At 38.3% G+C, this 144,179-nt stretch overlaps 4 protein-coding genes and 4 pseudogenes across 5 annotated transcripts; 4 read left to right on the top strand and 4 right to left on the bottom strand.

The window, feature by feature from the left end:
• Positions 1–35,035: 35,035 nt before the first annotated feature.
• Positions 35,036–79,958, top strand: LOC137252717 (collagenase-like). The gene is made up of 5 exons (XM_067788772.1): positions 35,036–35,269; positions 35,309–35,322; positions 35,381–35,590; positions 35,689–36,028; positions 79,796–79,958. Exons 1-5 carry the CDS (start codon positions 35,097–35,099, stop codon positions 79,956–79,958), a joined length of 900 nt encoding a protein of 299 aa, XP_067644873.1. The 5' UTR covers positions 35,036–35,096.
• Positions 79,951–82,755, top strand: LOC137251796 (collagenase-like). The gene is made up of 2 exons (XM_067786658.1): positions 79,951–80,984; positions 81,092–82,755. Exons 1-2 carry the CDS (start codon positions 80,716–80,718, stop codon positions 81,678–81,680), a joined length of 858 nt encoding a protein of 285 aa, XP_067642759.1. The 5' UTR covers positions 79,951–80,715; the 3' UTR covers positions 81,681–82,755.
• Positions 82,756–89,770: 7,015 nt separating this feature from the next.
• LOC137252436 (uncharacterized) lies at positions 89,771–91,880 on the top strand (annotated as a pseudogene).
• Positions 91,881–93,342: 1,462 nt separating this feature from the next.
• Positions 93,343–97,405, bottom strand: LOC137252668 (histone acetyltransferase type B catalytic subunit-like; annotated as a pseudogene).
• Positions 97,080–113,794, bottom strand: LOC137252669 (uncharacterized). Of its 2 annotated transcripts, XM_067788709.1 has the most exons (6): positions 113,608–113,794; positions 112,844–113,004; positions 112,623–112,782; positions 112,440–112,563; positions 112,176–112,370; positions 97,080–97,243 (listed from the first exon to the last, which is right to left on the bottom strand). In XM_067788709.1, exons 2-6 carry the CDS (start codon positions 112,854–112,856, stop codon positions 97,238–97,240), a joined length of 498 nt encoding a protein of 165 aa, XP_067644810.1. In that variant the 5' UTR covers positions 112,857–113,004; positions 113,608–113,794; the 3' UTR covers positions 97,080–97,237. The 2 variants fall into 2 exon arrangements, with proteins under 2 accessions (XP_067644810.1, XP_067644809.1); XM_067788708.1 differs by lacking the exon at positions 97,080–97,243 and having other exon boundaries at positions 112,106–112,370.
• A 6,518-nt stretch (positions 113,795–120,312) lies between these two features.
• Positions 120,313–126,736, top strand: LOC137251797 (histone acetyltransferase type B catalytic subunit-like; annotated as a pseudogene).
• Positions 126,737–128,246: 1,510 nt separating this feature from the next.
• On the bottom strand, positions 128,247–130,819 carry LOC137254139 (uncharacterized; annotated as a pseudogene).
• LOC137233778 (RB1-inducible coiled-coil protein 1-like) lies at positions 129,452–133,936 on the bottom strand. The gene is made up of 2 exons (XM_067757142.1): positions 133,129–133,936; positions 129,452–133,041 (listed from the first exon to the last, which is right to left on the bottom strand). Exon 2 carries the CDS (start codon positions 132,044–132,046, stop codon positions 130,856–130,858), a length of 1,191 nt encoding a protein of 396 aa, XP_067613243.1. The 5' UTR covers positions 132,047–133,041; positions 133,129–133,936; the 3' UTR covers positions 129,452–130,855.
• Between the last annotated feature and the right edge of the window lie 10,243 nt (positions 133,937–144,179).

Here is a 144,179-nt window from a genome sequence, read left to right as displayed (position 1 = left end):
TGGCTAAATACATTTTTTTCGAAGTGTCGGTTGCTATCATTTCGTGTAAAAGTACGGCAACCTGCATTAAAAGTATCGGATGTGGCTAACAACCAATCAGGTGTTCGCTTCTACTCTGTAAATACTGACGCTGCCCTCTGTAGGCAAAATTATGTAAGGTCTTCTTAGTGATTAAGTAGACTCACTTGTAAAAATGTGATAATGTGGCAATGCCTTTTTTCGGTAGAAAAGAAAGATTCATTTAAAAAAGAGAAGTTTTAGCAAGCCAGCGCAAAAACAGAATAGCTCCTGATATTTTATTTAATAAAAACATTGGAAATTAAAGCTCAGGTGTGGGTAGAATTTGCATGCTACAAACGTAATAAAAATACATACATATATAATGAATATTCGTGAGGGGTTGATCAATGTTCTAAATGATGCTGGGGTGGAGTTTCCACACACAGCTACGGCAACGCAACTGCGGAGATTGCTGCAAAATGTGGTTGGAGCTGGCCAGGTCCTTTCCACTAGTATCCAAGTGAGCGCTTCCCTGAGTTTTTATATGAATTCTGATTCACCTGATGTAAATGATCGAAATACTGCCGACGACGCTTTTGTTCTGGTGCTCCGGCCACTGCTGATGCTGCCGTGACTGATGTCACTGATGGCCCCGTTACTGCCGATGCCATTACGTCCGCCGATACTGATGCCACTGCTGAAACTGCGGCCATTGCCGATGCCACCACCGCTGCCGAAACTGCCGCTGTTGATACTCTAGTCATAACAAACATTGCCGCCGTCACTAACACTGAGACCACCGTTGCTGGTACTGCTGCCCACGTCGCCGCCACAATTGACGCCAATAACACCGCGCCCACCGGTTCGGTCAACAGGTACATTGAATCCGACACAAAACTGCTCAACGCAATCATCTCAGGGGTAAGAGAAGAAAACGAGGTTGACCGAAAAATTGCAATTTTGAAAGAGAAAGAGCTTCTTGAACTCGAAAAATCCGTTGCTGATCTAAGACGCCAATACCAAGACACAAATACTGATAATGCCGTTGGCAACATTAGGTCGAATTTGTCGAAGCGCTTAACCTTCCGAGATATTGAACATACAATTACGAAATTCGATTGGGAGAATAAGACATACAATGTCCATGACTTTTTACGTAACTTTGAAAGGATAATGCAAATGGTGGGAGCTGACGAGCTTTTCAAGTTCACTTGTTTGTGCAACTCGATTTGTGGGGATGCAAAACTTTTGTTAAGCAGAGATATTTTGAACTACGCTGATCTAAAGGCGCTGCTGGTGAGAGCGCTCGGGCGTGTGGTGACTCGTGCCGAAGTCTATAAGGCATTAGCGAATCACAAGTGGGACAGCAAGAGCAGTGTGCGTCGGTATATATTAGAAATGGAAAATATCGCGACGCGGTGTGATTATATTGATGAATTTGAGTTAATCAACTTTATAGTCGATGGGCTTCAGGACAATACACTAGAAGTTTATATACTACTGAATGCTAGAACAATGAAAGAGTTTAAAGATTCATTCGATTTGTATGAACGTCGCCTCTCGTCTCGTTCATCTAATCGAGAAGCCGCCAACAAGCCTAAGTTGTCCAAGCCCATAACAACTAAAGGCGAAGCCGCAGTTCCTGAAACAAGATGCTTTAATTGCACCCGTATGGGGCACTTCCAAAGTAAATGCCCCTATGAGAAGAGGCCGGATGGCAGTTGTTTCCGCTGCTGGAAGATGGGTCACGATCACCGAAGCTGCACCGTTCCGAGAAAAGTACTAACACTGAAGAAAACAGTAGCCGCAGTCACCGCCAGTGGGGCCGAAGATATGGATGAGGAAACCTGCTGTCACATCTTAGGATCTATGAACATGGTAAGTGTCGCCTATCTCACCACAAAGATTAAGCGCAAAAAATTTATAGATTTTTCGTCTCTTTTCGATACCGGTAGTCCAACTAGCTTCTTTCGGAAGTCCGCAGTACCAATAGACGTTGACGGAACCCCCGTACAATCAATTTATAGAGGTTTAGGAAGTTTTAAATTGTTAACTTTTGGAAAAATCAAAGCTGAAATAAAGTTTAAAAATAAAATTAACACAATTGTCTTAAATGTGGTGCCCGATGACACCACGGAAATTCCTCTTATCTTAGGTAAAGATTTTCTCAAAAAATTTAATATTCATTTATGTTCACTTAAGTATGGCGGCATAGATCACCCAAATCAATTATATAATCATTTACTAGATGGAAAATCTTATTTTTGTGCGCTTGATCCAAATGGTGCATGTAGTCTTAAGGTTGCAGAGAGTTGTTCAGAGTCACACAACAATGGATCCAATGATAAGTTGGACGGTGAGATAAACCAATCACACACGGGTATGATGTCTCAAGGGTCTACTACTGACGGATTGTGCCAACTCGATATATTTCCATCTGAAGGTAGTTTCAATGAGCTGAGCGCATCTGTGTCCGAGGTAAAGATAAACAGCGCCCTTGGAAAAAAGAATATAGCACAATTAGAAAAAACATTAGTCGATAACTATGTGAACCCTACAGGTATTGATGTTCGTCCATATGACTATGAAATGAAAATTAGACTGGTCGACGACAAACCATTCCATTCAGCGCCAAGAAGGCTGTCCCATTATGAAAAAGCCGAACTGCGAAAAATAACATATGAACTATTAAGAAAAAACATAATCAGGCCAAGCGAATCACCTTATGCCTCTGCGATCGTGTTAGTGAGGAAAAAGAGTGGCGAGATACGCAAGTGCGTTGACTATCGCCCGCTTAACAAATTGACGGCTCGTGACAATTTTCCGCTTCCGTTAATCGAAGATTGTCTCGGTTCCTTGGGGGGAAAAAATTTTGTTTCAACTTTTGACCTGCGAAACGGTTTCTTTCATGTGAAAATCTCAGCCGACTCCATTAAATATACGTCTTTCGTAACACCGTATGGTCAATTCGAATACGTTCCTATGCCATTTGGCCTGAAGAACGCACCCGCAGTATTCCAGCGATATATTCACAACATTTTCAAAGATTTAGTCGATGAGGGATTAATTATGGTGTATATGGATGATATAATCGTAACCACTGAAGATTTTGAAGCTCATATCGAGCTTATGGGCAGAGTACTTAGGAGGATGAGAGAGAGGGGTTTAGAATTAAGGTTCGATAAATGTTTATTTGGGTTTAATAAACTCGATTATCTAGGTTATGCCGTTAGTTCAGATGGCGTACGACCCAGTGACGCACATGTAGAAGCAATTCGAAAATATAGACTGCCCAGGAATCAGAAGGAGCTTAAGACGTGCTTGGGACTCTTCTCTTACTTTAGGAATTTTATTCAAAACTTTGCAAGGATCTCTGGCCCTTTGCAAAAGTTGACAAGGGAAGGTATTAAGTTCGAGTGGTCAAAAGAATCTCTGCAGGCTTTCGAAGAGCTAAAAAACAAACTGTCGGCCGCACCAGTACTAGCTATATATGACCCAAAGGAACAGACAGAGTTGCACTGTGACACAGTGCAACTGTGTACAACCAACCGTTATCCAATCAAAGTTAATAAAAAATCTGTGAGCTCTGCTCAACTGAGTATAAAAAAAAACTTATGAAAGTTTGCAACTTTTGAAAAACACTTTAAAAATTTGAAGGCTGGTTTTCTCTAAAACAGCTCTAAGTGATTTTTTTTGGTTATGCCGGGATGCTACAGATATATATACACACAAAATAATTTTGGTTTCAAAACCGCACGTTCTACATAAAAACTAAAACAGTGTAAATTTCGTCCCCAAGAACTTTTGAAAAAACAATTTTTTAACAGAATTTAGATTATCTTATATATGCAATTCTCGTGACACAGTGTTTGTGGTTGAACTCCTTCGAAACGTTCGATTCTTAATTAAGTTTAGTGACCATATTGAGTGGGTTTGAGAATCGGATCTTATCTATTTTTCATTTTCATGCCCCAAAATGGTAAGTTAAGTTTATATTCTGAAAAATCGGTTATATATATGCTATAGTGGTCCGATCCGCTCGGTTCCGACAAAAGTCTGATCAGAAACAAATACATACCCGCTCACCAAATTTCATCAAGATATCTCAAATCAACTTAGATCGTCATCCTTATTGTTCAGGCCACCAGCCTAAATATGACGGACCACCCTAACGCGCGCACTAGTTTCTTTTATTCTTTACCGCCTGCCGAGCACGAACTTCCAAAAGGAAAAACTCGACAAAAGTTAGCTATCGGCAGGTGGCGTGGACTTTTTTAATTTACGCTTTATCACTTCTTTTACGCACGATGAAGAGCCGGCAACCATCCCACAGGTAATCTAAAATCAACCAATTTTTCCTAATTAGCATTATAATTTTTAATACGTTTAGTTAGTAATTTTGAATTGTATTTAAACATTCGAATTCTGCACTTTGAATTCTGAATTAATTAACCCCTTTTATGAAAGACAGTGATTAGTTGTGCTTCTTCTTATCGAGTGAATAAAATATTGTTATCTATTAGTTATTAATTCCCTTTTTTATTTCTTTTATTTCCGATGCGCACGCCCGACTTTCCCGTGTCCACACTGCCCCCGCAATATTTGATCCTTCGAGCGGAGGAAATTACAATTTCAGAGACAATAGATACCTATTTAATTATTTCATCAAAAATAATCAGCGTTGGATTAGTAAAGCTCCAGACATTATTTATCAAAGCATATTCAATTACAAAACATTAAATTCAACCAGCAGCCAGCGAGAAGAAAACGAGTAACTAGCTATCTCACACTGACTGTATGTGTCCATTATCATATCATCATCACAACATCAAACAGCCCACTTATCAACATCACATGTAGTCCATTACAATCAACACCACATCATACATTTTGAACATCGCAGTACACCTTTAAGATCACAACATCATCACATCATCATCACAACATCAAACAGTCCACTCATCAACATCACATACGGTCCATTATCACTCAACAAGTTCAAATCAGCGTTTAAACACAACGTTAAGGTACGTGGTTAAAAGATGATTGGTAGTGCACATATTTTTTTAATTTACGTGATTTTACGTACGGAAAGTGCACTCTGTGATAGGTAAAAAGGCAAAGCAAGTGAAATTGACAAATTTCGGGTTTACTACAATTGGTAAAAATAGATCGAGCTAATATGCTGACTCAGTATGTAAATGTTAAGAATGCAATTTATTCGTGTTAGTTTAATTATGTATGTGTAGACTAGACAAATTTGTATAAAAGGGAAGACAATTTTAAAATAAAGAACAATTACTTATGAACGCTACACATAAGCGGTACTTTTAATTTCATTTGATATTACACTAAGCACAACACGCTTTTTGACTATCGGGTAATTCCCCCCACCAGTGGTAAGGGTAACCCGACACAGCTCAAGGCAGACAGTCAGTGAATTTTGTTTTGGTTTTTTTGATCACACGCTCATCACTGCACTGTGTATACCCCTCGTCGTCACATATATATGTTGACAAAATCTCGCGATTAATAAAAAATAATAAATGTAAGGCGCGATAACCTCCGAAGAGATCTAAGGCCGAGCTTCTCTTCCAATTTGCGTCGTGCTCCTCTTGATTTTTCCCTACAAATTGGCCGGACGGGACCTACATGTTTTATGCCGACTCCGAACGGCATCTGGAAGGCAGATGAGTTTTCACTGAGAGCTTTTCATGGCAGAAATACAATCGGAGCGCTTGCCAGACACTGCCGAGGGGCGACCCCGCTTAGAAAAATTTTCTTCTAATTGAAAAATCTTATTTCTAAAATTTTGATGTTGCTTTGCCCGGGAGTTGAACCCAGGGCATACGGTGTGATAGGCGGAGCACGCTACCATCACACCACGGTGGCCGCGGTTAATAGTCAAAATAATTTCACTTGGTTGATAGCCTTAACAGATCTATCACGGAATTCACTTTATTTATCAGTTTTTTATAACTCAGGCAAAAAGCCAGAGAATTCACTACGTCGGGTGGCTAGTGGCTTAGTTATATTGGTCGTAAGCCACACAATAACAAACACAATTTATACTGATCGCTTATTTATATTAGATAGCTTGTATTTTTTTACCATTTTCATAATAAATAATTGAAATTGGCCCCCGACTAGGAAGTGTTCGGGGGTAATTGGCTCCAAGTTGGACAGGTCATTTGAAGACGGGCTTAGGGGTGGAGAGTTGAGACAGGATTCAATCCTTCACAGGAGGGCACTAAACTCCTCGAGAGAAAATCTATGACCCGATGCGATATTTTTGAAATGAGTTTTGAAACTCTTGACTCCCGCTTCCCACAGCCCGCCCATATGAGGAGCAGCTGCGGGGATAAAATGCCATGTGAGGGTTTGGTGGGCATATTTGGATACGGTTTGGTTACGCGCATCAGCGAGGAATGTCTTGAACTCTGAGCGGAGAGCCCTCGTCCCGTTGTCGAAGTAGACATTTTTCGGGCATCCTCGTCTAGCGACAAACCGACTAAACGCTGCTAGAAACGCGGCGGTACTGAGGTCGCTAACCGACTCTAAATGGATCGCCTTAGTCGCAAAGTAGACAAATAGGCAGACGTAACCCTTGGACATGCGGCATCCTCGTCCGCTGTAGGACTTGATGTCAAACGGTCCGGAAAAATCCACCCCGGTATTGCTAATGCCCGAGAAAAGGTAGTGTGTTCCGCAGGGAGAATTCCCATGAGTTGCATCAGGGAACGTTTGCGGTATAGCGTGCAGACCTTGCAATTATGAATGGTGGATCGGATCATGTTTTTGAGCCGCGGTATCCAATACTGCGTGCGTAAGAGCCGCAGCATTACTTGGTTTCCGCCATGCAGGGAAATGGTGTGGACAAACTGGACTAGGAGACGGGTGAGTCTGCAGGCGTAAGGGAGGATTATCGGGTGACGCTCATTGAAGGGAAATACCTGGATGCGTTGAGACGACCCGCCACTCGTAGGACATTATGTTCGTCGATAAAAGGGTCAAGAGAAAGGATTTCGCTTTTGGCTGCAATGGGTTTCCTAGCTCTCAGAGAGCTTACTTTATTGGCATAGTGATTTGTTTGGTATACCGTTATATGCCGGCTAGTCGTAGGCTTGATTTCGTCGGCCGAAATCTGGTGAGACTCCGCCTTAATAGATGTTTTTGTTTTCGGATGAGTTCTTTTCGAGAATCTCATGATGTAGGAAATGACCCGCAATCCCTCGATAGATCGGAAAATCGATCGAGATATCCCCGCTATTGTTGGTGTTTATTGCTGCATGCACTTGAACTCGTTTCTCTTCTATGGTTGTATGATAATCCTTTCCGTCCTGAGATGGCCATTTCGCCTTCTTGCAGCCATTTCGGTATACTTATTGGTGGGTCCATTTCTTCTCCTTTATGGACTTAAAATGTTGAGATTCGTGACAAACTAAATATACCATTTCATGAAAGCTTGAATAATAAAGAAACAAGTAAGGAAGGCTAAGTTCGGGTGTAACCGAACACTACATACTCAGTTTAGAGCTGTGGAGACAAAGTAAGGGAAAATCACCATGTTGTAAAAAGAACCTAGGGTAACCCTGGAATGTGTTTGTATGACATGTGTATCAAATGGAAGGTATTGAAGAGTATTTTAAGAGGAAGTGGACCATAGTTCTATAGGTGGACGCCATTTAGGGATATCGCCATAAAGGTGGACCAGGCCTGACTCTAGAATTTGTTTGTACGATATGGGTATCAAATGAAATGTGTTAATGAAACTTTTAAAAGGGAGTGGGCCTAAGTTCTATAGGTGGACGCCTTTTCGAGATATCGCCATAAAGGTGGACCAGGGGTGACTCTAGAATTTATTTTGTACGATATGGGTATCAAATGAAAGGTATTAATGAGTATTTTAAAAGGGCGTGGGCCTAAGTTCTATAGATGGACACCGTTTCGAGATATCGCCATAAAGGTGGACCAGGGGTGACTCTAGAATTTATTTTGTACGATATGGGATCAAATGAAAGGTGTTAATGAGTATTTTAAAAGGGCGTGGGCCTAAGTTCTATAGATGGACGCCGTTTCGAGATATCGCCATAAAGATGGATCAGGGGTGACTCTAGAATTTGTTTGTACGATATGAGTATCAAATGAAAGGTGTTAATGAGTATTTTAAGAGGGCGTGGGCCTTAGTTCTATATGTGGACGCCTTTTCGAGATATCGCCATAAACGTGGACCAGGGGTGACTCTAGAAATTGTTTGTACTATATGGGTATCAAATGAAAGGTGTTAATGCGAGTTTTGAAAGGGAGTGGGCCTTAGTTCTATAGGTGGACGCGTTTTCGGAATATCGTTATAAAAGTGGATCAGGGCTGACTTTAGAATGCGTTTGTACAATATGGGTATCAAATGAAACGTGTTAATGTGTATTTTAAAAGGGCGTAGGCCTTAGTTCTATAGGTGGAGGCCTTTTCGAGATATCGCCATAAAGGTGGACCAGGGGTGACTCTATAATTTGTTTGTACGATATGGGTATCAAATAAAAGGTGTTAATGAGTATTTTAAAAGGGCGTGCGCCTTAGTTCTATAGGTGGACGCCTTTTCGAAATATCGCCATAAAGGTGGACCAGGGGTGACTCTAGAATTTGCTTGTACGATATGGGTATCAAATGAAAGGTGTTAATGAGTATTTTAAAAAGGAGTGGGCCTTAGTTCTATATGTGGACGCCTTTTCGAGATATCGCCATAAACGTGGACCAGGGGTGACTCTAGAATTTGTTTGTACGATATGGGTATCAAATGAAAGGTGTTAATGAGTATTTTAAAAAGGAGTGGGCCTTAGTTCTATATGTGGACGCCTTTTCGGAATATCGTTATAAAAGTGGACCAGGGTTGACTTTAGAATGCGTTTGTACTATATGGGTATCAAACGAAAGGTGTTAATAATTGTTTTAAAACGCAGTGGGCCTTAGTTCTATAGGTGGACGCCTTTTCGGAATATCGTTATAAAAGTGGACCAGGGGTGACTCTAGAATGCGTTTGTACAATATGGGTATCAAATGAAAGGTGTTAATGTGTATTTTAAAAGGGCGTAGGCCTTAGTTCTATAGGTGGAGGCCTTTTCGAGATATCGCCTTAAAGGTGGGCCAGGGGTGACTCTAGAATTTGTTTGTACGATATGGGTATCAAATGAAAGGTGTTAATGAGTATTTTAAAAGGGCGTGGTCCTTAGTTCTATAGGTGGACGCCTTTTCGAAATATCGCCATAAACGGGGACCAGGGGTGACTCTAGAATTTGTTTGTACTATATGGGTATCAAATGAAAGGTGTTAATGAGTATTTTGAAAGGGAGTGGGCCTTAGTTCTATAGGTGGACGCCTTTTCGGAATATCGTTATAAAAGTGGACCAGGGTTGACTCTACAATGCGTTTGTACAATATGGGTATCAAACGAAAGATGTTAATAAGTGTTTTAAAAGGGAGTGGGCCTTAGTTCTATAGGTGGACGCCTTTTCGGAATATCGTTATAAAAGTGGACCACTCCACGTGACTCTAGAATGCGTTTGTATAATATGGGTATCAAATGAAAGGTGTTAATGAGTATTTTAAAAGGGCGTGGGCCTTAGTTCTATAGGTGCATGCCTTTTCGAGATATCGCCATAAAGGTGGACCAGGGGTGACTCTAGAATTTGATTGTACGATATGGGTATCAAATGAAAGGTGTTAATGAGTATTTTAAAAGGGCGTGGGCCTTAGTTCTATAGGTGGATGCCTTTTCGAGATATCGCCATAAACGTGGAGCAGGGGTGACTCTAGAATTTGTTTGTACGTTATGGGTATCAAATGAAAGGTGTTAATGAGTATTTTAAAAGGGCGTGGGCCTTAGTTCTTAAGGTGGACGCCTTTTCGAAATATCGCCATAAAGGTGGACCAGGGGCGACTCTAGAATTTGTTTGTACGATATGGGTATCAAATGAAAGGTGTTAATGAGTATTTTAAAAAGGAGTGGGCCTTAGTTTTATATGTGGACGCCTTTTCGAGATATCGCCATAAACGTGGACCAGGGGTGACTCTAGAATGTGCTTGTACGATATGGGTATAAAATTAAAGGTATTAATGAGGGTTTTAAAAGGGAGTGGCCCTTAGTTGTATATGTGAAGGCGTTTTCGAGATATCGACCAAAATGTGGACCAGGGTGATCCAGAACATCATCTGTCGGGTACCGCTAATTTATTTATATATGTAATACCACGAACAGTATACCTTCCAAGCTTCCAAGGGCTTTTGATTTTGCCCTGCAGAACTTTTTCATTTTCTTCTACTTAATATGGTAGGTGTCACACCCATTTTACCAAGTTTTTTTCTAAAGTTATATTTTGCGTCAATAGACCAATACAATTACCACGTTTCATCCCTTTTTTCGTATTTGGTATATAATTATGGCATTTTTTTCATTTTTCGTAATTTTCGTTATCGAAAAAGTGGGCGTGGTCATAGTCGGATTTCGGCCATTTTTTACACCAATACCAGATAAATACGTCAACTGAGTTTAGTAAAGATATATCGATTTTTGCTCAAGGTATCGTGTTAACGGCCGAGCGGAAGGACAGACGGTCGACTGTGTATAAAAACTGGGCGTGGCTTCAACCAATTTCGCCTTTTTCACAGAAAACAGTTATCGTCCAAGAATCTAAGCCTCTACCAAATTTCACAAGGATTGGTAAATTTTTGTTCGACTTATGGCATTAAAAGTATCCTAGACAAATTAAATGAAAAAGGGCGGAGCCACGCCCATTTTGAAATTTTCTTTTATTTTTGTATTTTGTTGCACCATATCATTACTGGAGTTGAATGTTGACATAATTTACTTATATACTGTAAAGATATTAACTTTTCTTTTAAAATTTGAATTAAAAAAAAAAAAAAATTTAAAAAGTGGGCGTGGTCGTTCTCCGATTTTGCTAATTTTTATTAAACAGGCATATAGTAATAAGTGTAACGTTCCCGCCAAATTTCATCACGATATCTTCAACGAGTGCCAAATTACAGCTTGCAAAACTTCTAAATTACCTTCTTTTAAAAGTGGGTGGTGTCACGCCCATTGTCCAAAATTTTACTAGTTTTCTATTCTACGTCATAAGTTCAACTCACCTACCAAGTTTTATCGCTTTATCCGTATTTGGTAAGGAATTATCGCACTTTTTAGATTTTTCGAAATTTTCGATATCGAAAAAGTGGGCGTGGTTATTGTCCGATATCGTTCATTTTAAACAGCGATCTGAGATGAGTGCCCAGAAACCTACATACCAAATTTCATCAAGATACCTCAAAATTTACTGAAGTTATCGTGTTAACGGGCAGACGGACGGACGGACGGACGGACGGACATGGCTCAATCGATTTTTTTTTCGATACTGATGATTTTGATATATGGAAGTCTATATCTATCTCGATTCCTTTATACCTGTACAACCAACCGTTATCCAATCAAAGTTAATATACTCTGTGAGCTCTGCTCAACTGAGTATAAAAACGTTTAAGTTGAATCGGCCGGGACTTGAACTCAGGACATTCGGTGAGAAAGGCGGATAACGCTACCACCATACCACCGCGACGTGCTGCTCACATCTATCCTTACTCAGTACAATGAATACAAATAAGTTTTGATAATTCTCCGAAAGTGTTAACAGTGCACTAAATTTTTGTGTGTGCATATACATGTACATATGTGTATTAGGGTGGACCAAATTTATTGTTGGAAAGGCACATCCAGTTCCTGAATCTATGGGTCATACTGAGTAATATTGTCCATGGGACCATAGGTCTGCAATGAATTTCGAGCCTCCCTAATTTTGTTAGAAAATTTTATATCCCAATCCGAATAGCATCTCTCACAAATAAAATACATGAAAATAAATGTCAAATTCGGATTCGGATTGTGATATAAAATTTTCTAACAAAAGTGGGGATGCTCGAAATTAATTTCAGACCTATGGTCCCATGGACAATATTACTCAGTATGACCCATATATTCAGAAACTGGATGTGCACCTGAAGTCCCCCCCCCCCCCCCCCCCCAATTTTTCCCCATACAATTTGACCCGGGGAGCGAGAGTAGTGCTGATTCAATGAACTCCGTGTTGGAGAAGCACACAAATGAAAACGGAGTCGAAGAGTGGAGAAGGGTACGGAACATAGGAAGTAAAAGAGCTCTCTCGCAGTATCGTGCAGCACTAAAAATTGTGCAACGCTTGGGAGCAGTGGTCGACCCAACAGAAGTGGAGATCGAGCGCTTGGAAAGGGCCCATGAAGCGGTCGAAGGCAGCTCAAAAGGTTTGCTGCGAGAAACCCTCGGTTCTGCAACCGGTACGAGGAGGAAGAAGCGTCGAATGGCAGAATGAAGAGGCAACGTTTGGCGGAAGGTGACAAGCCTGCTTGCAAGAGGCGGAAAGGACCTAGTCCTAGAGCCGCGAGACAGGGCAGTCGCATAGACAAGACAAATGGGCCCAAAGCTGTCAGACAGATGGGCCCCAATAGCGAGGTGGCAACTACCTCGAAAGCTGCGAGTCAGAGGGAGAAGTTCCAACTACGGAAGTTGGAGATAAGCCAAAGGGAGATAACGCTAAGACTCCGGCTTTCTCGGAGGTGCTAAAGGGAGTTAACGCTAAGACTCCGGCTTTCTCGGAGGTGCCAAAGGGAGATAACACTAAGACTCCGGCTTTGCCCGAGAAGATGAGTGATGTGGCAAAGCAGTTACTGACTGTGGCGCTGGTCAATCGTAGCCGTCCTTTCGGACAAATTGCTACTGAAAGGTGGATATCTGTGGACAGGGTGCTTATTAGCGTATTGCTTAAGATGATGTGGGAACAACCAAGTATGCCCCTTCCAACCTTTGATTCGGGGGGATGGTGTAATGGTGTGACGATGATAGCGTGCGCAACATCGCGAGCTTGCGGTGTCTGGAGGAAGTGGTTCCAAACCTCCAAAGGCAAGGCACGAACGCGCGGTTTGAGATGGTGGATAAAGCGCAAATCCCCACGGTACCAAAAGTTAAGGTATGGATACCATGCATGGATAAAAACCCTAACACGCTAGAGGTGGGCGAAGTCGAAAATGACCTCAAAATCCTAAGGGAAAAAAGATAGGTGGAGGTCCCCGACGTCACCACGAACGTGCTAGAAGAGGACCAACCGCTAAATGGTGCTGTGACTCGCACAGAGGAACACCCGGCACAACAGTCACGAGAGGCTGAAAGGGGCCTCGAATACTCTAAACCGAAAGGGCAACGGGAGGACGACGACGTCAAGACGAAGAGCCGGAGGGGGAAAAACAGCCCAAAGGTGCTGCGAGTCCTACAGATAAACCTCCAAAACAGTAAAGTGGCGTCGAGCGAACTCCTCCTAACCCTTGAGGAGGGTCCGTTTGACGTGGCGCTGATCCAGGAGTCGTGGCTCTCATCGGGAGGAAAGGTTTCTGGACTTAGCATGCGCGGGTTTGGCGTTTACTACGCGCAAACGGAAGGACGGGTGCGAGCTGTAGTAATGGTAAGGAAACAGCTGCATTCATATATGCTGCCTAATTACACCACTGAGGATCTCGTAGCGGTGGCCGTTGAGCAAAAGAATCAGCAGGCATTTATCCTGGCGTCCTGCTACATGGCCCATGCTGCGGAGGTTCCACCGATGGAGTGCAAAAGGCTAGTACGGAAGGAAGGGCGCAAAAGGCGGTTGGCCATAGGCGCAGATGCAAATGCGCGCCACAATGCGTGGGGAGGAGCAGATACGAACGAGAGAGGCGAATCTCTATTTTGTTACATCCTGCAAACCAATTTGCAGGTAGCCAATAGGGGAAAGGTCCCTACATATATTGGTCCAACATCCAGCAATGTTCTGGATATTACACTGAGCTCCGAGCTTGATATATCAAGGTATGATTGGATGGTTCTTGATAGACCATCCTTCTCAGACCATGCGTATATCAGCTTCAGCATCCCCCTAAAGAGGGTAGAGAAGGGAGGAACCTTTAGAAACCCTAGGTCAACGAACTGGACTAAATGCCAGAAACATGTAGAAACAAAACTGGGACAACCCAAAGAGGTTGCTAATGTAGAGGAACTGGAGGAGTCGAATGAATTTCTAACAAGGACGCTTATGACTGCGTATAACAAAGCTTGCCCTATAAGAAGATTCAGAGGAAAAGCAAAGCCGCCATTGTGGAGCAATGAGCTGAGTCCTCTAAGACGACAGGTGAAAGAAATGTTTAAGCTCGCAAAGACCGCGGATAGCGAAGTGTGTCGGGGCGAGTACAGCGATCTACTGAGGATCTACAAGCGTGAAATTACCAGGGCGAAGAGAAACTCATGGAAAAGTTTCTGTACGGACATAGAGTGCTCCAGCGGAACAGCACGGTTGAAAAAAGTCCTAGCAAAGGGAAACATAGTCCAGGGATTAATAAAGAAGGAGAACGGGGAATGGTCACGTAATAGTGAGGAATACCTTGAGGTGCTTCTCGATACACATTTCCCATCGGGAGGCGGTTTAGAAGAGCCAGCAGACATCACTCACATTTCGATCACGGAGCTAGTAGTGCCAGGCTTGCTGACCTATACCAAGATCGAGTGGGCAGTGAAGAAGTTTTCTAAGTTTAAATCGCCGGGCCCAGCTGGTACATTCCCGGCCATGCTACAAGTCTCAATTAGGACGGTTGTGGAATGGCTTAAAATAATATTCGATGGGTGCATAAGAATGAATCATGTACCGCACTCTTGGAGAACTGCTCGTGTAGCTTTTCTACCAAAGGCGGGGAAGATCGGTCACGTGTATCCCAAAGACTATAGACCCATTAGCTTAACATCATTTCTGCTCAAAACCTTTGAGAGGCTGATAGATGTGTACATTAAGTCCAACGTGGAATGAAAGCTGCTCTCCACAACATAGCATGTGTACACCAAAGGCAAGTCGGTAGACACCGCATTGCATAGGGTGGTAATAAGCATAGAGAAATCCCTGGAATATAAGGAGTATGCTCTAGGAGTCTTCTTGGACATTGCCGGGGCTTTCAATAATGTTGCAAAATGGGCGATTATGGATGGTCTTAATTACATTAAAATACATCCTGCCTTAATCAGATGGTTCGGCTGCATGTTAAATTACAGAAAGATTACATCACAATGGGGATTGTACGAGGCCACGAAATCAGTGGGCATTGGCACGCCGCAGGGAGGGGTGCTATCACCTCTGCTGTGGGCGCTGGTCATCAACCAACTGCCCAGGCAATTCGATGAGGGACCCGTAAAACTTACGGCTTACGCAGATGACGTTGCAATTGTCATAAGTGGAAAGTGCCTTCCAACGATTAGTTCTTTGATAGATCGAGACCTTCGGGATATTCATACCTGGGCATCTAATGTCGGGTTGAAAGTCAATGCGGAGAAGACGGATATGGTCTTATTTACAAAGAGGTACAAGGTCCCAAATTGGATCAGGCCTTAGTTAGGAGGGGTGACTTTACAGGAGAAACCTTGTACAAAATATCTAGGAATCATCCTAGACAGTAAGCTGTCATAGAAGCTGAACGTGGAGCAGAGGGTCAAGAAGGCCTCAACGGCACTCTATGCATGTAAAGGAATGCTGGGGTGTACGTGGAGCCTATCGCCCTCTCTTTCTCATTGGGTTTTTACAGCGATTGTAAGCTCTATTCTAAACTATGGAGTTCTTGTTTGGTGGAAAGCCACACAAAAAACAACATACCTCAAAAAATGAGAGGGGGTATGCAGACTATCGATGCTTAGCATGACGGGAGCCCTGAAAACAACCCCGATGGCTGCACTGTATGCCATTCTGCACATTCCACCTGTAGACCTGGTAGCAAAGAACAAAGCATTAACGACCGCAACCAGGCTCGGTGCTTCGGGGCAGCTTGAGCGCCGACCATATGACCATAGTAGTATATAGTAGTCATCAACCACAAGACGAACAGACTACCATAGCACAGCATCTAAATGCGTGTTAGAGTATAAGCAGTCCCTGTAGAGAATCGGGACAGGGAAAATCTTATATCTATATTTGGTCCCGGCGCATATGGGAATAGATGGGAATGAAAAAGCGGACGAACTAGCTAAAAAGGGTGCATCCCTTGAAGCTTACTCCGTAGACGTCCCAATTAGATTGGGCGAGATTAAGCGAAGTTGAGAGGTGCACATGATCGACCAAGCGGGAAAGACGTGGGTTCAAGCACGGGGCTGTAAAGTGTCGAAGATTATGTGTAGCTCTTACAACCTTAGACTAACAAAGTTGATTCTATCATTAAAAAGAGAAGACTGTATACTCATGACGGGTATTCTGACTGGACACTGCCTTCTGGCGTCACATGCCTTTAAGCTAGGCTTGGTCAGTGATATCAGATGTAGGAAGTGCGGATTGGAGGAGGAAACGATCGAGCACGTTCTGTGCTCGTGCCCTGCACTTGCCAGGCTAAGACTCCAGCTATTAGGAGTGATACAGCTGTCAGATCTAGAAGCAGCAAGTGGCTTAAGTCCTAGGAAGCTTCTAGTATTTGCCAAGAGGACGGAGTTATTTTATAACATAGGTCCTGGTTTTTGATAGGGGTTTTCAGTTTTGTCGTTAAAACAAACTTCTGGTAACACTACGGGCTCAATCAGTCTATGTGAAGTCCTCATGGACCGGCCAGTTCAACCTAACCTAACCTAATGTATATGGCAAATTTTTACCGGGTACCGTTGTCTAATTTTTAGCTGTGCTTAAATAAATATTTTCCCGAGTTCAAGTGACTGTTATTAATTGTTGAATTATGTCTACGTTGAAAGTTTCATGAGTTAAGATATTATAAATCTTATATTTGAATCTACACTGTCTCCACTTTTTTCACGTTTTTATACCATTCATGATAATGAATTGGTATATTTAGGTTTTCTCGAATCTCAAGATTGTAAGTCCTTAAAAAAGACGCGATAGACCCATCAATAAATATACCGAAATGATCAGGATGACGAGCTGAGTTCATTTAGTCATGTCCGTCCGTCCGCCCGTTTGTCTGTCTGTTTGAACGGAAACCAGTCCCCCAATTTTTGAGATATCTCAATGAAATTTGGTGAGCTGGTATATTTGGGTGACCAATTTATCATTTGTCGGAACTGACCAGATCGGACCATATATGCTATATCCCCCATACCACCGATTTTTCCAATAATAGGGGTGTTTGTCATTTATTTATCTTTTCAACTGCTAGAAGTCTGAAGCTTCACATGATGTGTAAATATAAGGCATATCGTTAGCTTAATGTGAAAATGTGCTAAGTCGACTTTTACGAATTTTACAGGAGACGAAAAAAACTGAATAATTTTTGAAATACCCTTCTTTTTTCAAAACTGTGAATGAGGATGCCTTAATTTTAATGCGTTTGAGTGCACAAGCTTTGAAAAAATAAATAAAAAGCATGTATGCAAAGCCAGCAGCTATTTTATGACTTAGCACAATATCCACTCAAAACAAATTTTTTCTCCTGACTTAGCACTTTTTACTCAATATGTTTTCCCATCATTCCTCCCCTTTAATGATTGAAATATAACACTAAAACTATATATTTCAAGAAAATTACTATTTTTTTGTTAAACTATTTCTAACTGTAATGATCTGGACTCTTTTGGCGGATGGTGCTCAGACAATAATTATACTCAGTTGAGCAGAGCTCACAGAGTATATTAACTTTGATTGGATAACGGTTGGTTGTACAGGTATAAAGGAATCGAGATAGATATAGACTTCCATATACCAAAATCATCAGGATCGAAAAAAAATTTGATTGAGCCATGTCCGTCCGTCCGTCCGTCTGTCCTTTAACACGATAACTTGAGTAAATTTTGAGGTATCTTCATGAAATTTGGTACGTAAGTTCCTGAGCACTCATCTCAGATCGCTATTTAAAATGAACAATGAACAAATAACCACGCCCACTTTTTCAATATCGAAAAACCGAAAAAGTGCGATAATTCATTACCAAACACGGATAAAGCGATGAGACTTGGTAGGTGAGTTGAATTGATGACGCTGAATAGAAAATTAGTAAAATTTTGGACAATGGGCGTGGCACCGTCCACTTTTAAATGAAGGTAATTTAAAAATTTTGCAAGCTGTAATTTGGCAGTCGTTGAAGATATGATGAAATTTGGCAGGAACGTTACTCCTATTACTATATGTATGCTTAGTAAAAATTTGCAAAATCGGAGAACGTCCACGCCCACTTTAAAAAAAAAATGTTTTAAGTCAAATTTTAACAAAAAATGTAATATCTTTACAGTATATAAGTAAATTATATCAACATTCAACCCCAGTAATGATATGGTGCAACAATATGCAAAAATAAACGAAAATTTCAAAATGGGCGTGGCTCCACCCGTTTTCATTTGATTTGTCTAGGATACTTTTAATGCCATAAGTCGAACAAAAGTTTACCAATCCTTGTGAAATTTGGTAGGGGCTTAGATTCTGGGACAGTAACTTATTTCTGTGAAAAAGGGGAAATCGGTTGAAGCCACGCCCAGTTTTTATACACAGTCGACCGTCTGTCCTACCGATCGGCCGTTAACACGATAACTTGAGCAAAAATCGATATATCTTTACTAAACTCAGTTCACGTACTTATCTGAACTCACTTTGTATTGGTATAAAAAATGGCCGAAATCCGACTATGACTACGCCCACTTTTTCGATATCGAAAATTACCAAAAACGAAAAAATGCCATAATTCTATACCAAATACAAAAAAGGGATGAAACATGGAATTTGGATTGGTTTATTGACGCAAAATACCCATTTTACAAATTTTTTTTCTAAAGTTAGAAAAAAAATTTGTAAAATGGGTGTGACATCTACCATATCAAATAGAATGAAATGAAAAAGTTCTGCAGGGCGAAATAAAAAACTCTTGAAATCTTGGCAGGAATACTGTGCATGGTATTATATATATAAATAAATTAGCGGTATCCAACAGATGATGTTCTAGGTCACCCTGGTCCACATTTTGGTCGATATCTGGAAAACGCCTTCACATATACAACTACTTCCACTCGCTTTTAAAAGCCTCATTAATAACTTTAATTTGATACCCATATCGTACAAACACATTCTAGAGTCACACCTGGCCCACCTTTATGCGATATATCGAAAAGGCGTCCACCTATAGAACTAAGCCCCACGCCCTTTTAAAATACTCATTAACACCTTTTATTTGATACCCATATCGTACAAACAAATTCTAGAGTCACCCTGGCCCACCTTTATGCCGATATCTCGAAAAGGCGACCACCTATACAACTACCACCACTCCCTTTTAAAACCCTCATTAATACCTTTAATTTGATACCCATATCGTACAAACACATTCTATATTCACCCATGGTCCACCTTTATGGCGATATCTCGAAAAGGCGTCCACCTATAGAAATAAGGCCCACTTCCTTTTAAAATGTTCATTAACCCCTTTCATTTGATACCCATATCGTACAAACGCATTCTAGAGTCACCCCCCTGGTCCACCTTTATGGAGATATCTCGAAAAGGCGTCCACCTATAGAACTAAGGCCCACTTCCTTTTAAAATGTTCATTAACACCTTTCATTTGATACCCGTATCGTACAAACAAATTCTAGAGTCAACCTTGATCCACATTTATGGCGATATCCCTAAATGGCGTCCACCTATAGAACTATGGCCCACTCCCTCATAAAATACTCTTTAATACCTTTCATTTGATCCACATGTCATACAAACACATTCCAGGATTACCCTCGGTTCATTTTTCTACATGGTTATTTTCCCTTATGTTGTCACCATACCTCTCAACTGAGTATGTAATGTTCGGTTACACCCGAACTTAACCTTCCTTACTTGTTTATTTTTAAATTCAAACAAATGCTGTGTTGTGCCTTAATCAAAAAAAAAAAAAAAAAAAACTGCCACATACTTTATCTACGAACTAAATGCTAAATCTCTTAATCGTTGTCCAGAGAGTAAACACTTGGGTGTAATTTTTGACTCCAAACTCTCTGAAGGCACTTTATATATCCTTGGTCAGAAGTGGTCTTGAATATTATCAATAATATGGAATCCTCGCTATGAATCTAACTCCTATGAAATTGAGGGAGTTCAAAATTTTTTTAAAATATTGCTTCACGTATGCTTCACTGACCAGGCGGCCCAGGAACCGGTTTTGCCCATATTTGAGGTTATGTAGCCTTGCAGTTGTTTTCTTTCACCAAAATTAAAGGATGGCATCTTTGAATACAAGTCTTATTCTTTCAAATTGCGTTGAGTTTGCTCAAATATCATTTTTTTTTTCGCTAAGATATCGTATTCTGAAATTTTGTGGTGTGGTAGGAGTGGTTTCTAGGGGTTAGGGGATACGGAAGTTGATGGGTTAACAGTTAAGTTGGTTAGCCCACTTGTGGTGTGAGATATCTAGATAAATAAAACTTATTTTAGGAAAAATATGCGAGCAAACGCTGTCCCCAGGGCTAAGAGGGTTAGCCTGCTTGCGGTATGATAGGGGTGGTTTCTAGGGGTTAGGGCTGTGTGTGACTTTGTACCCGAGGGTTAGATAGTGTAGGGGTGTGGTGAGTTAGCAAACTTATGGTGTGAGACAAAATTTTAAGAAAAATAAGACTCAATTCAAGAAAATTAGTTGTTATCTCAATCGATTTTCAGAAAACATGAAAATTTCAAAATGCGATATATCAGCGAAAGAAAATGATATTTGAAACTCAACGCCATTTGAAAGAAGAATACTTGTACTTAAAGCCGCCATCCTTTAATTTTGCCGAAAGAAAACATCTGCAAGGCTACATAACCTCAAATATGGGCAAAAACGGTGTGTTTTGCACTTTTAGGTTAGGATATCTCAAAAACCAGAACTGATAGAGCAAGGCCAGATTTGGATTCAGCGCAGTCTGGTTTCTGGGTCTGAATAATGGTTTCATTTTGTCGGCCTGTGTTATTTATCGAAATAACTCATAAAACGAATTATGCTGAGTGAACCCATAACTAGGACTATACATCTACATAGCAAATAGATTCAGTAGAGTTATTAATTTTAGTAACAGCTTACATAAGTTTAAGCTTGAATTGTTTTCTATTTTTAACTATTCTGTAAGAAAGCATGTAGTTGTCGACATGTAAAAATTGAAGTAGATAAAAGTCAGCGCACAGCATTTATCAAACACCAAATGCATGTCTCAATTGGGTGAATCCAATTTCAAGGGGTTACGTTCGCAACCCTCTCAAGGGGTTGCCAGCGCAATATATAGCTTCTCCAACCCAACTGTCAACCTCGCCTACCCGTGGCGAATCATGTTTCATTGACTGCTGAGGCTCTGGCGACCTCAAGTTCCTCATGGAGCTAGGGGTGGGGAGAGCGTTATGGCCTGGAAGGTTTAATGTGGTCATATAAATCGTTCCCGAGATGGTCGGGCTAGTACCTTAATAGTGCTTTGTTACCGGAACGTACCGGATCTATATCCGGCAAAGGACCATCAACATGGGCCCAAAGCTTTCGGGGAGTGTCTTTATCGTTAATACAACAACAACAACAAAGCATGTACTTTTAGACTGAATGAATTAAATAAGTAAACAAAATGCGCGCACAAAGAAATTACTAGTAATTCAGATTGATATTACTGACTGGTTGACTTAGAACATTTTTTTTTGAACAACTGATGACTTAGCACATTTACACATCATTGCCCACAGCACGTAAAAATTTAAAATTAAATTTTTTTTTGTCATCGTTGTATTTTGAAATCAGTTTCAAAACTGCATTAAAATAAAATTTTTCAAAAAAAGTGACTGCACATTTTCACATTAAGTGAATCAAGTCAATTCGTCAAGATCAAGCTCTGCGAAGTAGTTCTTCATTGGCCAAAGAACAGAGTGTGAGGGAACGGCCCAGGGTAATGAGTAGTACGATGAAACACAGATAGGCCGAGAACAAAAATTCGGAAGGTTTCTTGGAGGGAGATTTGGTACTGTTATACAACCCTCACCGGCGGAAAGATGTTCCATCCAAATTTCGGTGCAGTTGGAAAGGCCCATACAAGGTTGTGAAGAAGATCAGTGATACTATCTACCGCATACGAACCATTGGGAAACCACGAAATAGAAGGGTGGTTAATTTGGAAAGGCTGGCAGCGGTTAGATCGAGAGATTTGTCTGAGTGGGACGATCAGACTTAGGTGGAGGGCAGTGTTACGAATATTAGCAACACTAAGTGATACTGTCATCTTTAAGCCGATGCTAAGCAATGACTTGCTTGCACATCAATAATTCAATTATTAGGTCTGCACATATGTACGTAAAAGCAGCGGAGAAGCATCGCACAAACACATGCAGATATCTTATCTGAGATATGCCCGAAGCAGAGACCCGCCCGCTCCGACGCAATCCTGATCAAAAGCTCAGGCGATTGCTCATACGCGGATATCCTTAAAGCTGTTAAAAATGAAGAGTCATTGAATGAAATGAACACTATGGCTCGTAAGATCCGCAAGACTGCTAAGGGAGAACTCCTCTTCCAACTCAGTAGGCAGTCGGACAATGACACTGCAAAACTTGAAGCAGCTGTAGGACAAGCTCTCTCAGGGAAAGCCGATGTCAAGTCCCTCAAGGAGGAGTCTCTGTGCGAAATACGCGATATAGACGAAGTAACGACGGCGCTGAACACACAGCTTGCAGGCTTCAATGCTATGCCGTCTAGTGTGCGATCCTTGCGCAAAGCATATGGCGGTACGCAGACTGCGACTATTTCTTTACCCACTGATTTAGTTTGGAAGCGAAATCATGCACCAACGCGCTTAAGTGCTTATTGTGCGCTAGAAGAGGGCGGCTCAGCGGCACAGACCATCACACTGGTGGCTATAAGTGCCCAGTATATAAAGAAGCGGTCCAGAAACAAATACCTTTATGAGATTATTGCAACTTAATCTTAACCATTGTGAAGCAGCCCAGGACCTTCTGGCACAAACAGTTTTGGAGTTGAAGATTGACTTAGCACTCCTTAGTGAGCCCTACAGAGCGAAGACTGCGAATTGGATACAAGACGAATTGGGCAAGGCTGCTATTTCGTCCTGCAGACATAATCCCTTATATGCGGAATTAATACTTAAGGAACGAGGATTCGTATGCGGTAAGATGGATGGCATTTATATACCACCTAGTACGCCGCTGAACGCGTTCGAAGAAATCGTCGGGAAAACAGCCATGGATGCGACGTTGCGGGAGCGTTTTGTCATCGCGGGAGACTTTAATGCATGGGCTATAGAGTGGGGCTCATAGAGATTAATGAGTATTTTAAAAGGGCGTGGGCCTAAGTTCTATAGATGGACGCCGTTTCGAGATATCGCCATAAAGATGGTTCAGGGGTGACTCTAGAATTTGTTTGTACGATATGAGTATCAAATGAAAGGTGTTAATGAGTATTTTAATCATTTTTTCATTTGTACAAAGTAAGGGAATCAGCTAGGAGTAGACATAGAATTTTTATTAAATAAATACTTTATACGTTTTATAAGAAATTAACAGGGTTATTCTTTTAGAAGGACCGGTAGGAATTTCTACTTTCAGGAACCCTGGACGGACTGAGGCTAACCCCGGCAAAGTCAAAGGAAAAGTCCGTCACAACAGTTTCTGAGTGGTCACGGATGCTTTAAGGAATACTTGCACCGATTCAATCACGAGCCTAACAACATATGCGATCACTGTGGTGGCGATATAGTGGAAGATGTTTACCATGTATTTTTCGAGTGTCCTAGGTTCTAAAGCTCGAGATGCAAACTGTGCAGAATATTTGGAGAGGATTACACTCCTGAAACAATTGTTGGATGCATGCTACAAAGCAAAGTAAAATGGTCCGCGGCATGCGATGTAATAGCGGAAATAATGAAGTGTCTACGAAGTCTTGAAAGGCTACGGCGCAGCAGCGAACATTGAACAGTCGAGTTGTGTGGGTGGAGAACAAACTGCAAAGGTGGAGGGGTCGAGCTTAGCATGTATTGGATGCAAGGCCTCCGTACAATTAGCGGCGTGAGAATGATAAAATAAGAAAAGACCGTAATATATGTAGGTAACGTAATAGTAAACCAGGCGACGGATTGGAGACAAGGCCTCTTCAACCGTCCGAATACTGGCCCAGGTGAAGGAATAAAGCACGGATTGGAGACACGGCCTCTTCAACCGTGCGACCAAAAGCAGTCAACATACAAGCAACGACAAACCTGCGGATTGGAGACAAGGCCTCTCCAACTGTAGATACAACGAGTATGAGTGTAAACGTCTCACATGTAATCAGGGTTTATACACGGATTGGAGACAAGGCCTCTCCAACCGTTGGAAATACGAGAAAAGCCTCGTAACGTATTGTGGGGGAAAAAAAAACAAAAAACCTTTCAAAATTAAATGAAAACAGAAAAAACCTATTGAAATAAATAACACAAAAAAAAAAAACAAAAAAAAAACAAAAAAAGAAAAAACAAGTAAGGAAGGTTAAGTTCGGTTGTAACCGAACATTACATACTCAGTTGAGAGCTATGGTGGCAACATAAGGGAAAATAACCATGTAGGAAAATGAACCGAGGGTAACCCTGGAATGTGTTTGTATGACATGTGTATCAAATGAAAGGTATTAAAGAGTATTTTAAGAGGGAGTGGGTCATAGTTCTATAGGTGGACGCCATTTAGGGATATCGCCATAAAGGTGGAACAGGGTTGAATCTAGAATTTGTTTGTACCATATGGGTATCAAATGAAAGGTGTTAATGAGTATTTTAAAAGGGAGTGATCCTTATTTCCATAGGTGGACGCCGTTTCGTGGTATCGCCATAAAGGGGACCAGGGGTGACTCTAGAATGCGTTTGTACAATATTGGTGTCAAAAGAAAGGTATTAAAGATTATTTTAAAAGGGAGTGGGCCTTAGTTCTATAGGTGGACGCCTTTTCGGAATATCGTTATAAAAGTTGATTCTAGAATGCGTTTGTACGATATGGGTATCCAATGAAATGTGTTAATGATAATTTTAAAAGGGAGTGGGCCTAAGTTCTATAGGTGGACGCCTTTTCGAGATGTCGCCATAAAGGTGGACCAGGGGTGTCTCTAGAATTTATTTTGTACGATATGGGTATCAAATGAAAGGTATTAATGAGTATTTTAAAAGGGCGTGGGCCTAAGTTCTATAGATGGACGCCGTTTCGAGATATCGCCATAAAGATGGTTCAGGGGTGACTCTAGAATTTGTTTGTACGATATGAGTATCAAATGAAAGGTGTTAATGAGTATTTTAAGAGGGCGTGGGCCTTAGTTCTATATGTGGACGCCTTTTCGAGATATCGCCATAAAGGTGGACCAGGGGTGACTCTAGAATATGTTTGTACTATACGGGTATCAAATGAAAGGTGTTAATGAATATTTTAAAAGGGCGTGGGCCTTAGTTCTATAGGTGGACGCCTTTTCGGAATATCGTTATAAAAGTGGACCAGGGTTGACTCTAGAATGCGTTTGTACAATATGGGTATCAAACGAAAGGTGTTAATAAGTGTTTTAAAAGGGAGTGGGTCTTAGTTCTATAGGTGGACGCCTTTTCGGAATATCGTTATAAAAGTGGACCAGGGGTGACTCTAGAATGCGTTTGTATAATATGGGTATCAAATGAAAGGTGTTAATGAATATTTTAAAAGGGAGTGATCCTTATTTCCATAGGTGGTCGCCGTTTCGTGATATCGTCATAAAGGGGATGAGGGGTGACTCTAGAATTCGTTTGTACAATATGGGTGTCAAACGAAAGGTATTAATGAGTATTTTAAAAGGGAGTGGGCCTTAGTTCTATAGGTGGACGCCTTTTCGGAATATCGTTATAAAAGTTGATTCTAGAATGCGTTTGTACGATATGGGTATCAAATGAAATGTGTTAATGATAATTTTAAAAGGGAGTGGGCCTAAGTTCTATAGGTGGACGCCGTTTCGAGATATCGCCATAAAGGTAGACCAGGGGTGACTCTAGAATTTGTTTGTACGATATGAGTATCAAATGAAAGGTGTTAATGAATATTTTAAAAGGGCGTGGGCTTTAGTTCTATAGGTGGACGCCTTTTCGGAATATCGTTATAAAAGTGGACCAGGGGTGACTCTAGAATTTATTTTGTACGATATGGGTATCAAATGAAAGGTATTAATGAGTATTTTAAAAGGGCGTGGGTCTAAGTTCTATAGATGGACGCCGTTTCGAGATATCGCCATAAAGATGGTTCAGGGGTGACTCTAGAATTTGTTTGTACGATATGAGTATCAAATGAAAGGTGTTAATGAATATTTTAAAAGGACGTGGGCCTTAGTTCTATAGGTGGACGCCTTTTCGGAATATCGTTATAAAAGTGGACCAGGGTTGACTCTAGAATGCGTTTGTACAATATGGGTATCAAATGAAAGGTGTTAATAAGTGTTTTAAAAGGGAGTGGGCCTTAGTTCTATAGGTGGATGCCCTTTCGAGATATCGCCATAAAGGTGGGCCAGGGGTGACTCTAGAATTTTTGTGTACGATATGGGTGTGTGTAATAAGTGTTTTAAAAGGGAGTGGGTTTTAGTTCTATAGGTGGACGCCTTTTCGGAATATCGTTATAAAAGTGGACCAGAGGTGACTCTAGAATGCGTTTGTACAATATGGGTGTCAAACGAAAGGTATTAATGAGTATTTTAAAAGGGAGTGGGCCTTAGTTCTATAGGTGGACGCCTTTTCGGAATATCGTTATAAAAGTTGATTCTAGAATGCGTTTGTACGATATGGGTATCAAATGAAATGTGTTAATGATAATTTTAAAAGGGAGTGGGCCTAAGTTATATAGGTGGACGCCGTTTCGAGATGTCGCCATAAAGGTGGACCAAGGGTGACTCTAGAATTTATTTTGTACGATATGGGTATCAAATGAAAGGTATTAATGAGTATTTTAAAAGGGCGTGGGCCTAAGTTCTATAGATGGACACCGTTTCGAGATATCGCCATAAAGGTGGACCAGGGGTGACTCTAGAATTTGTTTGTACGATATGAGTATCAAATGAAAGGTGTTAATGAATATTTTAAAAGGGCGTGGGCCTTAGTTCTATAGGTGGACGCCTTTTCGGAATATCGTTATAAAAGTGGACCAGGGGTGACTCTAGAATTTATTTTGTACGATATGGGTATCAAATGAAAGGTATTAATGAGTATTTTAAAAGGGCGTGGGTCTAAGTTCTATAGATGGACGCCGTTTCGAGATATCGCCATAAAGATGGTTCAGGGGTGACTCTAGAATTTGTTTGTACGATATGAGTATCAAATGAAAGGTGTTAATGAATATTTTAAAAGGACGTGGGCCTTAGTTCTATAGGTGGACGCCTTTTCGGAATATCGTTATAAAAGTGGACCAGGGTTGACTCTAGAATGCGTTTGTACAATATGGGTATCAAATGAAAGGTGTTAATAAGTGTTTTAAAAGGGAGTGGGCCTTAGTTCTATAGGTGGATGCCCTTTCGAGATATCGCCATAAAGGTGGGCCAGGGGTGACTCTAGAATTTTTGTGTACGATATGGGTATCAAATGAAAGGTGTTAATGAGTACTTTAAAAGGGTGTGGGCCTTAGTTCTATAGGTTGACGCCTTTTCGAGATATCGCCATAAAGGTGGACCAGGGGTGACTCTAGAATTTGTTTGTACGATATGGGTATCAAATGAAAGGTGTTAATGAGTATTTTAAAAGGGCGTGGGCCTTAGTTGTATAGGTGGACGCCTTTTCGAGATATCGACATAAAGGTGGACCAGGGGTGACTCTAGAATTTGTTTATACTATATGGGTATCAAATGAAAGGTGTTAATGAGTATTTTAAAAGGGAGTGGGCCTTAGTTCTATAGGTGGATGCCTTTTCGAGATATCGCCATAAAGGTGGGCCAGGGGTGACTCTAGAATTTTTTTGTACGATATGGTTATCAAATGAAAGGTGTTAATGAGTATTTTAAAAAGGCGTGGGCCTTAGTTCTATAGGTGGACGCCTTTTCGAGATATCGACACGAAGGTGGACCAGGGGTGACTCTAGAATTTGTTTGTACGATATGGGTATCAAATGAAAGGTGTTCATGAGTATTTTAAAAAGGAGTGGGCCTTAGTTCTATATGTGGACGCCTTTTCGAGATATCGCCATAAACGTGGACCAGGGGTGACTCTAGAATGTGTTTGTACGATATGGGTATCAAATTAAAGGTATTAATGAGGGTTTTAAAAGGGAGTGGCCCTTAGTTGTATATGTGAAGGCGTTTTCGAGATATCGACCAAAATGTGGACCAGGGTGATCCAGAACATCATCTGTCGGGTACCGCTAATTTATTTATATATGTAATACCAGGAACAGTATTCCTGCCAAGATTCCATTTTACAAAGTTTTTTCTAAAGTTCAATTTTGCGTCATTAAACTAATTCAATTACCATGTTTCATCCCATTTTTCGAATTTGGTATATAATTATGGCATTTTTTTCATTTTTCGTAATTTTCGATATCGAAAAAGTGGGCGTGGTCATAGTCGGATTTCGGCCATTTTTTACACCAATACAAAGTGAGTTCAGATAAGTACGTCAACTGAGTTTAGTAAAGATATATCGATTTTTGCTCAAGTTATCGTGTTAAAGGTCGAGCGGAAGGACAGACGGTCGACTGTGTATAAAAACTAGGCGGGGCTTCAACCGATTTCACTCTTTTTCACAGAAAACAGTTATCGTCCAATAATCTAAGCCTCTACCAAATTTCACAAGGATTGGTAAATTTTTGTTCGACTTATGGCATTAAAAGTATCCTAGACAAATTAAATGAAAAAGGGCGGAGCCACGCCTATTTTGAAATTTTCTTTTATTTTTGTATTTTGTTGCACCATATCATTACTTGAGTTGAATGTTGACATAATTTACTTATATACTGTAAAGATATTAACTTTTCTTTTAAAATTTGAATTTAAAAAAAAAAACATTTTAAAAAGTGGGCGAGGTCGTTCTCCGATTTTGCTAATTTTTATTAAACAGGCATATAGTAATAAGTGTAACGTTCCTGCCAAATTTCATCATGATATCTTCAACGACTGCCAAATTACAGCTTGCAAAACTTCTAAATTACCTTCTTTTAAAAGTGCCACGCCAATTGTCCAAAATTTTACTAGTTTTCTATTCTGCGTCATAAGTTCAACTCACCTACCAAGTTTCATCGCTTTATCCGTATTTGGTAAGGAATTATCGCACTTTTTCGATTTTTCGAAATTTTCGATATCGAAAAAGTGGGCGTGGTTATTGTCCGATATCGTTCATTTTAAATAGCGATCTGAGATGAGTGCCCAGGAACCTACATACCAAATTTCATCAAGATACCTCAAAATTTACTCAAGTTATCGTGTTAACGGACAGACGGACGGACGGACGGACATGGCTCAATCGAATTTTTTTTTCGATACTGATGATTTTGATATATGGAAGTCTATATCTATCTCGATTCCTTTATACCTGTACAACCAACCGTTATCCAATCAAAGTTAATATACTCTGTGAGCTCTGCTCAACTGAGTATAAAAACCCTACAATACAAGTAGTCGAACGCACAAGCATGCCATTAGCACTATATGCACAGTGTTTAAGGTACGCTTGGAAATCTTCGTAGAAGTGGTATGTGTCAAGCACATTCAGGTAGTAAGCAGGGCGTGCCAGTCCCAGCGTTAACTATACCGCGGGACTATATAAGTACAGCAACGTGACCCCGACAGACGTAGAGCTTATTGCTCAACCTACCTCCCGACGGAATACTTGACGGTAGTACCGGGGGGTAAATGGTACTCAGACGGTAGGAGGTTTAGTGCGGTTAAAGTCCCACACTGACTATGAGGAAGAAAAAGATATGCAATTATAATTGTGGAAGTGTCGCTTACAAACACACGCGCATATGAGAGCTATACACGTATATCTGTAGTTATAATTATAACAGATAACCAACTAGTAGATTCTAGAACAGAAGCGCCTAGAAGATGCAACGAGGAAATCAAAGAGTAGCAATCATTAATATCGATCATATATATATTATATATATAGTTAAACCGACTGTTCAGATGAAGGGTTTAACGTAATTTCCTCCTCACTTTAAAGGCTAGAAGCGTGAAATTTCTCAGGATGTTTAAAATAAGGCATACATTGTTGTCTGAAAATATCGATAAGGTCGGTCGTATATAAGTATACATATATCCCATACAACTGATTGTTCAGATATTATGCATTTTTTAAAACTCAACACATTATTGTTCAGCTCCATTCATTAAAGTTATGGTACAGCCGAAGACAGTCCTTTCCTTACTTTTTTTTTTTTTTATTAATATAGAAAGAAATATAAAGTAAGACCACGTCACCAGTTTGAACTTGTTATACATTTTTAAAACATACAAAAAGTTTCGCAAGAAACACGTATACTTTCACATCTTTCACAAAGCAAAAACATTTCCCAGTCGTTTGAGCACTGGCAAGATACCCAGTAGGACAAGCATTTTCCCATGCCACTTATCAAGTCTTTTGCAAGGCATTTAGTTTAGAATGTTGGGGATATTGAGAAAAAGTATACCCTAAAGTCTGCACTGTGTGGCACAATGCGGAAAAGTGTACCCTAAAGTTCGTAGTGTGTGGCTGGATGACCTTGTTGTAATGGCAATGGCGTGATATTTCTCAAGGTTTTTCGTTTGGAACCTCCAATAACAAGCCAATGTAGAAAGGGCATATAATGTGTATAGGTGGGGTTCAAGCCCTGCTATGTCGGATATCAGAATTCTCATTCCTAGCGGCAGACCTGCAAGGCTAGAGGGTTCTGAATATCCTATTTAGAATATTTTTATACTCAGTTGAGAAAATCTTTCGGAGTATAAAATGTTGTCTCCATAATGGTAGCTTCTGATGGCAGTAACTTATCGAGAAAGATCAGTGATGAGCACACATATGCATTTACAAATTAGAATGTGGTAAAGCCTTCGCCATACCTGAAAAAATTATATTCTTAATACCTAAATGTTTTGGGATTTGACATAACAATTTTGGCTTTACCTTTTAAGACTGAATAGGTGAGTTCGAAACAAGAAGAACAAAAACATTCCTAGGCGGACACATAAACAACTACCCAGCGATTAAAGCAGCAACAACAACTTAATTTCTGACTTAGGTGCTGGTCGGGTTAGGTTGAATTGGCCGGTCAACAAAGACTACTCATAGTTTGAAAGTATCCATAGTGTTACCAGAATTTGTTTGAAGACCAAACGGAAAACCCCCATGTAGGCAATAGGACTTATACTAAGGAATAACTCCGTCCCTTTGGCAAATACTCAAAGTTTCTACAACCCATCTTAATTGCTGCTTTGAGTTCTGGCGCATGACACACAGAACGTGCTCAATTGCTTCATCCTGCATTTCGCCCTTCCTACATCTGCTTTTACAGACGCCTAACTTACACACAGAACGTGCTCAATTGCTTCTTCCTGCATTTCGCCCTTCCTACATCTGCTTTTACTGAGGCCTAACTTACATGCTTAGTATGCCAATCGTGATCCTTAAGTCTTGTCTCCCTAGAGATATGAGAAACTTTGTGAGTCTAACGTCGTAGTATTGGCACATGATATTAGATACTTTGAGACCCATATTTCAGTCCACGCTTTTCCTGCTGGCTTAGATGCTGAACGTCGAACAAATTATTATTCGATCAAGCGAAATTACCATAACCCCCACAGAGGTTGCACAACTCGTTAAAAAGGCCAAGTCCTCTCAATAAATAAGCCAAGACGGTATAGCCATGGCAGTCCTGAAATGCCTTAGCGATAACGGAGTAAGCTATCTAACGCACGTTTCCAACATTTCGTTGAAGACCTTTATTATTCCCGAACAATGGGAAATAGCAAGGTTAGTTCCACTAGTAAAGCCTGGAAAACCATATAACGAAGGTGAGTCATATCAACCGATAGCACTGCTCTCGCCATTAGCAAAGGCGAAATCGTCCTGTTCCCCCATTTCACTGGGAATATTCGCTTAGTGACCCATCAGCATGGCTTCCGCAAAATTCATAGCACTACCACCGAGCTAAACGCAATAAACACTCATATAAATTACGGATTTAACCAGAAAAAACCATCATAGGAAATGCAAGTTCGGCGGCGCAGTTTTTGTTCATGCTAGATGCTAGAAAATAATTAGGTACGTCCTAGGTACTAGTCATCACACTCCTCATCAATCATGGGCGTTACACAGTGGGGTATTTAATCAATCTAGCTGGCCAAAATTAAAACAGCTGTCATTTCTGTTCAAAAAGTGGTGGTTTCACTTCATTGTTTTGAAAGGAAATATTTGAAAGTAAATTCGAGGTGTTCCGTGTAGAATTACTATGGATCGGGCAGGCAGTTTCGGATGGACATGGGGTAATTTTTTCGCATTCCATGAGATATGTCAATATGGTAATCAAACGAAAGGTATTTTAATCCACATTTCTATAGAAAGTTTTAATAAGGGTTGCCACTTAGGGTTGCTACCTCACCGTCTGTTTTTTATATGTAGTTCTTTGTATATCCACTACCATCTCGGAAACGGCTTAACCGATTTGAATCAAATCTGGTTCATCTATACAGTATCACATTTTAAGAATTTTCACCTGGGTGCTGCCACTGAGGTTGTTTCTACAAGGTTGCCACCTTTTTTAAGTTAAACAAAATTACATGAGATATGCAATGAGGGTATCAAAGGAAGGGTATTTCACGCTTTCCAATAAAAACATTTTAGGTGGGTTGTCACCTCATCTTATTGTAGATATCGAGATCTTAGTAGAAAAAAGGGTATGCGAGCCGGTTTTGTTATTAAACTTTGAAACAAACACAAGCTGACGTATTGCCAAAAAATTACTGACATGGTATGCGGTGAAAAAAGGTATATCTTTTTGTTTGCAAGGTTTTAAAAAAAATTTATATTGAAAAGTAGGAGTATTACAAGTAGAATAACTCAGTTAAAACATGCGGTATAAAAATGTAACATGTGAATTAAAAATACATTTACCTGTCCTAAAAGAAAATGTAAGTAGATTTAATTGAGACTAAACAAGTGAACAAGTATTTAGGTTAGAAGGGTATATTGTTTTTAATCCAAAAATACATCGAACTACACACACTTTATATATGTACAACTTTAGATGTGCGCGGTTAGCTCCGTTGACGTTGCAGGTGGGTTTTGGGGTATGTATACTATTTATTGATCATCTAGGAAAAAAAATTGGAATATTTTGAAAAATCGACTAAATCAACCAGCGGAAGTGATCAATTACCATCCCACCGTGCGTTGATCAGACAATTAAATGAAAGCGTTGGACGAGTCTAATTTCTATTGATAGTCATAAGTGAGATCAACTGAACCTTAATCAGGTTATGCTACGCGTCACAATTTTAGAAATTTCACGCGCCAATGCTTTTATTTGTCTGATCAACGTCCTAGATTGATGAGGAGTGTGATGACTAGTATCTAGGACCTAACTAATTATTTTCTAGCATTTAGTATTTTTATTACTTAATGTAAGTATTGTTTTCAATAAAACCGTTTAACTCAAACATTTTTTAAAATTATTTCATTTTCAAGCTTTTAGTCTTTATATAATTGCCTATACTCATTATTACAAGGATTCTTTCCTGGCAATTTGTTACAATCTAAGTCCTCAATACATAATCCTTCCAAAGACTTTACTCGACTCAGCGCCACGTATTCTTGTCCCTTCTCGAACTCCAAAGTATTTTGATGTCACCTCTACCGGACTGCATGTAATATTTGTTCCAAATCGGACCACAAACACGATTTTTTGGAATAGCACCTAGCGGGAGTTTTTTCACAAAGCCATTTCTATTCCCGTATGTAATACATATGTGTTCCAAATACATATAAGCCAAATCGGACCACAAATACGTGTTTTCTTGCTATCTCGATCATTGCGCCACCTGGCGACGATTTTTTCATATGTCGCTTTCTATTCATGTATGTAATACGTGTTCCAAGTATGAGCCTAATCAGAGCACAAACACGTTTTTTTTTTTGAATATTTTGATCCATGTGCCACCTCTCGGAGTTTTATTCTTCTTATTACTTCATTGTTATCGGGTTCTGAACTATACTCCAAGTTTCAAGCTTGTAGCTTATCGGGAAGTTACTTGAATTTCAATTACAAAATTATCTTCGCTACACAGAGTCCAGCTAAATAAAACCGTTTAAAAAGAAATAAGAAATGAAAATTTCAAATTTTCGTTTGCGGCTCTTTTGTTCATAGAAAAAATCATATATGTAGAAAATGCTCGCAATGTGTTTGAATTTGAAATCAAAACAAGACAGCCTATACAATTTTTGTGATTGTAGTTGCATAAGTGTGACAAGAAAAAATTTAAATTTAGGTACAATCGATAATTGAAAACAAAAAAAAAAAAAACGCTGCTTTTATGGAGCTTTACGAATTTCTCCGAACGAATAAGACTGGTCAACATGAAAATTGCCTTCTACTCGAAACTACTGTAACGAATTTTGGGAAATTCCTGATAATTATACACCTTCTGCTAACGTTCGAATCGCTAAACTGTCGAATAAATAACTCCAATATTCAGTATTGCAATATGGTCTTTATTTAGACTTCTTTGGGAGTAGTTCACAATTATACTTCACTAAAAGCGTGTTTAAATCAAACTGCTTACTGATTCCTCAGCTTCCGCTGCTTTTATATCTCGATTGCGGCGTTCGCCCATTTCTCCTAAGGTCTAGACGGTTGTTGTGTAGCCAAATACTCATATACTATGAATTGCCGAAATATATGCATTTATAACAATATATTGCAAACTATTCCATAGTACGCTATTGAACTATACTACAAATAAACCAAAATAGCTTAGGCTTTAGTCAGTCTGAATTTGCTTGAGCAGTTGCAACATGAAATTGTTGATAGCTTCGTCGCTCGGGGCTTGAAAATCGGGGACCTAGAAATACACAACGTGAACGCTTGGGGTCTATGGTGCAAAAGGTAGCTGTAAGTCCACGTATAGCAAATGGTCAAACGGCTCATGCTAATGAATTTCCTTATCAAGCTGGTTTGTTGTTATCTGATGGTGAAAATTGGGGCTTTTGTGGTGGATATCTAATAAGCAATGAATGGGTGCTGACGGCTGCTCATTGTACTTTAATGTAAGTTTTGAATTATATGTATCTACTGTATGTTTTGAGGTGTGAGAAAATTGGCGAAAAGAAAAATTAATAAGTTAATTACCCAATAACGTACTGTCGATACGCAATCAGGTCTAGTCAATCCTTTCAATTTCAGTTCTATTAGTGGGATCGTATACTTAGGCAGCATCACTCACTTAGATCCCATTGTACGCCTGGAGATGGACAAATGTGACATTAAAGTTCATCCCGATATGGAAACTACTATAAATGATGTAGCTCTGATAAAAATTCCAGCTGTAACATATTCTGCTGCTATTAAACCGGTGTCCCTACCAAAATGTATTTTAAGCTATCCCACTTACGTTGATAAAACTGTAGTGGCTTCTGGATGGGGTCGTACCTCTGATACATCGACATCGTTTTCACCTGTTTTACAGTTTGCCAATTTGAAAGTGATCTCGAACACTGTGTTAAAAAATATGGTTCGTCTAGAATCGATACCGGAAAAATATGTACTTCCACTTTCAATCGTATTGGAGCTTGTGATGATGATTCTGGTGGCCCATTGGTCTTGGCATCTTCAAAGCTTCAAATTGGTATTATGTCTTTTCATTCACACAGAGGATGTAAAAGTGATTCACTAGCTGTACATACTCGTGTCACTTCCTACTTGGATTGGATTCGAGAAAATACGGGGCTTAGGCTTCTAAAAAATATTGACCTCAAAGTGTTTATATTCAGAGTGCTTTGCACACAGAGTATATTAACTTTGATTGGGTAACGGTTGGTTGTACAGGTATAAAGGAATCGAGATAGATATAGACTTCCATATATTAAAATCATCAGTCTCGAAAAAAAATTTGATGTCCGGCCGTCCGTCTGCCCGTTAACACGATAACTTGAGTAAATATTGAAATATCTTCACCTAATTTGGTACACGAGCTTATCTGGACCCAGAATAGATTGGTATTGAAACTGAGCGAAATCGGATGATAACCACGCCCACTTTTTATATATATAACATTTTGGAGAAAACAAAAAACCTGATTATTTAGTAAATAATACGCATAGAATGTTGAAATTTGACGTGTGGACTGATATTGAGACTCTTGATAAAAATTTGAAAAAATTTTTTAAAATGGGCGTGGCACCGCCCACTTGTGATAAAATAAATTTTACAAATATTATTAATCATAAATCAAAAATTTTTAAACCTATCGTAACAAAATTTCGGCAGAGAGGTTGCCTTTACTATAAGGAATGCTTTGAAGACAAATTAACGAAATCGGTTAAGCACCACGCCCACTTTTATATAAAAGATTTTTAAAAGGGTCGTGGACGAATAAAGTAAGCTATAACTTAACGAAAATTAGTTTTGAATCAATGATTTTTCACTTATCAAGTTTTATTGTAAGAGGAAATGGGGAGACATTCCTTCTTTAAACGGGCGGTGCCACGTGTTATGTAGAAAATAATTTATCTGAAATGAAATGTACAATTGAAGCTCACGCTGATTATATAATGTTCGGTTACACCCGAACTTAGACACATTTACTTGTTATTTATAAGATTAATTGCAAATTTAAATAAAAAACTGTCGTTGATTTCTTATTTTACAATTTTCTGGACGGAAATCATTTTTTATCAGTTAGAATCTGTTCGATCGTTTGTTATTGAATGGTGTTAAGTAAATAAAAGTCAAATAAGAAATATTTGAAACACACTCTATACATTTATAGCAGATTATTCTTCTTATTGAGAACAAAAAATCAAGCATGACAAAATCTTGTCAGTGCAACGCCATTTGTTGGAAACCGGACGCAATTTCGTAAAGTGGTATAAATCAGTTCTTTTGTAATTTTGAAAAATTGTTTGCAATTTGGTTTGGAAAAAAAGATATTTTCAAAAGTCCGAGGAAAAAAAATCGAAGTTGAAAAAAACTGAAATTGAAAAAAAAAATTTATTTAAAATTCTTAGTTCTTAAATATGAAAAACCTTCGTCTTGATCAAATGAACTCATAGCCAAAATTTGGTGATGACTGAAGTGTGGGAAATACGTTTCCATAAGGAACACACACACAAAATTTGATTTTTATATAAAGAGGTATACAGTAGTGTCGCGAAAAAGTTAACTCGCGAGAAAGTTAATCGCTTTGCTAAGTTGACTAAATTTAAGCATCCACGTCCCGCTCTAAAAAGTTAATTAAAAAGTCTATTGGTTAAATTTTCTGAGCTCATAAATTTTTTCAAATCCAACCGTTTGTTTGACGATAAAAGCAATTGCGGTATTAACCCATTTTTGTGTTATTGTCAAGGGTGGCTAGTGTTGACGTCAGCATTGACGACATTGAAAATTGGAACGATTAATAATGATGCAAATCAGATATCAGATCTTATTAATATGCGGGCGAAAATTGTGAAAAGCTAATACACAAAAGAAAAAAAAAAAAAACAAGTCTCGACTGTTTCTTTAAACCAGCTTTTACAAATTAATAAGCACCTATCGACGTGTCATACGAAAAGTGACACTTTTAACATTTTTTTTATAGGATTTCGACCTAACCTAACCTCTACTTCCATCCTTTTTCATCTCTCTAGCTCTTTTTATGCTTCTCCATCCCTTATTCACTATCTTAATCCGAGTACTAATCCCAGTCCCAGCCCAAGTCCCAGTTATGGTTCCACTCCCAGTCACAGAAGATTGTAGATATAGAAAATTTTGTCAAAAGCTATTGAAAAAACAATCTTTTAAACAGAATTTAGATTATCTTATATATGAAATTCTCGTGACACAGCGTTTGTGGTTGAACTCCTTCGAAACGGTCGATTCTAATGAAATATTGTGACCATATTGAGTGGGTTTGAGAATCGGATCTTACTATTTTGCGCTTTTTTTTATACCCCAAAATGGCAAGTTAAATTTCTTTTCTGAAAAATCGGTTACATGGAGGATATATGCTATAGTGGTCCGATTCGCTCAGTTCCGACAAATGTCTGATCGGAAACAAATACATACCCTCTCACCAAATTTCATCAAGATATATCAAATCATCTTAGATCGTCATCCTGATCATTTCGGTATACTTATTGGTGGGTCCATCTCTTCTCTTTTATGGACTAACAATTTCGTGAAAGCTAGAATAATAAAGAAAAAGTGTTTAAGTTGACTCGGCCGGGAGTTGAACTCAGGATATTCGGAGCGAAAGGCGGATAACGCTATCACCACACCACTGCGACTTGCTGCTTACATCCCACCCTCACTCAATACAACAAAACGAATACAAATAGGTTTTGATATTTCTCCGAAAAGTGCTAACACTGCACTTAATTTTTGTGTGTGCATATATGTACATGTACATAGTTATATGCTATCAAAATAATTGTCCGCTATATTCAAACCTGACATAAATATTTACAAAAAAAAAAAATGAAGAGATATTTTACGATCAGATCTTAAAATTTTGACGCAGTATCGAAAAAATTTCAATTTTATAAGTTTTTTTTCTTAGAGGCAAATTTGTACAAGGTACCATTGTCTTATTTTCAGCTGTTCTTAAATTAATATTTTCCCGAGTTCAAGTGGCTGTTAATAATTGTAGAAGTTATGTCTACATTGCAAGTTTCTTGAGTTAAGGCATTAAGATATTATTAATCTTATATTTGAATCTACATCGTCTCCACTTTTTTTCACGTTTTTATACCACTCATGAAAATGAATTGGTATATACAGTTTATCACGCGATAAGCCCATTAATATATATACCGAAATGATCAAGATTACGAGCTGAGTTAATTTAGCCATGCCCATCTGTTCGTCCGTCTGTCTGTCTGTTTGAACGCAAACTAGTCCTTAAATTTTTGAGATAAAAATAAAATATAAATAAATGTAAGGCGCGATAACCTCCGAAGAGATCTAAGGCCGAGCTTCTCTTCCAATTTGCGTCGTGCTCCTCTTGATTTTCCCTACAAATCGGCCGGACGGGACCTACATGTTTTATGCCGACTCCGCCCGGCATCTGCAGGGCAGATAAGTTTTCACTGAGAGCTTTTCATGGCAGAAATACACCCGGAGCGCTTGCCAAACACTGCCGAGGGGCGACCCTGCTTAGAAAAATTGTGTTCTAATTGAAAAACCTTATTTCTAAAATTTTGATGTTGCTTTGCCCGGGGTGTGAACCCAGGGCATACGGTCTGGTAGGCGGAGCACGCTACCATCACACCACGGTGGCCGCCAAATTTTTGAGATATCTCGATAAAATTTGGCGAGCTGGTATATTTGGGTGACCAATTAATCATTTGTCGGAACTGACAGATCGCACCACTATAACATATATCCCCCATACAACCGATTTTTCAAATAATAGGGGTTTTTGCAATTAACTTCTCTTTTTAATTGCTAGAAGACTGAAGCTTCACAGGATGTTTACATATAAGGCATACATTGATTTTTTTTTTGTAATATGTTAGATCGGTCGTATATATAATATATACCTCATACAACCGATTGTTCAGACGGGAGGTTCAACAAAATTTCTTCTTCATTTTAACCGCTAAAAGCTTCAAATTTTCCCAGATGCTCACAAATACAGCATATGTTTTTGCCTGAAAAACTCATTAACATCGATCATATATATATTATATTGTAACGAATTTACTGCAATTCCTCTTATTTGCAACCTTCTACTAACGTCCGAATCACTAAACTGTTGAATAAATAACTCCAGTATTCAATAATGCAAAATTGCCTTTATTAAAGTACTTCACAATAAATAACACTACTATTGCTCGCCAGATAGCGTCTTAAATCAAACTGATTGACGTGCCTCTACTGTGGTCGCTTTTATACTGTCCAGTTTCATCGCCGGCATATTTCTAGGCGCTTCTATTTCCAGAAATTACTAGTTAGCTATCAGCTATTAATTTCTCAGCCCTCCACAGATGCACAATTTTTATAGCTTCTCTCATAGCCCATGCGCGTGTATTTGTGAGTAATACTTGCACAATTATTGCATACTTTCAGGAGCATCTCATATATATGCATGTGGTTGTGCGTTGCTTCTCCGCTGCGTCTACGTACATATGTGTAGACATAATGATTAATTTGGTTATGTGCATACAAGTCACTGCTTAGCATCGGCTTAGAGATGATAGCATCCCTTAGTGTTGCTAAAATTCGTCACTATATATACAATACAACCGATTGGTCAGATGAAGGGTGTAAAGTAATATCTTCCTCATTTTAACAGCTAAAAGCTTGAAACTACCCAGAATGCTTACAATAAGGCATACATTTTTATCTGAAAAATCGTTAAGATCGGGCGTATATATAGTATATATCCCATAAAACTGATTGTTCAGAGTTTATGATTTTTTTTTAAATTCAACATGTTATTGTTCAGCTCCATTCATTGAAGTTATGGAACAGCTGAAGACAGTCGCTTCCTCACTTGTTTTTTTTAGTAATATAGAAAGAAATATAAAGTAAGACCACGTCACCAGTTTGAACTTTTATACATTTTTTAAACATACAAAAAGTTTGGAAAGAAACACGTATACTTTCACAAGTTTCACAAAGCAAAAACATTTCCCAGTCGTTTGAGCATTGGCAAGATACCCAGTAGGACAAGCCTTTTCTCATGGACTTTTACCATGCCAATTATAAAGTCTTTCGGGGGAGTTTTCTCAAGGAATTTAGTTTATAATGTTGGGTTTATTGAGAAAAAGTATACCCTAAAGTCTGCACTGTGTGGCACAATACCAAAAAGTGTATCCTAAAGTTCGTAGTGTGTGACTGGATGCCCTTGTTGTAAACGCAAGGGCGTGACATTTCTCAAGGTCTTTAGTTTGGAACGTGTAGCCACTTCCAAAAACAGGCCAATGCAAAATGGGCATATAAGGTATATAGACGGGGATCACCCCTGCTATGTCGGATATCAGAATTTTCATCCCTAGCGGCAGTTCTGCAAGGCTGCAGGGTTCTGAATATCCTATTTTGATTATTTTTATACTCAGTTGAGAAAAGCTTTCAGAGTATAAACATTTTGTCTCCATAATGGTAGCTTCTGATGGCAGTAACTTATCGAGATAGATCAGCGATGAGCACATATATACATTTACAAAATGGGAATGTGGTAAATCCTTTGCCATACCTGAAAAAAATTTAATTCTTAATACCGAAATGTTTTGGGATTTGAAATAGCGACTTTAGCTTTACCATTTAATACTCAATAGGTAAGTTCGAAACAAGAAGAACACAAAAATCCCTAGGCGGACACATAAACGTAGCTTAAACAAATCAATTTAGCAATATTATTGCTCACTAATCAAAAATGGTTTAGGTTATCATCACAAAACTTGGGAAACTTGTTAACCTTTTCATAGGGAACCTAAAAAAAGAACAAAATCGGTGATGCGGCAAGCGGGCGCTTTTTGTCGGCAATTTGTAGTGCATCTTTTAGTCGACAAGGTTAGACGTCGTGCCAACAGTTGGGCACATAAACACAAACACGATGTGCCAACTATTACCATCACCCCCACAGAGGTTAACGAACTCGTTAAAAAGGCCAAGTCCTCTGAATAAATAAACCAAGACGGTATAGCCATGGAAGTACTGAAACGCCTTAGCGATAACGGAGTAAGCTATCTAACGCACCTTTCCAGCATTTCGTTGCAGACCTTTATTGGAAAATAGCAAGGCTAGTTCCACTAGTAAAGCCTGGAAAACCATCTAACGAAGGTGAGTCGTATCAACCGATAGCACTCCTCTCGCCAGAAGCAAAGGCGAAACCGTCCTGTTCTTCCACTTCACTGCGAGTATTCGCTTAGCGGCCCATCAGCATGGCTTCCGCAAAATGCATAGCACTACCACCGAGCTAAACGCCATAAACACTCAGATAAATTACGGACCGAACCAGGAAAAAACCCATCATAGGAAATGCAAGTTCGTCTGCGCAGTTTTTGTTCATAAAAAAATTAGATTTCATAAAACTAAAAATTAGGAATATATAAGAAATGAAAATTTGGAAATTTTCGCTTGCGGCTTTTTTGTTCATAGAAAAATTTTATATCATAAGAAAGTAGGGTTTATAATAAACCGAGCCTGCGGCGCTGTTATCTTAAAAAATTTAAATTAAAAAAAAACAAGAAATAAAAAATTGGGTGCTTGGCGCATTTGTGCATATAAAACTAAAATTGCCAATAAATAAGCTGTAAAATTAATTGTGTGAGACGCGAAGCTTCAGTTAGCATCCAAATAGCCAAAATGTCAATAACTTATAGATAAGTAGCTAGCTGAAGATGGTGGACACGGGAGCCATCTTCTTGGTCAAATATGTTTGCGTACTTCAGGGGCAGTTGTTTTGCTTTACTCTGATATTCTTCCTATAGCCGATCGAATGATGGAATGAGATGCACCCGTATCTACAGTCAGTAAACGTTCCTTTCCATCCACAAGTCCTCCGACAGTAAAATTGCTCGACCATCTTCCAATTTGTGAGATAGAGATTATGGGGTATTGGACTTGGAGATTTACTCATCTCCTTCAGCTCTGTTGGAACTATTAGAACCGGTGCTGCAATGACGTGCAATGTGACCTGGGTTGTCGCACTTGAAACATTTCATAACTTCGGCATTTTTCTGTTGTTATCCCTTCAGTGCTTCCAAAATTGTTTCTACCCAATCTGGCCTTGCTACTTCCACACGATGAGCTTTGTATGCTGATTTACTCAATAGTGAGGCAGTTTCCTGAGTCAATGCATGTGATGCCGTTTCCACGAATGTAGGTTTTGGGTTTGCGTATGTCACTCGTTTCGTTTCAACATCCCGTATTCCATGGATAAAGCTTTGAATTTTTACACTTTCGGTGTATTCCACGGGTGCGTCGGCATTCGCCAAATGTGCAAGCCCTTCGACTTCTGACGCAAAATCCTGCAAAGTCTCATTAGATTTTTGGTAGCGGGATTGCAATTCTATTTGGTATATCTACTTCCTGCGTTCGCTTCCGTAACGTCGTTGTACAGCTTCCATCAAGGCTTCATAATCATTTCGCTATCCTTTGGGAATCGTCAGTAGGATTTATCTTCAGCATTCCAGTTGTTCGCTGCTGCGGTCTTCTCAAACTGTAGCTTAAAGATCTGGAAAGGAACAGAACCGTCGAAGGATGGTGTTTTTTACCTTTGGATTACTCGCTGAAACTGCTGGGCGATTTAGCTGCAACTCCTGACCCCCCCTCCCTTTTAAATCATCGACATCTGCCTGAAATTGAGCGATTTGTCATACCGCGCTTCCAGTTTTGATGATACCCTTGCTTCCTGTTCTGACAGCAGTCAGAATATGCGATCCTCTTGGCCTCTAAACTGCTCGGCCATATATATATTCTGTTCTTCGAGTTGTGTTTCCATCTTGAATGTAATCTGTGTCGAAATATTCGAAGCTGTGCTGACATATCGGTTGATATTTGTAATGACATTTGCTTCAGTACTGCTAGTATGGCGTTAGTGTCAATACTTGCCAATGGATACGGGGTCTCTATCTTCTCCCCCATTTTAGTCGCTGAGTCTTCCACATCTGGATGAAAAGTGTGTTCATAAACGTCGCTTCCTTCCAATTCCATAGCTTCCTTTAGTCGTGTATGTAGCTCAGAATTATTGCCAGTAATATTCAATCCACGGGCTTCAAACTCCTTTTTCAGTTGCTGGATCTTCAAATCACTTAATATGGCCATGTCCTTGTTGTCCTCTGGAATTTATTCAGCAATTCCTCTTCTGACATCAATTGTAACGAATTTTGGGGAGTTCCTGATTATTATACACCTTCTGCTAACGTTCGAGTCACTGACCTGTCGAATAAATAACTCCAATATTCAGTATTGCAAAATGGTCTTTATTTAGACTGCTTTAGGAGTAGTACAATTATACTTCACTTGGCCGCTATACTTCACAAGTAATAGCGAACTTATTACTGATTCTTCAGCTTGCGCTGCTTTTATAGTCTCGGTTACCTCGCTCGCCCGTTTCTCCGTAGGACGCTTCACGAGCACGCCTTCTAGAACAGTTGTATCTCATTCTCAGTTATTTAGCTATATACATGTATATCTGTAGTTTATGCCTTTCTTCTAGCCATATGCGTGTGTATGTGTGAGTAGCAACTTCTGGTCTTAGCTGCCGGCTACATATATGTATGTGAAATAATCTCTCATATTCAAGCCATGGAATATTCTTCATTGCCTTGTACGTACGTGTCGTTGATTGCTGTTCTTATACCCAGCTGTACTTGTACACAGGGTATTATAACTTTGATTGGATAATGGTTAGTTTTACAGGGTTAAAGGAATCGAGATAGATATAGACTTTCATATATCAAAATCATCAGTATCGAAAAAATTTGATTGAGCCATGTCCGTCCGTCCGTCCGTCTGTCCGTTAACACGATAACTTTAGTAAATATCGAGATATCTGCTTATTTGGACCCAGAATAGATTGGTATTGAAAATGAGCGAAATCGGATTATAACCAAGCCTACTTTTTATATATAGATATATAACATTTTCGAAAACACAAAAAACCTGATTATTTAGTAAATAAAACACAGAGTGTTGAAATTTGACGTGTGCACTGATATTGAAACTCTTGATAAAAAAATTTAAAATTTTTTTAAATGGGCGTGGCACCGCCCACTTGTGTTAAAATCAATTTTACAAATATTATTAATCATATATCAAAAATCGTTAAACCTATCGTAACAAAATTCGGCAGAGAGATTGCCTTTACAAAAAGGAATGCTTTGAAGAAAAATTAACGAAATCGGTTAAGGACCACACCCACTTTTATATAAATGATTTTAAAAAGGGTGGTAGCCAAAAATTATAAGTTAAATCTTACCGAAAAATAGTTTTTTACCAAAAGTATTTTGTGCCATTATAAAAAGAAATGGGAAAAAATTTAAATCTTGAAAAATTGGCGTGGTACTGCCCCCTTCATACAATGCATTTCTCATGTTTCTTTAGCCATAACGCGACGAAGAATTTATTGCCCATGTATGCCTTTTAACAGGAAATATTTTTAGTAAAAATGGATTAAATCGGTTAAATTGCCTTCTTTTATATAAAAGATTTTGTAAAAGTGCGTAGATGCAGGCAATAAGCTTTAAGCTGCATCCTTTTTGCTTCTTTTAAATGAAAATTAGTTCAGAATAGAACAATATGTATATGTATTATTGAGCAGCCTTGTAACACTATTAAGCACACAAAACTACCAACAACAGCATTTCAAGTGTACAGCTGGGTATGTAATGTTCGGCACTTCTAACCAAAAATTTACTCAAGGGTAAACGGATTGAATGAAAAAAATAATAAAAGCTTTCCGTTCTATGAAATGCTTTAATTCAAATTAGGAAGTGTTTTTATTGTTCAAATCAGGGTTGAGTCATTTTGAAATAAAACAAATCAAAATAAAAAATAAAAAACTTTCATCATTTTAAATATTTTTATTGATGAATAAAAAGTTATTTTGTCATGGATGGTTTTGGGACTCCATCGGGGTCATTCCTTAATGGTTTTGGGGACTCCCTCGGTGTCATTTGAGGGTCATTCCTGAATGGTTTTGGGGACTCCATCAAGGTCCTGCAGGCGTCATTTTGGGTTGTTCCGGGATCTTTTTGGGGACTCTCTCAGGGTTATTTGGGGGTCATTCCGGGAGAACCCCGAGGGAGTCACCAACCCCGAAAGACCCCAGTAGGATCCAGAGGGTGTCCCCGAAATTACCCCCAAAACCCACGGGAATTATTTTTTTATTTTTGCATAACTGAATAAAAATTGAAATTTATTGTTATTCCATATTTTTTAAATAAGGAATAAAAACTCAACTCTTTACTCAAAATTTACAAAAATAAGAATGACCGATTATCATCACTCAGGATATTTTGAATAACGATAAAATGTTATTCATTATTCAAAAATACTTGAATAACAAAATAACTTTTTTTTTTTTATTCAGTTGTTTGATGGGCCAATGTTTATTATGTTTGGATTCTTTTATATAAGAGCTATTAGGCCGGTGGTTTTTAAGCGAAAAACTAAGTTTTCCTTTATCCTCCTACGCGTTTCGGTACATTTTGTACCTTCCTCAGGGAGATCTGTTTTTATTAATAACATAAAACAATTATTCGCAAAAGAAACATTTTACACAACATTGAGAATTTCACTTACATTACATTCAATTAAATTAAAAAAATTTTTTCAAAACTATAAACACACATATATTCGCGCTGCATCCTTTACGTTGCTCATCTCATCACACTGTGTGCTTTTTGATTGCTGTGAAGTAAGCACAGTTGATATTGTCTACGTCCTCTTTGAAGTTTACACAGTCTTTTATTCGTTGTTGTACTCGCAAGCCCTCTAGTGTTAGCCTTGTTTTTGTTCTTCTTTCTATGTCCAATATACGCGCATTCGAAAAATCAGCTGAGTGATTGTGTATTGATAGGTGTTGCGAAAGTGCCGTAGAGGTCTTTTTGTTTCTTGCGTCTGCTTTGTGTTCGCTTATTCGTATTCCTAATGCTCTTTTTGTTGTCCCTATATAAATTTTGTTGCAGTCTTCGCCAGCTTTTCCCTTGCATTTGATTTCGTATATCACATTATGTTGTTGCTCCTTTTCGATTGTGTCTTTTGTTCGTGTAAAAATTTTATTCAGAGTGCAGTGTGGTCTGTGCGCAAATCTTACGTTGTTGTTGTTTATGATATTTCTCAAACTTTTGTTGTCCGTTAAGCCTGGTATGTATGTAATTCCTGTGTATATTATGTTATCCCGTACATTATTGTTTTGTGTATTAATATTTGAATGTTCAGTATTGTTAATTGTTGTAGTTATTAGCTTCTCAGTGACTGCATTAGGGTACCCGTTTTTGTATAGAATATTTTTTATTTTCAACTTGTTTTCATTCCTGAACTCCTGATCACTTAAATTCATAATTTTTCTTATTAGGCTTATTGCCGTGTTCTTCTTTTGGGTCCATGGATGGTTCGAGTGGTAGTTTATCATCCTCGATGACGCTATGGACTTAGAATACCAATTCGTTCTCAATTTTTCGTTTACTCTAGTGATCTCAATATCTAGGAATGCAAGTTTGTTGTCTTTTTCTTTTTCTGTGGTGAATTGGATTTTCGTGTGTTGTGAGTTTAGGGTTTTGAGTATGATTTCCACGTCCTTTTTCTTAACTATGGCTAATATATCATCTACATACTTATCTATGTATTTAATATATATGTCGTTAGATTCAAGTTCAGAGATACTGTCGTCAATAATTTTATCTAGCACTATGTCTGCTATTATGGGAGATAGGGGGTTTCCCATTGGCATTCCATAGATTTGTTGATAAATAGTGCCATCGTATCTGAAATAATTGTTGTCCCTTAGACAAAATTCAATAATTTTCTGGAACTGGGCTTTGGTTAGAGAGGTGTGCTCTTTTAGAGTTGGCCAATGTTGCATTATGTTGTGAATTGCTAGATGAATGGGGATGTTTGTGAAGAGTGATATCACGTCAAAAGATATAAGCAATTCATCATCGGCGATTTTTGTTTTCTTCAGTTTCTCTTTTACTTGGAAAGAATTTTTTACATTATATTTTTCGGAGGTTGCCTTCTTCAAAATTTGGCCTACATATTTTGCGAGATTGTAGCAAGGTACATTGACGGACGAAGAGATCGGACGGAGAGGCATGTTGTTTTTATGGACTTTTGGAAGTCCATATAATCTAGGCGCAGTAGCTGCATTGCATGTTAGCTGTATTTTTTGTTTCAAGTTAATGTTTTGTTGTTTATAGATTTCGTTAACTATTGCGTTGTTTTTCCTTTGTAACTTTTGTGTTGGGTCCTCTCGTATGGTTTTGTAAGTGTTCTTATCATTTAGCAGGGCTTCCATTTTAAGTTTGTAGTCCACAAAACCGTTAGCAACAAAACCGTTATTATGTACAAAATGGACTACAAACTTAAAATGGAAGCCCTGCTAAATGATAAGAACACTTACAAAACCATACGAGAGGACCCAACACAAAAGTTACAAAGGAAAAACAACGCAATAGTTAACGAAATCTATAAACAACAAAACATTAACTTGAAACAAAAAATACAGCTAACATGCAATGCAGCTACTGCGCCTAGATTATATGGACTTCCAAAAGTCCATAAAAACAACATGCCTCTCCGTCCGATCTCTTCGTCCGTCAATGTACCTTGCTACAATCTCGCAAAATATGTAGGCCAAATTTTGAAGAAGGCAACCTCCGAAAAATATAATGTAAAAAATTCTTTCCAAGTAAAAGAGAAACTGAAGAAAACAAAAATCGCCGATGATGAATTGCTTATATCTTTTGACGTGATATCACTCTTCACAAACATCCCCATTCATCTAGCAATTCACAACATAATGCAACATTGGCCAACTCTAAAAGAGCACACCTCTCTAACCAAAGCCCAGTTCCAGAAAATTATTGAATTTTGTCTAAGGGACAACAATTATTTCAGATACGATGGCACTATTTATCAACAAATCTATGGAATGCCAATGGGAAACCCCCTATCTCCCATAATAGCAGACATAGTGCTAGATAAAATTATTGACGACAGTATCTCTGAACTTGAATCTAACGACATATATATTAAATACATAGATAAGTATGTAGATGATATATTAGCCATAGTTAAGAAAAAGGACGTGGAAATCATACTCAAAACCCTAAACTCACAACACACGAAAATCCAATTCACCACAGAAAAAGAAAAAGACAACAAACTTGCATTCCTAGATATTGAGATCACTAGAGTAAACGAAAAATTGAGAACGAATTGGTATTCTAAGTCCATAGCGTCATCGAGGATGATAAACTACCACTCGAACCATCCATGGACCCAAAAGAAGAACACGGCAATAAGCCTAATAAGAAAAATTATGAATTTAAGTGATCAGGAGTTCAGGAATGAAAACAAGTTGAAAATAAAAATTATTCTATACAAAAACGGGTACCCTAATGCAGTCACTGAGAAGCTAATAACTACAACAATTAACAATACTGAACATTCAAATATTAATACACAAAACAATAATGTACGGGATAACATAATATACACAGGAATTACATACATACCAGGCTTAACGGACAACAAAAGTTTGAGAAATATCATAAACAACAACAACGTAAGATTTGCGCACAGACCACACTGCACTCTGAATAAAATTTTTACACGAACAAAAGACACAATCGAAAAGGAGCAACAACATAATGTGATATACGAAATCAAATGCAAGGGAAAAGCTGGCGAAGACTGCAACAAAATTTATATAGGGACAACAAAAAGAGCATTAGGAATACGAATAAGCGAACACAAAGCAGACGCAAGAAACAAAAAGACCTCTACGGCACTTTCGCAACACCTATCAATACACAATCACTCAGCTGATTTTTCGAATGCGCGTATATTGGACATAGAAAGAAGAACAAAAACAAGGCTAACACTAGAGGGCTTGCGAATACAACAACGAATAAAAGACTGTGTAAACTTCAAAGAGGACGTAGACAATATCAACTGTGCTTACTTCACAGCAATCAAAAAGCACACAGTGTGATGAGATGAGCAACGTAAAGGATGCAGCGCGAATATATGTGTGTTTATAGTTTTGAAAAAATTTTTTTAATTTAATTGAATGTAATGTAAGTGAAATTCTCAATGTTGTGTAAAATGTTTCTTTTGCGAATAATTGTTTTATGTTATTAATAAAAACAGATCTCCCTGAGGAAGGTACAAAATGTACCGAAACGCGTAGGAGGATAAAGGAAAACTTAGTTTTTCGCTTAAAAACCACCGGCCTAATAGCTCTTATATAAAAGAATCCAAAAAAAAAATAACTTTTTATTCATCAATCAAAAAATTTAAAATAATGAATAATTTTTTATTTTTTATTTTTTCGTCAATCGTTATTCAAATTTGTTGATAACGCCCATCCCTGGTTCAAATTCCTGGAATCTATAAGGAAATGTGTTTACTTATTTTTAATCACACGACCCTACTATGTATAAATAGCGCCCAGTTTAAAAACTGTATAAATATGTTGTATTTTTCGTAATTAACGGCATTGAAATATTAATTAGGCACTTCTAAACGAAAAATTACTCAAGGTTAAATGGGTTGAATGAAAAAAAAAAATAAAAACTTTCCGTACTATATATTGGTTTAATTCAAATGAGGAAGTGTTTTTATTGTTCACATTCCTGGAATCTAAAAGTAAATGTTTTTGCTTATTTTTTATTCACACGAGCCAAGCATGTATAAATAATGGCAATTTTAGACAAGTAAGGAAGGCTAAGTTCGGGTGTAACCGAACATTACATACTCAGCTGATAGCGTTGGAGACAAAATAAGGGAAAAACAACATGTAGGAAAATGAACCTAGGAATGTGTTTGTATGACATGGGTGAGTATTTTAAAAGGGAGTGGCCCATAGTTCTATAGGTGGACGCCATTTCGGGATATCGCCATAAAGGTGGACCAGGGGTGACTCTAGCATGTGCTTGTACGATATGGGAATCAAATGAAAGGCGTTAATGAGTATTTTAAAAGGTAGTGGGTCTTAGTTTTATAAGTCGACGCCTTTTCGAGATATCGTCATAAAGGTGGACCAGGGGTGACTCTAGAATTTGTTTGTACGATATGGGTATCAAACGAAAGGTGTTAATGAGTATTTTAAAAGGTAGTGGGTCTTAGTTCTATAGGTGAACGCCATTTCGGGATATCGCCATAAAGGTGGACCAGGGGTGACTCTAGCATGTGCTTGTACGATATGGGAATCAAATGAAAGGCGTTAATGAGTATTTTAAAAGGTAGTGGGTCTTAGTTCTATAGGTCGACGCCTTTTCGAGATATCGCCATAAAGGTGGACCAGGGGTGACTCTAGAATGTGTTTGTACGATATGGGTTTCAAATGAAAGGTGTTAATGATTATTTAAAAGGGAGTGTGCCTTAGTTCTATAGGTTGACACCTTTTCGATATATCGCCATGAAGGTGGCCAGGGGTGACTCTATAATGTGTTTGTACGATACGGGTATCAAATTAGAGGTATTAATGGGGTTTTAAAATGGAGTGGTCCTTAGTTGTATATATGAAGGCGTTTTCGAGATATCGACCAAAATGTGGACCAGGGTGACCCAGAACATCATCTGTCGGGTACCGCTAATTTATTTATATATGTAATACAACGAACAGTATTCCTGCCAAGATTCCAAGCGCTTTTGAATTCGCCCTGCAGAACTTTTTCATTTTATTCTACTTAATATGGTAGCTGTCACACCCATTTTACAAAGTTTTTTCTAAAGTTATATTTTGCGTCAATAAACCAATCCAATTACAATGTTTCATCCCTTTTGTCATATTTGGTATAGAATTATGGCATTTTTTTTCATTTTTCGTAATTTTCGATATCGAAAAAGTGGGCGTGGTCATAGTCGGATTTCGACCATTTTTTGTACCAAGATAAAGTGAGTTCAGATAAGTAAGTGAACTAAGTTTAGTAAAGATATATCGATTTGTGCTCAAGTTATCGTGTTAAGAGCCGAGCGGAAGGACAGACGGTGGACTGTGTATAAAAACTGGGCGTGGCTTCAACCGATTTCGCCCATTTTCACAGAGAACAGTTATTGTCATAGAATCTATGCCCCTACAAAATTTCACAAGGATTGGTTAATTTTTGTTCGACTTATGGCATTAAAAGTGTTCTAGACAAATTAAATGAAAAAGGGCGGAGCCACGACCATTTTGAAATTTTCTTTTATTTTTGTATTTTGTTGCACCATGTCAATACTGGAGTTCAACATTCAACTTTAATAATTTACTTATATACTGTAAAGATATTCAATTTTTTGTTATATTTGATTTAAAAAAAAATTTTTTTTAAGAGTGGGAGTGTTCGTCATCCGATTTTGCTAATTTTTATTTAGCACACATTTTTTATTCCACGTCATAAGGTCAACGCACCTACCAACTTTTTGGGTTTTTTCGAAATCGATATCGAAAAAGTGGGTGTGCTTATAGTCCGATTTCGTTCATTTTAAACAGCGATCTGAGATGTCTGAGTGCCCAGGAACCTACATACCAAATTTCATCAAGATACCTCAAAAATTACTCAAGTTATCGTGTTTATGGACAGACGGACGGAAGGACATGGCTAAATAAATTTCTTTTTTCTCCCAGATCATTTTGATATATAGAAGTCTATATCTATCTCGATTAGTTTATGCCGTTACGGATTACCGTTATGTGAACAAAGTTAATATACTCTGTGAGCTCTGCTCAGCATATTTTGTATGTTTCATCATTAAGGGCATTGAAATTTTAATTACGCACTTCTAACCAAAAATTTACTCAAGGTTAAAAGGGTTGATCGCTAAAAACTTAAAAATTTCCATTCTATAAATGGGTTGAGTGATAAAAAAATAAAAATTTTCCGTTCTATATATTAGTTTAATTTAAATGAGGAAGTGTTTTTATTGTTCACATTCCTGGAATCCATAAGGAAATGTTTTTGCTTATTTTTTATTCACACGAGCCAACTATATATAAATAACGGCCATTTTAAAAAGCTATATAATAGTTTGTATTTTTCATCATCAAGGGCAATGCGGAAGTGTTTTTATTGTTCAAATTCCTGGAATCTAGAAGGAAATGTGTTTGCTTATTTTTTATTCACACGAGCCAACTATGTATAAATTATGACCATTTTAAAAAGCTGTATAAATAGTTTGTATTTCTCATCGTTAAGGGCATAGAAATTTTAATTAAGCACTTCTAACCAAAAATGTACACAAAGTTAAATGGGTTGAGTGATAAAAAAATAAGAATTTTCCTTTCCGTAAATGGGTTGAGTGCTAAAAAAATAAAAATTTTCCGTTCTATACATTGGTTTAATTTAAATGAGGAAGTGTTTTTATTGTTCACATTTTTGGAATCCAGAAGGAAATGTTTTTGCTTATTTTTTATTCACACGAGTCAACTTTATATAAATCACGGCCATTTTAAAAAGCTGTATAAATAGTTTGTATTTCTCATCGTTAAGGGCATTGAAATTTTAATTAAGCACTTTTAACCAAAAATGTACACAAAGTTAAATGGGTTGAGTGATAAAAAAATAAGAATTTTCCTTTCCGTAAATGGGTTGAGTGATAAAAAATAAAAATTTTCCGTTCTATATATTGGTTTAATTTAAATGAGGAAGTGTTTTTATTGTTCACATTTTTGGAATCCAGAAGGAAATGTTTTTGCTTATTTTTTATTCACACGAGCCAACTATATATAAATAACGGCCATTTTAAAAAAGCTGTATAAATATTTTGTATTTTTCATCATTAAGGGCATTGAAATTTTAATTAGGCACTTCTAACCAAAAATGTACACAACGTTAAATGGGTTGAGTGATAAAAAAAATAAAAATTTTCCGTTCTATATATTGGTTTAGTTTAAATGAGGAAGTGTTTTTATTGTTCACATTCCTGGAATCCAGAAGGAAATGTTTTTGCTTATTTTTTATTCACACGAGCCAACTATATATAAATAACGGCCATTTTAAAAAGCTGTATAACTATTTGGTATTTTTCATCATTAAGGGCATTGAAATTTTAATTAGGCACTTCTAACCAAAAATGTACACAAGGTTAAATGGGTTGAGCGATAAAAAGATAAAAAAATTCCGTGCTATATATTGGTTTAATTCAAATGAGGAAGTGTTTTTACTGTTCACATTCCTGGAATCTAAAAGGAAATGTTTTTGCTTATTTGTTATTCACACGAGTCAACTATATATAAATAACGGCCATTTTAAAAAGCTGTATAAATATTTTGTATTTTTCATCATTAAGGGCATTGAAATTTTAATTAGGCACTTCTAACCAAAAATGTACACAGGGTTAAATGGGTTGAGCGATAAAAAAATAAAAATTTTCCATTCTATATATTGGTTTAATTTAAATGAGGAAGTGTTTTTATTGTTCAAATTCCTGGAATCCAGAAGGAAATGTTTTTGCTTATTTTTTATTCACACGAGCCAACTATATATAAATAACGGCCATTTTAAAAAAGCTGTATAAATATTTTGTATTTTTCATCATTAAGGGCATTGAAATTTTAATTAGGCACTTCTAACCAAAAATGTACACAAGGTTAAATGGGTTGAGTGATAAAAAATAAAAATTTTCCGTTCTATATATTAGTTTAGTTTAAATGAGGAAGTGTTTTTATTGTTCACATTCCTTGAATCCAGAAAGAAATGTTTTTGCTTATTTTTTATTCACACGAGCCAACTATATCTAAATAACGGCCATTTTAAAAAGCTGTATAAATATTTTGTATTTTTCACCATTAAGGGCATTGAAATTTTAATTAGGCACTTCTAACCAAAAATGTACACAAGGTTAAATGGGTTGAGCGATAAAAAACTAAAAATTTTCCGTCCTATATATTGGTTTAATTTAAATGAGGAAGTGTTTTTATTTTACACATTCCTGGAACCCAGAAGGAAATGTTTTTGCTTATTTTTTATTCACACGAGTCAACTTTATATAAATCACGGCCATTTTAAAAAGCTGTATAAATAGTTTGTATTTCTCATCGTTAAGGGCATTGAAATTTTAATTAAGCACTTCTAACCAAAAATGTACACAAAGTTAAATGGGTTGAGTGATAAAAAAATAAGAATATTCCGTTCCGTAAATGGGTTGAGTGATAAAAAAAATAAAAAATTTCCGTTCTATATATTGGTCTAATTTAAATGAGGAAGTGTTTTTATTGTTCACATTCCTGGAAGCCAGAAGGAAATGTTTTTGCTTATTTTTTATTCACACGAGCCAACTATATATAAATAACGGCCATTTTAAAAAAGCTGTATAAATATTTTGTATTTCTCATCGTTAAGGGCATAGAAATTTTAATTAAGCACTTCTAACCAAAAATGTACACAAAGTTAAATGGGTTGAGTGATAAAAAAATAAGAATTATCTTGCTTATTTTTTATTCACACGAGCCAACTATATCTAAATAACGGCCATTTTAAAAAGCTGTATAAATATTTTGTATTTTTCACCATTAAGGGCATTGAAATTTTAATTAGGCACTTCTAACCAAAAATGTACACAAGGTTAAATGGGTTGAGTGATAAAAAACTAAAAATTTTCCGTTCTATATATTGGTTTAACTTAAATGAGGAAGTGTTTTATTTTACACATTCCTGGAACCCAGAAGGAAATGTTTTTGCTTATTTTTTATTCACACGAGTCAACTTTATATAAATCACGGCCATTTTAAAAAGCTGTATAAATAGTTTGTATTTCTCATCATTAAGGGCATTGAAATTTTAATTAGGCACTTCTAACCAAAAATGTACACAAGGTTAAATGGGTTGAGTGATAAAAAAATAAAAATTTTCCGTTCTATATATTGGTTTAATTTAAATGAGGAAGTGTTTTTATTGTTCACATTCCTGGAATCCAGAAGGAATGTTTTTGCTTATTTTTTATTCACACGAGCCAACTATGTATAAATTATGGCCATTTTAAAAAGATGTATAAATAGTTTGTATTTCTCATCGTTAAGGGCATAGAAATTTTAATTAAGCACTTCTAACCAAAAATGTACACAAAGTTAAATGGGTTGAGTGATAAAAAAATAAGAATTTTCTTGCTTATTTTTTATTCACACGAGCCAACTATAAATTTTAAAAAAGCTGTATAAATATTTTGTATTTTTCATCATTAAGGGCATTGAAATTTTAATTAGGCACTTCTAACCAAAAATGTACACAAGGTTAAATGGGTTGAGTGATAAAAAAATAAAAATTTTCCGTTCTATATATTGGTTTAGTTTAAATGAGGAAGTGTTTTTATTGTTCACATTCCTGGAATCCTGAAGGAAATGTTTTTGCTTATTTTTTATTCACACGAGCCAACTATGTATAAATTATGGCCATTTTAAAAAGCTGTATAAATAGTTTGTATTTCTCATCGTTAAGGGCATAGAAATTTTAATTAAGCACTTCTAACCAAAAATGTACACAAAGTTAAATGGGTTCAGTGATAAAAAAATAAGAATTTTCTTGCTTATTTTTTATTCACACGAGCCAACTATAAATTTTAAAAAAGCTGTATAAATATTTTGTATTTTTCATCATTAAGGGCATTGAAATTTTAATTAGGCACTTCTAACCAAAAATGTACACAAGGTTAAATGGGTTGAGTGATAAAAAAATAAAAATTTTCCATTCTATATATTGGTTTAATTTAAATGAGGAAGTGTTTTATTGTTCACATTCCTGGAATCCAGAAGGAAATGTTTTTGCTTATTTTTTATTCACACGAGTCAACTATGTATAAATTATGGCCATTTTAAAAAGCTGTATAAATAGTTTGTATTTCTCATCGTTAAGGGCATAGAAATTTTAATTAAGCACTTCTAACCAAAAATGTACACAAAGTTAAATGGGTTGAGTGATAAAAAAATAAGAATTTTCTTGCTTATTTTTTATTCACACGAGCCAACTATAAATTTAAAAAAAGCTGTATAAATATTTTGTATTTTTCATCATTAAGGGCATTGAAATTTTAATTAGGCACTTCTAACCAAAAATGTACACAAGGTTAAATGGGTTGAGTGATAAAAAAATAAAAATTTTCCGTTCTATATATTGGTTTAGTTTAAATGAGGAAGTGTTTTTATTGTTCACATTCCTGGAATCCAGAAGGAAAAGTGTTTGCTTATTTTTTATTCACACGAGCCAACTGTAGCTATTGAAACTACGTTTTTATTTTATAACAAAACCGTTTTTAATACGCCTAAATGTATGCGTCAATATTTTTTTATTTTTTACAAAAAAGAAAATTTTTGAAAATTGAAAATCAATATTGAAACTTAAAATATTGATAATACATTTAAAAATTACAAGGTTCAAAGTAACTAAAATACAAAGTTAAATAAAAATAATAAGAACCCTACATTACTCCCCCTTCAAGAAAATTTATCATTAAGCAAATTGAATGTAACTCTCTTTTTATGTAAATTCTTCGTGTTGTTTGTGTCCGTTGTTTCAATTATTGCAGGTTTTAATCTATCAATAGGAATAGTTTTAATATTATTATCTATTTCAAGTTTAAAACATTTTTGGTCTTTTTCCACAATTTTGTAAGGTCCTTCATATGGTTGTTGTAATGAATGTTTATTAATGACTCGAACAAATGCAAATTTACAAGTTTGAAGATCTTTTGGAACATAAATTCCAGTATCAGCATCTTTATGATGACTTAAATTTGATCTAACATTTCGAAAATGTTCACGTAAATTACTTAAAATTTCAGTTGATGAGAAATTTTTAGCTGATGGCACAACAAGTTCCCCTGGCAAACGTAAATTCTGACCGAAAACCATTTCCGCTGGTGTAGCCGAAATATCTTCTTTGTAAATAGATCGCAAACCAAGTAATATGACAGGTAACTCGTCATACCAATTATTTGTGTCCTCTCTAGCTATTATAGTAGTCTTTAATTGTCTATGAAACCTTTCAACCATACCATTTCCTTGAGGGTGATATGCGGATGTTGTAATTTGGTGACTACCAAGTAATTTAGTTAACTCTGAAAACAATTTCGATGTAAATTGGCTACCTTGATCAGTTGTTATCTTTAACGGAACTCCAAACCGAGAAATATATTCTCTAGAAAGCTTATTTGCAATTGTAGATGCTGAAATATCTTTTAATGCATATGCCTCAGGCCAACGGGTAAATCTTTCAATAATCGTTAAAATATAGCGATGTCCTTTTGAAATAGGTAATGGTCCAACTATATCTAAATGAATGTGTTCAAACCTATTCTTGAGAATTTGAATTTTGACAATAATATTTTTTAACTATGAGCCGTCGTGTAGCTCTTGTACCCGGATGTGCTATTCCATGTAAAATATTGTAACGAATTTGCTTGCAAATCCTCTTATTTGCAATCCTCTGCTAAGTTAGAATCTCTAAACTGTTGAATAAATAACTCCAATATTGAATGATGGAAAAATGGCCTTTATTAAAGTACTTCACAATAACACTTATACTTTGCTACTCGCTGGCTTAATAAACAAACTGATTGATAACTCAAATGAAACTCTACTATTGGGCCAGATCGCGTGCTTAATCAAACTTATTGATAGCTCAACTCAAACTGAATTCTTCTTACTCGCTTGCGCCACTTTTATAGTTTACGCTGCATACATCTAGGCTCTTCTATTTCCAGAACTTACCAACTATTTCGTGTGTTTATAGTTCTCATATAGTTTCTACTTGTTTACAATTGTCTACTTTTCAGCGTCTCCCAGATGTATGTGTTAGTGCATTGACTCTCCGGTGCTCGTATACGTACATGGTACATATGTGTAGACGCAGTTATTGTTTCGTTTATGTAGATACATAATGATTGAATTATTGATGTGCATTCACGTCACTGCTTAGCATCGGCTTAGAGACGATAGCATCGCTCAGTGCTGCTAACACTCGTTACACTGCCCTCCACCTAAGTCTGATCGTCCCGATCAAACAAATCTCCAGATCTAAACGCCGCTAGCATCTCCACATGTACCACTCTTCTAATCCGTGGTTTCCCAGTGGTTTGAATGCGGTAGATGGTATCACTGATCTTCTTCACAACTTTGTACGGGCCTTCCCAACTGCACCGAAATTTGGCTCGAACACCTTTCCGCCGGTGAGGGTTGTTTAACAGTACCAAATCTCCCGCCAAGAAACCTTCCGAATTAAAGTTCTTGTCATGCCAGTGTTTCATCTTACTACTCATTACCATGGGCCGTTCCTTCACACTCTGTTGTTTGGTCAATGAACCACTTCGTAGAGCTTGCGCTGGACGGATTTGCTTTGCATAATCGGTATCGTTCCCATATTTCACAACAGTAGTGTGCTCCTGCTTGAAACTACCCTCGCATTCTTTCTTCGTTTTAGTACGTCCGTTAGGGCTTTTCAATGCCAGTGTTTCTCTCACAGGTACCTTCGGTTTTGATTTGTTTGGCCCATTTGTTCCATTAACATTTACCTTTGAATTTCGTGGCCTTCGTCGAGTCTTCTCCACCAGGAGCCGATTACTGCTGAACCCTTTTCCCAAACTAAAGCTAAGTGGCACATCTTGGTTCTCATAACGCATCACCCTTCTCTGCATATCGATCTTGATGTCATGGTCAACCAAGAAATCCACTCCCAATATAACTTCATCAACAATCTCCGCCACAACAAATTTGTGTAGAACCATGACCTTCCCAATCAATACTTCACATATCACTTCTCCCTGAACTTGGTTATACTCGCCAGTGACCGTACGCAACTTTGCTCCAGGTAACGGTTTTACTCTCCTTTTGACCAAGTCAGATCGGATCAAGGAATGAGATGCACCCGTATCTACAGTCAGTACTCGTTCTTTGCCATCCACATTCCCTCTGACGGTAAGACTGCTCGATTTTCTACCAATTTCCGACACAGATATCACAGGGCATTCAATAGCTGGATCTAGCTCTCTACCTCTTACTCGCTCTTGCTCATCTCCTCCAGCTTTGCGTTTACGGCCAACAACATTGTTGGAACTATTAAGACCAAGATCGCAATGACGTGCTATGTGACCGGACTTCCCGCATTTGAAGCATTTGATAACTTTTTCACTTCGCTTTTGCGATCCTTTCAGTGCCTCCAATATTGCGTCTACCCTCTCTGGCCTTTCTACTTCCACACGGCGTGCTTTGAAAACTGGCTTACACAGAAGCGACGCTGTTTCCTGAATCAGAGCTTGTGACACCGTTTCTGCGAATGTTGGCTTTGGGTTTGCGTACGTAGTTCGCTTTGTTTCGACGTCCCGCATGCCATTTATAAAGCTCTGAATTTTTACCCTTTCAGTGTATTCCACGGGTGCATCCGCATTTGCAAGATGAGCCAATCTTTCAATGTCCGAAGCAAACTCCTGCAAAGTCTCGTTAGCTTTTTGGTAGCGGTTTTGCAATTCTATTTGAAATATCTGTTTCCTGTGTTCGCTTCCGTATCGCCGTTCTACAGCAGCCATCAATGCGTCATAACTGTTCCGTTCGTACTCTGGAATAGTCTGTAATATTTCGGCAGCTCGTCCTTTCAATGCTACGAAGAGTGCGGCAACTTTATCTTCCACATTCCAGTTGTTCACTGCTGCGGTCTTCTCAAACTGTAGCTTAAAGAAGTGGAAAGGACCAGAACCGTCAAAGGATGGTGTTTTTACCTCTGGATTACTCGTTGAAACTGCTGAGCGATTTAGTTGCAACTGCTCGATACGTCCTCTTAAAGCATCCACCTCGGCCTCGATTTTTTCTTCAAACTTTAAAATTTTTGTATCTTGCGCCTCCAACTTCGAGGAAATACGTTCTTCTTGCTCTTCCAGTTGAGCAGAGATCTGCGATGATATCTGTGCTGAAATTTGCGGCGACATTTCGGATATCCGTGCCTCTTGTGCTTCAATCTTCGCTGTTATACGGTTCTCCTGCGATTCCAGCTGAGACGACATCTTTGATGTTATACGTGTCTCTTGGGATTCCATCTGTGATGACAGTTGAGATGTTATTTCTGTCTTTTGCGATTCCAGTTGGGATGCCAATTGTGACGACATGTTGGTAGGTATTTGTGATGACATTTCGGACATTTGTGCCGATATTGCAGCCAACATCATGTTTAGGTCTGTGTTCGCCATTGTCTGCGGTGTTTCATTTTTCTCTTCAATTTTTGCTGTTGTCTTGTCCTCATCAGGATAAAAGACATACTCGTCCACATCAATTCCTTCTGCTTCCATTGCCTCTCGTAGCCGTGCCTGAAGTTCGAGTTTACCGCCGCTTGTATTCAATCCACGGCTCTCCAACTCCTTCTTTAGTTGCTGGATCTTCAATTCACTTAACTTTGCCATGTCCTTGTTGTCCTTTAGAATTTATTCAACAATTCCTCTTCTGACACCAATTGTAACGAATTTGCTTGCAAATCCTCTTATTTGCAATCCTCTGCTAAGTTCGAATCACTAAACTGTTGAATAAATAACTCCAATATTGAATGATGGAAAAATGGCCTTTTTTAAAGTACTTCACAATAACACTTATACTTTGCTACTCGCTGGCTTAATAAACAAACTGATTGATAACTCAAATGAAACTCTACTATTGGGCCAGATCGCGTGCTTAATCAAACTTATTGATAGCTCAACTCAAACTGAATTCTTCTTACTCGCTTGCGCCACTTTTATAGTTTACGCTGCATACATCTAGGCTCTTCTATTTCCAGAACTTACCAACTATTTCGTGTGTTTATAGTTCTCATATAGTTTATACTTGTTTACAATTGTCTACTTTTCAGCGTCTCCCAGATGTATGTGTTAGTGCATTGACTCTCCGCTGCTCGTATACGTACATGGTACATATATGTAGACGCAGTTATTGTTTCGTTTATGTAGATACATAATGATTGAATTATTGATGTGCATTCACGTCACTGCTTAGCATCGGCTTAGAGACGATAGCATCGCTCAGTGCTTTCGCAAATTACTCGGTACAAATGGCCTAGGAGTTTCTCCTGAAATTTCACACCAAATATTAAAATTTAAAATGGGAATATTAATTAACTTTAAATTTAGATATTGAGAATCAGATACAAGTTGATTTAAGTCATCATCTTTTTGTTGTTCAGTTTCTAAAATTTTAAAATTCAGTTCTGTATTATATATTGCATTAACCTCAAAGGCTCTAGATAGCGTATCTGCTACAACATTGGATTCACCTTTAATGTATTGTATGTCATCAGTAAATTGTGCTATAAATTCAAGTGTCTCGTTTGTCTAGGACTTCGTTCTGTTTTTGAATTTAAAGCAGTAGTCAAAGGTTTATGGTCCGTATAAACTGTAAATTTTCTTCCTTCCAAAAGATATCTAAAATGTTTTATATTTAAATAAATCGCCAATAATTCCCTATCAAAAGCACTATACTTAATTTCAGGTTGAGAAAGTTTTTTAGAAAAGAATGCAATGGGCTCAATTTTATTATTGTAATTTTGTTGTATAACGCCCCTAATCGCTGTGTTAGATGCATCTACTGTTAAAGATAATTTAGCATCTTTGTTAAAATGATTTAACAATATCGTAGATGCAAATTTATCTTTAATGCATTCAAAAGCTTCATTCGAATTCTCGTCCCATACCAAAGTTTTGTCACGTTTCTTATTTACTTTGTTAATGAGATCATAAATTTTGTTTGTAAATTCTGCTAGTTTTGGAATGTATCTATGATAATAATTTACCATACCAATAAATTTCTGTGCCTGCTTAACTGATTTTGGACGTTCGAAATTGCGAATAGCTGATACCTTTTCATCGGAAGGTCGAATACCTGTTCCAGAAATATTATGTCCTAAAAAATCTATATTTGTTACACCAAAAGTACATTTACTTGGTTTAATGTTTAAACCGTACTCTGTAAGGCGTTGAAAAAGGATACGTAAATCTTTTAAATGTGGCTCTTCGTCTTTACTTGCAATAAGTAAGTCGTCGATGTAAGCATATACAAAATCTAAGTCACCTACTACCTCGTTTATGAATCTTTGAAAGGTTTGTGCAGAATTTCTAAGACCGAAAGGCATTCTCATGAATTCAAACATACCGAAAGGAGTTGTAATAGCAGTTTTGTAAATATCTTCTTCAGCCATAGGAATTTGGTGATATGCCCTAACTAAATCTGATTTTGAAAATATATTTTTATTATGAAGGTTCATATTAAAATCTTGAATGTTAGGTAAGGGATAACGATCAGGAACAGTTACAATATTCAATCTTCTAAAATCACCACATGGACGCCAATCATTCAACTCTTTTTTAGGTACAATGTGAAGTGGTGATGCTACTGAAGAATTTGAAGGCCGACAAATGCCTGTTTTAACTAAGAAATCAAACTCCGTTTTCGCGACTTTGTATTTTACCGGATCTAAGCGCCTGGGCTTAGAAAATGGAAGACTACCTTCTGTTACAAGTCGATGTACTGTTGTATGTTTAACAGGTTTAGTATAATCTGGCTCTGAAATAAGTGACGGAAACTCTTTTAATAATTTTATAAATTTATTTTCAATCACAAATAATTTGGGTAATGGAATATCACAAAAGTAAGATACTGTATTAACTGAGAGATTGGTTAATGGATCTACTAAACGTTTATGTTTAATGTCTATAAGAAGACCATATTTACAAAGAAAATCAGCGCCAATTATTGGCTTGGCTATATCCGCAATCAAAAATGTAAAGGGAAATTCACGTCTTAAACCCAAATTTACGTTTAAAAGCCTTTTCCCGTAAGTGGCAATTGTTGAGCCATTAGCTGCAGTGAGAATTATGTCTGAACGTTTCGTATGAGGAAATTTAGACGCGGGTAATACCGAAATTTTTGCTCCACTATCAATTAAAAAATTTTGTTTGTTTTCTCTGTCAAAAATAAATAAGCGACGCGTCGAAAATTCTAAATTTCCATTGTTCGTCGCTGCCACATCGGAAGAATTTTGTTTGCTGAATCTTTGTTTTTTGTTATAAGAACAAGGTTGTTCACAACTTCTAGCATAATTTCCAAATTTGTAGTGAAATCTACACGACCAATTTGGATTATTACGCGAGCTAGAACGACGCCTAAAAGAATTTCTAAAATAGTTCCTAGAATTGGAACGCGACCTAGATTGATTCCGATACATTTCTGCTTTAATTTCAGCTAACTCCAGAGAAAGTCTCTGAAAATTTTCACACATTAAAGAAGTGGTTTTAACCAAGTTTTCAACAACAGAATTTTGTGCTTTTGTATCCGAAAAATTATTAACCGAAAATACTTCATTTTTGTTTATCACTTCCCAAATATTATCTGCTAATTTTGTTAATTCGGTAATATTATTAGAACTCGAACTAGCCAAAATCATACTCAAATTTTTAGGAAGTTTACGCATCCAAGTTTTCTTTAAAATATTTTCACTAAAATTTGATCCGGCTAATATAATTAATGAACGATAAAATTCTGATGGCTTACGATCACCCATCTCAGAATCGTTTAAAATTTTATCAAGCTTCGAATTTTCGCTAAGTGAGTGTCTTTCTATCAACACTCTTTTAAGTTCAGTAAATTTGTTATTAATGGGGGGATTTTGAATAAAATCCAAAATAGTTATTACCACTTCCTGCGGAAGTGCTGTAATGATGTGTTCGTATTTAGTGTTTTCTTGTGTAATTTTTTTAGTACTAAATTGTGTTTCTGCATGAATAAACCATGCTTCCGGGCAATTAGTTCAAAATTGTGGAAGTTTTACGGAAACTGACACGATTTCATTTTGAGTAATATTTGCAGACGGATTTGTAATTTGTTGTGGGGAAGTGTCATTTGATAAATCTATCAAAGAGTCATTTAAATTATTAGTAAGTGTAGATGTTTGTGTATTATGTTGTGCTGAACGAAACATTTTGAATTAAATAAAAAGAGAGTTCACTAACTAAAGAGTAAAATAAATTAGTAATTCTATAAAAAAAAGGAGTTTACAATAATAATAAGAATAATATTTTTATATTTTAATATGCATACATAAAAGATGATATTATTATTCAAATACTTGCGAATATTTATTTATTTATGCAATGGCTTTTGATGATGTTGAGTTTGTAGTTGATACTGTTGCTGCTGCTTCCAGCTCTTTTTGGTTGATATTTTTAATGATTGCTGTTTTTATTGCAGTTTTTATATACGCTGTGATAAGTGTTTTTGTTTATTTGTTCCAATTTCCTCACGCTGCGTTTGTACACACCAAGAGACTTCAAAATAATACGTCGTAGAGTTGCATCACAAATAGCACCGATAATAGACAGCGTTGGGTAGCACACCTCGTATTTGATTTGATGTTTGATTGTCTATTATTGTCTAGTCTATTGCCTATTTAGTCTATATATGAACCGATATTGTGATCTGTGAGATCTCTGTTTGTTTTACCAGTTTTTTATGTATATGCATTTAATCACAATTCCTTTGGTCAGCTGATGAAGATGTCAAACAAGTACTTCTCTCACTACTTATATATAATATGTAGCTTCACACAATACTAAACAAGTATTTCCAACTGATAAATACAGGAAAACCCAGCAGACGCCATTCTGTTTATAGATCAATAACCAATAGTTCCAGCAACTTGATTTCCATTACAATCTGATTGATTTGATTATGTCAGATTTTATTTATCGTTGTTGTTATTGGATTCACTTGCATATTTATTTACTTCTTCACTTTCTACTTCTGTTAAATTGCAATTAGGTTAGAATTTATCACAAATCGTCACATCGTTCAATATTTCATTTTTTTTTTTAAATTAGCCACATTTTCGACGTTTGATTTGGATTTCATCAAGTCGTTTCTGTGTTGTAAGCTCTTTATGTGGCCTTTGGTTGGTTTTACATTAAAACACTTTTCTGTTTATTGAGTTCTTCCAACAGCATACTGCACTGATTCAAGTTTTTCTTTTGTGAATTTTCTACTTTCACTTTTCTATTTTTCTATGTTTCTATTTTTCACTTGTCTCCGTCTAACTTCCAAAGTCGCGTTGGTTTTTGCTATTTTGTAAACAACTTTTGTTGCGAATTTTTGAACTTTTTTTTTTTTAAATTTGCACACAACACAATTATTAAAATAGGCAGAGATCGCCAATGTAGTTATTGAAACTACGTTTTTATTTTATAACAAAACCTTTTTTAATACGCCTAAATGTATGCGTCAATATTTTTTTATTTTTTACAAAAAAGAAAATTTTTGAAAATTGAAAATCAATATTGAAAATTAAAATATTGATAATACATTTAAAAATTACAAGGTTCAAAGTAACTAAAATACAAAGTTAAATAAAAATAATAAGAACCCTACACCAACTATGTATAAATTATGGCCATTTTAAAAAGCTGTATAAATAGTTTGTATTTCTCATCGTTAAGGGCATAGAAATTTTAATAAAGCACTTCTAACCAAAAATGTACACAAAGTTAAATGGGTTGAGTGATAAAAAAATAAGAATTTTCTTGCTTATTTTTTATTCACACGAGCCAACTATAAATTTTAAAAAAGCTGTATAAATATTTTTTATTTTTCATCATTAAGGGCATTGAAATTTTAATTAGGCACTTCTAACCAAAAATGTACACAAGGTTAAATGGATTGATTGATAAAAAAATAAAAATTTTCCGTTCTATATATTGGTTTAATTTAAATGAGGAAGTGTTTTTATTGTTCACATTCCTGGAATCCAGAAGGAAATGTTTTTGCTTATTTTTTATTCACACGAGCCAACTATGTATAAATTATGGCCATTTTAAAAAGCTGTATAAATAGTTTGTATTTCTCATCGTTAAGGGCATAGAAATTTTAATTAAGCACTTCTAACCAAAAATGTACACAAAGTTAAATGGGTTGAGTGATAAAAAAATAAGAATTTTCTTGCTTATTTTTTATTCACACGAGCCAACTATAAATTTAAAAAAAGCTGTATAAATATTTTTTATTTTTCATCATTAAGGGCATTGAAATTTTAATTAGGCACTTCTAACCAAAAATGTACACAAGGTTAAATGGGTGGACTGATAAAAAAATAAAAATTGTCCGTTCTATATATTGGTTTAGTTTAAATGAGGAAGTGTTTTTATTGTTCACATTCCTGGAATCCAGAAGGAAATGTTTTTGCTTATTTTTTATTCACACGAGCCAACTATGTATAAATTATGGCCATTTTAAAAAGCTGTATAAATAGTTTGTATTTCTCATCCTTAAGGGCATAGAAATTTTAATTAAGCACTTCTAACCAAAAATGTACACAAAGTTAAATGGGTGATAAAAAAATAAGAATTTTCCGTTCCGTAAATGGGTTGAGTGATAAAAAAAATAAAAATTTTCCGTCCTATATATTGGTTTAATTTAAATGAGGAAGTGTTTTTATTGTTCACATTCCTGGAATCCAGAAGGAAATGTTTTTGCTTATTTTTTATTCACACGAGCCAACTTTATATAAATCACGGCCATTTTAAAAAGCTGTATAAATAGTTTGTATTTCTCATCGTTAAGGGCATTGAAATTTTAATTAAGCACTTCTAACCAAAAATGTACACAAAGTTAAATGGGTTGAGTGATAAAAAAATAACAATTTTCCGTTCCGTAAATGGGTTGAGTGATAAAAAAATAGAAATTTTCCGTTCTATATATTGGTTTAATTTAAATGAGGAAGTGTTTTTATTGTTCACATGCCTGGAATCTAGAAGGAAATGTTTTTTGCTTATTTTTTATTCGCACGAGCCAACTATATATAAATCACGGTCATTTTAAAAAGCTGTATAAATAGTTTGTATTTTTCATCATTAAGGGCATTGAAATTTTAATTAAGCACTTCTAACCAAAAATGTACACACGGTTAAATGGGCTGAGTGATAAAAAAAAAAAAATTTCCGTTCTATATATTGGTTTAATTTAAATGAGGAAGTGTTTTTATTGTTCACATTCCTGGAATCCAGAAGGAAATGTTTTTGCTTATTTTTTATTCACACGAGCCAACTATATATAAATCACGGTCATTTTAAAAAGCTGTATAAATAGTTTGTATTTTTCATCATTAAGGGCATTGAAATTTTAATTAAGCACTTCTAACCAAAAATGTACACACGGTTAAATGGGCTGAGTGATAAAAAAAAAAAAATTTCCGTTCTATATATTCGTCTAGTTTAAATGAGGAACTGTTTTTATTGTTCACATTCCTGGGATCCAGAAGGAAATGTTTTTGCTTATTTTTTATTCACACGAGCCAACTATGTATAAATAACGGCCATTCTAAAAAGCTGTATAAATAGTTTGTATTTTTCATCATTAAGGGCATTGAAATTTTAATTAGGCACTTCTATCCAAAAATGTACACAAAATTAAATGGGTTGAGTGATAAAAAAATAAGAATTTTCCGTTCCGTAAATGGGTTGAGTGATAAAAAAATAGAAATTTTCCGTTCTATATATTGGTTTAATTTAAATGAGGAAGTGTTTTTATTGTTCACATTCCTGGAATCCAGAAGGAAATGTTTTTGCTTATTTTTTATTCACACGAGCCAACTATATATAAATCACGGTCATTTTAAAAAGCTGTATAAATAGTTTGTATTTTTCATCATTAAGGGCATTGAAATTTTAATTAAGCACTTCTAACCAAAAATGTACACACGGTTAAATGGGCTGAGTGATAAAAAAAAAAAAATTTCCGTTCTATATATTCGTCTAGTTTAAATGAGGAACTGTTTTTATTGTTCACATTCCTGGGATCCAGAAGGAAATGTTTTTGCTTATTTTTTATTCACACGAGCCAACTATGTATAAATAACGGCCATTCTAAAAAGCTGTATAAATAGTTTGTATTTTTCATCATTAAGGGCATTGAAATTTTAATTAGGCACTTCTATCCAAAAATGTACACAAAATTAAATGGGTTGAGTGATAAAAAAATAACAATTTTCCGTTCCGTAAATGGGTTGAGTGATAAAAAAATAGAAATTTTCCGTTCTATATATTGGTTTAATTTAAATGAGGAAGTGTTTTTATTGTTCACATTCCTGGAATCCAGAAGGAAATGTTTTTGCTTATTTTTTATTCACACGAGCCAACTATATATAAATCACGGTCATTTTAAAAAGCTGTATAAATAGTTTGTATTTTTCATCATTAAGGGCATTGAAATTTTAATTAAGCACTTCTAACCAAAAATGTACACACGGTTAAATGGGCTGAGTGATAAAAAAAAAAAAATTTCCGTTCTATATATTCGTCTAGTTTAAATGAGGAACTGTTTTTATTGTTCACATTCCTGGGATCCAGAAGGAAATGTTTTTGCTTATTTTTTATTCACACGAGCCAACTATGTATAAATAACGGCCATTCTAAAAAGCTGTATAAATAGTTTGTATTTTTCATCATTAAGGGCATTGAAATTTTAATTAGGCACTTCTATCCAAAAATGTACACAAAATTAAATGGGTTGAGTGATAAAAAAATAAGAATTTTCCGTTCCGTAAATGGGTTGAGTGATAAACAAATAAAAATGTTTCGTTCTATATATTGGTTTAATTTAAATGAGGAAGTGTTTTTATTGTTCACATTCCTGGAATCCAGGAGGAAATGTTTTTGCTTATTTTTTATTCACACGAGCCAACTATGTATAAATTATGGCCATTTTAAAAAACTGTATAAATAGTTTGTATTTCTCATCGTTAAGGGCATAGAAATTTTAATTAAGCACTTCTAACCAAAAATGTACACAAAGTTAAATGGGTTGAGTGATAAAAAAATAAGAATTTTCTTGCTTATTTTTTATTCACACGAGCCAACCATAAATTTTAAAAAAGCTGTATAAATATTTTGTATTTTTCATCATTAAGGGCATTGAAATTTTAATTAGGCACTTCTAACCAGAAATGTACACAAGGTTAAATGGGTTGAGTGATAAAAAAATAAAAATTTTCCGTTCTATATATTGGTTTAATTTAAATGAGGAAGTGTTTTTATTGTTCACATTCCTGGAATCCAGAAGGAAATGTTTTTGCTTATTTTTTATTCACACGAGCCAACTATGTATAAATTATGGCCATTTTAAAAAACTGTATAAATAGTTTGTATTTCTCATCGTTAAGGGCATAGAAATTTTAATTAAGCACTTCTAACCAAAAATGTACACAAAGTTAAATGGGTTGAGTGATAAAAAAATAAGAATTTTCTTGCTTATTTTTTATTCACACAAGCCAACCATAAATTTTAAAAAAGCTGTATAAATATTTTGTATTTTTCATCATTAAGGGCATTGAAATTTTAATTAGGCACTTCTAACCAAAAATGTACACAAGGTTAAATGGGTTGAGTGATAAAAAAATAAAAATTTTCCGTTCTATATATTGGTTTAGTTTAAATGAGGAAGTGTTTTTATTGTTCACATTCCTGGAATCCAGAAGAAAATGTTTTTGCTTATTTTTTATTCACACGAGCCAACTATGTATAAATTATGGCCATTTTAAAAAGCTGTATAAATAGTTTGTATTTCTCATCATTAAGGGCATTGGAATTTTAATTAGGCACTTCTAACCAAAAATGTACACAAAGTTAAATGGGTTGAGTGATAAAAAAATAAGAATTTTCCGTTCCGTAAATGGGTTGAGTGATAAAAAAATAAAAATTTTCCGTTCTATATATTGGTTTAATTTAAATGAGGAAGTGTTTTTATTGTTCACATTCCTGGAATCCAGAAGGAAATGTTTTTGCTTATTTTTTATTCACACGAGCCAACTATATATAAATAACGGCCATTTTAAAAGGCTGTATAAATATTTTGTATTTTTCATCATTAAGGGCATTGAAATTTTAATTAGGCACTTCTAACCAAAAATGTACACCAGGTTAAATGGGTTGACTGATAAAAAATAAAAATTTTCCGTTCTATATATTGGTTTAGTTTAAATGAGGAAGTGTTTTTATTGTTCACATTCCTGGAATCCAGAAGGAAATGTTTTTGCTTATTTTTTATTCACACGAGCCAACTATGTATAAATTATGGCCATTTTAAAAAGCTGTATAAATAGTTTGTATTTCTCATCCTTAAGGGCATAGAAATTTTAATTAAGCACTTCTAACCAAAAATGTACACAAAGTTAAATGGGTGATAAAAAAATAAGAATTTTCCGTTCCGTAAATGGGTAGAGTGATAAAAAAATAAAAATTTTCCGTCCTATATATTGGTTTAATTTAAATGAGGAAGTGTTTTTATTGTTCACATTCCTGGAATCCAGAAGGAAATGTTTTTGCTTATTTTTTATTCACACGAGCCAACTTTATATAAATCACGGCCATTTTAAAAAGCTGTATAAATAGTTTGTATTTCTCATCGTTAAGGGCATTGAAATTTTAATTAAGCACTTCTAACCAAAAATGTACACAAAGTTAAATGGGTTGAGTGATAAAAAAATAAGAATTTTCCGTTCCGTAAATGGGTTGAGTGATAAAAAAATAAAAATTTTCCGTTCTATATATTGGTTTAATTTAAATGAGGAAGTGTTTTTATTGTTCACATTCCTGGAATCCAGAAGGAAATGTTTTTGCTTATTTTTTATTCACACTAGCCAACTATATATAAATAACGGCCATTTTAAAAAAGCTGTATAAATATTTTGTATTTTTCATCATTAAGGGCAATGAAATTTTAATTAGGCACTTCTAACCAAAAATGTTCACACGGTTAAATGGGCTGAGTGATAAAAAAATAAAAATTTTCCGTTCTATATATTGGTCTAGTTTAAATGAGGAATTGTTTTTATTGTTCACATTCTTGGAATTCAGAAGGAAATGTTTTTGCTTATTTTTTATTCGCACGAGCCAACTATGTATAAATAACGGCCATTCTAAAAAGCTGTATAAATAGTTTTTATTTTTCATCATTAAGGGCATTGAAATTTTAATTAGGCACTTCTAACCAAAAATGTACACAAGGTTAAATGGGTTGAGTGATAAAAAATAAGAATTTTCCGTTCTATATATTGGTTTAATTTAAATGAGGAAGTGTTTTTATTGTTCACATTCCTGGAATCCAGAAGGAAATGTTTTTGCTTATTTTTTATTCGCACGAGCCAACTATGTATAAATAACGGCCATTCTAAAAAGCTGTATAAATAGTTTTTATTTTTCATCATTAAGGGCATTGAAATTTTAATTAGGCACTTCTAACCAAAAATGTACACAAGGTTAAATGGGTTGAGTGATAAAAAATAAGAATTTTCCGTTCTATATATTGGTTTAATTTAAATGAGGAAGTGTTTTTATTGTTCAAATTCCTTGAATCCAGAAGGAAATGTTTATGCTTACATTTTATTCACACGAGCCAACTATGTATAAATAACGGCCATTCTAAAAAGCTGTACAAATAGTTTGTATTTCTCATCATTAAGGGCATTGGAATTTTAATTAGACACTTCTAACCAAAAATGTACACACGGTTAAATGGGTTGTTTGATAAAAAATAAAAATTTACCGTTCTATATATTGGTTTAATTTAAATGAGGAAGTGTTTTTTTTTTTTGTTCACATTCCTGGAATCCAGAAGGAAATGTTTTTGCTTATTTTTTATTCACACGAGCCAACTATATATAAATAACGGCCATTTTAAAAAAGCTGTATAAATATTTTGTATTATTCATCATTAAGGGCATTGAAATTTTAATTAGGCACTTCTAACCAGAAATGTACACAAGGTTAAATGGGTTGAGTGATAAAAAAATAAAAATTTTCCGTTCTATATATTGGTTTAATTTAAATGAGGAAGTGTTTTTATTGTTCACATTCCTGGAATCCAGAAGGAAATGTTTTTACTTATTTTTTATTCACACGAGCCAACTATGTATAAATTATGGCCATTTTAAAAAACTGTATAAATAGTTTGTATTTCTCATCGTTAAGGGCATAGAAATTTTAATTAAGCACTTCTAACCAAAAGTGTACACAAAGTTAAATGGGTTGAGTGATAAAAAAATAAGAATTTTCTTGCTTATTTTTTATTCACACGAGCCAACCATAAATTTTAAAAAAGCTGTATAAATATTTTGTATTTTTCATCATTAAGGGCATTGAAATTTTAATTAAGCACTTCTAATCAAAAATGTACACAAGGTTAAATGGGTTGAGTGATAAAAAAATAAAAATTTTCCGTTCTATATATTGGTTTAGTTTAAATGAGGAAGTGTTTTTATTGTTCACATTCCTGGAATCCAGAAGAAAATGTTTTTGCTTATTTTTTATTCACACGAGCCAACTATGTATAAATTATGGCCATTTTAAAAAGCTGTATAAATAGTTTGTATTTCTCATCATTAAGGGCATTGAAATTTTAATTAGGCACTTCTAACCAGAAATGTACACAAGGTTAAATGGGTTGAGTGATAAAAAAATAAAAATTTTCCGTTCTATATATTGGTTTAATTTAAATGAGGAAGTGTTTTTATTGTTCACATTCGTGGAATCCAGAAGGAAATGTTTTTGCTTATTTTTTATTCACACGAGCCAACTATGTATAAATTATGGCCATTTTAAAAAACTGTATAAATAGTTTGTATTTTTCATCGTTAAGGGCATAGAAATTTTAATTAAGCACTTCTAACCAAAAGTGTACACAAAGTTAAATGGGTTGAGTGATAAAAAAATAAGAATTTTCTTGCTTATTTTTTATTCACACGAGCCAACCATAAATTTTAAAAAAGCTGTATAAATATTTTGTATTTTTCATCATTAAGGGCATTGAAATTTTAATTAGGCACTTCTAATCAAAAATGTACACAAGGTTAAATGGGTTGAGTGATAAAAAAATAAAAATTTTCCGTTCTATATATTGGTTTAGTTTAAATGAGGAAGTGTTTTTATTGTTCACATTCCTGGAATCCAGAAGAAAATGTTTTTGCTTATTTTTTATTCACACGAGCCAACTATGTATAAATTATGGCCATTTTAAAAAGCTGTATAAATAGTTTGTATTTCTCATCGTTAAGGGCATTGAAATTTTAATTAGGCACTTCTAACCAAAAATGTACACAAAGTTAAATGGGTTGAGTGATAAAAAAATAAGAATTTTCCTTTCCGTAAATGGGTTGAGTGATAAAAAAATAAAAATTTTCCGTTCTATATATTGGTTTAATTTAAATGAGGAAGTGTTTTTATTGTTCACATTCCTGGAATCCAGAAGGAAATGTTTTTGCTTATTTTTTATTCACACGAGCCAACTATATATAAATAACGGCCATTTTAAAAGGCTGTATAAATATTTTGTATTTTTCATCATTAAGGGCATTGAAATTTTAATTAGGCACTTCTAACCATGATACAAAAAAGAAGGTAGTACCACTCAAAATTTTATGACGTATTTGGGGATTTTTGAAGTTTCATAATGTTTGTTGTTTTGCCAGAAGCGTTGCCATACCGTTACTGTTTAAGGCGAAATTGTAGTTTTTCGAGATGGAAATTTCCTTTAGGATAAAAACGCAATGGTCATCTGAAACAATAATAATATGCTTTAGCACGATTTATGTGCATATATATCGATTGAGAATACAGTGAAACATGTAATTTCATTGAAAAATAGTGGATAATGACTCATACATTGGTTAATGACTCATATCTTAATGGCAGCTTGACCCCTAGACAGAAAAGAAATACACGAAAAATCCTGTTGTTTTAGCATGGCCCTATTTTCATGTCCCTACAGTGGATATTTCTCAAGGCATATTCAGAAATAGTGTAGCTCCAAAGTCTGCACATCTATGTGAATGCTAACAGGGCACAGAATGTTTATAGTTGTATGTGTATGTTTTGTCAAAATGTGCTAAGCAAACGTACGAACACTTAAGAAGGCTATATTCCCTTGCTTTGCATATTTCGATCCATGTTTCTTCCACCAAAACAATTTTCGGCAGCTGGAAAAACTTATTAAAAACCTTTTTTTCTAGGCTGATATTTCGTATTAAAATATTTCCAAGGCATGGGGCTCATTTTTTTCTTTTTTTATTTAAAATAACTATGAAAGTAATTTAGTCGTATTCGTTAATATGAAATCCAACAAAATTAGAAAAATTCGTATCATTTTTCAATCTGGTAGCTTGTTTTTGGTGAAATTGTCATTGTCCCCGCAAAAGTCAAGTGGCTAACGTCACACTAAATGGAACTACCTCCATTTTTTGTATCATGCTTCTAACCAAAAATGTACACAAGGTTAAATGGGTTGAGTGATAAAAAGATTAAAAATTTATAAATTGCTTTAATTGAAATGCTGAAGTGTTTTTATTGTTCAAATTCCTTGAATCCAGAAGGAAATGTTTATGCTTACATTTTATTCACACGAGCCAACTATGTCTAAATAACGGCAATTCTAAAAAGCTGTATAAATAGTTTGTATTTTTCATCATTAAGGACATTGAAATTTTAATTAAGCACTTCTAACCAAAAATGTACACAAGGTTAAATGGGTAGAGCGATAAAAAAAATAAAAATTTTCCGTTCTATATATTAAAATAATAAATGTAAGGCGCGATAACCTCCGAAGAGATCTAAGGCCGAGCTTCTCTTCCAATTTCCGTCGTCCTCCTCTAGATTTCCCCTACAAATTGGCCGTACGGGACCTACATGTTTTATGCCGACTCATAACGGCATCTGCAAGGCAGACGAGTTTTCACTGAGAGCTTTTTATGGCAGAACTACACCCGGAGCGCTTGCCAAACACTGCCGAGGGGCGACCCCGCTTAGAAAAATTTTCTTCTAATTGAAAACCTTATTTCTAAAATTTTGATGTTGTTTTGCCTGGGGTGTGAACCCAGGGCATAAGGTGTGGTAGGCGGAGCACGCTACCATCACACCACGGTGGCCGCCCGTTCTATATATTGGTTTAATTCAAATGAGGAAGTGTTTTTATTGTTCACATTCCTGGAATCTAAAAGTAAATGTTTTTGCTTATTTTTTATTCACACGAGCCAACTATGTATAAATAACGGCCATTTTAAAAAAGCTGTATAAATATTTTGTATTTTTTATCATTAAAGGCATTGAGATTTTAATTAAGCACTTCTATCCAAAAATGTACAAAAGGTTAAATGGGTAGAGCGATAAAAAAATAAAAATTTTCTGTTCTGTGTATTGGTTTAAATCAAATTAGGAAGTGTTTTTATTGTTCAAATTCCTGGAATCTAGAAGGAAATGTTTTGCTTATTTTTTATTCACACGAGCCAACTATGTATAAATAATGGCCATTTTAAAAAGCTGTATAAATATTTTGTATTTTACATCATTAAGGGCATTGAAATTTTAATTAAGCACTTCTAACCAAAAATGTACACAAAGTAAAATGGGTTGAGTGATAGAAAAATAAAAATGTTCCGTTCTATATATTGGTTTAATTTAAATGAGGAAGTGTTTTTATTGTTCACATGCCTGGAGTCCAGAAGGAAATGTTTTGCTTATTTTTTATTCACACGAGCCAACTATGTATAAATAATGGCCATTTTAAAAAGCGGTAGAAATATTTTGTATTTTTCATCATCAAGGGCATTGAAATTTTAATTAAGCACTTCTAACCAAAAATGTACACAAGGTTAAATGGGTTGAGTGATAAAAAAAATTAAAAATTTCCATTTTATAAATTGCTTTAATTGAAATGCTGAAGTGTTTTTATTGTTCAAATTCCTTGAATCCAGAAGGAAATGTTTATGCTTACATTTTATTCACACGAGCCAACTATGTATAAATAACGGCCATTCTAAAAAGCTGTATAAATATTTTGTATTTTTCATCATTAAGGGCATTGGCATTATAATTGGGCACTTCTAACCAAAAATTTACTCAAGGTTAAATGAGTTGAGTGAAAAAAAATAAAAAATTTCCGTTCTATGAAATGCTTTAATTCAAATGACGAAGCATTTTTATGGTGACTAGTTCAGCATATTATTCTTTCGATTTACTATTTTTGAGTTATTGTTATTCAAAAAATGCTTTTCGATTCGATGTAACTCAAAGAATGCATACAAATTTCAGAAAAAGATATCGGCAGTGAGCGCCTTGGTTATAAGGAATAAATTTACTACTCTTTACGAAACTTCACTCCCTCACTATAGAAGGCACCTTGTCGCTGGTGTGGGTAGTGATAGAGCGATACGAGTACTGAGTGAGTAGTATCGGCACTTTTCCAAAAAAATACTCTAGTATTTCGTACTCGATTCTTTTTTCCAAGTACTGAGTAAAGTATCGATACTTACCTCGATACATTTCCCGCGATTTCCTCGAAGCTTGCTCCGTAGTCGTCCCACTTATATTGGGCAAGATTAAGAGAAGGCGAGAGTTGCACATGATCAACAAAACGCGAAAGGCGTGTACCCAAGCGCAAAGCTGTAAAGCCTCGAAGATCATGTGTAGGTCTTACAACATTAGACTAACAAAATTATTCCTATCATTAAAAGGAGAGGACTGTGTCGCATGACGGGTATTCCGACCAAACACAGCCTTTTAGCGTCACATGCCTTTAAATTAGGCTTGGTCAGTGATAGATGGCAGATGTAGGAAGTGCGGGTTAGAGGAGGAATCGGTCGAACATGTTTTGTGCTCGTGCCCTGCGCTTACCAGGCTAAGACTCCAGATATTAGAAGCGATACAGCTGTCATATCTAGAAGCAGCAAGTGGCATAAGTCCAAGAAAGCTTTTAGTATTTGCCAAGAAGACGGAGTTAATTTATAACATAGGTCCTGGTTTTTGATAGGATTTATCAGTTTGGTCGTAAAATAAATTTCTAGCAACACTACGGACTCATTCAGTCTATGTGAGGTCCTTATGGACCGGCCAGTTCAACCTAACCTAAGCTACCTCCCACTCTCTCCTCCTTTTCTTTATCGTTTTGTTCACTCCCCTCATTGCGTCTCTTTCTTCCTTTCCGTCTTTATCATACCTTTTTTCTTTCTAGCTCCCTGTCCTTCTTCCTTGCTCCATCTATCTCCATATTTCTAACTTATCAAACTGATTACTGATTCTTCAGCTTGCGCTGGTTTTATACTCTCGTTCGCCCATTTCTCCTTAGGTCTAGTCGTTTCACTAGCATGCCTTCTAGAAGAGTTGTATCTCATTTTTAGTTGTTTAGCTACTAACGTACCCGGCAGACGTTTTCCTGTCCTATATTTGAAAAGTGGACCCTCCTAACCTCTATCACTCTCTATATTATCGAATAGACTACAACTTTTCCACTTTTTCCTCTACTTCTCCTTCTTATTCCTGTCCTTTCCTTTTTCTCTTTAACTTCACTTCCTTATCATTCTAGTTCTCAATCTCAATATCACTCCCAAACCCATTCTCACTTCCAATCCCACTCTAATTTCCACTGCCACTCTCATTCCCATTCACACTATCACTCCCTTCCCCATTCCCCTTAACTCCGCCACCTAAATTACCTCTTATATGGAATCTAAATACCAAATATTGGATACCATTTCAAAAAATTACGGAGATATCGCGTATTGACAATATTTTTCCCCCACTCCTGTTCCTACTCCCACTTCAAGGCCCTCTACCTCTCTCACCTAAATTATATCTTATATGGAATCTGCATATATACCAAATATTGATGGAGTACTTAAATAGTTACAGAGATCAAATACTCAAACACCCACTCTCATTCCCCCAGCACTCCCGCTTCCACACCCACCTGAATTACTTCTTATATAGGATTTATATATATCAAATATTGTATACCCCCCTCAGATAATTATCTAGATATAGAAAATTTAAATTTTTGTTTCACTTCTACTCCAACATTCACTCCCACTTCCACTCTTCCTACCTCTTCTACTTAAATGACCTCATATATGGAATCTACATACGAAATATAGCTAACTGAACATTTTTTATTTACTCCCTTCCATTACCATCTTCACTTCCACTCTTTCTTCTATTTCCACTTTCTTTTCTACTCCCCCCACCTCTACCACATTATTTTTTTATTTCTGGAATTTCTTTACCAAATATTGGATACCTTCTACACCGGGTGAAAAACACCGGGTGATCACGTGAACCTACTGTGAAATATTTGTCAAGATCGCTTGAGTACTTTGGACGCCCATAGGTCAGACACACACACATCCATTTTCATTTATACGTTTAATTGCAAGTTTAAATAAAAAACTGGAAATTCTGTCGTTGATTTGTTATTTTCAAATTTTTTGGACGGAAATGATTTTTTATCAGTTAGAATCTGTTCCGTCGTTTGTTATTGAATAATGAGATATACATAAAAGTCAAATAAGAAATACTTGAGACACACTCCATACATTTATAGCAGATTCTTATTGTTATTGAGAAAAAAAGTAAGGTTGTCAAAATCTTGTTAGTGCAACGCCATTTGCTGGAAACCGGACGAAATTTCGTAAAGTGGTATAAATCAGTTCAATTGTAATTTTGAAAAATTGTTTATTAATTGTATTTGCAATTTGGCTTGGAAAAAAGGTATTTTCAAAAGTCCGGAGAAAAAAACCGAAACTGGAAAAAAAGTAAAATTTTAATTTAAAATTCTTAGTTCTGAAATATGAAAAACCTTCGCCTTGATCAAAGGAACCCATAGCCAAAATTTGGAGATGATTGAAGTGTGGGAAATACGTTTCCATAGGAACACACACACAGAATTTGATTTTTATATGTATATAGAGATATACAGTAGAATCGCGAAAAAGTTAGGTCGCGAGAAAGTTAATCGCTTGGCTAAGTTGACTAAATTTAAGCATCCACGTCCCGCTCTAAAAAGTTAACTATCTATTGGTTAACTTTTCTGAGCTCATACATTTTTTCAAATCCAACCGTTTGTTTAACAATAAAAGCAAGTGAGGTTATTAACCTATTTTTGTGTTTTTGTCAAGGGTGGGTGGTATTGACGTCAGCATTGACGACATTGAAAATTGGAACGACGATCAAATTACGGAAGATGACGAAGATTGCAAAGTGTCCGATAATGATAACGAAGAATCAGCTGTCGAGCAAGATATGCAACGACAGAAAATGAGTTTTTCGGAAGCAGTTTGATGCATCAGTACCTTGAATAAGCGGTATGAGATCAATAATGATGCAAAGCAGATATCAGATCTGACTAATATGCGGGCGAAAATTGTGAAAAGCTATTACATAAAAGAAAAAAAAAACAAGTCTCGACTGCTTCTTTAAACCAGCTCTAACAAATTAATAAGTACCAATCGACGTGTCATACGAAAAGTAACACTTTCAACATTTTTTTATAAGATTTCAACCTAACCTAACCCCTCCTTCCATCCTTTTTCTTCTCTCTAGCTTTTTTATGCTTCTCCATCCCACATTCCCTGTCCCAGTCCCAGTCTCAGTCCCAGTCCCAGCCCAAGTCCCAGTGATAGTTCCAGTCCCAGTCACAGAAGGTTGTAGGTATAAAATGTTCTGTAAAAAAAAAATTAAGAGTTCGCTGTTCAGAAAAATTCATGAGAATTGGTCGAGCCGTTTCGAAGGAATTCAGCCACAAACACTGTGACACTAAACTTTTATATATAAGATCACTTTTCTGTTCTTTCTTCACCGATTGAAACTTTGGAGTTAACGTGAAAAGTTAAAATCTCTTTGAAGTATCAGTAATCGATAGAAAATAAAAATCTCGCTTGTTGCGCAGCCAAATACGCATATACTTTGAATTGCTGAAATATATGCATTTATAACAAAACATTGCAAACTATCCCATAGTACGCTATTACACTAAACTATAAATAAACCAAAATAGATTATGCTTTAGTCAGTCTAGATTTGCTTTAACAGCAGCAACATGAAATTGTTGATAGCTTTGTCGCTCCTACTGTGCATCGCCGCAGCGCTTGAAAATCGGGGACTTAGAAATACACAACGTGAACGCTTGGGGTCAATTGTGCAAAATGTAGCTGTAAGTCCACGTATAGCAAATGGTCAAACGGCTCCTGCTAATGAATTTCCTTATCAAGCTTATTTGGTGTTATCTGAGGGTGAATATTCTAACTTTTGTGGTGGATCTCTAATAAGCAATGAATGGGTGCTAACGACTGCTCATTGTACTTTTACGTAAGTTTTGAATTATATGTACCGTATGTTTTGGGGTGTGAGACAATTTTCGAAAAGAAAAATTATTTAAGTTAGTCACCCAATAACGTCAATCCTTTCAATTTCAGTGCTATCAGTGGGACCGTATACTTAGGCAGCATCACTCGCTTAGATCCCATTGTACGCCTGGAGGTGCACAAATGTGACATTAAAGTTCATCCCGAATTCGATATGGAAACTATTATAAATGATATAGCTTTGATCAAGATTCCAGCTGTAAAATATTCAGATGCCATTAAACCGGTGTCCCTACCAAAATGTGCTTTATGCTATCCCAATTACATTGGTAAAACTGTAATGGGTTCTGGATGGGGTCGTACATCTGATATATCCACAACGCCTTCACCTGTTTTACAGTTTGCCAATTTTGAAGTTGTCTCGAACAAAGTATGTGCTAAAGCATATGGTTCTTTTTTTATCGATAGCGGAAAAATGTGTACTTCCACTGTCAATTGTATTGGAGTTGGTAAGGGTGATTCTGGTGGCCCATTGGTGTTGGCATCTTCAAAGCTTCAAATTGGTATTATGTCTTTTACTTCACACAGAGGATGTGAATATAATGCACCAGTTGTACATACTCGTGTCACTTCCTACTTGAATTGGATTCAAGAAAATACGGGACTTGAGCTTATTGAAAAGAAGTGCTTGTGTTTCTAAACTATATTGACCCCAAATTATTAATTATAATTATAAATTATAAAAAATAATTAATCTGACAGGGTTGAGTCATAGCTTCTAAGATAACTTGGCCACTTGGCCTTAACATAATACGGACGTCGATTAGAACGTTATTTTAATGGTATTATTCAAACTTTATAAGAAAAGTACATATGTGTCCAAACGTATTTGTTCATACTGTCACGGATATTAGCATCCCTAAGCTATACCATCACTAAGGCGATGCTAAGCGATGTTTACGTCAATAATCAAATCATGTATACACATATATAAGGCAGCCGAGAGATGTCACACACAGATGCATTTACTTATACGCCTATGTGTGTGCGAGAGACTGTAAACTACAAACTCACATACATCTGAGAGACGCTGAAAAGTAGAAAATTGTAAACAAGTAGAAACTATATGAGAACTATAAACACTCGAAATAGTTGGTAAGTTCTGGAAATAGAAGAGCCTAGATGTATGCAGCGTAAACTATAAAAGCGGCACAAGCGAGTAAAATGTAATTCAGTTTGATTTGAATTGTCAAGCAGTTACGAGTAAGACGATATCTAGCGAGTAATAGCACTATTATTTTGAAAATCAGTTTCCTTTAAGATATCAGTTTGGTTATTAAGCTATTCGTTGCACAGTTTGAGTGTTATTGTGAAGTATTTTAATAAAGGCCATTTTTCTATTATTCAATATTGGAGTTATTTATTCAACAGTTTAGCGATACGAACCTAGCAAAAGGGGCAAATAAGAGGATTTGCAGCAAATTCGTTACAATACAATTAATCAATGCAAGCCTGGATCACTAAGGAACTAAACTCTTTAACAAAAAGTCATGTTACTTCAAATTATATAAGAAGACTGGTTTACATTCGGATTACGTTCGTTATGCTAAACTGCGTCATAAGTATTTTGAACTTAATAAAAAGTGCTATAAATCTTACTTCTGTAAAATGGGAAAGAAAATTATTTGCAAAGCGTTTTATGTTTAGTAAATTTTAAACGTAGGATAAAGGGGTTTCCTTACGCTATGAAGTTTAAAGATAACATTTCTTACTATTCCGTTTAGGCTGCTTCGCCTGGGAAATATCCTTATAAACTGCATTCAAGTAACTCAATCTCTGCGCCACATTTATGACCTGAAGATATTTTATTGCAACTAACTGGTGGAGAGTCCCCCTCAAAAAGCCATCGAAGCTCTGTAAATCTGTGACACAAAATTCAATTCTACACTCAAACAATTTTTTCCCCCAAATGGGAATGATTTTTCGCACTACGAATTTCTTCTTAAAACATTAAAATTTTTCTAAAAACAAAAGAAAAACCTTTCTAATATATGTACATTGATATTTTCTGCATTATTATAAAAATTCCGAAAAATTTGTAGGAAAATTAAAAAGGATCTCCACGCAAATTGGAACACAAGCTCGGACCAAAATCTCTCCGCAGGTTATCGCGGCTTGCACTTATTTATTTATTTATTATAAAAATTGATATCATAAATGGAGCAAAAACGTCTTTGTCTATTGAAAAAAATCCCTCCAATGTTTATCTTCTGAGAAAATTTTTCTTGAGTGTTTATTTCATATTTGGCACATTGGAAGCCACGACCGCTAGTGCTTAAACGTATTGTGACGATTATGAGTGACACTAAGTGAGAAGGGCTGGCCACATTCAACACGGCGGATACAGACCACAGCTACAGCAAAGCAAAACTTGACAACAATCGTAGCCATGCGTTGGCTACTTGGTTACAATGGCAACCACAGCTACAGTGGCAGCGCTGTTTCGAACAGCTGATGTATTTTAAAATTTCATTGTCAAAACAAGCGTCCCGCCAAGTTGATTGGAATTCTGCAAATAAATTAAAAAGTCAGCTACATGAATTAATGGAAATAAAATAACCATAGTGTACAGGTACAAGTGTGTTGACTTCTTTCTGACAGGCACTCGCTTAAGTGAGCATAACGGGAAAACCTGGGTTGCCATTGTTGTTTCGGTTGAAAACGGTCAATTAGGGTTCAGTGCAGAGACGTAAAAGATTGAAACAGGGTTTACGTAGTCACAAAAGTGTTGCTCCTGTTCCACAGCATTTTAATTTTATATCATGGCGAAAAGTGTTCAGTTCAGAGTTATTGATTTGCATTAAAAGTTTAATTTATAATGGAGGGTTACTCCTTTAAGTGTAAAAAGCAGAGAAAACGTAGAGTTTTTCAAATTATTGTGAAAAACTTATTAATTTGAATTTCTGTACACAAAGTTCACTATATTTTTGTAACACAAGAATCTGGAGGTTGTTGTTGTAGCGATAAGGTTGCTCCCCGAAGGCTTTGGGGAGTGTTATCGATGTGATGATCCTTTGCCGGATACAGATCCGGTACCACAGCACCATTAAGGTGCTAGCCCGACCATCTGTGGAACGATTTATGTGGCCACATTAAACCTTCAGGCCATCCCCTCCCTCCCCACCCCCAAGTTCCATGAGGAGCTTGGGGTCGTCAGGGCCTCGTCTGTTAGTGAAACAGGATTCGCCGCGGATAGGTGATGTTGACAATTGGGTTTGGAGAAGCTATATATAGCCCTGGCAACCTGAAGGGTTGCGCTACACACCCCTTGAATCTGGTATTTTAGTCGCCTCTTACGACAGGCATACCTACCGCGGGTATATTCTGACCCCCTTACCCGCTGGGGGATAAATCTGGAGGTCAATTCCTTAACTATGAAAAACTGAAAAATGTACACTTATTGAAAACTCATTTGCACACGCAATTTACACTTTGAATTTAGTTGTGTTTTTATGCACAAAATTTTGAAACTAAAAAGAAAATTTTCATTTGTCAGAAAAAATAAAGAAAAAACGGCCTAATGTCAAAAAAACCTATCGAAATACAACCTGGCTTGTTTGTTTTTAATGAACTACGTTGTATTTTTCTTGTACTTCGTTAGTTTTTTTAAATATTTTTCACACGCTTACATCAGTGCTGAAACCTTATTGGCTCCCTCGACAAAAAATATAAAAGAAAATACAAGAAAAATACATAGAAAATAAAGCAGTGTCATATAGGAGTTTGATTTGTTTGCACTTACAGAACCATTTTATTTGCAGGAGAGTTTCATAGCTACAAAAATTAAGACGGATTTACACAGACGCTTTTGTTGTGTTGCATTCATTAATTCATCTGTCGGGAGAAGTATCGAAAAATTTACATAAATGCTTTGGTTGCGTGCCTACGCTTTGACAACACCATGCGAAAAACAATGAAACGCCCCATGTTACACGCGTGGCTCTTTATATTTTGACTCTAATTTAAATAAATTTTGCTTTCCGTCTGTTTCCACATTTTTGCAGGCTACAAATCTTCTAGTATTCTTATTTCCGCAGAAATATATGCAACTATTTTATCTGTAAATACTACAAAGTTTTATTAAACTATCAAATGCAACTCAGCTTGAAGTACTCTTTTTTTTTTTTTTTGCGGGGAGGCTGAAAAATGCCTAATGCACCATAATTGCTGCCGTCGCAGCAACCGTGTGTCCGTAGACTAAAAAACAGCCCCGTTCTGGAACCGTCGCCCACCCCGGCACCACTTTCGCATTAATTCAGGGTGGCGTTCCATATTTATCATTTTTTAAGAGCCTACTGTTGTCCCTGCGTCCAGGTTCCCGCTATTTGCTCTGAGTGTCCATTTAATCGACACTGCTTCGCATGCGCATATTTCTGCGCTCCCTCTCAGCATCCATCAGGCGTGTCATTACTATAAATGCCATTTTGCTCACTGCAGTCCAGCATTCTTTCCTGTTGCACATATGTGAAACTAAATTTCTCGTGGTAGATTCCTCCCCAAAGACTCCATGCAAGGTGAGTCTTTCTTCGTGGAAACGGGGGTAGTAGAACATGACGTGTTCTGCGTTTTCTAACTCTGTGGTACACATTGGGCAATGAGGATCTTCCTCTATCCTACGCTTCCATAAATACTCTTTGAAACCGCCATGTCCACTCATTATCTGCGTGAGATGGTAGTTCAGTTCGCCGTGCTTCCGCTCATTCCATTGAGCTACGTTCCAAACTAGTGTGAAAGTCCAACGCCCTTTACTCGAGGCCTCCCACCGTTCTTGCCACTTAGCTATTGTTTGTGTCCTTGCTCTTTTCTTGTCTTCTTCAGATGGTCGCTCGATATTAGTGTTATACAGATCGGCCATTTCACTTGCCAGTAAGTCCACTGGGATTTTCCGGGTTAGAACCAGGATCGCGTCGTCGGACACCGTCCGATAAGCACTTGCTATTCTTAAAGAAGCAAGTCGGTACGCTGCTAATATATATTTTTGATGGGTCTGTTTAGATCCATACCACACTGGTGCTGCGTATAGTATTATTGAGCTGGTTACTGTGGACAATAGCTGACGTATAGCTTCGCTCGGACCACCAATGTTAGGCATTATTCGCATAAGTGATCCATTAACTTTGGTAATTTTCTCCCCCACCGCTCTGAAGTGCTCTTTGAAAGTTAACTTAGAGTCAATGTGCACTCCTAAGTATTTTAAGGAATCCTTTGAGGTGATTTGATGATCCCCGACAGTTAAGACTAACTCGTTCGCCGACCGTTTGGAGCTTACTAATAACACTTCCGTCTTTTGGCTAGCCAACTCCAGTCCTGTATTGGTCAGCCATTCCTTTATTCTTGCTACGGCGTCATTACATAATGCTTGAAGCAGGTCCAGTTTCTTGGCCACTACTACCACTGCAATATCATCAGCATATCCCACAATTTGCGTGTTTTCTGGTAGATCTATCTTTAGCACCCCGCCATACATTACATTCCAAAGCGTTGGACCGAAAACAGATCCCTGTGGGACGCCTCCTGTGATTTTGTACTCTTTTGCTCCTTGATCCGTGTCAAAAAGAAGTACTCTGTCTTTAAGATAGCTACCTATAATTCTGCGTAAGTAAGCTGGAGTGCCGAAGCTTTGCAGCGCTGCCATTATCTGCATCCAGTTCGCAGTGTTAAAAGCATTCTTGATGTCCAACATAATCAGTGCACAGAACTTCCTTTTATTTTGGCCTCCAGAGATAGCTTCTCTAGCTATATTGACGACTGTTTGTATTGCATCTACGGTGGATCTTGATTTGCGAAATCCATATTGACTATTCGATAAGCCACCTGGTCTTTCTAGAGTCAGCTGTGGGCGCTCACTAATTATACGCTCGAAAATCTTCCCTAGGGAATCCAGCATACAAAGTGGCCTATATGAGGATGGTTGGTCCGGCTGTTTACTACGTTTCAGCAATAGGACAAGTCTTTGTCGTTTTCACGGGCGAGGGAACACGCCTTCTTGCATACAGGCATTAAATAGATCAGTAAATAATGTAGCCCTAGTTGTAATCGCGGGTTTAAGGGCTATGTTTGGTACTTCCTCGGGTCCTGGGGATTTGTTATCAGCAACTCTTTTTGCAGCGTCCAGCACCTCTTGCTCTGTAATTTGCGGAATTTCCGTACTTTCTAGATCCTCGCTTGGATAAGTCCAACGATCTTGCGCCGGGAAAAGTGTTTCAACAATAATATTCATCAGTATCGGGCACGTAGGTTGCTGTGATATCGGTCCTTTAACTTTGGCCATCACAGTTCTGTAGGCTGATCCCCAAGGATCTAGGTCGACATTATCCAGCAGTTCCCTAAAGCATAACTTCTTGCTCTTTTTTATGGCATTTTTAAGTACCTTTCTTTGTGCGACATAGGTGCTGTGTAGCTCTGCATATCGTGGTGATGAGCGTGCCCTCTGCGCTATTCTTCGTGCTTTGTGGCATTTTCTACGCTCTTCCGCAGTTTCGTCATTCCACCAATATACCGGAGTGCGCTGTGCTTTTCCGCGACTTCTGGGCATGGCAGCATCACATGCAATACATAGCAACTTAGTGATTTGAACCGACTGGTCTTCCGCATGCGATTCTCGTACTATGGCGTCCTTCCAGATAATGTCAAATATTTGTGGTTCGAAAAGGTGCTGTTTCCATTTCCTACTTTGTCGATGTCTTGCTGCTACCGTTCGTGGAGTTTCGAGCAGCTCTACGCTAATAGCTTTATGGTCGCTGTGTGTGTATACGTTGCTTATGGACCATTTTGCTCGTCTTGCTATTTCGCTGCTAGCGAAGGTGAGATCTATAATGGATCGTCTGGTACCTGTATCGAAGGTATATATCCCTGGTTCATTTAGGAGTTCTAGCCTCAAAGAAGTAAGGCTTTCGAGGAGAACTCTCCCTCTTTCGTTGGTTCGTCTACTTCCCCACACAGATGACCATGCATTGAAGTCTCCACACACTAAAAGCGGGTGTTTACCTCGTGCTTCAATGGTGATCCCGTATATCATGTCTTCGAACTCGGCGATGGTCATGCTCGGAGGGGCATAGCAACTGAAGACGTATATACCGTTGATTTTTGCCCACGTGAATCCTGCTACCGTTGGCGTCATAATTTCCTGTGGGAGAAATTTCCCTGGTGCCCTAATTGAGGCTTTCCCTGCTGAATCTGAGAGCCAACCCTGCTCCTGGCGATTTTTGTATTGTTCAGAGAGTACCACTATATCATATCCTCCTTCATAGACTGTTTGGGATAATAGCTCTTCGGCTGCCTCGCAATGGTTTAAATTGAGCTGCAATACCCTCATGAGACAGTCATTTTGCTGCCCTCTCGTTATGGGCATTTAAAACTGCCTGCTGAATGTTGTCCCCCACATAGCGCGCATTTCGGTGCATTTTCGCAACTTGCAGCCTTATGACCTTCCTGGCCGCATTTCCTGCATAGGCTGGACCTATCTACAGTCTCCTTACATTTCTGAGCTATATGCCCGTAGCCCCAGCACCTATAACAGCGTTTTTCTTGCTTGAGCTCTCTAATTCGGCAGGAAACCCATCCTACCCGGATTCTTTGCGTATTAAGAACCACCTTGGCATCATCCGCTGTAAGGCTTATAAGTGCCGACTTCGTGCCACTGTACCCTGTGCGTATGCTTTTTATGGCAGCCACATCTGGAAGTTTGATGTTGCATTGCTGGTGGAGGGCGTTGCAAATCTCCTCGGGCGTAGTAATCTCATCGAGATCTCTGCACTGTAGCGTGACCATTTGGGACTTTGTTATAACTTTAGCCGAGTCCTTTAGTACCGCTTCAATTTCTGCTTGGTACGCGCTTGTTTTCCCATCTTGCGATTTTTTCAGCTCTAGTAACAGCTCTCCTTTCGCCGTTCTTCTAATCGTTTTGACGTCATCACCCAGGGATTTTAATTCGTCGCATCTTCTCACTTTACGCAATATGTCGGCGTACGTCGCATCCCCCGCCTTGGAAATGATGATTGCATCCGGCCTAGCCTTAAGTGATTTTTTCTTGCTCTTCTTTTTGGCTAACTGCCACTCTCCCGTCTTTTGGGCTGCAGTTTCCTCTTTTCGCTCCGTCTTCTCTTGCGTTTCTTGCCGTCGTTTGTGACCACCCACGTGCCCTGGTAAGACATCTTTTAGTGTAGTAGTGGGTTTTACCACGTTGTTCTCCTTGGTCGAGTACGAATTATTCCTCGGTCGCTTTCCTGGGGGTGATGGACTTCTATCCTTGGCGCATTCGCTTGCACGCAATTTATGTTCTAAATTCTTTACCTCTAGGGCCGACTCGATGTACAGCACTTTTATTACGGAGGCCAAGCGCTTGATTTCCGCGTGTATATTATTACGCCCTATGAAGAACTGCATCAAGTCCTCAATCGCCTTGCCTAGCTTGGTCATCTTTTTTTCTCCAGGGGGGTTTTGCTGATTTAACGCAGCTGACGCCTGCTTAATTAGCTCACTTAATAATGGTGTGCCCGTTTGAGCCTTGCTGTCGGAGTTCTTTTTGCAAAGCTTCGGTGTAGCACCCGGCGACAACGCTCCTTGCTTGCTTTCGGCTTGGTACTCTTACGTACCAAAAATGCAACCCTAGACCTGAGATTTGCATCAGGTGAGCGAGGCTGTTTGTAGTTTTGACGTTTATCGCTTAGTGAACACACTTGTATAGGTACACTATGAAAATAACTCGTTCTGTATACTGTATAAATCTGATATATTTCTACGATCATTCTACAATCAACAAATTCATTATACTCTAAATAGCAAGCTGCGATTGAAATTCTGCAAATAAATTAAAAAGTCAGCTACATGAATTAATGGAAATAAAATAACTCGTTCTGTATACTGTATAAATCTGATATATTTCTACGATCATTCTACAATCAACAAATTCATTATACTCTAAATAGCAAGCTGCGATTGAAATTCTGCAAATAAATTAAAAAGTCGGCTACATGAATCATTCTACAATCAACAAATTCATTATACTCTAAATAGCAAGCTGCTACACATGGTTCTGGGCTCTGGTATTACCATTGGAAACTGGTGGAGCTCAACGTTCTTGGAATTGTAATTAAATTTATATATAGACACTTCCACGAAACCAAATCCCAAAAAAAAGTGAAGGGAGAATAAAATGAGCGAATTTGTGCAAAATATCAGCAATTTTGTGGCTACTATTGCTAAGATATCCCACATCACTTATTTAGCAAATGAAATATTTATGATGTGCAAAAATAGACGATGGTGAGTTCGCCCTGTGAACCTGACGCGAGAAGAAGAGGGATTTTTCAAGACATGCTTCGAACAGTTGCAGGAAAAAGATAAAGAGCATTTTTTTAAAGTAACGCGGATGAGCACAGAAAACTTTAATTTGTTATTGACGCTACTTAAGGAGAAATTGCGTCGCTTCTCGAACAGAAAAGCAATATGTCCAGAAACGCGCCTGGCTATGACATTGATGTATGTTTGTTAGTTGAGTCTTTGTAAAAGGCAATACATACTACTTTTATATATGTATATGTGGATAATTTTAACATATATTTTTAGGTTCTTAGCTCAAGGCTGTAATTATAATCTTCTAGCTTGGACTTTTAAGATAGGTGTGTCAACTGTAAAGAAAGTTATATACGAAACATGCGATGCCATTTGGGATGAGCTACATATCGTATACTTATCACCTCCGAACCGAGCAGAACTTGCCATAATTGCCGAAAATTTCTATATTAAGACAGAAATGCCGAATTGCTTAGGAGCTATTGATGGTAAACACATCAATATTGTACGCCCATCTAAGAGTGGGGCCTTGTATTTCAATTATAAAAAGACTCATAGCATCGTTCTTATGGCAGCATGTGATGCAAACTACCTCTTTACATATGTAGACATTGGTGCTTTGGGAGGTAAGAGTGATGGTGGAGTCTTTGCCCGAAGTTCCTTTGGAAACAAAATATTGAATGGAACATTAGAAATCCCTCACCCTACCAATTTGCCAGGAACAGCTATTAATTTTCCATATTACTTTGTTGGGGATAACGCATTTCCGCTTAAAACAAATTTAATGCGTCCTTTTCCGGGTATACATTTAAGTGATGATAAGGAGAAGTACAATATTGTATTGTCCAAGGCTAGAAGTACATATTGAGAATACATTCGGCATTCTGGCAAGTCGCTGGCGAATACTACTTACAACATTATCGGCTTGTCCAAAGAATGCATATACAATTGTTTTAGCTACATTGGTTCTACATAACTTTTTAATGCTACAACATGATAGAATTGGTGGATCGAAATGAACATAACCGCGAAATTTCTGGACAATGGAGAGGCGAAATAAATCCTTGGAGTCGTTCCAACAGAGAGTTGTAAACCGTTCTTCCTCTCATGCTTTTGAATTACGAAACAGCCTTAAAGAATTTTTAAATACAACTTTCTAAAAAAAAGTGCAGCAAAGGGAATTATAGGCAACAAGCTTTTCAAAATTATATCGTCGTTCTCTTGTCAGAAGTATAAATGCGTGTTTTTTCAATTTCACTGGTTTCATCAGTGAATGTTCTATATTAAAATCCCGAAAGCTTATACTATAGACAACTACATTTTTTGGGCTTTAGTAAAGCGAATATGAAAAAATTCTAGATTTTCTGAAAATAGCTAACTTTAAAACTTGATTCCCGGACATTTTGCTTTTTGTTCATTCATGCTCCTGGCAAGTTGCCGACGAACAATCCAGGTTTTCATGCCTCGACAAAAACCAAATATTGAGTTGATTATTTTGTCTTTACTTTAAATACTTCTGTTCTTTGCAACTAACCGCTTTATGGCATCAATTACGCTCACCGAATGAACCACGAAGGGGGAAATGGTGATGTTCTCTATCTTTACAAGTAATACCGAGCATTATCTTATCAGAGCCGTAATAAACTCCTCAAATCTCTTGCTGGCATTACTTGTGGAAAAGATAAAGAAACGCTCATTATCACTTGCAAAGCAATTGGCTAGCCGATTGCATGCGCGTCCCCGATATGGTCGCCAAACCTTAGGGGTGGGGAGGTAGGGATGGCCTGAAGGATTAATGTGGCCATATAAATCGTTCCCGAGATGGTCGGGCTAGCTCCTTAATGGAGCTGTGTTACCGGAGCGTACCGGATCTGTATCCGGCAAAGGACCATCACATCGATAACACTCCCCAAAGCCTCCGGGGAGCAACTTTATCACTACAACAACAACAACAGGTCTGTCAAAGCACTGCCCTGAGAACCGCTACTGGCTGTCTTCTTATGTCCCCAGAACAACACCTACACAATGAGGCGAGAATAGCTCCCCCTAAGGGAGAGAAATGAAATGCTAACCAATCAGTTCCTGTTGAATACCCAGACACCTGGGCATGTTGTTGTTGTTCTTGTAGCAGTGCTTCGCCCAATCAAATTGTCATCAACATCCTCTAACGGGAGTTCAAGGAAATTTTCTGTTTCAACAGGGGTGGACCATAATGAGAGGGGTATTAGAGGCAGTGGTTCCACAATACAGTTAAAGAGATGGTTGGTGTCATGTGGGGACATATTGCAAGCAGGACATATGTTTTGTAAGAGTTTAACCTGTTACAGTATCCAGATCGAAGTTGAGCTAGAGTGACTCGCGTTTCCCTAGGGAGTGTGCGTTCCTGTTTTTCGTTCTGGATAACCGTGTCAAAGGCTTTTGACAAATTATGCACCACGACTACTATCTTTCTTTTTTGACCATAAATTCATAAAGCCAAGAAAGTGAGGTGTTCAAAATGATTGCAAGAAGGTGATACAAAAGTAAGCATTGGTTCCCCGATGACGTAGTTTATAAGTCCTGCACTGACTCGTGTTTAGGGCGTCCCCATTCAGAGTGATAAAGGTCATATTATCTGCAATTTCACTCACTTGCTGACGTCTACACAAAACATCCTGTCAAAGATATACCCAGAATAGGCATCGTTGTTGTTATAGCGAAAAAAATCAACCATCCTCCGTCTTTTGCGGGATATTAACCAACTAAGCCCAGGCAGTATCATGACATTCCTGTAACCGATTCAAATTGACCATCGTAACTTCTTCGTATCTATATTTTCATGTTCTCTGTATATAAAGCTACGCAGCAGATGGAGGAGGTAAAAGATTCGGAACTCTTATTGTACCATTAATAATTTAGGTTTTATTACATAAAAAATAATAATCAGATGTAGAACAATACCAGCTAAATGACACTTAAAATCTATATCATTTATTGTAACACATACAAAAACTTTGCTAGGTTCATAAGCTTAATCACGTAACTTTTCAACAATTTGTTTGTATGCGTTCTCTACTTTTTCATATTCCTCATGCAATTCCTCCATACGTTGACTTGGTGTAGGTAAACGCACTCTCAACCATTCCTTATCCACTTTAGCTTTTTCCATTTTCTTAATATCATTTTTATGTTTATAATAAATTGCGTTTAACCGACGCTTTACATCTAAACGATAAGCATGATAATCGTCCTTATCATAAATGTTTGTATAATAAAGTCGAAGTATTTCATAAACCCGGCGACACTGACGTGAATTTAGCTGGAAAGAGATGAGCATCAGTTTAACAGGTGGTTTTTAATAGTTATTAGTTAAATTAGTTTACCTTGTACGTTTCGCGTGCCTCATGAACCATTTCTTTGTTAAATCCTTTTTTGATGACATCACTTCCAAAACTTTTTAGTCCCATACACAGACGAGCATCAATATTGTTGCGTAAACGCTGAAAATCACCCGATGGAACTTCCACTGCCATATCAATGACATTAATGATTGGTAAGTAATGTTTATAGACAGTTTTGTTGTTGTTGTTGTTGTTGTTGTAGCAATGCTCGCCCCACCTAATAGCCGCGACCGATCACAAATTGTCATCAATATCCTCTAACGGGAGTCCAAGGAAACTTGCCGTTTCAACAGGGGTGGACCATAAGGAAAGGGGTGTTAGAGGCGTTGGTTCCACATTACAATTAAAGAGATGGTTGGTGTCATGTGGGGACACATTGCAAGCGGGGCATACATTTTGTATGTCGGGGTTGATTCTGGATAGGTAAGAGTTTAACCTGTTACAGTATCCAGAACGAAGTTGAGCAAGAGTGACACGCGTTTCCCTGGGGAGTATGCTTTCCTCTTCCGCGAGTTCTGGATATTTTTCATCAAGTACTGGATTCACCGGGCAATTCCCGACATAAAGGTCCGACGCCTGTCTATGGAGTTCACCAAGGACCTGCTTGTGTTTTTTCGCTTCATACGGCTGGGTTCTCAGGTGCCGTATTTCCTCAAAATGCTTACGGAGATGACTCCTTAGGCCCCTAGGCGGGGCTGGTTCGTCAATCAGATGTCCGTTGGGATGCCCAGGTTTCTGGGTATTCAACAGAAACAGTTTGGTCAGCATCTCATTTCTCTCCCTGATGGGGAGTATTCTCGCCTCATTATGCAGATGGTGTTCTGGGGACATAAGAAGACAGCCCGTGGCGATTCTGAGAGCAGTATTTTGGCAGGCCTGTAGTTTCTTCCAGTGGGTAGTTTTTAGGCTTGGCGACCATATGGGTGACGCGTAGCACGTAATCGGCTGGCTAATTGCTTTGTATGTGGTTATGAGCGTTTCTTTATCTTTTCCCCAGGTACTGCCAGCAAGGGATTTGAGGATTTTATTACGGCTCTGAATTCTCGGAACAATTGCGGTTGCGTGCGCACCAAAATGTAGATCCTGATCAAACGTCACACCCAAGATTTTGGGGTGTAGGGCAGTCGGTAGCGTAGTGCCATCGACGTGGATGTTCAATATGGTCGACATTTGGGACGTCCATGTTGTAAATAAGGTCGCGGAAGATTTAGTCGGTGACAATGCCAGTTTTCGCGAGGCGAAAAAACTGGAGAGATCAGGGAGATAGCCGTTTATTTTATTGCATAGCTCATCGATCTCTGGGCCTGGGCCTGTGGCCATTATTGTGCAGTCATCGGCGTAGGAAACGATTGTGACTCCTTCCGGTGGTGAAGGTAGCTTAGATATGTAGAAATTAAACAAAAGTGGGGATAGGACACCACCCTGTGGCACCCCTTGTTTAATTCTCCTTGGTTTTGATGTTTCGTTTCTGAATTGCACCGATGCCTGCCGACCACCCAGATAATTTGCGGTCCACCTTTTAAGACATGGGGGAAGGGTAGACCCTTCCAGGTCTTGCAGTAATGAGCCATGGTTGACCGTATCAAAGGCTTTTGATAGGTCTAGCGCTACGAGTACTGTTCTATGATGGGGGTATTGATTCAAACCGCAGTTTATCTGGGTGCTAATGACATTTAGCGCGGAGGTAGTGCTATAGAGTTCTCTGAAGCCATGCTGATGAGGGTCTAGCTGCAAATGTGCTTGGAAATAAGGGAGCAAAATGGCTTCAAGCGTCTTTGCCACTGGCGATAGGAGAGATATCGGGCGATATGACTCTCCTATGTTAGCTGGTTTCCCAGGCTTTAGTAGCGGGACCACCTTGGCCATTTTCCATTTCTCGGGTATGGCAAAGGTGGAGAGGGACAGGTTGAAGACATGCGCTAAATATTTGAAACCCTCTTTCCCTAGGTTTTTAAGCATCGGCATGGCTATGCCGTCTGGGCCCACTGCTTTGGATGGTTTAGCGCGACCAATGGCGTCCTCAACCTCTCTAGCGGTGATGGTGATTGGTGACGCGCTGAATTTGTGTTTATGTGCGTGTCTATTGGCTCTCCGTCTATCTTTGTCGACCGTAGGATGCATTATATATTGTCGGCAGAAAGCGCTCGCGCATTTTTCCGCATCCGACAGCACCTTATCGCCAAAGGCGATAGAAACTTTGTCTTTGTGCTTAGTCGGATTCGATAAGGACTTTACGGTGGACCAAAGTTTACCTACACCGGTAGAGAGGTTACAACCTCTTAGGTGCTCTTCCCATTTCGCCCGCTTGTGTTCGTCCACAAGCAATCTGATGCGTTGGTTTATATCCCTTATTTTGGGGTCGCCTGGATTAAGCTGTCTTATAAGGTCGCGTTCCCTCGCTAAGCTCGCGGCCTCCGCCGGGAAGTGGGGCCGGATTTCGGGAATTCTCCCGGCGGGAATGAAATGTGCCGAGGCGGATTCAATGACCTTACGGAAGGCACGCTCCCCTTGGCGGGCATCAGTCGGGATAGGGAGGGCAGCAAAGCTGCTGTCTGCTGCAGATTTATATTCTTCCCACTTTCCTTTTTTGAAGTTTATGAAAGTGCGTTTTTCGGTGACGATGACAGTTTTGTGCCAATGCCATGTTTCTGGAATGGTGGTAGCCCTAATACTTAACTAATGCGCGGTCGTATGGGTTGAGGATATGCGTAGTACTCATATGCAGTGGTTTAGCCAGTGGTTGCTGACTGATAATCACCATTATTATTTTTATACTTTTCATAGCTGTAGGAATATACAAATTGATATAAGTTACTTATTGAAGTAGCATATTTAGTCAACATACCATACAAAGAAGCTCCATTGCGGATCATCAACATCAATATAGGATGCTGCATCAACGAACCATAATATAAATGTCTGCAAACGACTGAAGAATTTTAAGAATGCCGGCACCTTATAGTCACAATGATATATCGAAGAAGTGCTCTTGTCCGTCTTCATCAGTAACACTCTGTTCGGTTATTTTTTCACCAAATGGTTGAAACTTATCTGCTTTATCTAGTGTTTCCAAAAACTCATCCATATTAACAAAAACACAGCCATCAGGTAATTTTCCCGCTATCGGTCGCACAACTACATCAGCCTTTATATCTCCGCCTGATAGTTCATCATCTGGACTGTCATATTCAATGCCAATATATGTAAATATGTAGAGGACCAGCAGTGTATAAAATACGCACACATAAACCTTTATATCCGAATATGCTTTCAGATTCACCAAATATTTGATGTGCCATCATGGGATGAAATACAAGGCTGTCATCTTCCAAATCTTGTTTGCGGCGTACTTGAATATGCGAAACATATAACTTTCGTGTTGTTTATGTTAAATATTTTGTATAATGCGGATGACTTACTTAATTTAAATTCCACATCTTGGACTGCATCCAGTACGAGGTCCACATATTCGTGTATATCCGCCATCCCTGTTAAACAGCGCGCCCTCAAGGAATTTGTTCGTTTATCCCTGGAAGAAATGGTTGTGTAGGGCAACCCTTTCAGGTTGCCAGCGCAATATATAGCTTGTCCAAACCCAATTGTCAACCATTTTATAACTAAAATTTTCAATTTGTTAAACAAAAATAGAAACGCGCAACAAAATTTCAATTGGCAAATCTGCTTACTTCGAAAATTTTAAATTCCTTTTCCCCAATTATTGTTCTCTCCAAGAGAAAATAATTGGGGGAATATTTCTATGGGAATAAAAAATATGGAACCTCCTTTCGGTGGAAGCGATTGGAGTGCTGCCGAATTTCTAGCATTTGGCCAACATACAATAAAACATGGTGCTTAACATGAATTGAGAAATGAAATTTATTAATTTTAACAGTCTTGTAAAGTAAAAGTACATTTGTACCCCAGGTACTCATACTACAAACTTGAATTGAAAAAAGTTGTTCTACAACCATTTGGACAATATAAATAATTAATAATATAAAAAAACGTTCTTGAAATAAAGTTTTTGTCAACAGGTTTATGTATACCTGTGAATACAAAAGTAGGAGCAACAAATATACGCAAATGTTGTGTTAAAAAACTTTGCGAATTTATCGGAAAACGTTTATGAAATCGGTTTACAAATTTTCGTTATACAATTTTAAAAATTTAAGAAAATAACATAGCTGATGAAATTGTTGCTGCAATTTTTGAATGCACAGATGTATGTACTTTAGGTAGTAATTTGTAAAAAATAGCAAAAAGTGTTGCACTACCATATTTATATTATTCAATTTTTTTTTAACTTTTTTTGTGTATTTAAATTGATTTTGTTGGGAAAATTCTCTTCTATCCATTTCCGCGATATAGCACAGTACCAGCAAAAGTAAAACTACCTAGAAAGAAATAATTTTTTCCATGCAAGTGTGAAAATGCCCATTATCTAATTCTAATATCTAATATCTAATATATATTATAAATGGCAAAGTTTGGATGTGAAGATGTTTGGATGTTTAGATGTTTGGATGTTTGGATGTTTGGATGTTTGTCCAGACGTTTGTCTTTGTGACTCAATCACGCAAGAACGGCTGGACCGATTTGGATGAAATTTTGCACACATATAGCCAATAGTCTAGAAGGATCTACTAGCTATATATTTTTCAAAAGGGGCGTGGTCTCCGCCCCCTAGGAACAGTTATAATTTAATTATTATATTTTTTCGTCTTTGCGACTGAATCACTCCAGAATGGCTACACGGATTTTGATGAAATTTGGGACACAGACAGTAGTCTACTAGCGAAATTTTTTTCGAACATGGAAAGAGGGGTGGGGGTCCCACGACCCCTTCGAGAAATTATTTTTCAATAATTTTTACACATTATAACTTTACGTATACTGGCCTTCACCAATATCACAGACTCAAGGGGTCAAATAAGTCGAGGGCTTACAAAGTAAGCAGTGACACCCTCCGCCCGCCCCCCTTTATCTCCCCCTCTGGTGTAAAATCTATAAATTGTTATAACTCAATATAAATTTTCTCCTAAATCAATAGTTTTTGGTATCTGGTACATACAGAACGAGATCTAGACAATCTTGGAGGAACGATCAGTGGTCCTCTCCTCTACTCCCGCCATCCGCCCTCCATCAATTGTTTTTATTAGCACGCTTTTATTAGCTTTACCTGTATGTTTCTATGTAACTTTTTATTCGCTCCAATGCGCCTGCTGCCTTATTAACATGGTTTTATAATTAGCTTCACCTTATTTGTAATCCCGTAAGGGTCATATCGAGACCCTTCCGGGATCATTTCTGAATGGTTTTCGGGATCGGTCCGGGATTACGCCGGGGTAATTTCGGGACTTTTTCGGGACTATTTCGGGATCATTTTGGGACCCTTCCGGGATCATTTCTGTATAGTTTTCGGGATCCGTCCGGGATCCCGTCGGGGTTATTTTGGGACATTTTCGGAACTATTCCGGAATCATTTCGGGACTATTTCGCGATCATTTGGGGACCCTTCCGGCATCATTTCTGGATGATTTTCGGGATCCGTCCGGGATCTCGTCGGGGTCATTTGGGGACTTTTTCGGGATCATTTGGGGGCTCTTCCGGCATCATTTCTGGATGGTTTTCGGGATCCGTCCGGGATCTCGTCGGGGTCATTTGGGGACTTTTTCGGGATCATTTTGGGGCTCTTCCGGCATCATTTCTGGATGGTTTTCGGGATCCGTCCGGGATCCCGTTGGAGTCATTTCGGGACTTTTACGCAACTAATACGGGATCATTTGGGATCCCTTTCGGCATCATTTCTGGGTGGTTTTCGGGATCCGTCCAGGATCCCGTCGGGGTCTTTTCGGGACTTTTTCGCGACTAATACGGGATCATTTGGGAACACTTTCGGCATCATTTCTGGATGGTTTTCGGGATCCGTCCGGGATCCCATCAGGGTAATTTCGGGACTATTAGGGGATCATTTGGGAACCTTTCCGGCATCATTTCTGGATAATTTTCGGGATCCGTCCGGGATGCCGACGAGGTCATTTCGGGACTATTTCGGGATCATTTGGGATACCTACCGGCATCATTTCTGTATGGTTTTTGGGATTCGCCCGGGATCCCGTCGTGGTCATTTCGGGACTTTTTCTCGACTAATACGGGATCATTTGCGGACCCTTTCGGAATGGATAGTTGTCGGGATCCCGTCACGGTCATTTCGGGACTATTAGGAGATCATTTGACGACCTTTCCGGCATCATTTCTGGATTGTTTTCGGAATCCTTTCGGGATCCCGTCAGGGTCATTTTGGGACTTTTTCGGATCATTTAAGGATGGCTTTCAGGATTCGTCCGGGAACCCGTCAGGGTAATTTCTGGACTTTTCCGAGACTATTTCGGGATCATTTTGGGACCTTCCCAAGATCATTTCTGGATGGATTTCGGAATCGGTCCGGGATACCGTCAGGGTCATTTTGGGACTATTAGGTGATCATTTGAGGATCTTTCCGGCATCACTTCTGGATGGTTTTCGGTGTCCGTTCAGGATCCCGTCGGAATAATTGCGGGACTTTTTCGGGATCATTTGGGGTCCCTTCCGGCATCATTTATGGATGGTTTTTGGGATTCGTCCGGCATCCCGTCGGGGCCATTTTGGGACTTGTTCTCGACTAATACGGGATAATTTGCGGGCCCTTTCGGTATCATTTCTGGATAGTTGTCGGGATCCGTTCGGGATCCCGTCAGGGTCTTTTCGGAACTATTAGGAGATCTTTTGAGGACCTTTCCGGCATCATTTCTGGATAGTTTTCGGGATCCTTTCGGGGTCCTATCAGGGTCATTTCGGGACTTTTTCGGCAACATTTAAGATTGGTTTTCAGGATTCGTCCGGGATCCCGTCAGGGTAATTTCTGGACTTTTTCGAGACTATTTCGGGATCATTTTGGGACCAGCCCAAGATCATTTCTGGATGGATTTCGGGATCTGTCCGGGATGCCGTCAGAATCATTTTGGGACTATTAGGTGATCATTTGAGGACCTTTCCGGCATCACTTCTGCATGGTTTTCGGTATCCGTTCAGGATCCCGTCGGAATAATTGCGGGACTTTTTTGGGATCATTTGGGGTCCCTTCCAGCATCATTTCTGGATGGTTTTTGGGATTCGTCCGGCATCCCGTCGGGGTCATTTCGGGACTTTTTCTCGACTAATACCGGATCATTTGGGGACCTTTTCGGCATCATTTCTGTATGGTTTTCGGGATCCGTTCGGGATCCCGTCGGGGTAATTTCTGGACTTTTTCTCGACTAATACGGGATCATTTGGGGTAGCTTCCGGCATCATTGCTAGATGGTTTTCGGGATCCGTCCGGGATCCAATCAGGGCCATTTCGGGACTATTCCGGGATTATTTGGGGTACCTTCCGGCATCATTTCTAGATGGTTTTCGGGATCCGTCCGTGATCCCGTCAGGGTCATTTCGGTACTATTTCGGGATCATTTGAGATACCTTTCGGCACCATTTCTAGATGGTTTACGGGATCCGTTCGGGATCCCATCAGGTTAATTTCGGAACTATTTCGGGATCCTTTGGGGTACCTTCCGGCATATGGTTTTGAGGATCCGTCCGGGATCCCGTCGGGGTCATTTCGGGAATTTTTCTCGACTAATACGGGATCATTTGGGGACGCTTTCGGCATCATTTCTGGATGGTTTTCGGGATCCGTCCAGTATCCCGTCGGGGTCATTTCGGGACTATTTCGGGATCATTTGGGGTACCTTCATTTCGGGACCCTTGCGGGATAATTTCTGCATGATTTTCGGGATCTGTCCGGGATCCGTCGGAGTTATTTCGGGACTTTTTCGGGACTATTTTGGGATCAATTTTGGACCATTTCGGGATAATTTGTGAATGATTTTCGGGATTCGTCCGGAATCCCGTCGGAGTTATTTCTGGACTTTTCCGGGATCATTTGGGGATCCCCCTAGATTCATGGATGGTTTTCGTGATCCCGTCAGGGTCAAATGGGTACTTTTCGGGACTATTTCTAGATCATTTGGAGACCCTTCCGGCATTATTTCGGGATGTTTTTCGGGATCCATACGGAATCCCGTCAGCGTACTTTGGAAACTTTTTCAGGGCTATATCGTGTTCCGGCAAAAACATTTCGGGACTTTTTTGGGAGTATTTCGGTATCATTTCAGGATAGATACTTCAGGGATAATTTCTGGATTATTTTCTGAATCCCTGCAGGATCCCGTCAGGATTATTTTGGGACCCCTCCGGGATAATTTATGGGTCATTCTCGGGATCTGTCCGGGATCCCGTCGGAGTTATTTCGGGACTTTTTTCTGGATTATTTCGGGATCATTTTGGGACCCTTGCGGTATAATTTCTGTATGATTTTCGGGATCTGTCCGGGATTCCGTCGGAGTTTTTTCGGGACTTTTTCCGGACTTTTTCCGGGATCAATTCTGTATGGTTTTCGGGATCCCGTCACGGTAATTTCAGGAATTTTTCGGGACTATTTCGGAATCATTTTGGTACCCCTCCTGGTTAATTTCTGGATGATTTTCGGGATCTGCCCGGAAATTTTGGTATCATCTTGGGTCCGGGATCATTTTAGGTCTCTTCGCAACCGGTAGTTCAGCACACATGCCTTTTTATATTATGAGCTTTTATGGCCGTGCATTTGCTGCTAATTATTCGTAATTAAAATTCGGTATGTTTTATCTTCAATCTAACAGAGCTTTTTCGTTCAATTTTTTAGGTTTTTTCAATGAATCGTGTAACGAACTGTTATAACTATAATTACACTTTTTTTAATATTTTAACCAACTAAATACCCGAAAAGCAACACTATTTTCATCTAAAAATTCTCTTTGGTTTTAGCTAATTGTAGTTTCACTCCTTTGTTCTATGAGTAGTAATTATTTCACCCCTCTCATATCAATTAATTTAATTTAAAAACAAAATGTATTTTTTTTTTAATTCGAGAAAACTGTATTGTGCTATTCATGAAAGCGTACCTTTCAGCTTATCTTCTTATTTAGTTCTTTTTTTTACTAAATTACAAAAATAAAATACATTAGACAAAAATAATTTTTAAACAGATAACTTGATAAGCAGGCTAACGTGAATAGCACATATATTTTTTTTTCTCCTTGCGGACGGGGCCGCGGGTAAAGGCTAGTCTAATCTAATATCTAATATATATTATAAATGGCAAAGTTTGGATGTTAAGATGTTTGGATGTTTGGATGTTTGGATGTTTGGATGTTTGGATGTTTGTCCAGACGTTTGTCTTTGTGACTCAATAACGCAAGAACGGCTGGACCGATTTGGACGAAATTTTGCACACATATAGCCAATAGTCTAGAAGGATCTACTAGCTATATATTTTTCAAAATGGGCGTGGTCTCCGCCCCCTAGGAACAGTTATAATTTAATTATTATATTTTTTCGTCTTTGCGACTGAATCACGCCAGAATAGCTACACGGATTTTGATGAAATTTGGGACACAGACAGTAGTCTACTGGCGAAATTTTTTTCGAACATGGAAAGAGGGGTGGGGGTTCCACGACCCCTTCGAGCAATTACTTTTTAATAATTTTTACTCATTATAACTTTACGTATACTGGCCTTCACCAATATCACAGACACAAGGGGTCAAATAAGTCGAGGGCTTACAAAGTAAGCAGTGAAACACTCCGCCGCCCCCCCTCCTCCTTTCCCCTCTCGTGCAAAATCTATAAATTGTTATAACTCAATGTAAATTTTGTCCTAAAATCAATAATTTTTGGTATCTGGCTCATACAGATCGAGATCTAAACAATTTTGGAAAAACGATTAGTGGTACTCTCCTCCCGCCATCCGCCCTCCTTCAATTGTTTTTATTAGCTCGCTTTTATTAGCTTTACCTGTATGTTTCTTTGTAACTCTTCATTCGCTCCAACGCGCCTGTTGCCTTATTAACATGGTTTTATAATTATCTTCACCATATTTGTAATCCCGTTTGGGTCATATCGAGATCCTTCCGGGATCATTTCTGGATGGTTTTCGGGATCCGTCCGCGATCCCGGCGGGGTCATTTCTGGACTTTTTCGGCACTATTCCGGGATTATTTTGGGACCCTTCCGGGATCATTTGTGTATAGTTTTCGGGATCCGTCCGGGATTCCGTCGGGATTATTTTGGGACATTTTCGGGACTATTCCGGGATCATTTCGGGACTATTTCGCGATCATTTGGGGACCCTTCGGGCATCATTTCTCGATGGTTTTCGGGATCCGTCCGGGATCCCGTCGGGGTCATTTCGGGACTTTTTCTCGAATAATACGGGATCATTTGGGGACCTTTTCGGCATCATTTCTGTATGGTTTTCGGGATCCGTTCGGGATCCCGTCATGGTCATTTCGAGACTTTTTCTCGACTTATACGGGATCATTTGGGGACCTTTTCGGCATCATTTCTGTATGGTTTTCGGGATCCGTCCGGGATCTCGTCGGGGTAATTTGGGGACTTTTTCGGGATCATTTGGGGGCTCTTCCGGGGTCATTTGGGGGCTCTTCCGGCATCATTTCTGGATGGTTTTCGGGATCCGTTCGGGATCCCGTCGGGGTCATTTCGGGACTTTTTCGCTTCTAATACGGGATCATTTGGGGACCTTTTCGGCATCATTTCTGTATGGTTTTCGGGATCCGTCCGGGATCCCGTCATGGTCATTTCGGGACTTTTTCTCGACTTATACGGGATCATTTGGGAACCTTTTCGGCATCATTTCTGTATGGTTTTCGGGATCCGTTCGGGATTCCTTCAGGGTAATTTTGGGACTTTTTCTCGACTAATACGGGTTCATTTAAGGTACCTTCCGGCATCATTGCTAGATGGTTTTCGGAATCCGTCCAGGATCCAATCAGGGTCATTTCGGGACTATTTCGGGATCATTTGGGGTACCTTCCGGCTTCATTTCTAGACGGTTTTCTGGACCCGTCCGGGATCCCATCGGCGTAATTTCGGGACTTTTTATCGACTAATACGGTATCATTTGGGGTAGCTTCCGGCATCATTGCTAGATGGTTTTCGGGATCCGTCCGGGATCCCGTCATGGTCATTTCGGGACTTTTTCTCGACTTATACGGGATCATTTGGGAACCTTTTCGGCATCATTTCTGTATGGTTTTCGGGATCCGTCCGGGATCCCGTCATGGTCATTTCGGGACTTTTTCTCGACTTATACGGGATCATTTGGGAACCTTTTCGGCATCATTTCTGTATGGTTTTCGGGATCCGTCCGGGATCCCGTCATGGTCATTTCGGGACTTTTTCTCGACTTATACGGGATCATTTGGGGACCCTTTCGGCATCATATCTGGATGCTTTTCGGGATCCGTCCGGGAACCCGTCGGGGTCATTTCGGGACTTTTTCTCGACTTATACGGGATCATTTGGGGACCCTTTCGGCATCATATCTGGATGCTTTTCGGGATCCGTCCGGGATCCCGTCTTGGTCATTTCGGGACTTTTTCTCGACTTATATGGGATCATTTGTGGACCCTTTCGGCATCATATCTGGATGCTTTTCGGGATCCGTCCGGGAATCCGTCGGGGTCATTTCGGGACTTTTTCTCCACTAATACGGGATCATTTGGGGACGCTTTCGGCATCATTTCTGGATGGTTTTCGGGATCCGTCCGGGATCACGTCGGGGCCATTTCGGGACTATTTCGGGATCATTTGGGGTACCTTCCGGCATCATTTCTAGATGGTTTTCGGGATCCGTCCGGGATCCCGTCGTGATAATTTCGGGACTTTTTCTCGACTAATACAGGATCATTTAGGGTAGCTTCCGTCACCATTGCTAGATGGTTTTCGGGATCCGTCCGGGATCCCGTCTTGGTCATTTCGCGACTTTTTCTCGACTTATACGGGATCATTTGGGGACCCTTTCGGCATCATATCTGGATGCTTTTCGGGATCCGTCCGGGAACCCGTCGGGGTCATTTCGGGACTTTTTCTCGACTAATACGGGATCATTTGGGGACGCTTTCGGCATCATTTCTGGATGGTTTTCGGGATCCGTCCGGGATCCCGTCTTGGTCATTTCGGGACTTTTTCTCGACTTATACGGGATCATTTGGGGACCCTTTCGGATCATTTGGGGTATTTTCCGGCATCATTTCTGTATGGTTTCGGGATCATTTGGGGTCCCTTCCGGTATAATTTCTGGATGGTTTTCGGTCATTTCGGGATCATTTCTGGATAGTTTTTGGGATCCGTGCGGGATCCCGTCGGGGTAATTTCTGGACTTTTCAGAGATTGTTTCGGGATTTTTTGGGCCCTTCCAAGATCATTTCTGGATGGATTTCGAGATCTGTCCGGGATCCCGTCAGGGTCATTTAGGAGTCCGTTCGAGATCCCGTCAGGGTCATTTCGGGACTATTAGGGGATCATTTGAGGATCTTTCCGGCATCATTTCTGGATAGTTTTCGGAATCCGTCTGGGATCCCGTCGGGGTCATTTCAGGACTTTTTCGGGACTAATACGGGATCATTTTGGGACCCTGCCGGAATAATTTCTGTATGGTTTTCGCGATCCGTCGTGGATCCCCTAAGGACCCTTCCTGGATATTTTCTGGATGGTTTTTGAGAACCGTCCGGGAGCCCGTCAGGGTCATTTCGGAACTTTTTCGGGACTATTTCGGGATCATTTTCGTACCCTTCAGGCATCATTTCTTTGTGGTTCTCTCGATAAGTTTAGAATCGTGTCGTTGTCATTTCGGGGTTTTTGGGAATATTCCGGGAACTTTTGGAGACCCTTCCGTGGCATTTCTAGATGGTTTTCGGGATCTGTCCGCGATAGCGTCGGGGTCATTTCGTGGATTTTTCTGAATAATTTCGGGATCATTTGGGGATCCTATCAGGTTATCAGCTCATTTAGTTCTTTTTTTACTGAATTACAAAAATAAAATGTATTAGACAGAAACATCTTTTTAAACAGATAATTTGATAAGCAGGCTAACGTGAATATCCCATATATTTAATTTTCTCCTTGCGGACGGGGCCGCGGGTAAAGGCTAGTATATTATAAATGGCAAAGTTTGGATGTGAAGATGTTTGGATGTTTAGATGTTTGGATGTTTGGATGTTTGTCCAGACGTTTGTCTTTGTGACTCAATCACGCAAGAACGGCTGGACCGATTTGGATGAAATTTTGCACACATATAGCCAATAGTCTAGAAGGATCTACTAGCTATATATTTTTCAAAAGGGGCGTGGTCTCCGCCCCCTAGGAACAGTTATAATTTAATTATTATATTTTTTCGTCTTTGCGACTGAATCACTCCAGAATGGCTACACGGATTTTGATGAAATTTGGGACACAGACAGTAGTCTACTAGCGAAATTTTTTTCGAACATGGAAAGAGGGGTGGGGGTCCCACGACCCCTTCGAGAAGTTATTTTTCAATAATTTTTACACATTATAACTTTACGTATACTGGCCTTCACCAATATCACAGACTCAAGGGATCAAATAAGTCGAGGGCTTACAAAGTAAGCAGTGACACCCTCCGCCCGCCCCCCTTTATCTCCCCCTCTGGTGTAAAATCTATAAATTGTTATAACTCAATATAAATTTTCTCCTAAATCAATAGTTTTTGGTATCTGGTACATACAGAACGAGATCTAGACAATCTTGGAGGAACGATCAGTGGTCCTCTCCTCTACTCCCGCCATCCGCCCTCCATCAATTGTTTTTATTAGCACGCTTTTATTAGCTTTACCTGTATGTTTCTATGTAACTTTTTATTCGCTCCAATGCGCCTGCTGCCTTATTAACATGGTTTTATAATTAGCTTCACCTTATTTGTAATCCCGTAAGGGTCATATCGAGACCCTTCCGGGATCATTTCTGGATGGTTTTCGGGATCGGTCCGGGATTACGCCGGGGTAATTTCGGGACTATTTCGGGATCATTTTGGGACCCTTCCGGGATCATTTCTGTATAGTTTTCGGGATCCGTCCGCGATCCCGTCGGGGTTATTTTGGAACATTTTCGGGACTATTCCGGAATCATTTCGGGACTATTTCGCGATCATTTGGGGACCCTTCCGGCATCATTTCTGGATGGTTTTCGGGATCCGTGCGGGATCTCGTCGGGGTCATATGGGGACTTTTTCGGGATCATTTGGGGGCTCTTCCGGCATCATTTCTGGATGATTTTCGGGATCCGTCCGGGATATCGTCGGGGTCATTTGGGGACTTTTTCGGGATCATTTGGGGGCTCTTCCGGCATCATTTCTGGATGGTTTTCGGGATCCGTCCGGGATCTCGTCGGGGTCATTTGGGGACTTTTTCGGGATCATTTTGGGGCTCATCCGGCATCATTTCTGGATAATTTTCGGGATCCGTCCGTGATGCCGACGAGGTCATTTCGGGACTATTTCGAGATCATTTGGGATACCTACCGGCATCATTTCTGGATGGTTTTTGGGATTCGTCCGGGATCCCGTCGTGGTCCTTTCGGGACTTTTTTTCGACTAATACGGGATCATTTGCGGACCCTTTCGGCAACATTTCTGGATAGTTGTCGGGATCCCGTCACGGTCATTTCGGGACTATTAGGGGATCATTTGAGGACCTTTCCGGCATCATTTCTGTATTGTTTTCGGAATCCTTTCGGGATCCCGTCAGGGTCATTTTGGGACTTTTTCGGGGCTAATACGGGATCATTTGGGGATCCTCTAGGGGTCGTTTCGTGACTTTTTCTGTTTTATTTCGGGATCATTTGGGGACCCTTCCAGCATAATTTCTTGATGGTTTTCCGGATCCATCAGGGTCATTTCGGACCATTTTGGGATCATTTGGGGACCCTTCCGAGATCATTTCTGGATCTGTCCGGGATGCCGTAGGAGCCATTTCGGGATTTTTTGTTACTTTTCCGGGATAGTTTTTGGACCCTTCCGGGATCATTTCTGGATCTGTGCGGGATCCCATCTGGGTCATTTCCGGACTATTTCGGGATCATTTTGGGATCCTTCCGGAATCATTTCTGTATGGTTTTCGCGATCCGTCGTTGATTCCCTCGGAGCCATTTCGGAACTTTTTCTGGAGTATGTCGGGGTCATTTGGGGACTTTTTCGGGATCATTTGGGGCTCTTCCGGCATCATTTCTGGATGGTTTTCGGGATCCGTGCGGGATCTCGTCGGGGTCATTTGGGGACTTTTTCGGGATCATTTGGGGGCTCTTCCGGCATCATTTCTGGATGGTTTTCGGGATCCGTCCGGGATATCGTCGGGGTCATTTGGGGACTTTTTCGGGATCATTTGGGGGCTCTTCCGGCATCATTTCTGGATGGTTTTCGGGATCCGTCCGGTATCCCATCAGGGTAATTTCGGGACTATTAGGGGATCATTTGTGGACCTTTCCGGCATCATTTCTGGATAATTTTTGGTATCCGTCCGGGATGCCGACGAGGTAATTTCGGGATTATTTCGGGATCATTTGGGATACCTACCGGCATCATTTCTGGATGGTTTTTGGGATTCGTCCGGCATCCCGTCGGGGTCATTTCGGGACTTTTTCTCGACTAATACGGGATCATTTGCGGGCCCTTTCGGTATCATTTCTGAATAGTTGTCGGGATCCGTTCGGGATCCCGTCAGGGTCTTTTCGGAACTATTGGGAGATCATTTGAGGACCTTTCCGGCATCATTTCCGGTTAGTTTTCGGGATCCTTTCCGGGTCCCATCAGGGTCATTTCGGGACTTTTTCGGCATCATTTAAGATTGGTTTTCAGGATTCGTCCGGGATCCGTCAGGGTAATTTCTGGACTTTTCCCAGACTATTTCGGGATAATTTTGGGACCCTCCCAAGATCATTTCTGGATGGATTTCGGGATCTGTCCGGGATGCCGTCAGGGTCATTTTGGGACTATTAGGTGATCATTTGAGGACCTTTTCGGCATCACTTCTGGATGGTTTTCGGTGTCCGCTCAGGATCCCGTCAGGGTCATTTTGGGACTTTTTCGGGGCTAATACGGGATCATTTGGGGATCCTCTAGGGGTCGTTTCGTGACTTTTTCTGTTTTATTTCGGGATCATTTGGGGACCCTTCCGGCATCATTTCTGGATGGTTTTTGGGATTCGTCCGGCATCCCGTCGGGTTCATTTCGGGACTTTTTCTCGACTAATACGGGATCATTTGCGGGCCCTTTCGGCATCATTTCTAGATAGTTGTCGCGATCCGTTCGGGATCCCGTCAGGGTCTTTTCGGAACTATTAGGTGACCATTTGAGGACATTTCCGGCATCATTTCTGGATAGTTTTCGGGATCCTTTCGGGGTCCAGTCAGGGTCATTTCGGGACTTTTTCGGGATCATTTAGAGATGGCTTTCAGGATTCGTCCGGGAACCCGTCAGGGTAATTTCTGAACTTTTCCGAGACTATTTCGGGATAATTTTGAGACCTTCCCAAGATCATTTCTGGATGGATTTTGGGATCAGTCCGGGATGCCGTCAGGGTCATTTTGGTATTAGGTGATCATTTGAGGGCCTTTCCGGCATCACTTCTGGATGGTTTTCGGTATCCGATCAGGATCCCCTCGGAATCATTGCGGGACTTTTTCGGGATCATTTGGGGTCCCTCCCAAGATCATTTCTGGATTGATTTCGGGATCTGTCCGGGATCCCGTCAGGGTCATTTAGGGGTGCGTTCGAGATCCCGTCAGGGACATTTCGGGACTTTTTCGGGCCTATATCGGGATCATTTCTGGATGGTTTATGGGATCCGTCCATGACCCCTTAAGGGTCATTTCGGTACTATTAGGTGATCATTTGAGGACCTTTCCGGCATCACTTCTGGATGATTTTCGGTATCCGTTCGGGATCCCGTCGGAATCAATGCGGGACTTTTACGGAATCATTTGGGATTCCTTCCGGCATCATTTCTGGATGGTTTTTGGGATTTGTCCGAGATCCCGTCGGGGTTATTTCGGGACCTTTTCGGGGCTAATACGGGATCATTTGGGGATCCTCTAGGGGTCGTTTCGTGACTTTTTCTGTATTATTTCGGGATCATTTTGGGACCCTTTCGGCATAATTTCTTGATGGTTTGCCGGATCCATCAGGGTCATTTCGGGACCATTTTGGGATCATTTGGGGACCCTTCCGAGATCATTTCTGGATCCGTCCGGGATGCCGTAGGAGCTATTTCGGGATTTTTTGTTACTTTTCCGGGATAGTTTTGGCACCCTTCCGGGATCATTTCTGGAACTGTGCGGGATCCCATCTGGGTCAATTCCGGACTATTTCGGGATCATTTTGGACTCCTTCCGGAATCATTTCCGTATGATTTTCGCGATCCATCGTGGATCCTCTCGGAGCCATTTCGGAACTTTTTCTGGAGTTAGTCGGGATAATTTAGGGACCCTTCCTGGATATTTTCTGGATGGTTTTTGAGATCCGCCCGGGAGCGCGTCAGGGTCATTTCGGAACCTTTTCGGGATCATTTTGGAACACCTTCAGGGATCATTTCTGTGTGGTTCTCTACATACGTCTAGCATCGTGTCGCTCTCATTTCGGGTTTTTTGGGACTATTCGGGGAACTTTTGGAGACCCTTTCGGGGCATTTCTGGATGGTTTTCGGGATCCGTGCGCGATAGCGTTGGGGTCATTTCGTAGCTTTTTCTGGATAATTTCGGGATCATTTGGGATCCTATCAGGTTATCAGCTCATTTAGTTCTTTTTTTTACTCAATTACAAAAATAAAATGCATTAGACAGAAAACAAAATTTTAAACAGATAATAAGCAGGCTAACGCGAATAGCCCATATATTTAAAATTTTCCTTGCGGACGGGGCCGCGGGTAAAGGCTAGTATGTATATAATCTGGGCTTTGAGGACTATAAAAATTAAAGAAAAAGGAATTGGCATGGAGGCAGGTTGAAGCCATGTCATTCTTGGATAATGTACAAGCATTAAAAATAAACTTTTGTAGCACAATCGGTAATGAAAGTGAAAGTACCAGTGTTATTACCCCATCATCAAAGGACTCAACCCCACCACCTCGCAAAAACGATTCTCCACGGCCAAGCGCCGTTTTTTGAATTATGCGTAAAAACTGGTTTTCGTACGCCCTTAGACCACTAATAAGCCTTTAACTTAGTTGGATATATTTCAAGTTTTTTTGAAAAGTGGGAAGAGCGGGTCATTTATTTATATAACCTGCAAGAAATTGAAAATCTATCTATATCCAAAAGTCTTATGAATGGGCTAATGGTAAGAAACCCAGATTTTATACACAATTAAGATTTTAAAGGTGTCCGGATACTTTCATAACTCGATTTTCGTTCTAGTGGAGAAAAGGTATAAGAAAATAAATATTTCTGCCCAGGTGGTTTTACTTTTGCCTTTTTGGAAGCACTGCGTTAAAAATTTACAAGTTATTTAGGTGGTTTTCAATTTCATAGAATACCAGTGCCGACACTTTAGCCTCAATTTCGTTTGCAACGTTCTTCGGAATTCCGGACTCCTTTATTTTGCTGGCCAAAGTTTGAAAATGTAGAAATGTAGAGTCCAATTCTTTTTCTTGAGTACAAAACGCAGAGCAAGTATTTTTAATGCTTTGAGAAGCAAGTTCCAGAAAATCGTTAAACTTTTGCTGAGTTTCCTGTAAAATAAAATTTTTACTTTCTTAATAAAGTTTACACCGTAAAATGCATAAGTACAATGAACTCACTTTTCGTGCCCTTGCGCTAGGCCGTGGAGAATCGTTTTTGTGTGGTGGTTGCGTTGAGTCCTTTGATGATGGGGAAATGATACTGGTGCTTTCACTTTCAGCATCACTTTCATTACCGATTGTGCTACAAAAGTTTATTTTTAATGTATCAAATTAAATTGTATAGGTTTTTTCTTTAGTTACCTTCGGGATGCTTGTACATTATCCAGGAATGACATGGCTTCCATATAGCGCCATTTACTTTTCGGACTTGGGGCGCCACTACCCGAAGCAAGCAGCTGGGACCTTTTAATTCGTTTGCAGGAGTTTCGCAAACCCTTCAACCGCTTTTTGCATTGTTCCTCTACATTTTAAATTGAAATTTACACCTCATGATGAAATAAATCTCAAATATGTATACTAACCTTCACTTTGCATAGCAGAGGAGACCTGCCTCCTGCCAATTCCTTTTTCTTTATGTTTTTATAGTCCTCCAAGCCCAGATTATATATAATGGGCATTTTCCGTACCTCTTCAATTAATTTTTCGTCTATATCCATATTTAATTTGTTGAAATTGTAGCAATCTATGTATGTAATTCAAGTTTATGAAGAAACAATTTTTTCATATTTTTTCAGGTAATTGTTTGCTTTAGGGTACAACTGCTAAAACTCGTCCAAAAATATCGGGAGAGTTGTGAAAAGACGCACTTTGGACCCAGGATCGCGAATCCGAAAGCGGAAATTAAAAATTATATGTCTGTGAAAAGATATTGCCAAAAAACCGAAAAATGGCTCCGTAGCGCTCCGAAACCGGGGGTGGGATCCATAGTATTTTTGCGCAGAACGCCTTTCTGCATTGGCGGCATTCGGCAGCGCTTATAAAAATTACCCTGGGTGGGTCCAACACCGGTTTGGAGACCAAAACTATATCCGCGCAAAACACTTTTACCCACAGTTTTTCTTGTGGGTACCACAAAATCATCAAAATCACAACAACCACATGAAAATTTTCGGGTTTGTGTGCAAATGTCTCCGAAAAGAAATAAAATGTCTGATTTCCGCTTTCGGATTCGTGGTCCATGGATCAAGACGCGTCCTTTGACACCTCTCCCGATATTTTTGGACGAGTTTTAGTAGTTGTACCCTAAAGTAAACAATTTCCTTTTTCAGTCGAAGATTTTTCTTACCAATAATTTAAACTGTTTCTGTACCGCTATCTCAGATACTCCTGAAAGTATGCAATGAGAGAAGCTATAAAATCGTGCAATTGTAGTTACAGCTGAGAAATTTGAGAGCTGATGGCCAATTAGTAGATTCTGGAAATGGAAGCGCCTAGAACGTTGAAATCAGAGAGTATAAAAGGCAGCAAATATAGAGGCGTTGGAATTCAGTTTGATTTGAGCTATTAAGCAGTTTTGATTAAGCACGCAATCTGTCGGGCAATAGAAGAGTTTCGTTTGAGCTATCAATCAGTTTGGTTATTAAGCAAGCTATTCGTTGCAAAGTATAAGTGTTATTGTGAAGTACTTTAATAAAGGCCATTTTTCCATTATTCAATATTGGAGTTATTTATTAAACAGTTTAGCAATACGAACGTGGGCAGAAGATTGCAAATAAGGGGAATTGCAGTAAAATCGTTACAATTGGTGTCGGAAGAGGAATTGTTGAATAAATTCCAGAGGACAACAAGGACATGGCAAAGTTCAGTGAATTGAAGATCCAGCAACTGAAGAAGGAGTTGGAGACCGTGGATTGAATACAACAGGCAATAAACTCAAACTTCAGGCAAGACTACGAGAGGCAATGGAAGGAGAAGGAATTAATGTGGAAGAATATGTCTTTCATCTTGATGGCGACGAGACAACAACCAAGATTGAGGAGAAAAACGAAACACCGCAGCCAATGGCGAACACAGACTTGAACACAATATTAGCTGCAATATCTGCACAAATGTCGACAGTAACATCCAAGATGGAGGCACAGGAGGCACGCATTTAAGAAATGTCATCTCAACTAGAATCGCAGGAGAACCGTATAACAGCGAAGATTGAATCACAGGAGACACGTATAACATCGCAATTGGAAGAACAGAAGACATATTTGGCATCTCAACTGGAAGCGCAAGAGGCACGTATATCTGAAATGTTGGCACAAATTTCGGAACAGGTATCATCGAAGCTCTTTGTGAAACTGGAAGAGCAGGCTGCGAAAATTTATAACTTGAGGACAAAATTGATGCCGAAATAGAAGCGTTAAAAGGTCGTATGGAGCAGTTACAACTTAACCGCCGAGCTGTGCCAGCGAGCAACCCGAAGGTAAAAACACCATCTTTTGACGGCTCTGTTCCTTTCCAGGTGTTTAAGATTCAGTTTGAGAAGACCGCAGCAGTGAACAACTGGAGTGCTGAAGATAAAGTTGCTGCACTATTCGTGGCATTGAAAGGATCTGCTGCTGAAATCTTATAGACTATTCCCGAGGGAGAGCGGAACAACTACGAAACATTGATGAGCGCTCTAGAGAGGCGATACGGAAGCGAACACAGGAAGCAGATACATCAAATAGAGTTGCAAAACCGCTACCAAAAAGCTAATGAGACTTTGCAGGAGTTTGCGTCAGATGTCGAAAGGCTTGCTGATTTGGCGAATGCCGACGCACCCGTGGAATACACCGAAAGAGTAAAAATTCAGAGCTTTATAAATGGCATACGGGACGTCGAAACGAAGCGAGCCACATACGCAAACCCAAAGCCAACATTTGCAGAGACGGTATCACATGCATTGACTCAGGAAACTGCCTCACTTCTGTGTAAGCCAGTTTTCAAAGCACGATGTGTGGAAGTAGAAATGCCAGAGTGGGTAGACGCAATATTGGAGGTGCTGAAAGGATCGCAAAAGCCGAGTGGAAGAGTTCTCAAATGCTTCAAATGCGGGAAGCCGGTCACATTGCACGTCATTGCGATCTTGGTCCTAATAGTTCCAACAATGTGGGTGGCCGTAAACGCAAAGCTGGAGGAGATGAGCAAGAGCGTGTCAGATGTAAAGAACGAAAACTTGCCCCATCTATTGAATGCCCTGTGATATCTGTGTCGCAAATTGGAAGAAAATCGAGCAGTCTTGCCGTCAAAGGAAAGTTGGATAGCAAGGATTGTGTACTGACTGTAGATACGGGCGCATATCATTCCTTAATCCGATCTGACTTGGTTAACAGGAGAGTAAAACCGTTACCTGGAACAAGGTTGCGTACGGTCATTGGCGAGTATAACCAAGTCCAGGGAGAAGTGGTATGTGAAGTCTTGATCGGAAAGGTTACAGTTCTACACAAATTCGTTGTGGCGGAGATCGTTGATGGAGTCATATTGGGAGTGGACTTCTTGGTTGACCATGACATCAAGATCGATATGCAGAGGAGGGTGATGCGTTGTAAGAACCAAGATATACCACTTAACTTCAGTTTGCAGAAAGGGTTCAGTAGTAATCGAGTACTAGTGGAAAAGACTCGACAAAGACGACGAAAGTCAAGGGCAAAAGTTGATAGATCGAATGGGCCAAATAAAGCAAAATCAAAAGTACCTGCGAGAGAAACACTGGCATTGACAAAACCTAATGGACGTACAAAATCGAAGCAACGAATTTCCCAGAAAGAATGCGAAGGTAGTTTCAAGCCGGAGCGCACTACTGTTGTGAAACGTGGGAACGATACTGATTATGCGAAGCCAATCCGTCAAGCGCAAGCTCTACGAAGTAGTTATTGGCCAAACAACAGAGTGTGAGGGAACGGCCCAGGGTAATGAGTAGTAATATCAGACACTGGCATGACAAGAACTTTAATTCGGAAGGTTTCTTGGAGGGAGATTTGGTACTGCTATACAACCCTCACTGGCGGAAAGATGTTCCATCCAAATATCGGTGCAGTTGGAAAGGCCCGTACAGAGTTGTGAAGACGATCAGTGATGTCATCTACCGCATACAAGCAATTGGGAAACCGCGAAATAGAAGAGTGGTACATTTGGCGATGCTAGCAGCGTTTAGATCGAGAGATTTGTCTGATCGGGATGATCATACTTAGGTGGAGGGCAGTGTGACGATTATGAGTGACACTAAGTGATACTCACATCCCTAGTCTGATGCTAAGTAAATGAAGTCACAACAACAATAAAGCAGACAGTCACTTGTATCTACATAAACGAATCAATCATTATATCTACACATATGTAGGTACACGCAGCTGAGAAGCAAGGCACAACCACATGCATATATCTGAGATACTCCTGAAAGTATGCAATGAGAGAAGCTATAAAATCGTGTAATTGTAGTTACAGCTGAGAAATTTGAGAGCAGATGGCCAACTAGTAGATTCTGGAAATGGAAGCGGCTAGAAGATGCGAGCGTTCAAATCAGAGAGTATAAAAGGCAGCAAATATAGAGGCGCTGAAATTCAGTTTTATTTGAGCTATCAAGCAGTTTTGATTAAGCACGCAATCTGTCGGGCAGTAGAAGAGTTTCATTTGAGATATCAATCAGTTTGGTTATTAAGCAAGCTATTCGTTGCAAAGTATAAGTGTTATTGTGAAGTACTTTAATAAAGGCCATTTTTCCATTATTCAAAATTGGAGTTATTTATTCAACAGTTTAGCGATACGAACGTGTGCAGACGATTGCAAATAAGGGGAATTGCAGTAAAATCGTTACAGTATTTTGCTTACGCGTGGCGAATAAAAATCTCGCTTAGAAGTACAATGTCAAAGTCAATAGTAAGGGGCATTCCATGGAAAATTGTTAATTTTCGCCGATTTTTGAACTGCTCTCCTTATGAATTTTCAATGCTATCACATTTTAAATGTGTACTTAAGTGGAAGAATTTAAAATTAGTATTTTTTTAAATTAAAAACAAAAATGGTGTAGAAAATTGAATTGAAAAATGAAATAGTTCTCAAAAATTCCTTAGCAACCTTTTTACTATACCCTCATATTAATTACCTGAAAAATTTAGCACTTTATTTCTGTACATGGACTAAGCCTGTACCTGGAATATGCATGTGAAAATAAGTAAACTGGAGTAAATTTCCAGAAAAGAATTTAGGCCTAGTTTCTCTTCTAATTTACGTCGTGCTCCTAAAAATTGGTGGGACTGGTCCTACAGATGAATTTTCACTGAGAAATTTTGTATTGCTGAAATAAATTAGAAATCAATGCCGAGGGGCGACTCCGCTTAGAAAAAGTTGTCAAATTGAGAAAACTTGTTTCTGTATTTTTGAAGTTGCTTGGCCCGGGGCTTGATCCCAGGATTTTGGAGGAGGTGGAGCACGACTACGATATACAGTGTAGGGGAAATCGAAATTTGAAAAGTGCACATGTGTCCGTCCCGTAAAAACAATTTATTTTTAAAGATTTTTTATTTTTATTTTTTTTCGAATAAAGGTTTTTAAATTAACTACTACCAAATATGTTTGCTTTTGTTTTTTGTTAATATTAGTAATTTTGCTGAAGTTTCACCTGTGTTACTGTTGTCCCGTAAAAACGGATGCTTTTTGTTATTTTTCACGCACATATACAAATATTTCAAGAGCAGTTTTCTATTTTTATTTGAACATGTACCATGCAATCCTAATGCACTAAAAACCTTGTCTGAAAAAGTTATAGTTTTTCTTTAGTTAAGACCTAAAAATTAAAAAAAATTTGTAGGATTTGTCCCGTACCAACCGTGGAATGCTTCAGTAGCAATTATTGTGAAAAGCGGGTTTAATATCATCAACATCGCTAGGTGCTCAACGCTGCCTCTATTCAAGAAGACGTAGATGACTACCCTATAGAATCTGAACTCCCCCTGAACATTAGTTGCCAGTTCGCCCTTTTCGTTCTGGCAAAAATTTGACCCGGGTTTGAAACCTTCCGTCTTTGGCCGAATTTTCGGTAATATTTTAAATTCTTTCCTATACCCTGTGCCGTTCGGGTGGCTGCCATGTAGCTTTATAGAATTTTTAAATGTTTAAACTTTGAGCTAGATATGAAAATATTTCGGGAAATAGCGAAGTCGATGAGCCTCACTCGATGAGCCTGTAAAAATCCGAACAAATGTTACTAAGCTTTCAAACAGCGCGCCTAAAAATCATATCCACACCATTAGGAGCCTTATCTATACCTCAATTGTGCTTGTTACCTGAACGTACCGAATCTATTTCCGGCAACAACAAAAACCTGTTCAAACTAAATTTGCATAGAATCAGGGTTGGGTAACAAAAAACGTAAACAATCATGAACAAGCACAAAACAAAATGTCAAGTAAGCAAATATAAAATCAAGGCGAATCCATACAAGGTGATGGCAAAGCGAATTCCACCTGATTCGCTGTGCAGAAAAATTCCAAGTCAAAAAATTTGTATTGATTTCGATTAACTGACATTTTTTCAAGCCAAGGCTAAGCAATCAACTGATTGGATAACATCACTTGGTACTGAATTCGCCTTGTCACCTTGATTTAAAATCAAAAAATTATATTCAAAACAATTTCCTTGTTAGTGTGCTGTTGTTTGACATACATAAGTCGCTGCGTGGAACTGCAGCGTAAATATAGCTGCATATGTTTCCACAAAACTAGCAGCGCTGCAGCAAAACTGCTGCACATATATTTTGGTCCTTATGGTATTTTTAAAATATTAAAATTCTAGTTTTAAAATGCATTATAGAATTTTTGGACATTTCCATTGGGCTGGAACCAGAAGAAGGTCTAACACAGTTTCCACCTTTTCTTGTCTAAATATTAAATATGTCGCTGGCGCGGATCAACGGGGGAGGGGAATGTCCCCTATTCCCCCCCCCCCCCCCCCCCCTCCAAAAGGTCGAGAAATTTTATTTTATTTTTCAAATACTTTACAGAACAAAAATGAAATATCCAAAGAAAACAAATATGTTTTCAATGTTCAATACTTAATTTTGGCATTTCACGATGCACGGCAATTTTTACATGAATACCGCTTGAAACCGCTATGAAACTTTTTGATACCATTTCTCCCCCCCCCCCCCCCCCCCACACACACACACCCAAGCTCACGATCCGCTACTGATATGTCGACATTGCAAAATTTTATCCGTAGGCACAACAAACATTTTGGATTTTTCATGGCAGAACAGAACTAAAAATTAACAACACTTGCCGTCTTTCAGTGAGTTTTACAGCTCCGGCTCACGCTTAATTCTCACGGCAATGCTCTGGATCATTGAGAGTGTATGTGCCTACATGGTGATCAAAAGGAATATAAACAAAAAGGCAACTCTTAGAGACCAATTGTACAGCGAACAACGGGACATTCATATGGCTTAGCAGCTAAAAGGCTTGCACTGATATGAATGTTGGAGATCCGAGCTCAACGCTCAGCTCCCGAAAAGCTAGCTGATGAAGAAGTGAAATTCAGAAATATGTCTTAGTAACCATCGCCGTTTGTAAACTTACAATTTTTCTCTAATGTCAATTACAAAAACCATTATATAAAGCAATATGAGCAAAGTTCGCTAATTAAATACATATGGTAATTGTTTACTTTAGGGTACAACTACTAAAACTCGCCCAAAAATATCGGGAGAGGTGTCAGAGGACGCGTCTTGATCCATGGACCACGAATCCGAAAGCGGAAATCAGACATTTTATTTCTTTTCGGAGACATTTGCACACAAACCCGAAAATTTTCATGTGGTTGTTGTGATTTTGATGATTTTGTGGTACCCACAAGAAAAACTGTGGGTAAAAGTGTTTTGCGCGGATATAGTTTTGGTCTCCAAACCGGTGTTGGACCCACCCAGGGTAATTTTTATAAGCGCTGCCGAATGCCGCCAATGCAGAAAGGCGTTCTGCGCAAAAATACTATGGATCCCACCCCCGGTTTCGGAGCGCTACGGAGCCATTTTTCGGTTTTTTGGCAATATCTTTTCACAGATATATAATTTTTAATTTCCGCTTTCGGATTCGTGATCCTGGGTCCAAAGTGCGTCTTTTCACAACTCTCCCGATATTTTTGGACGAGTTTTAGCAGTTGTACCCTAAAGCGAACAATTACCTGAAAAAATATGAAAAAATTGTTTCTTCATAAACTTGAATTACATACATAGATTGCTACAATTTCAACAAATTAAATATGGATATAGATGAAAAATTAATTGAAGAGGTGCGGAAAATGCCCATTATATATAATCTGGGCTTGGAGGACTATAAAAACATAAAGAAAAAGGAATTGGCATGGAGGCAGGTCTCCTCTGCTATGCAAAGTGAAGGTTAGTATACATATTTGAGATTTATTTCTTCATGTGGTGTAAATTTCAATTTCAAATGTAGAGGAACAATGCAAAAAGCGGTGGAATTTAATTTGATACATTAAAAATAAACTTTTGTAGCACAATCGGTAATGAAAGTGATGCTGAAAGTGAAAGCACCAGTATCATTTCCCCATCATCAAAGGACTCAACGCCACCACCACACAAAAACGATTCTCCACGGCCTAGCGCAAGGGCACGAAAAGTGAGTTCATTGTACTTATGCATTTTACGGTGTAAACTTTATTAAGAAAGTAAAAATTTTATTTTACAGGAAACTCAGCAAAAGTTTAACGATTTTCTGGAACTTGCTTCTCAAAGCATTAAAAATACTTGCTCTGCGTTTTGTACTCAAGAAAAAGAATTGGACTCTACATTTCTACATTTTCAAACTTTGGCCAGCAAAATAAAGGAATCCGGAATTCCGAAGAACGTTGCAAACGAAATTGAGGCTAAAGTGTCGGCACTGGTATTCTATGAAATTGAAAACCACCTAAATAATATGTAAATTTTTAACGCAGTGCTTCCAAAAAGGCAAAAGTAAAACCACCTGGGCAGAAATATTTATTTTCTTATACCTTTTCTCCACTAGAACAAAAATCGAGTTATGAAAGTATCCGGATACCTTTAAAATCTTAATTGTGTATAAAATCTGGGTTTCTTACCATTAGCCCATTCATAAAACTTTTGGATATAGATAGATTTTCAATTTCTTGCAGGTTATATAAATAAATGACCCGCTCTTCTCACTTTTCAAAAAAACTTGAAATATATCCAACTAAGTTAAAGGCTTATTAGTGGTCTAAGGGCGTACGAAAACCAGTTTTTACGCATAATTCAAAAAACGGCGCTAGGCCGTGGAGAATCGTTTTTGCGAGGTGGTGGGGTTGAGTCCTTTGATGATGGGATAATAACACTGGTACTTTCACTTTCATTACCGATTGTGCTACAAAAGTTTATTTTTAATGCTTGTACATTATCCAAGAATGACATGGCTTCAACCTGCCTGCATGCCAATTCCTTTTTCTTTAATTTTTATAGTCCTCAAAACCCAGATTATATACATATAATGGGCATTTTCCACACTTGCATGGAAAAAATGATTTCTTTCTAGGTACTTTTACTTTTGCTGGTACTGTGCTATATCGCGGAAATGGATGGAAGAGAATTTTCCTTAACTTGCAGAACAAATTTTATGAACAAAATCAATTTTAATACACAAAAAAAAGTTAAAAAAAAAATTGAATAATATAAATATGGTAGTGCAACACTTTTTGCTATTTTTTACAAATTACTACCTAAAGTACATACATCTGTGCATACAAAAATTGCAGCAACAATTTCATCAGCTATGTTATTTTCTTAAATTTTTAAAATTGTATAACGAAAATTTGTTAACCGATTTTATAAACGTTTTCCGATAAATTCGCAAAGTTTTTTAACATAACATTTGCGTATATTTGTTGCTCCTACTTTTGTATTCACAGGTATACATAAACCTGTTGACAAAAACTTTATTTCAAGAACGTTTTTTTATATTATTAATTATTTATATTGTCCAAATGGTTGTAGAACAACTTTTTTCAATTCAAGTTTGTAGTATGAGTACCTGGGGTACAAATGTACTTTTACTTTACAAGACTGTTAAAATTAATAAATTTCATTTCTCAATTCATGTTAAGCACCATGTTTTATTGTATGTTGGCCAAATGCTAGAAATTCGGCAGCACTCCAATCGCTTCCACCGAAAGGAGGTTCCATATTTTTTATTCCCATGGAAATATTCCCCCAATTATTTTCTCTTGGAGAGAACAATAATTGGGGAAAAGGAATTTAAAATTTTCGAAGTAAGCAGATTTGCCAATTGAAATTTTGTTGCGCGTTTCTATTTTTGTTTAACAAATTGAAAATTTTAGTTATAAAATGGTTGACAATTGGGTTTGGACAAGCTATATATTGCGCTGGCAACCTGAAAGGGTTGCCCTACACAACCATTTCTTCCAGGGATAAACGAACAAATTCCTTGAGGGCGCGCTGTTTAACAGGGATGGCGGATATACACGAATATGTGGACCTCGTACTGGATGCAGTCCAAGATGTGGAATTTAAATTAAGTAAGTCATCCACATTATACAAAATATTTAACATAAACAACACGAAAGTTATATGTTTCGCATATTCAAGTACGCCGCAAACAAGATTTGGAAGATGACAGCCTTGTATTTCATCCCATGATGGCACATCAAATATTTGGTGAATCTGAAAGCATATTCGGATATAAAGGTTTATGTGTGCGTATTTTATACACTGCTGGTCCTCTACATATTTACATATATTGGCATTGAATATGACAGTCGAGATGATGAACTATCAGGCGGAGATATAAAGGCTGTTGTAGTTGTGCGACCGATAGCGGAAAAATTACCTGATGGCTGTGTTTTTGTTAATATGGATGAGTTTTTGGAAACGCTAGATAAAGCAGATAAGTTTCAACCATTTGGTGAAAAAATAACCGAACAGAGTGTTACTGATGAAGACGGACAAGAGCACTTCTTCGATATATCATTGTGACTACAAGGTGCCGGCATTCTTAAAATTCTTCAGTCGTTTGCAGACATTTATATTATGGTTCGTTGATGCAGCATCCTATATTGATGTTGATGATCCGCAATGGAGCTTCTTTGTATGGTATGTTGACTAAATATGCTACTTCAATAAGTAACTTATATCAATTTGTATATTCCTACAGCTATGAAAAGTATAAAAATGATAATGGTGATTATCAGTCAGCAACCACTGGCTAAACCACTGCATATGAGTACTACGCATATCCTCAACACATACGACCGCGCATTGGTTAAGTATTAGGGCTACCACCATTCCAGAAACTTGGCATTGGCACAAAACTGTCATCGTCACCGAAAAACGCACTTTCATAAACTTCAAAAAAGGAAAGTGGGAAGAATATAAATCTTCAACAGACAGCAGCTTTGCTGCCCTCCCTATCCCGACAGACGCCCGCCAAGGGGAGCGTGCCTTCCGTAAGGTCATTGAATCCGCCTCGGCACATTTCATTCCCGCCGGGAGAATTCCCGAAATCCGGCCCCACTTCCCGGCGGAGGCCGCGAGCTTAGCGAGGGAACGCGACCTTATAAGACAGCTTGATCCAGGCGACCCCCAAATAAGGGATATAAACCAACGCATCAGATTGCTTGTGGACGAACACAAGCGGGCGAAATGGGAAGAGCACCTAAGAGGTTGTAACCTCTCTACCGGTGTAGGTAAACTTTGGTCCACCGTAAAGTCCTTATCGAATCCGACTAAGCACAAAGACAAAGTTTCTATCGCCTTTGGCGATAAGGTGCTGTCGGATGCGGAAAAATGCGCGAGCGCTTTCTGCCGACAATATATAATGCATCCTACGGTCGACAAAAATAGACGGAGAGCCAATAGACACGCACATAAACACAAATTCAGCGCGTCACCAATCACCATCACCGCTAGAGAGGTTGAGGACGCCACTGGTCGCGCTAAACCATCCAAAGCAGTGGGCCCAGACGGCATAGCCATGCCGATGCTTAAAAACCTAGGGAAAGAGGGTTTCAAATATTTAGCGCATGTCTTCAACCTGTCCCTCTCCACCTTTGCCATACCCGAGAAATGGAAAATGGCCAAGGTGGTCCCGCTACTAAAGCCTGGGAAACCAGCTAACGTAGGTGAGTCATATCGTCCGATATCTCTCCTATCGCCTGTGGCAAAGACGCTTGAAGCCATTTTGCTCCCTTATTTCCAAGCACATTTGCAGCTAGCCCCTCATCAGCATGGCTTCAGAAAACTCTATAGCACTACCTCCGCGCTAAATGTCATTAGCACCCAGATAAATTGCGGTTTGAATCCATACCCCCACCATAGAACAGTACTCGTAGCGCTAGACCTATCAAAAGCCTTTGATACGGTCAACCATGGCTCAATACTGCAAGACCTGGAAGGGTCTACCCTTCCCCCATGTCTTAAAAGGTGGACCGCAAATTATCTGGGTGGTCGGCAGGCATCGGTGCAATTCAGAAACGAAACATCAAAACCAAGGAGAATTAAACAAGGGGAGAATTAAACAGGGTGGTGTCCTATCCCCACTTTTGTTTAATTTCTACATATCTAAGCTACATTCACCACCGGAAGGAGTCAAAATCGTTTCCTACGCCGATGACTGCACAATAATGGCCACAGGCCCAGGCCCAGAGATCGATGAGCTATGCAATAAAATAAACGGCTATCTCCCTGATCTCTCCAGTTTTTTTGCCTCGCGAAAACTGGCATTGTCACCGACTAAATCTTCCGCGACCTTATTTACAACATGGACGCCCCAAATGTCGACCATATTGAACATCCACGTCGATGGCACTACGCTACCGACTGTCCTACACCCCAAAATCTTGGGTGTGACGTTTGATCAGGATCTACATTTTGGTGCGCACGCAACCGCAATTGTTACGAGAATTCAGAGCCGTAATAAAATCCTCAAATCCCTTGCTGGCAGTACCTGAGGAAAAGATAAAGAAACGCTCATAACCACATACAAAGCAATTAGCCAGCCGATTACGTGCTACGCGTCACCCATATGGTCGCCAAGCCTAAAAACTACCCACTGGAAGAAACTACAGGCCTGCCAAAATACTGCTCTCAGAATCGCCACGGGCTGTCTTCTTATGTCCCCAGAACACCATCTGCATAATGAGGCGAGAATACTCCCCATCAGGGAGAGAAATGAGATGCTGACCAAACTGTTTCTGTTGAATACCCAGAAACCTGGGCATCCCAACGGACATCTGATTGACGAACCAGCACCGCCTAGGGGCCTAAGGAGTCATCTCCGTAAGCATTTTGAGGAAATACGGCACCTGAGATCCCAGCCGTATGAAGCGAAAAAACACAAGCAGGTCCTTGGTGAACTCCATATACAGGCGTCGGACCTTTATGCCGGGAATTGCCCGGTGAATCCAGTACTTGAAGAAAAATATCCAGAACTCGCGGAAGAGGAACGCATACTCCCCAGGGAAACGCGTGTCACTCTTGCTCAACTTCGTTCTGGATACTGTAACAGGTTAAACTCTTACCTATCCAGAATCAACCCCGACATACAAAATGTATGCCCCGCTTGCAATGTGTCCCCACATGACACCAACCATCTCTTTAATTGTAATGTGGAACCAACGCCTCTAACACCCCTTTCCTTATGGTCCACCCCTGTTGAAACGGCAAGTTTCCTTGGACTCCCGTTAGCGGATATTGATGACAATTTGTGATCGGTCGCGGGTATTAGGTGGGGCGAGCATTGCTACAACAACAACAACAACAAAACTGTCTATAAACATTACTTACCAATCATTAATGTCATTGATATGGCAGTGGAAGTACCATCGGGTGATTTTCAGCGTTTACGCAACAATATTGATGCTCGTCTGTGTATGGGACTAAAAAGTTTTGGAAGTGATGTCATCAAAAAAGGATTTAACAAAGAAATGGTTCATGAGGCACGCGAAACGTACAAGGTAAACTAATTTAACTAATAACTATTAAAAACCACCTGTTAAACTGATGCTCATCTCTTTCCAGCTAAATTCACGTCAGTGTCGCCGGGTTTATGAAATACTTCGACTATATTATACAAACATTTATGATAAGGACGATTATCATGCTTATCGTTTAGATGTAAAGCGTCGGTTAAACGCAATTTATTATAAACATATAAATGATATTAAGAAAATGGAAAAAGCTAAAGTGGATAAGGAATGGTTGAGAGTGCGTTTACCTACACCAAGTCAACGTATGGAGGAATTGCATGAGGAATATGAAAAAGTAGAGAACGCATACAAACAAATTGTTGAAAAGTTACGTGATTAAGCTTATGAACCTAGCAAAGTTTTTGTATGTGTTACAGTAAATGATATAGATTTTAAGTGTCATTTAGCTGGTATTGTTCTACATCTGATTATTATTTTTTATGTAATAAAACCTAAATTATTAATGGTACAATAAGAGTTCCGAATCTTTCACCTCCTCCATCTGCTGCGTAGCTTTATATACAGAGAACATGAAAATATAGATACGAAGAAGTTACGATGGTCAATTTGAATCGGTTACAGGAATGTCATGATACTGCCTGGGCTTAGTTGGTTAATATCCCGCAAAAGACGGAGGATGGTTGATTTTTTTCGCTATAACAACAACGATGCCTATTCTGGGTATATCTTTGACAGGATGTTTTGTGTAGACGTCAGCAAGTGAGTGAACTTGCAGATAATATGACTTTTATCACTCTGAATGGGGACGCCCTAAACACGAGTCAGTGCAGGACTTATAAACTACGTCATCGGGGAACCAATGCTTACTTTTGTATCACCTTCTTGCAATCATTTTGAACACCTCACTTTCTTGGCTTTATGAATTTATGGTCAAGAAAGAAAGATAGTAGTCGTGGTGCATAATTTGTCAAAAGCCTTTGACACGGTTATCCAGAACGAAAAAGAGGAACCCACACTCCCTAGGGAAACGCGAGTCACTCTAGCTCAACTTCGATCTGGATACTGTAACAGGTTAAACTCTTACAAAACATATGTCCTGCTTGCAATATGTCCCCACATGACACCAACCATCTCTTTAACTGTATTGTGGAACCACTGCCTCTAATGCCCCTCTCATTATGGTCCACCCCTGTTGAAACAGAAAATTTCCTTGGACTCCCGTTAGAGGATATTGATGACAATTTGATTGGGCGAAGCACTGCTACAAGAACAACAACAACATGCCCAGGTGTCTGGGTATTCAACAGGAACTGATTGGTTAGCATTTCATTTCTCTCCCTTAGGGGGAGCTATTCTCGCCTCATTGTGTAGGTGTTGTTCTGGGGACATAAGAAGACAGCCAGTAGCGGTTCTGAGGGCAGTGCTTTGACAGACCTGTTGTTGTTGTTGTAGTGATAAGGTTGCTCCCCGGAGGCTTTGGGGAGTGTTATCGATGTAATGGTCCTTTGCCGGATACAGATCCGGTACGCTCCGGTAACACAGCTCCATTAAGGTGCTAGCCCGACCATCTGGGGAACGATTTATATGGCCACATTAATCCTTCAGGCCATCCCTACCTCCCCACCCCTAAGGTTTGGCGACCATATCGGGGACGCGCATGCAATTGGCTAGCCAATTGCTTTGCAAGTGATAATGAGCGTTTCTTTATCTTTTCCACAAGTAATGCCAGCAAGAGATTTGAGGAGTTTATTACGGCTCTGATAAGATAATGCTCGGTATTACTTGTAAAGATAGAGACCATCACCATTTCCCCCTTCCTGGTTCATTCGGTGAGCGTAATTGATGCCATAAAGCGATTAGTTGCAAAGAACAGAAGTATTTAAAGTAAAGACAAAATAATCAATTCAATATTTGGTTTTTGTCGAGGCATGAAAACCTGGATTGTTCGTCGGCAACTTGCCAGGAGCATGAATGAACAAAAAGCAAAATGTCCGGGAATCAAGTTTTAAAGTTAGCTATTTTCAGAAAATCTAGAATTTTTTCATATTCGCTTTACTAAAGCCCAAAAAAATGTAGTTGCCCATAGTATAAGCTTTCGGGATTTTAATATAGAACATTCACTGATGAAACCAGTGAAATTGAAAAAACACGCATTTATACTTCTGACAAGAGAACGACGATATAATTTTGAAAAGCTTGTTGCCTATAATTCCCTTTGCTGCACTTTTTTTTAGAAAGTTGTATTTAAAAATTCTTTAAGGCTGTTTCGTAATTCAAAAGCATGAGAGGAAAAACGGTTTACAACTCTGTTGGAACGACTCCAAGGATTTATTTCGCCTCTCCATTGTCCAGAAATTTCGCGGTTATGTTCATTTCGATCCACCAATTCAAGCGTGAAGTAGTTTCTATCATGTTGTAGCATTAAAAAGTTATGTAGAACCAATGTAGCTAAAACAATTGTATCTGCATTCTTTGGACAAGCCGATAATGTTGTAAGTAGTATTCGCCAGCGACTTGCCAGAATGCCGAATGTATTCTCAATATGTACTTCTAGCCTTGGACAATACAATATTGTACTTCTCCTTATCATCACTTAAATGTATACCCGGAAAAGGACGCATTAAATTTGTTTTAAGCGGAAATGCGTTATCCCCAACAAAGTAATATGGAAAATTAATAGCTGTTCCTGGCAAATTGGTAGGGTGAGGGATTTCTAATGTTCCATTCAATATTTTGTTTCCAAAGGAACTTCGGGCAAAGACTCCACCATCACTCTGACTCCCCAAAGCACCAATGTCTACATATGTAAAGAGGTAGTTTGCATCACATGCTGCCATAAGAACGATGCTATGAGTCTTTTTATAATTGAAATACAAGGCCCCACTCTTAGATGGGCGTACAATATTGATGTGTTTACCATCAATAGCTCCTAAGCAATTCGGCATTTCTGTCTTAATAAAGAATTTTTCGGCAATTATGGCAAGTTCTGCTCGGTTCGGAGGTGATAAGTATACTGTAACGAATTTCCTGCAAATCTTCTTATTTGCAATCCTCTGCTAAGTTCGAATCACTAAACTGTTGAATAAATAACTCTAATATTGAAAATGGAAAAATGGCCTTTATTAAAATACTTCACAATAACACTCAAACTGTGCAACGAATAGCTTAATAACCAAACTGATAGCTTAAAGGAAACTGACTTTCAAAATAATAGTGCTATTGCTCGCTAGATATCGTCTTACTCGTAACTGCTTGACAATTCAAATCAAACTGAATTACTTCTTACTCGCCTGCACTGCTTTTATAGTTTACGCTGCTCACTTCTAGGCTCTTCGATTTCCAGAAGTTACTAGTTGTTTCGGCTACAAAATCGCCAGCCACAACTACGTGCACAAATTATTGCCCTCTCTTGTGACCACTGAGATAAGATATATGCATGTATTTGTGCATTGCCGCTCAGATGTTCGTATACGTACATATGTGTAGACGCAATTATTTATTCGTTTATGTAGATACATAATGATTGAATTATTGATGTGCATTCACGTCACTGGTTAGCATCGGCTTAGAGACGATAGCATCGCTCAGTGCTGCTAACATTCGTTACACTGCCCTCCACCTAAGTCTGATCGTCCCGATCAGACAAATCTCTCGATCTAAACGCCGCTAGCATCTCCAAATGAACCACCTTTCTATTTCGTGGTTTCCCAATGGTTTGTATGCGGTAGATGGAATTACTGATCTTCTTCACAACCTTGTACGGGCCTTCCCAAATGCACCGAATTTTGGCTGGAACACCTTTCCGCCGGAGAGGGTTGTTTAACAGTACCAAATCTCCCTCCAAGAACCCTTCCGAATTATTGTTCTCATTGTACCTGCGTTTGATCTTACTACTCATTATCCTTAGTCGTTTCCTCACACTCTGTTGTTTGACCAATGAACTACTTCGCAGAGCTTGCGCTTAACGGATTGGCTTGACAGTATCGTTCCGCCGTTTCCCAACAGAAGTGCGCGATGGCTTGAAACCACCCTTGCATGCTTCCTGCAAAATTCTTGCAGTCGTTTTAGTGCGTCCATTAGGGTTTGTCAATGCCGGTGTTTTTGTCGCAGGTACTTTTGATTTCGCTTTGTTTGGCCCATTCGTTTCATCAACCTTTACCTTTGACTTTCGTGGCCTTTGTTGACTTTTCTCCACCAGTACTCGATTACTGCTGAAACCTTTTTCCAAACTGAAGTTAATTGGCACATCCTGGTTCTTATAAAGCATCACCCTTTTCTGCATATCGATCTTGATGTCATGGTCAACCAAGAAGTCCACTCCCAATATGACTTCATCAACGATCTCCGCCACAACGAATTTGTGTAAAACCATGACCTTCCCAATCAGTACTTCACATATCACTTCTCTCTGGACTTGGTTATACTCGCCTGTGACCGTACGCAACCTTGCTCCAGGTAACGGTATAACTCTCCTGTTGACTAATTCAGATCGAATCGAGGAATGAGATGCGCCCGTATCTACAGTCAGTACACGCTCCTCGCCATCGACATTGCCTCTGACGGTAAGACTGCTCCATTTTCTACCAATTTGCAACACAGATATCATAGGACATTCAATAGGCGGGGGCAAGTTTTCGTTCTTTACATTCGACACGCTCTTGCTCATCTCCTCCAGCTTTGCGTTTACGTCCACCCACATTGTTGGAACTATTAAGGCCAAGATCGCAATGACGTGCAATGTGACCGGACTTCCCGCATTTGAAGCATTTGATAACTTTTTCACTCCGCTTTTGCGATCCTTTCAGCGCCTCCAATATTGCGTCTACCCACTCTGGCCTTTCTACTTCCACACGGCGTGCTTTGAAAACTGGCTTACACAGAAGCGACGCTGTTTCCTGAATCAGGGCTTGTGACACCGTTTCTGCGAATGTTGGCTTTGGGTTTGCGTATATAGCCCGCTTCGTTTCCACATCCCTTATGCCATTTATAAAGCTCTGAATCTTCACTCTTTCCGTGTATTCCACAGGTGCATCCGCATTTGAAAGATGAGCCAATCTTTCAATGTCCGAAGCAAACTCCTGCAAAGTCTCGTTAGCTTTTTGGTAGCGGTTTTGCAATTCTATTTGAAATATCTGTTTCCTGTGTTCGCTTCCATAACGTCTCTCGACAGCGGCCATCAATGCTTCATAGTTGTTCCGCTCTCCTTCGGGAATCGTCTGTAGGATTTCGGCTGCTGGCCCTTTCAATGCCACGAACAGAGCTGCAACTTTATCTTCAGCATTCCAGTTGTTAGCTGCCGACGTCTTCTCAAATTGTAGCTTAAAAACCTGGAAAGGAACAGAACCGTCAAAGGATGGTGTTTTTACCTTTGGATTGCTTGCTGAAACAGCTGGGCGGTTTAATTGCAACTCTTGTATACGACCTCTCAAAGCATCCACCTCGGCTTCGATTTTTTCCTCAAACTGCGTTATTTTCTCGTCCATACGTGCTTCGAGTTTTGATGATATACGCGCCTCTTGCGCTTCGAGTTGTACTGTTATGCGTGCCTCTTGTTTTTTCAGTTGTGTCTCCATCTTTGATGTAATCTGTGTCGACATTTCTACCATACGCGTTTCTTGTGCTTCCATCTTCGATGTAATCTGTGTCGACATTTCTGACATACGCGTTTCTTGTGCTTCAATCTTCGATGTAATCTGTGTCGACATTTCTGACATACGTGTTTCTTGTGCTTCTAGTTGGGATGATATATGTGACGACATTGATGATACTGTCGATGTTTGAGCAGCTATTGCAGCCAATATCATGTTCAAGTCTGTGCTCGTAACTGTCTGCGATGTTTCATTTTTCTCTTCAATTTTTGTTGTTGTCTCGTCCCCATCAGGATAAAAGGCATACTCGTCCACATCAATTCCTTGCGACTCGTAGCCGTGCTTGAAGTTCGATCTTATTGCCGGTTGTATTTAATCCACGGTTCTCCAACTCCTTTTTCAGTTGCTGGATCTTCAATTCACTGAACTTTGCCATGTCCAAGTTGTATTCCCAATCTTCGGAATTTATTCAACAATTCCTCTTCTGACACCAATTGTAACGAATTTCCTGCAAATCTTCTTATTTGCAATCCTCTGCTAAGTTCGAATCACTAAACTGTTGAATAAATAACTCTAATATTGAAAATGGAAAAATGGCCTTTATTAAAATACTTCACAATAACACTCAAACTGTGCAACGAATAGCTTAATAACCAAACTGATAGCTTAAAGGAAACTGACTTTCAAAATAATAGTGCTATTGCTCGCTAGATATCGTCTTACTCGTAACTGCTTGACAATTCAAATCAAACTGAATTACTTCTTACTCGCCTGCACTGCTTTTATAGTTTACGCTGCACACTTCTAGGCTCTTCGATTTCCAGAAGTTACTAGTTGTTTCGGCTACAAAATCGCCAGCCACAACTACGTGCACAAATTATTGCCCTCTCTTGTGACCACTGAGATAAGATATATGCATGTATTTGTGCATTGCCGCTCAGATGTTCGTATACGTACATATGTGTAGACGCAATTATTTATTCGTTTATGTAGATACATAATGATTGAATTATTGATGTGCATTCACGTCACTGGTTAGCATCGGCTTAGAGACGATAGCATCGCTCAGTGCTGCTAACATTCGTTACAATACGATATGTAGCTCATCCCAAATGGCATCGCATGTTTCGTATATAACTTTCTTTACAGTTGACACACCTATCTTAAAAGTCCAAGCTAGAAGATTATAATTACAGCCTTGAGCTAAGAACCTAAAAATATATGTTAAAATTATCCACATATACATATATAAAAGTATTATGTATTGCCTTTTACAAAGACTCAACTAACAAACATACATCAATGTCATAACCAGGCGCGTTTCTGGACATATTGCTTTTCTGTTCGAGAAGCGACGCAATTTCTCCCTAAGTACCGTCAATAACAAATTAAAGTTTTCTGTGCTCATCCGCGTTACTTTAAAAAAATGCTCTTTATCTTTTTCCTGCAACTGTTGGAAGCATGTCTTGAAAAATCCCTCTTCTTCTCGCGTCAGGTTCACAGGGCGAACTCACCATCGTCTATTTTTGCACATCATAAATATTTCATTTGCTAAATAAGTGATGTGGGATATCTTAGCAATAGTAGCCACAAAATTGCTGATATTTTGCACAAATTCGCTCATTTTATTCTCCCTCCACTTTTTTTTGGGATTTGGTTTCGTGGAAGTGTCTATATATAAATTTAATTACAATTCCAAGAACGTTGAGCTCCACCAGTTTCCAATGGTAATACCAGAGGCCAGAACCATGTGTAGCAGCTTGCTATTTAGAGTATAATGAATTTGTTGATTGTAGAATGATCGTAGAAATATATCAGATTTATACAGTATACAGAACGAGTTATTTTATTTCCATTAATTCATGTAGCCGACTTTTTAATTTATTTGCAGAATTTCAATCGCAGCTTGCTATTTAGAGTATAATGAATTTGTTGATTGTAGAATGATCGTAGAAATATATCAGATTTATACAGTATACAGAACGAGTTATTTTATTTCCATTAATTCATGTAGCTGACTTTTTAATTTATTTGCAGAATTTCAATCGCAGCTTGCTATTTAGAGTATAATGAATTTGTTGATTGTAGAATGATCGTAGAAATATATCAGATTTATACAGTATACAGAACGAGTTATTTTATTTCCATTAATTCATGTAGCTGACTTTTTAATTTATTTGCAGAATTCCAATCAACTTGGCGGGACGCTTGTTTTGACAATGAAATGTTAAAATACATCAGCTGTTCGAAACAGCGCTGCCACTGTAGCTGTAGTTGCCATTGTAACCAAGTAGCCAATGCATGGCTACGATTGTTGTCAAGTTTTGCTTTGCTGTAGCTGTGGTCTGTATCCGCCGTGTTGAATGTGGCCAGCCCTAATTGTTGAGGAAGTAAGTTCAACACAATTGATGATGTGGTGAATTTTCATTGCTGGTGAATGTACATCATAACAAGAGAATTCCACCTCGTTTGTCAGCTACTTAATTTGCACAGTTGAAAATCGTGGTGAAATTCACATACGCCTGAAAGTCTAAAAGAATCGTGGTGAAAGTTGCATACGCCTAAAAGTATACAAGGACGTGCATTGAGTTGGGCCTTAAACGAGGTGGAATTCTACAACGTGCAACACTCAGGAGGCTAGCCATGAAGGTATGGCCTAATCTTCTAACTAGTTCGACTTGTAGCTCAAATTTTTCGATCAAACATTGCACTGTCACCGAGTTTTAAACTATATTCCAAGTTTCAAGTCTCTAGATATCCAGGAAGCTTGTTAAAAATCGATTGCAAGATTTCCAATTTAAAACTAGTTTTCTCAATATCTTGATCCATGCGTCATATAGTGGAATTTTTTTGATAAAATATTGCATTGTCACCAGGTACTGACGGCCCAAGTTTCATGTCTCTAGCTCATCGGGAAGTTACTCGAAAATCGATTGCAATATTTCCCCCGTTTTTAAAGGATTTGCAGTTATCTTGACTAGCGCCCACCTGGCGAAACTTTGTTTTCTATAAGTTGTATTGTCACCAAGCCTCTAACTAAGTGCCACGTTTCAAGTCTCTAGGTAACCGGGACGTTAGTTAAAAATGGATTGAAAAATTCCCAAGATAAAGTTTGTTTTCTTACTATCTCGATCCGCTGCCACCTAGCGATTTTTTTTGATAAAATATTGCATTGTCACCGGTTTCTGACTTACAGTTCAAGTTTCATATCTCCAGTTCATCGGGAAAATACTCAAAAATTGATTGTAAGATTCCCTAGGTTTTTTCAGGGATTTTCGGGGATTTTCGTTGATCTCGATTCGTCTGCCACCTGGCTGCATTTTGTTTTCCACGAATTGTAGCGCCATCGACTCGCAAAGTATGTGCTAAGTTTCAAGTCTCTGGATAACCGAGAAGTTAGTTAAAATTCGATCGCAAAATTTCCATTTTAAAATTAATTTTCTGTATATCTCGATCCGAGCGTCACATAGCAGTTTTTTTTTTCATTTGCATTGTAATGTCTCCAAGTTTCAAATCTCTAGCTCACCGGCAAGTTACTCAAAAATCGATCGCAAGATTCCCCTCGTTTTTCAGGGATTTGTAGTTATCTCAATTAGCATGCCACCTAGTGGAACTTTGTTTTCTATAAATTGTATTGTCACCGGGTCTCGAACTATGTGCTAAGTTACAAGTCTTTAGGTAACCGGAAAGTTAGTTAGAAATGGATTGAAATATTCCCAAATTAAAAGTAATTTTCCTAATATCTCGATCCATGCGCCACCTATTTTTTTGATAAAATATTGCATTGTCACCAGGTTCTGCATGTCGCTAGCTAATCGGGAAGCTACTCGAAAATCGATCGCAAGATTTCCCCCGTTTATAAAGGATTTGCAGTTATCTTGACTAGCGCCCTCCTAGCGGAACTTTGTTTTCTATAAGTTGTATTGCCACCAGGCCTCTAACTAAGTGCCAAGTTTCAAGTCTCTAGGTAACCGGGAAGTTAGTTAAAAATGGATTGAAAGATTCCCAAATTAAAATTAGTTTTCCTAATATCTCGATCCATGCTCCACCTAGCTGATTTTTTTTTTGATAAAATATTGCATTGTCTCCGGTTTCTGACTTACAGCTCAAGTTTCATATCTCCAGTTCACCGGGAAAATACTCAAAAATTGATTGTAAGATTCCCTATGTTTTTTCAGGGATTTTCGTTGATCTCGATTCGTCTGCCACCTGGCGGCATTTTGTTTTCCACGAATTATAGCGCCATCGACTTGCAATCTATGTGCTAAGTTTCAAGTCTCTGGATCAACGAGAAGTTAGTTAAAATTCGATCGCAAAATTTCCATTTTAAAATTAATTTTCTGTATATCTCGATCCGTGCGTCACATAGCAGTTTTTTTTTTCACTTGCATTGTAATGTCTCCAAATCTCTAGCTCACCGGCAAGTTACTCAAAAATCGATCGCAAGATTCCCCTCGTTTTTCAAGGATTTGTAGTTATCTCAATTAGCATGCCACCTAGCGGAACTTTGTTTTCTATAAATTGTATTGTCACCGGGTCTCGAACTATGTGCTAAGTTACAAGTCTTTAGGTAACCGTAAAGTTAGTTAAAAATGGATTGAAATATTCCCAAATTAAAATTAATTTTCCTAATATCTCGATCCATGCTCAACCTAGCTGATTTTTTTTGACAAAATATTGCATTGTCTCCGGTTTCTGACTTACAGCTCAAGTTTCATATCTCCAGTTCACCGGGAAAATACTCAAAAATTGATTGTAAGATTCCCTATGTTTTTTCAGGGATTTTCGTTGATCTCGATTCGTCTGCCACCTGGCGGCATTTTGTTTTCCACGAATTATAGCGCCATCGACTCGCAATCTATGTGCTAAGTTTCAAGTCTCTGGATCAACGAGAAGTTAGTTAAAATTCGATCGCAAAATTTCCATTTTAAAATTAATTTTCTGTATATTTCGATCCGTGCGTCACATAGCAGTTTTTTTCACTTGCATTGTAATGTCTCCCAGATCTGAACTATGTTCTAAATATTAAGTGTATAGCTCAGCGGGAAGTTACCGAAAAAGACTTTTCCGTGGGTCAAAAATTCGTATGGAAATGAGGGGACAAACATGAAAGGGACTTAATATAAAGGTATTAAAAGAGCAAATATTCCAAACATCTTTTGATACTTGCCGCAATTTCAAGGGATTTATTGACTTTTGAAAGAAATTAATTAATTATTGGTGAACTGCTAGGCTAGGCTCAGCTATGCACTTCAACCAAAAACAAATTGCTTATCTAAGTTATGGTTATCACTAAGGCGTTATCCTATGGCGTCAATAACAGGATACATTGATTTCCGTAAGATTGACTGCAACACCTTTTTTTTACGGAGTTTGCCAGAGCCATAAAGCACTTATTCCGAAACTTTATGTTTATCTCATGGTACATTCATTAACGAGGAATGTTTAAAGCTAAGAATAAAATTTGATCTCACAACTCAAGGCATTTGAATGTGTCACACTTGCATTGCAAACAATAAAATTATTTTTTTTAAATCGCATTTATATACATTTATTTATAGATAACACAAAAATACATATTGCCATTTCGACTTCTGATGGGCATATAACTATATCTCACCATATCCTGAATCTATCTATCCATTGTATAGTTTCAATATTTATGACTGTAAAACAACTACTAGAACCGATATTATGTGTGAACACCGCACAAAGTCGATCACCCATAACGGCCGGTGCCCCAAAATCTCCATCATGAGAAATCCATGGGCTCACCTGAATAAATCCGAATATGTTAAGATATCCAACATTTGTATCACTGAAAGAAGCCATTTTACATTGGAGTGTATCCGAAGGGCTCCCATTTTCTGCAGTTGTCCAACCCCATCCACAAACTTGCATTTGAACAGCGCAAGGCCTTTGGAAATTGCAACCGCATCCTATTGTTTGTACTGTTGGTGTCGGGGTAAACGGTGAACGCAATATAAATAAAGAAATACGCGCTGTTCCCTCTCCTGGTTGACGAAATACAAATTGCACATTGATAGTTTGTCTTTGGTCACTTATATCACTTAAATTCGCTACGCCAGCTATAACGGTGTATAAGTTCGAATTTTCCCTATAGCAATTTTTAGCTGAAACCACCTTTCGCTTAGTAACTAGTGAACCAACGCATATATAATCCCGGTTATAATGTATTGAAACCAAATGACGATTATTCTCTATATCCGCATTACTGCCATCTAATATGCGATATTCCGAATTCGTGAGTGTCAAAAGGTGGCTAACCAAGACAAACGAAAGAGCGAAATAATTGCAAAACTTCATTTTAGTTGAATTAAGTATAAACTATATCAAGATCAATTTTGTGGGCGCTATTTATAGTTGGTTGGGTCTTGCGAATAAAAAATAAGCAAACACGTTTACTACTAGATTCCAGGAATTCGAACAATAAAAACACTTCCTTATTTGAGTTAAAGCAATTTATGGAACGGAAAATTTTTATATTTGTTATTACTCAACCCATTTAAACTTAAGTAAAGTTTTGGTTAGAAGTGCCTTATTAAAATTTCAATGCCCTTAATGATGAAAAATACAAAATATTTATACAGCTTTTTAAACTGGGCGTTATTTATACAAAGTCGGGTAGTCTGAATAAAAAACAAGTAAAGGTGTCTTAATTCGGATTTAACCGAACATTATATACTCAGCGTGAGCTTCAATTGTACATTTCATTTCAGATAAATTATTTTCTACATAACACGTGGCACCGCCCGTTTAAAAAAAAATGTTTCCCCATTTCCTCTTACAATAAAACTTGATAAGTGAAAAATCATTGACTCAAACCTATTTTTTGCTAAGTTATAGCTTATTATTCTAGTCTACGACCCTTTTAAGCTTGTTTTATATCTAAGTTGCCGTGGTCTTTAATCGATCCCGTGCATTTTTACTAGAAATATTTTCTGCTATAAGGAAAATATGTGTACACAATTTCATTACGATATGTTAAGTTTTCTTCGAGTTATGGCTCCCGAATTGCTTAGTTAGGGGCGATGCCAAACCCATTCTCAAACATTTTAGTGTGTTCCAATTTAATGTTATAATTCAATTTAGAAAGTTTCAAAGAACACGAAAAGCACGCCAACAATAAACAAATTCATCGGTCCGCAGTAGCAGCGCACATTCACACCACAAATGACGATAGCTCAACAAAGCACAGCATCGGCACTGTAGAAGAGAGTCTTCATTTAATAAAAGCGGTGCACAACAACCGAAAGTTAGACGCTTACGAATCTATCTACATCACAAAAACCAAGATTGCCATGAATGCTGACAACGGGAACATAAATTCCCCTCTTTTTTCTTTAATTTAATACATACATATGTACGTTATTTTGTAATTGCTATAATATTGCTAATATTTTCTATTTTGTTTATATTCTTGACTCTTTTGTTTTAGTAGCGCGTCGCTGATGATGGACAGCAGGTCTGTCCGAAATGCATTTGTTGTGCCAAATAAAAAATATATGTTGTTAGTGTATCAGTGTGTTTTTTATTTGACAATCTTATTTTGTAGTCAATAAAGGAAATTGAAGAAAAATCGTTTTAAGTGTTGTCAGACTACAAACCTTGGGTTCGGCTATTTTAATAAATAAATAGTTCTCACACAGTTTATAAAATTCTATTGATACAAAGCTCTTTTTTGCTAAGATATAGCTTATTATTTTCGTCTACGACCATTTCAAAATATTTTATATAAAATGGGCGTGGTCTTCAACCGATCTCGACCATTTCTCTAGAAATATTTCCTGCTATAGGGAAAATTTGTATGCCCAATTTTATTAGGATCCGTTAATTTTTCTTCGACGTATGGCTCCCGAAACATAGAAAATTGCTTAGTCATAAAAGGGGCGCTGACACACCCATTTTTTAAAATTTGAAGTTTTTCCTATTTACTGTTATAAATCCACTTGGGAAATGAAATACCATTTTTATAAAGCTCTTTTTTGCAAATTTATACCTTATTTTATTCGTCCACGAAAGAAATCGTTTATATAAAAGTGGACGTGGTCCTCAACCAATTTCGTTAATTTTTCTTCAGAGCATTCCCTATAGTAAATAGTAGTTATTACGATAGGTTCAACGATTTTTGATTTATGATTAATAATATTTGTAAAATTGAATTTTTATCAAGAGTCTCAATATCAGTCCACACGTCAAATTTCAACATTCTAGGTTTAATATTTACTAAATTATCAGGTTCTTTGTGTTTTCCAAAATGTTATATATATAAAAAGTGGGCGTGGTTATCATCCGATTTCGCTCATTTCCAATACCAATCTATTCTGGGTCCAGATAAGTTCGTGTACCAAATTTGGTGAAGATATCTCAATATTTACTCAAGTTATCGTGTTAACGGACAGACGGACGGACGGACGGACCGACGGACATGGCTAAATCAAATTTTTTTTCGATACTGATGATTTTGATATATGGAAGTCTATATCTATCTGTACCTGTACAACCAACCGTTATCCAGTCAAAGTTAATATACTCTGTGTGCAAAGCACGCTGAGTATAATAAGCAAAAACGTTTATTTCTAGATTCCAGGAATTCGAAGAATAAAAACACTTCCTTATTTGAGTTAAAGCAATTTATGGAACGGAAAATTTTTATACTCAGTTGAGCAGAGCTCACAGAGTATAATGACTTAAACGATAACTTGAGTAAATTTTGAGGTATCTTGATGAAATTTGGTGTGTAGGTTCCTGGGCACTCATCTCAGATCGGCATTTAAAATGAACGATATCGGACTATAACCACACCCACTTTTTCGATATCGAAAATTTCGAAAAACCGAAAAAGTGCGATAATTCATTACCAAACACGGATAAAGCGATGAAACTTGATAGGTGAGTTGAACGTATGACGCAGAGTAGAAAATTAGTAAAAGTTTGGACAATGGGGGCGGCACCGCCCAATTTTAAAAGAAGGTAATTTAAAAGTTTTGCAAGCTGTAATAGTAGTCGTTGAAGATATCATGATGAAATTTGGCAGGAACGTTACTCCTATTACTATATGCATACTTAATAAAAAATTAGCAAAATAGGAGAACGACAATGCCAACTTTTAAAAAAAAAATTTTTTTTAAGTCAAATTTTAACAAAAAATTTAATATCTTTACAGTGTATATGTAAATTATGTCAACATTCAACTCCAGTAATGAAACGGTGCAACAAAACAAAAACAAAAGAAAATTTCAAAATGGGCGTGGCTCCGCCCTTTTTCATTTAATTTGTCTAGTCGAACAAAAATGTATCAATCTTTGTGATATTTGGTAGGGGCTTGGATTCTAGGACGATATCTGGTTTCTGTGAAAAAGGGCGAAATCGGTTGAAGCCACGCCCAGTTTTTATACAAAGAAAAATGAAAAAAATGCCATAATTCTATACCAAATACGAAAAAAGGGATGAAACGTGGTAATTGGATTGGTTTATTGACGCAAAATATAACTTTAGAAAAACTTTGTAAAATGTGTGTGACACCTACCATATTAAGTAGAAGAAAATGAAAAAGTTCTGCAGGGCGAAATCAAAAGCCCTTGGAAGTTTGGCAGGAATACTGTTTGTGGTATTACACATATAAATAAATGAGTGGTACTCGACAAATGATGTTCTGGGTCACCCTGGTCCACATTTTGGTCGATATCTCGAAAACGCCTTCACATATACAACTACCACCACTCCCTTTTAAAATCCTCATTAATACCTTTACTTTGATACCCATATCGTACAACACATTCTAGAGTCACCCCTGGTCCACGTTTATGGCGATATCTCGAAAAGGCATCCAACTACAGAACTAAAGCAAACGCCCTTTTAAAATACTCATTAATACTTTCATTTGAATCCCATATCGTACAAACAAATTCTAGAGTCACCCCTGGTCCACCTTTATGGTGATATCTGGAAAAGGCGTCCACCTATACTCATTTACACATTTCATTTGATACGCATATTGTACAAACGAATTCTAGAGTCACCCCTGGTCCACCTTTATGGCGATATCTCGAAAAATCGTCCACCTATAGAACTAAGGCCCACTCCCTTTTAAAATACTCATTATCACCTTTCGTTTGATGCCCATATTGTACAAACGAATTCTAGAATCACGCCTGGTCCACCTTTATGGCGATATCTCGAAAAGGCGTCCACCTACAGAACTAAGGCCCACGCCCTTTAAAATACTCATTAACACCTTCCATTTGATGCCCGTATCATACAAACAAATTCTAGAGTCACCCCTGGTCCACCTTTATGGCGACATCTCGAAAAGGCGTCCACCCATAGAACTAAGGCCACCCTCTTTTAAAATACTCATTATCACCTTTCGTTTGATGCCCATATTGTACAAACGAATTCTAGAATCACCCCTGGTCCACCTTTATGGCGATATCTCGAAAAGGCATCCACCTACAGAACTAAGGCCCACGCCCTTTAAAATACTCATTAACACCTTCCATTTGATGCCCGTATCATACAAACAAATTCTAGAGTCATCCCTGGTCCACCTTAATGGTGATATCTCGAAAAGACGTCCACCTATAGAACTAAGGCCCACTCCCTTTTAAAATACTCATTATCACCTTTCGTTTGATGCCCATATTGTACAAACGAATTCTAGAATCACCCCTGGTCCACCTTTATGGCGATATCTCGAAAAGGCGTCCACCTACAGAACTAAGGCCCACGCCCTTTAAAATACTCATTAACACCTTCCATTTGATGCCCGTATCATACAAACAAATTCTAGAGTCACCCCTGGTCCACCTTTATGGCGACATCTCGAAAAGGCGTCCACCCATAGAACTAAGCCCCACCCTCTTTTAAAATACTCATTATCACCTTTCGTTTGATGCCCATATTGTACAAACGAATTCTAGAATCACCCCTGGTCCACCTTTATGGCGATATCTCGAAAAGGCGTCCACCTACAGAACTAAGGCCCACGCCCTTTAAAATACTCATTAACATCTTCCATTTGATGCCCGTATCATACAAACAAATTCTAGAGTCACCCCTGGTCCACCTTTATGGCGACATCTCGAAAAGGCGTCCACCCATAGAACTAAGGCCCACTCCCTTTTAAAATACTCATTATCACCTTTCGTTTGATGCCCATATTGTACAAACGAATTCTAGAGTCATCCTTGGTCCACCTTTATGGCGATATCTCGAAAAGGCGCCCACCTACAGAACTAAGGCAAATGCCCTTTTAAAGTACTCATTAACACCTTTCATTTGATGCCCATATTGTACAAACGAATTTTAGAGTTACCCCTAGTCAACCTTTATGGCGATATCTCGAAAAGGCGTCCACCTATAGTACTAAGGCCCACTCCCTTTTAAAATACTCATTTACACCTTTCATTTGATACCCATATCATACAAACGAATTCTAGAGTCACCCCTGGTCCACCTTTATGGCGATATCTCGAAAAGGCGTCCACCCATAGAACTAAGGCCCACTCCCTTTTAAAATACTCATTTGCACCTTTCATTTGGTACCCATATCGTACAAACTAATTCCAGAGTCAGCCCTGGTCCACCTTTATGGTGATATCTCGAAAAGGCGTCCACCTTTAGAACTAAGGCCCACGCCCTTTTAAAATACTCATTAACACCTTTGATTTGGTACCCATATCGTACAAACAAATTTCAGAGAAATAAAAAATTGGGTGCTTGGCGCATTTGTGCATATAAAACTAAAATTGCCAATAAATAAGCTGTAAAATTAATTGTGTGAGACGCGAAGCTTCAGTTAGCATGAAAATATCCAAAATGTCAATAACTTATAGATAAGTAGCTAGCTGGAGATGGTGAACACGGGCGCCATCTTGGTCAAATATGTTTGCGTACTTTAGGAGCAGTTGTTTTGCCTTACTCGTTAGTCTTCCTATAGCTCCTCAGTCCATGCCATGATGTCATCTGAAAGACCAATCTTGCTAGTTTAATCGTTTTCCTGGAGCTGTTTACAGTTAATAACTACTTCAGCCTCTTGGTTTCTTCCCAATATAGCTCCTTTGGTCAGTTTGAGTGGTGACTTGAACTCATTGAGTACTCTTACGGAATACGTCCATTCCGTTTTGTCATGGCCAGGGTTTTCCTACATGTACGTTCGGTGTTGATTTGTTTGCTGCTTCGAAAACCGGCAATTTGTTCGCCCCTAAATCTCCATCCACATTTGCCTCCGATTTTGTTGGTATTTGCTGATTCTCCACCACCAGCACTCGTTTACTGCTTTGGTCTTTTGTCGTAGCCGAAATTAAGTGGCACATCCAATTTCTTA

The sequence above is a fragment of the Eurosta solidaginis genome, chromosome 5, assembly GCF_040869045.1.
Source record: "Eurosta solidaginis isolate ZX-2024a chromosome 5, ASM4086904v1, whole genome shotgun sequence".
Classification (NCBI taxonomy): domain Eukaryota; kingdom Metazoa; phylum Arthropoda; class Insecta; order Diptera; family Tephritidae; genus Eurosta; species Eurosta solidaginis.
The sequence above is the reverse complement of the archived record's forward strand: the minus strand, read 5'-3'. Positions and strand labels throughout refer to the sequence as shown.

Coding starts and splice junctions, on each gene's coding strand:
- LOC137233778 (XM_067757142.1), bottom strand. CDS start 132,046: ATGATATTGGCTGCAATAGCTGCTCAAACATCGACAGTATCATCAATG.
- LOC137252717 (XM_067788772.1), top strand. CDS start 35,097: ATGGTGCAAAAGGTAGCTGTAAGTCCACGTATAGCAAATGGTCAAACG. Junction 35,591..35,688: donor ACCGGTGTCCCTACCAAAAT/GTATTTTAAGCT, acceptor CCTGTTTTACAG/TTTGCCAATTTGAAAGTGAT. Junction 36,029..79,795: donor AGTATATTAACTTTGATTGG/GTAACGGTTGGT, acceptor GTTTTTGTCAAG/GGTGGGTGGTATTGACGTCA.
- LOC137251796 (XM_067786658.1), top strand. CDS start 80,716: ATGAAATTGTTGATAGCTTTGTCGCTCCTACTGTGCATCGCCGCAGCG. Junction 80,985..81,091: donor ACTGCTCATTGTACTTTTAC/GTAAGTTTTGAA, acceptor TTTCAATTTCAG/TGCTATCAGTGGGACCGTAT.
- LOC137252669 (XM_067788708.1), bottom strand. Junction 112,564..112,622: donor AATGTACAAGCATCCCGAAG/GTAACTAAAGAA, acceptor AAACTTTTGTAG/CACAATCGGTAATGAAAGTG. Junction 112,371..112,439: donor CTAGCGCAAGGGCACGAAAA/GTGAGTTCATTG, acceptor TTTATTTTACAG/GAAACTCAGCAAAAGTTTAA.